Source organism: Sander lucioperca, chromosome 5, assembly GCF_008315115.2.
Source record: "Sander lucioperca isolate FBNREF2018 chromosome 5, SLUC_FBN_1.2, whole genome shotgun sequence".
In the NCBI taxonomy this organism is placed as follows: Eukaryota; Metazoa; Chordata; class Actinopteri; order Perciformes; family Percidae; genus Sander; species Sander lucioperca.
The window spans coordinates 36570956-36715134 of NC_050177.1; the positions used below are offsets into that span (position 1 = coordinate 36570956).

Below are 144179 nucleotides of genomic sequence, written 5' to 3' on the forward strand. Positions count from 1 at the left end.
AGAGCAATTTACTCCATAATTAGAGCTTGCAAAATGTGTCACCTTTAAAAAAGAAAATATACACCTAACTATTTGTTATGCGACGCCAAGTTTATAATAGAATAATCACCAAATGGCGTTGTTGCATTCAGACTTTTTCTGATGATTAAAAGTGTGTATGATTAGCAATATAATATTTTGCCGCTCTAAATGGTTTTATTTTGATAGTTTTTACTTTCTTAGATTCTGACTAACTTGACACTGGTGCGTCTGGTGCACATAATTACTGCGTCACATCCGGTGAGAGGTGTCTTTTTTTGTTTTCCCGTATCCGCCATTTCAGTTTTTGAAGTTAGTTGTCATCGGTCGCTGGGTTGTAGCTGAAATTCTGTCGCTTAAACGCATTACATGATTATTAGAGCTTAATTCCGCTCATAAACTGAATAAGAGTCCTTTTTATTTCGTGGTTGTGGTTCTATATCGGCGAATTGATGTCCAGACGGCCAGCTGCGGATGTCGCCTGTTTACTAAACGTGCTCTAGGCGCTAAAGTTTTTGTATGAGTTGAAGGCTTTGCTTGTGGATAACGGGAGGGAGAGAAGGGAAGGCCCGGTGAAGCCTCGGCTTTGGAGTGGTTATCATGGCCGGAAATTTTGACGCTGAGGACCGTGGCAGCTGGTACTGGGGTCGGTTAAGCAGGCAGGAGGCTGTGTCTCTGTTGCAGGGGCAGAGGCACGGCGTGTTTCTGGTCCGGGACTCCATCACCAGCCCCGGCGACTACGTGCTCTCGGTATCAGAGAACTCCAAAGTCTCGCATTACATAATTAACAGCATCAGCAACAACCGACAATCCGGTCCAGGTAAGATAACAGAGTGGTTTGGAGGGCCTCGGTATTATGGAGATGCTGATGTGACCATTCTTGCATGACTTGCACCAAAAGAGATGCGCAATAGTGCCTTTCCACTCTCTTGTATGGAGAATAGGCAGGCCAGACACATTAAAACATGTGTCAATTTAATGTTGGCTTGTTACGTTGCAATGGTTTCAGACCTTGCACGAGTACTCAGACAGACAACTCACTAGATAGTACACAATACATTGGTTCAGTAAATCACGTTTTGGTGCACGTTTTTGTCACTAAAATACACCTTTTAAAGTGAGCCTAACTTATCAGCTGACACTGACCCTGAGAGAGTTCTAAATGTTCAAAAGTCTGTCATAGTGCCAGGTTTTAATAGACTTTGACCAGCCGTTGTCGCCTGCCTCTTCTGGGGTTTTCCTGTGTGGGCATTGCATTGCAGACGAATATTTGTTGTATATCCTCATGCTTTTTCAAAACTACACAGACCTTTAATTGGAAGGAACAAAACAAATATGCCTGAGGAAAGAAATGCAAAATAAGGAAACAAAAATCCTTCCTTGTCACTCTGGAAAGCACCACCATCATGCTTAGTTACATAAATAGATATGCTTCAGATCTTCCAGATTTGAACATACAAGAGCAAGTAGTATGTTGAATGAGAAATTATATGTTTTTTTCTTCCTGGACTATATGCCTGACCATTGCATATACTAATTATTCTGAACTTTTGCACACACTCCCTCAGCATTGTTGCACATCCTGCACTAAACCATACAGCCTTCTTTCCTTATAGTTAGACAGTTATATTGTACATATTTGTTAAGTTTATTGCGTCTTTTATCATTAAACATTTCCTTTTAATATGTTAATGTATGCACCATCCACCTAGGCAAATTTCTTGTGTTACTTGCTTAGCATTAAATCATATTCTGATTCTGACTCCTCTTCCATCCTTCCTCATTTTCACCAGTTTTGGCCCATCCGAGGTTTCGAATCGGTGACCAGGAGTTCGATGCTCTCCCTGCTTTGCTAGAGTTCTACAAAATCCACTACTTGGACACCACCACCTTAATAGAACCCATTAACAAGTCCAAACACACTTCCTTCATCAGCCTCGGCCCCGGCGGTCCCCCGCCTCGCCTGGAAGACGAGTATGTCCGAGCACTTTTCGATTTTCCCGGCAATGACGAGGAGGATCTCCCATTTAGGAAGGGCGATATTCTCCGAGTTCTGGAGAAGCCAGAGGAGCAGTGGTGGAACGCCCAGAACTCTGAAGGCCGGGCGGGGATGATCCCAGTGCCGTACGTGGAGAAGTACCGACCAGCGTCTCCGAGTTCGGTGGCAGGGCCCGGCGTTCCTGGGGGGCCGCTGGGAGGAATGGGAATGCTAGGGAACTCTGACGGCTCTGCAGCACAGTCCGGCCCTCCGCTGCTGGGAGACCCCAGCCAGTACGCCCAGCCCACCCCTCTCCCAAATCTCCAGAATGGACCTGTCTATGCCAGGGCCATACAGAAGAGGGTGCCTAATGCCTATGACAAGACTGCCCTGGCCTTAGAGGTAAATATGGACGTGTGTGTGTGGTGTTTTTTCCTGACTCTATGCATCCTCTTAACATGTGCTAGAGGAAAGGAGACAGTTAGTGAAGAAGGATGTATGGCCAGCCCTTTAAGCCTATCAAGACTGAGCTCACATTCTTTCGCTTTCTTTTTCCATTACTACAAAACATAGTATTTGTTGAGCAGGGTGAATAGAAATCATCAAGGTCAGAAAGTGCACAGCCAGATCTCTGTAGTTTCTAGATAAGCTGTTGATTTAATATCTCTTTTGCAGCGATCAGTCCAGTGATATTAAAGAAACATCTGCATAAAGTCTGCCCAAAATGTTTATTAGCTCATTGGCTTCATCTCTTTGGAATATAAAGAAAGATGATTTTAACATAATAGGGTGCCCCAATATGAAAACTGCCATTAAGCTTTGCTCCCTGCTCACGGTGGCTGGGCTGTTAAACTGTCCGGAAGCGAGAGCGGGGCTCCCACGGAGCAGGTCGTTGGGGGGGAAGGAAATAGTTTGTGTTTGGGAACAGTACCGTTTCCTCTGGTCTCTGTGAAGCCAGGAGTCAAGCTGAGCCAGGAGTCCGACTCGGAGGCAGACTAGTCGGAGTATGCTCTTGTCTCTCCTGCCCTGCAACGCTAGTAAGATACGAAATACAGATCCATCTTTGGACTCCTCAAATCTGTGCCACTAGTCTGCTGTTGGTTGATTTCTTTCTCCAGCTTTTGTCAGCCAGAAAAACTTTTGTTTATTTTAACTTTGCTCAGTTACATATGACCGATGGATCCTTTGTATGAGTTGGTTTCTGGCACTCCCACCTGTGAAGGACTTGTCTGGCTTAGACCTATGTAAGGCTGCATGTTTTCTCCACTCCAGTTGGCTAGTAGTGACTCAGCAAGGACAGTTAATAATTAGCTCATGTTTCCTTGTCTCGTTGTCTTCAGAAAACCTTCTCTGATTGTGAAGATCACTCCTTACCTGTGGTAAATGAGACTAACTTAACTTACATGTATTAGTTTAATGATACTGTGTATACTGGCCCCGTCTGTCGTCTTAATAACACTGTCAAGTCCATAATGCTGAATCCCTGTTTCAGGTGGTTATATGTATGTGTAATGCTGTTACTTGTTTTTGAAGCCTAAGGTGAAGTCTTTGAACCACAGTTTGTTTCCAACCGACAGTCCCAAAGATATTCAATTTACAATCATAATAGAGAGAGAGAAAGGTAGTAAATCCCTACATTTAAGAAGCTGGAACAAGGTTATGTTTGAGTTGTTGCTCTTTGTCAGATAGCAAATGAAATATGTTTGGGTTCTGGACTGTTAGACGGACATCAAAATGAAAACGACTGCACACTCTCTTCTCCAGTACACCATGCTTTATTCAAACGTTTCAGGCTAGCTTGTCTTCTTCAGAATGGTGTCGGATGTTGTTTCTGTTTCCAGTTTCCTTATATACAGCCCATTGATCAGTCCTGTGACTTATGAATAACCGTACCTAGGAAGTATACTAAACTACATAGTCATCATCTTTTTTATAATATCTTATTTTAAGTCCTAGAGGATTTAGAAATTCACAAGAAAAATGTAAATGCAAAACAGAATGTTACAACCAGCTTTTAAGAAAATTCTTAAGCGGGTGCCTGGGTAGCGACCTGGTAGAGCACGCGCCCATATACAGAGGCTCAGTCCTCGACCTAATCTTTGCACCTGAATGGCTAAAAAATGTTATTAAAACCAGTACAACGTTCCGAATGCTACTCTTTCATTTTTCCTTTTTTAAAACCCCAAATAGTAAAACCTAAAATAGTTATGGATAACCAGAACTTATTTAAAAAAAAAAAAAAAAAATTAATATTTTGTTTATAAACATGTTCTTCTTCAACAAATGACTAATCGAAAAGACTGCAGATTAGTCGACAATGAAAATAATTGTTGCGTACTAAACAATTTGGACTATACTAAAAGAAACCATCAAAGGAAATGCAGAACCATTTAGCTGTCGAACATACCTAAATTGCGTATCTAATTTTAAGTGTGCACTGTTGAGCTGCATTAGGTGGAAAAAAAAATACTAAAACTGCACCAGCAACAGAAAAAAACCTTGACTGAGTCAGTGCGGCCAGTTACACATTGATTTAACACAAGGAAGATTGTCTTAACTGGTAACGGGTCATCAAACTGATACTATGTGCCCTGGAGGAGTGTCGGAGTGTAAGCTTTAAGCGTGCCCACGCCACTCAAACCCCTGACTATTTAGTCGTCACCCACATTGACTTGAACTTTGGAACTGTCGGTTAGTCCTTGTTTGCTCAGTTTCAGTGACACTGGAACAACCACTGCTCTCCCTGTCCAATTTTAATCATACATGCTTGCACCTGGCAGTAGGGCTGCAACTACTGTTTGGTGTTTTGGGGGTTTATTTTTCATTCAATTTTTGTTAATCTGCTAGTCATTTAGTCTATAGAGTGTCAAAAAATAGTGAAAATGCCTAGCACAAATTCCCAGAATCCAAGATCCAACAGTCCTTAACCAAAAAAGTCAATTTACAGTGATACAAAAGCAGCAAATCCTCATATCTGTGGAACTGGAACCGGTGGATATTTGGCATTTTTGCTTAATAAATGACTGAAACAATAAATAAATGATCAAAAATGTTAATATTCTGTTGATCCAACAATTTTTCCAGCTTTCTCTGGCAACAATGGATTCGAGAAGATACAAAGTTATCTGTATTTTTAATGCTCACAAGAAATCTTGTGACCTTTCATCTGTCACATAATGACTCCTTGCTGCTGAACTCTCTCACCCCTTTTCGTCTCTCCTCTCCCTCCCCAGCTGGGCGATATGGTGAAGGTGACCAAAATAAATGTGAACGGCCAGTGGGAGGGTGAATGTAAAGGCAAACGTGGCCACTTTCCCTTCACACATGTCAAACTGCTGGACCAGCACAACGCCGAGGATGAACTCAGCTGAGAGCGGACAGCCAGGCCGCAACCTGGACACTAGTATTAGTCCCTTCCTCACCCCTCCCTACCTCCCTTCCAACCCATTCCACATGATCACCTGCTCCCCTCACGTCTGCTCCAGCTTTTAACCAAGTACAGTTTCAGAGAATCACTGAGAACAAAACAAACACGCCCTTGCCAGACCCTTGTAATGCACACACCCTCCATTTCTACCCCTCTGAATAATCATGCCCACCCTTCTCCACCACCTGCTCTGACTGACTAACTTAAAAAAAAGGGTCATATACTCTACAGTCAAACTTTAAACTGTATCTCCTGTTCCATGGATGTGGCAACACCCTTCGAGAGAGAGATCCCCTCGTCATGTCCCTGCCGTGGACACGTTATCATCACTCGCTCCTCAGGAGACTCCTCGCCGCAGAGTTCAACCACTTCCTCTTCCTGCATTGGAGCCAGTAGATAACTGCTCAGTGCTGTGTCATTTTTCATCCTCGTCTTCATCCGTCGCCATGGTTACATCGCTGTAGGATCACGGGTGCTGCATTCATGTCAGATGGGAATACAGTAACAACTTGAGGGGGTAACAACACAGTTTTCATGTGTTGTGTCTTGTTTAAAGCTGCGTTATTGAATTTCTTTTATGAACTTTTGTTGAAAGCATAGTTTGACATTTTTAGAAACATGCCTATTCATTGTCTTACCAAGAGTTACATGAGGAGATTGATACTACTCTGTCTGTACGGTAGATATGAAGCTACCGCCAGCAGCTCATTAGCGTAGCTTTGCATAAAGACTGGAAGCAGGGGGAAACTGCTAGCCTAGCTGTGGGTGAACGTAACAAAATGCGCTTACGAGACCCTCCTAAAGTTAAAACTAGTTAAAACATTCTATTTTGTTTGTTTAATTCCCTGAAAAAAAAATGAAGTTTAAAAAGACAGTTCAGTTTTATAGAGATTATGTGCTGGACTATTTCTTGGCTGGGACCAGTTGCCAGGCAACCAGCGCCCAGCCAAGCAATAGTCCAGCACATAATCTGTATCTTTACGTTTGCTGTAACTCTCTGCTGGTAGTAGGGCTGTAACGATATGTGATATGAAACCGAAATCGCAACACTCGGATCCACAAACCTGTGTCGCGGTGTGAGAAGGCAGAATCGCGACACACCCCTTCCAACTCCCAGAGTTCTCCTTCCCGTCCAGATCCAATGCTACCACATCTTTAAGTTACTATTAGTATTAGTCGTTTTGGTGGTGGTGGGGCACCGGTAACGCTAACGGAGGTGTAACATTACAAATGGCCGCTGTTCTGTCAAGTGCCTGGGTCTGTTTCCCGACGGTTCAGTAAACTGCCGTTAGCGTCCTTAGCATCGGAGTTAAGTGCTGACCGGGTTTGGATTGCTGTAACGATAGTGGCTGGCTGCTAGCTGGCTGGGGGCTGTCTGTGGATGTGTCCGCGGGGCTGTTGTCCGCTCTCATCCCGACTGAAGCCTTGCAGCGCCGGGAGAGTGAGGCAGGCAGACAGGAGTGTGCTAGCTGGCTAAATTACCATTAGACTAATCGTCTATCTGTACAGTTAACATTACTGATGAATTCGTGGGTTAGCCCAGAGTTGTTAACCGTGGTCAAAACAATCATACTAAAAATAACTGAGCATGTTGAGCGATGTCGTAATCTTATGTTAACTTTATAGACCAAGCATTAGCATTAGCTACTTGTCAACCAGCGCCTTTATACTAGGCTAACCTTAAAGCAACACCAAAGCACTTTTCCTCTTCGGTCCCCCTACAGGTTGGAAGCAGAATTGTCCATTACTGTTACCATTATTCTTATGTCTCATTCGAACAGACCCGCTACCCAATCTGGCAAACTTGCATAGTGCGGTTATAGCTGGTAAAGAGCCACAAAGCGAATGCAGAAGTGCCGGTCACCCTGTTACGAGTTGATGAACCACTGAAACGATTTTGGAAACATTATCTTGAGGTACAAAAGAATCTTCGATGGATTGATATTGAAATCAATCAATATCAATAAATAAGGTCTCTGTTGTATTACTGTGTTGCAAAGTGGCATGTAATCAATGACAAAACGATGCCATGTGGCAGAAAAAAAAGTTGTATTACGTTTACTGAGTATAATTCTCTGGATCGTGCAACAAGGCAGGCCTGCTTGGTTCTTTCGGGAAATGATTGTGAAGATTTACAAAGAATAGGTTTACGTCATTTACTCTCTGACTGGGACGTTTGGGGCCAATTGGCGGGAATTTGCTGTGGACAAAATACATACGGCGATACACTGGTAAGAGCAAATTACGTTTAACCATGTAATTGTATTCCCCTGTATTGTGTAACCAGTTAACTTCATTTAATATTGTATGTGGTGTAACAAGTTCCTTCCGGAGACCATTTTGCAGATCCCCCTTTTGTGCGACCAAAGATTTGTTTGTACAAGTTTACAACACCAAACATTTGCATCTCCAAAACTTAACTGAACAATATTCTCTGGCAGAGTGTTTTCTAGTTAAACGTTTGCATCTACCATTTTTCTTGGACATGAATGCAGCATCATTCTAGGGTAACTCAAGCAGCGAATGACGAGATCAGCAAGGCTCAAATCCCGCAGCAGCATTTTATCACTGGGGAGATTTAACAGGAATATTGTGTCTCAGAATGAAATGAAAGAGCTAAATCAGCTGGAGGTGTACAGTTCTAAAGGAACGGACCGAGGACCAGTCCAGCACCCATACCAAATATCAAATGGAGAAAACAAAACCGAGTTGAGACCAGCAGCAACTTTATGTAGTTCTAGCCGTAGAGCAGGCCCCAGCAGAGAACCTGAGAACCTTCAAGACAATTGTTGAGGTGGAGATAAAGGCAACACTACATTCATTCTCTCCACACCTTCCACCTTGGCTCACCTCAGCCCCATCCACCCATGACCAAGTACCACCAAGTAGTCTTTTGTAAGAAGAAAAAAAGGAACATATTGTTATGAAATGATGTACTATGTGATTATCATTACATGCTAAAATATTGTTTATTGTTTGTACTTTGTAGTTTTCTTCATAGCTGATTTTGTCTGGGAGGAATGTTTCGATGTACACGTTTCACTGCTGCGTGTTGGGAGGGAGCATTGGGTAGCTGGTGCAAAATGGATAAACTGACATCTGTTGGCCCCCAGCTCTCACAAGGCCACGTGTGTTCCCATACATCAGACAAGTACATGAATGAAGTTGTACAGAGTGAATGTAGACTGTCCACTATGTTAGTTAGTACTGTCTTCTCATATTTGTGCTCTGCATTCAGCTCACTAAATATACCTTAGAAAACAGACTGCTCTGTGTTCAAATCTCCTCAAATGTGTCCAAGAAAAGAGAAAGTTGTATTATTTGGGACCTTCCCTTTCTGTTTTTAACCTTTTCAATAATCTTACTGCCACCTTGCACCGTTTTGTTCTTTTAATCTTCTGGCTTATCAGCCTGCATTTCCTTTGTGCTTCCTCACTTAATCCTCTGCCACTCTTTTATTTAAAGACTTTTTATGTCACTGTTTTCCCCCCTGAAGAGGTTGTTTTCTGTTGAGATTGAATCAATCTATTTGTTGACACCTGACAATCATCACCTTCGTATATCATAATGCAGACTGGTTTGGACTGAAGGAGGCTGGCTAGATTAGACCTTTGCCAGAGTTGAGCCACTTTGAATTTGAGCTGTGAGAACTCGCTGTCTCTTCGAAGCGAAGGGTTCCTCTCAGAAGTCATAATACAATATTTCTGTCCAGCACACCATGTCACCTTTAGGTGGCACTATAACAGCATTCAGAGAGATGGTGTCTTTCTGAAAGGATATTCTGCCAGTGTTTATGAGATTAAAGGAGATGACATTTGATTTTTAACAGAATGCACTTACCGCTTTTACATGAAGTTTGCATTATATGCCCTCCTTTTTTTAAGGTTTTTAATTATCCTGGATTGCTCCCACTCATTAGTTTCCATGATCTTATAGCTTTGCCTGACAAGCTCTGTCCTGTTCTCACTTTTTATTTTCAAGTTGGCCATCTTCCAAACCAATTTAATAATATTTACTATTTAAAAAATATTTGGTTGACTTCTCTGAGAAATCTGGCCATGGAAAGAAACATTTGTGTACTGCCAGCTTTTGACACAGTCCAGTTTTATCTGTAGTTATGATCAAATCAAGCATCTTTGTCACTCGCACTACACATGGCAGGTGCTTAGCTAAGAGAATCATTATCTGATGAATTGCGTTGCCAATGAAGCCACCAAGAAGTATTTTTTTTTAGTAGCCCTGCATGAAGTCATTCATTTCCTTTCATCCAGAAGTAAGGGATGGCAAAATGCCAGTGAAAATTGTGTTAATATCAAAATGTGCCATTTTATTATAACACTATATTCTTTCAAGTCAATTGAAATTACCTTTTTATTTTCTGTAGCATGTAATGTGTTAATATACTAGTAAATAAAGTCAAACCCATGACAAGTGATTTGTATTTGACTATTTTGTATGTTTGTGAAAACAATGAGCAGGGAAGCTTAACATAGCATATCAAAACCACTTCAAATTACTGGGAATATGTTCAACAAATGTTTTAATGCTACAATTTATGACCAAAAACCCTTTTTCATTCATGCTGCACATGGCAGTTGCCTAGCTACAGAAATTACTGCCATTCATATTACCATGGAGTATTTTTAGTAGCACTTTATGAAGCTGTGTAACTGTAGTGTCAATGTACAGGAGGAATGTAGCCAAACAAGTTACTGTATATGCATCAGCCTACTAAAGCTAAAGTGCAGCCAGCAAGAAAACTGCCATTAAATATGGTCTAATGATGAAAAGATATCTCATAATATTCTTCTAACCGCATTGTTTCACATATTGACAATCACAAACAAAATTACTTCAACATACAATCAAAGGATATAACTACAGGAATTACATTACAATTACACTGCTCAATTATACAGAAACTGCTGAGATATGTTAATTTAATGGCAAAAGACAACTTGGCAGTGAAAACATGTTTTAACGTGTCTATTTTTTCAATCTCCTTGCCTTTTACTTAACTGTTCTGCTATTGACAATGTTTTTGTTGTCATAAGAGAAATGTAAATTAAATAATTATCGATTAAAAGGCACTCAAAAGGTGATTGTTGATATATATTTTGAGAAGAATTATAGAAACATCAGTCAGCACCCCAATAATAGAGGTAAATATTTAATTTGTGCTGCTTAATATTTGCTGTTGAGTTTTCCAAATATTATTTCCAATACTCTAAGTTCCATGGGCATGGCAACATCTAAGATGTTGGTTATTCATTTTTTTCTGAAAAAAGACTCAAATTAATTTGTCTTCACAACAGTTTAAATGAGCCCTAATGCAACTAATATTTTCCATTATGGACTGCCTATATAAGCAACCAATATTTTCCTTTGTCATGCTAGTATAAAAAGTTCTGTATAACATTGTTTTTTTTCTTTTTTTATGTGTTTATTTTCTCCTTTGTCTTTCTTGTCTTGTGAAGAAGACTCTAGGCAATGTCACATGAATGTATGATCTTAGTCTGTTAACAATGGTGTTTGTGTATAGTTATATATACTACTATATATTATGAATCAGTGTCCTTATATGTGAAAAATCAGAATCAGCTTTAATGGCCAAGTAAGTGTGAACATACTGGAAGGAACATAAGGAATCTGACTCTGGCTTTTTGTTGCTCTCAGTCTCAACATACATACACAGAAATAGACATACGGCTAAAAACAAACATCAAAGCTGAACAAGCTAAACATCAACATTTGACTACTATGTATAGATATACGTTTGTATATAAAAAAATGTATATAATACACACAGACTACATTCGTACACACATTGTAAAGAGTAATACAATGCAATGCAAAGGTGCAAATGGTGCTGGTATAAATAAATAAGTATTAATATAACAGGCTGCTTACATATCTGAGGTAGGTGGATATGACAGTATATGGTGTTGACAGATATTTAAAGGACAATTATTGATAGATACATACACATGTATATTACATTGGAGTAATTATTTCCTGTAATATAATGCCTGGAGAAAGACACTTTTCAAGTCCCTGGAGGGTTTTTACTAGGTGTTTCTCTTTTACATTACCTTGCAAATTATATGTATATTGTATCTTTTTATTTTGTATATGTATAAATGTAAAATGTGTAAATAAAGAAACAAACAAAATGATAGAAACACACAATGACTGTACATGTATATAATTTACAAAAAAATGCATTTAGTGTTTGTTACTCTAAATGAGCTTGCAGAGATTCTGACCTTACAAAAATAAAAAATTACTGGAGGGGAGGTATCAGAGCTGGTGATTCATGTGCAGTACTCGGATGAGGCTGGTCGCCATCTTTACTCCATCCCAGCACATCGCTGCCGGTGGGGCGGAACACCACTCATCGACCCAGTTGATTTCTAGGAACCGCCGATAGACCTTCACTAAAGATTTGTCACTTTGATTAGTTCGTCACTCTACCTGCATCTCAACACACAATGGGAGAGCGAGAGGACCTAGTTTATCAGGCAAAACTCGCCGAGCAAGCAGAGAGATATGACGGTAAGACACACTTTCAGGGCTGCAAGGAGGGAGACATGTTCGCCGCAGGGATTTTGTTCTGCGAGCTCTCTCACGTTAACGAAGCAGTGCTCAACTAGCCGCGGCTAACTAGAAAGCTAACGTGACTACGGCCGTCGTCTTTCAGCTAACTAGTCATTGACATGGCAGATGGCTCCGTGTTGGAAGAAACTGATGCGACATTAAAACAAGAGCAAATGTCAAAGTCTCTGTGATTAAGGGAAAAGTGTACGGATGTGACTGACAGTGGCTAGCGTTAGCGAAGGGGCCACAACAAAATGGCGGATTACTGGAGCTGTGTAGATGCTAGATCGCATCCGATACAAGTGTGGACGTCGACACGGGCTGCGCATGCGTCAACATTTTAACACCATCCAACAGACGTTACTGAACTCTTGGTTGCCGATGTTGTTAATATTTTCTCGCAAATTTCTAATTACATTCCTTTTGGAATATGTTCGATTGTGTAGTTTTTGGACGGGAAGCCCAAGTGTTGACGCCTGCGCAGTGTGCCCGTGTTGAATCGTACGTGTATCGGGTGCGATCTAGCATCTACCAAGAGTTGCCTCCCCTGCACCATGCTATCGCTGTAGCTTAGCTACTGGCCGGTTAGTTACACCCACTGTCATCTGTCTATGTACGCACAATAACGTACCAAGTTTTTGCGTGATTCTGTCACCGATGTTAGCCAACTTTCACATTAGCGAGGCGTTAGCTGAATTGCTATTATTATATGTATTATATATATGTTAATTATTGTCAGATGCACAATAATTACAGAAGCAGTCGTTGTCACTGAAAATCCTAGTTTCAGCCTCCCCCCAACAACTGTTAACGTTAATTAAATTACTAAATGAAAAAAAAATGTATATAACTAAATGAGAATCAACGACGTAACATAATGCAAGTTATTATGGGTACATATGAACATAATAAAATGTGAAATATGGTAATATAAATTTGTGTAAGACAGTAATTGCAAATTAATAAGCTGACTTTAAACATGAATGTTGTACATGTAACGTTATGCACAATGAAAATAATATATGTATACGTGTATATGTAACACGGTACGTAAAAATATATAAAGATAAAGGTTAGCTACTTGAAGCTTGCTGTGTGTTAGCAATGAGTGGGAGGGCAGCTGTTCACTTGGTAGGGTGTTCCCCTGCAAGCAGGCTATACGGATCGATTGGCGAAAATGACTCCCTCTTCCTCTCTCTGGTACACTCTGTCAGATTGTCATACCATTACAGGCCTTGTTGAGGCTGTTTTTAGACGGAGCCTTTGCCACTGGTCATACGTTGCCCAGTAACGTTAAGTGAATGTGCCATGACTCATTCACGGGATTTGGACAGAGTGTATTTACAGAGTGATGTATGGTTTACTGGCTGAATGGTAACCTTGCTGGAATGTAGTCGATTCATATTGTTATTCTCCAGTAGGTTATCTGATGTTTAACATGCCATGGAAAGATGAATTTCTAAAGAGCTTCATAGATTGGCGTGGGAGAAGTCATGTATTAGCTAATTAATGTCAGATTCAGAGAGAAATCTAGCCTGCGCGTTTGAACCATTCAACCCACAAAGTTAGTTATTTTAAAAAATCAATACCCTGCAAGCCGCCAATGATGCCATACAATTCAACCATACTTTTAACCTGAGAAGTATATTAGCTACAGATCAATGAAATGAGAAATTGGTTTATGTGTGTGCAGTCCCTTAGCCAGAAGAAACTTATTGGATGGGAATCTGACCCCCTCTTTTTTATGTCTTTCTTAATCATTAAAACCGGTAATGGGGCATAATGGCAATGTCGTCGATATTTACATTTTATTAATCTATTTCAGTATATATATTGTTGTACGGAATTAAGGCGGAATTGATAAAGTTAATTTAATTTTAGAGTGGCTGTTTGTGCAAGAAACAATATTTTTTCAATGTGGTTTTCTTAATTTATGTATGCAATGCATTTGTGATTTAGCTAATAAAGCCCACAGCATGACATTTTGACTTAATTGTACTTTTGTGCAAAATACTCAATACCCTTGCATCACTGTAAATCACATCTTGACAGCACCATACCGTATGACGCCTGGTCAGCGAAACAATATGACAGTATAAAAAAACCGCATAATTCACTCCATATTCAGAACATTAATATAGCAGTGAAAAACTATTTGCTATGTAAAGATAAGGGTGGATTAATGCCGCCCTGAGCATAGAATGAAGCCACACGGCCTCTGTGTGTGTTGTAATCCGAGCATGCGAGTGCCTTTTTAATAAACATAGGGTACTTTAGTCATCAGTATAACTAGGCTACACTGACAGCACAGAGTCGTCACTAATGACAAACATATTTTTTAAGTGCTGCTGATCGTTGAAAGCTGCATTTGAATTATATTTTGTTAATGCTAGAGAGGCTGTCTGAATCCGGTCCAAACATTCCTACCACACATTGAGCGAGAGCCCTGCAGCCAGGAGCAGGGAAATGGTCTGCACTGTAGGCTAATCGCTAAAGGTGCTTGTTTTTGCCAATGACAGGCTCACTGCCTTAGTCTAAAGGCAGTTACACACCGACCAGACGGCCGACCCTCGGCAGAAAAGGCAGTTGGACTGATCAGTCTCCCCGAGTTGGTCAAAAAAAGTGCCTCGGAACACACCAAAGCGACGAGACGTAATACGTCTCCATAACAGCAGGCAGCGCTAATCTGTATTGTCGCCCACAAAATGAAAACCGGCAGCCGATTGGACGAACGCGTCACGTGGGTCTGGTTTCTCCGGAAATTCAAAAACAGACTGTCATGGCGGGTTGTTCAGAATACGATCTCATATTGTACTAAAATAGTTCACCGAAACGTGTTTCTGAAAACATTTTAAGCGAGAAATAGGCCATGCAGTTGCTGAATCTGTCTTCATTTCAGATCGTCAAAGGTCAGTTTAAAAGATTTTTGTCAGATTCCGGGTGAGTCCCGACTGCCCTGTCTCCAACTGAGCATGTCAGGTCGGCCAAAATGAAGGCCGACGGCCCCTCGGACGGACGACGGCATGGAACACACCAAACAGACTCGAGTCACCGACCTCGCCAGACTGTCCACAGGCCGATTATCGGCCCGGTGCGTAGCTGCCTTAAGTGTCTAACAGGATTATTGAAATGACCCTACAGAGGAAATTAAACGTTTTTCTTTACCCTTCGCTTGGTCTGTTTGTTATTGTGTCTAACCAAGTGTTGCTCACAAAGAAGTCTCGTTCTCAAATCTTGCGAGAGGTGACTTAAATCCACATTGTAGTAATCAGCTGAGTCTTTAGCCATGACATTGAAAATATTTTAAATAACACTAAGCTACCAAAAATAAGCACTGTTAGTGGACGTACATTGACGGTTGACAATCGCCCAGAGCGATTATATTGCAGCGTGTTTTCATGGCTGCCTTCTGCAGGGCTCTCGCTTAATTCTAGACCAATTTCAAAAATTGTTGTCCCCATTAGTCACTTAGGCACAAAAACCAATAGGGTCTAGGTTAAAAAATACAGATGCTTGCCTTTTAACATTTTACTCTAAACACCCTCTGTCATGTCAACCTGTCTTGCATATTCTGTAAGCTTTAAATTATCTGAAGGCACACGACTTCATCCATAATGCAAGTTTTTTCCCAAAAGTCATGGATTTGTGAAGCATATTTATTTGCTTTCAGATCTGTAATGCATATAGTCAAATTACAATATTTTAAAGTACGTGGAAATGGCATACTATTGCTGGTTACCTGAATATATTTTAATCTCTGTTTGCCACTTGAAAGCATTATGTCACAGCACAATTAGGGAATTGACGCTTTAGTTTGAAAAGCTCAGACATTAAATCTCTCAAGTTTTTAGTCAGACAACATGATTGATGATGATCGACAGCTCGTTTTTAGTGTGTACTCTCAAGATGTTAGGTTGATGAGAAAGATTATTTGAATGAAATATCTGAGGACTGTTACATGTGTCTCCTCAACAGAGATGGTGGTGTCTATGAAGAACGTGGCAGGCATGGATGTGGAGCTCACAGTGGAGGAGAGGAACCTACTATCAGTGGCCTACAAGAATGTGATTGGAGCTCGGAGAGCCTCCTGGAGGATAATTAGCAGTATCGAACAGAGGGAAGAGAACAAGGGCGGAGAAGAGAAACTGAAGATGATCCGGGAATACAGGCAAACGGTAAAGTACTCAGCAAAGGCCCATAAACAAGCTTAGCATATGTATTTAGACAGTGTCTGTCAGGAACACTTACATGAATTCATGTAAGTCCATTTATGTCCCATTGTCCCATATATGATATACAGTATGCCATTTCAAAGTATCTCAGATTTGCTGTGCGAATGTGAGATCCCTAAGTAATATAAATAATACACACTATAAGCAGCTACCGGAACAGACTGTGTCTGAGTCATAGTTGGCAAAATCCTACACTCTCTTGCTTTTATGAAGGTAATAAGAGCTGGCTGTTAATCTGGGAGAGGCCAGAGTGTGTCAGAGAGATGGGAGAGGCAGTTGGGCTGCAGTCAGTGACCTAATCGGATTCAGAGATGGGTAATCCTGCTGTTGTACCATCATTTCTTTTGTTGTTCTCTATCTCCCTTGGGGAACACATTTGTTACAGGTTATTAGCATTGGGCAGATATCGTCTCGAAAAGGACACAGGCAGCTACAGCAGGTGTCTGCGTACATGGACGTAGTCACGCGTTTGTTGGCACATAGAGCCCACGCAGTTACACGTTTGACCCTCACAAACATAGGCAGATGACTAAATTTAATTTACATAGACTTTGTACCCACACAGAAGCGGAAAGTATCATTTGGACTTAGAGGAGAACTTGTGGAAAATGTTTCAAATGTTTTGCTGATTGAATAATCATCCTTATTTTGTTTGTTTGGTGGCAGGTTGAGAAGGAGCTGAAGTCAATCTGTGGTGACATTCTGGATGCACTGGAACGGCACCTACTCCCCTCTGCTATCATGGGAGAGTCTAAGGTCTTCTACAACAAAATGTAAGAGCTTTGTGGTCTGAATGTAAATTAGTAGATGTATAAATGAACCCTCTCCAGTCCTTAAACAGAATGATGAGTATGTTTTTGTGTATGAGCATTATTTGACATAGTTGTATGGTTAAAGGAATATTGACAGGTAAATTGCAGACAGCAAAGGTCAGGGTCGGGATCTGAGGAAACCATAGAAATATCAAGAAGGTTCACAAATGGGACACTTTTCAGGAATATGTATAGTGAGAGCTTGTATAATAAGTTGCACTGCTAGCTCCATCAAGACCGTAAACACACTAAGCATAACAATTAACTTGTCATTTTATCATATACTTAAGACAAAGGAAACACTATAGTTACTGAATTTGGTGCCCAATTTTGTTTTTCTCCAATTCCAGGAAGGGTGACTACCACAGGTACCTGGCAGAATTTGCCACTGGCAACAACAGAAAGGAGGCAGCAGAGAACAGCCTGGTGGCCTACAAAACTGCTACCGATCTAGCCATGTTGGAGCTGCCACCCACACACCCCATCCGCCTCGGTCTTGCCCTCAACTTCTCCGTCTTCTACTATGAGATCCTAAACTCTCCTGACCGCGCTTGCAGGTTACTGTTTCTGCAATACACTTTCTCCGTTTCTTTTTAGTTTCATCAACAATGGTAAAGCAGAGTATAATCTTTTATTTACATAGCACCTCCCAAGATTTGATCAGAAGAGGTTTTTTTTTTTTTTAAGGATTCAAGGTGTTGGAGCCCTGACTATAAAGAACCTAGGTTCAATCTTTTTATTATCTACCTTCATTAATCTTCCCCAGTTTTCATGCATAACTAGAGGTTCTTGCCTTTTCCCCATCAGGGCTGTTGTTCTGACAAGCTCAAGTTTTAAACCCTGTGTTCATTTTCAAAAGTATTCACCCCTTGACCTCTTCATGTTTTTTTTCTATTACAATATACATTTTTTAATTAAGATGTAAGTAGGCTTCTTTTGGCTTGGATCAATCTAAATTAAGCATGTAAAGCCCCTGACACACTAACCAGACGGCCGACCGTTGGCAGAAAAGGCAGTCGGACTGATCAGTCGGCTCCCCGAGGTCCAAAAAGTGTCTCAGAACGCACCGAAGCGACGCCGACTTGAGCGTGTAATACGTCTCCGTAACAGCAGGCGGCGCTAATCTGTATTGTCGCCCAAAAAAATGAAAACCGACAGCTGATTGGACGAACGCGTCACGTGGGTGTGGTTTCTCCAGAAATTCAAAGCCAGACTGTCATGGCAACTTGTTCAGAATACGATCTCATATTGTACTAAAATAGTTCACTGAAACGTGTTTCTGAAAACATTTTAAGCGAGAAATAGGCCGTGCAGTTGCTGAATCTGTCTTTATTTCAGATCGACAAAGGTCAGCTTAAAAGATTTTCGTCAGATTTTGAGAGACTCTAGTCACGCTCATCCCGCTCATCATTTCTGGGTTAGCACTCCACCAATCAGATTGGTCATGGAGTCCGACTGCCCGCCCTCCGACGCAACATGTCAGGTCGGCCAAAATGAAGGCCGACAGCTCCTCTGACGGACGACGGCACGGAACACACCGAACAGACTCGAGTCACGGACCTCGCCAGACTGTCCGACGGCCGATTATCGGGTTTGTGTGTCAGGGCCTTAACACAAAATGGTTAATAGTATTCACCCACCTCAAGTAAGTATTTAGGTGTGGCTAGCCTCTGACCCAACGTTAACACGTTAACATTGTTAGTTTGAAGCCATTCCTGTGTGGCTTTGGCTTTGTGTTGACATATGCATAAAGTAATATTAATAGAAGCCCATTGCAAGAAAACACAAATTTAGTTAATTGAGTTACTTAATACACACAATCTCTAACACAGATGGATAATGTGGAATATATCTTTCCACCTTATCCTAATGTGATGGGCTTGAAGAGTTTGAATACATGTTTTGATACAGTTAAAGTACGAAGTGATTTCAACAGAAGTGTGTTTGCTCAGGTTGGCAAAGGCTGCATTCGATGACGCCATCGCAGAACTGGACACTCTGAATGAAGACAGCTACAAGGACTCTACGCTTATCATGCAGTTGTTACGTGACAACCTCACACTATGGACTTCAGATATGCAGGGAGAGGGTAAGAGTCTCGTATCGTGGTGCCCCCATTCATAATACTAATCTAGAACAATGTACTGCGTCTGCAACCTACCTGTTTGTCACTGCAGAACCTCTTTCAACGGCTAGATGCTGATACACTGATGAACTAACTCACTCGTCTCCCGTTACCTGCCTAAAACCTTGTTACACTGGATTTAAAACGTCTTAATACTGTGAGCAGCTTGATTGATGTTCTGATGCTAACGTATAGTATTGCATTTCCATTTTTACAAGGAAAAGTAAGCCGTACATCCAAATTATGATTTTAGCTTTGTCATTGTGAGTTATATCACGGTAGTAATAACTGCAGCGATCTAAATAGGAAATCAAAATTGTCGTGTTTATCAAAAGAGTTTGTCACTTTGATTTCTGTTACCACTGGGCTCAAAAGGCTTCATTTCTAACCTGGCTCTTTACGCAGCTTGGTGTACTGGACTCCAGTACAATTGGTTAACAGTCTAAAGTAATTAGTTGTAATTGGGTGTGATTTTGTTTTTACTTGTTGGGCTACGTTGTTCCAGTTTCCTTTGTCTTTACCTTTACTCTGCTCATATGCCCAAGATGAATTAGTTTTTGGCTACTCATGCTGAAGTTGTTAGAAAGTATTTGCACTTATAGTTTTGGGACACTCTAAAAAGGCTACGATGGCCACAGAGGGTCTGCTCCTGTCTCATCGTGATCCAAGTGAAGCCATGGTGATGTATCTGATCTTTGAGATGTACGTTTTGACAGAACTGGGGGGGAATCAAGTAACAAGGAAATCTGGTTGTTGAAGGTCAGAGACGGTGAAAAGTTAAGCCATGACCTAAAAAGCCACACTGACATCAGCTTGAACTTTCAGGACCTGAATCACGCTGCTCACAGTTTGCATGCCCAGCTACAGACTTGGTTTGTTACAGAATTTCTGTCTTACTGTTGTACATGTGGCTGAGCTGAATCGGCCCTCTAGAGCTAAAGGTCATAACCATCCTACCTAACAAAGATTATCTGCTTTCCCCAGCCAATATTGTGATTTTAATTGCGATTAATTTACATAGACTAAACTACACTGGAATAAATAACTACTAAACTACAGATAGACAAATACAGTTGCATATAAGGGGCAGTCAGAGAAACATCAAAAGTTCAAAGTAAACTTGCCTAGTTAATATGGAAAAATGACCTGTTCAGCTCACATTTATTAAGACATTACATTTGTGGTATATGTGACATTCTAAAAGTGGTGTTATATTTATTGAAAACACATAGTTGAACAGTTAAACAGTAATTACAAACGGTTGGTTAATCAAATCTGACAGTGTTTATATCGGACTGACAGCCCCCTAATGCTACTGTTGACACCTCTGCACTTTAGCTGCTTGAGCTAACGTTTGCTTTACACGCTGACGGGACAAGCTGCTTCACAGCCCTGAAAACTGGAAGTCCTGATTTTGAGCTTTTGTGGTTATGAGATCAAAATGATATATAGCTTTTAAAAATTGACTTGGGAGATTCCGACAGCTCTGTCTACCAGCCGTCTCATTTAAAATGTATGTTATGTAGAAAAAGACACACCACTCTGTTGCTCTTTTATAAACAGTCAATATGTCTCTTCTGTTATTTCACCAACTCACTGAATAAACACTAGGCACTAGGTTTGTTGATGTTGACGGAAGTTGGGGGGTTTCAGGTGTTGGGTGATATCTCTGCGCACAAGTAGCAGTGCTTCGCCTCAATATAGTCCCAAGTCTAAATCTGCCTAGGAAATCGTCTAGTCTTAATCTGCATTGCTATTTGTACTCGTGAATATGCAGGCCACAAGAAGTAATACGTTTTCTTTTGGCTTACTTTTACTCACGACATGCTATCCGGCAACATAGGATTCCATTCACTACGCTAAGTTAAACCAGCGGCGGCGCTGCCGGACTAAGACCATGCATGCACTCAGACAAAAATGCGTTTGCCCACCTATCTACATCTAGGGGAGACAGTGAATAACCATATTTCAGAAAAACGGTGGCGTGTTCCTTTTAAGCTGCTAAATTGTCACCACCACAAGCTGCAACTGGTTGAGACTGGAAATGTTCAAATCGCAAGAGCAGTGATCTTATTTTACATAATTAACAATCACGATTTCGGTATGAGGAACGATAAACCATTCAGCCCCGTTTGATTCATTTTTTCTATTCCTGCATTCCTTCGGGCTGTTTGGATTTGCTGCGTTGCAGAGCATCCACCGCCACCTTTTATTTCTCAGTGACTCGTCATGTCTCTTGTCTTTTTCTCATTTCCTCTGCTGTAGAGTCCTAAAGGAAACAAACCTGACTGTTCATTTCCCATGTTAACTGTACTTTGTAAGTGTTGCTCACCCAAGCCTTGCTTGTGTGTGTGGCTGCCTTTCTTCCCCTTCTCAACACTAACTCACCCCTGGTTTAATAATTCAATTCACTCACCTGTTGCTTTGTCACTCACTCATTCGGTTGGATTTTGTATTAACTATGGGTAACCGGCTGTAATCTTTGATCTTCCCACCAGAGCCAGTTCAAACAGGGTTTCTTGAGTTTAGATAGTTCAGCTGATCTTGACTTATGTTTACAGAGTGTGAGTTATCTCTTAGTTGCCTCTTAAAGTTTTATGTACATCATGTAGCAGAGATTTCAATCATGTTATTTGCATGCTGGACTGCTTGTACACTCAGTCGAGCTCCACTGACTTCATGAGTTTTAAACACTGTTCACTCGGGGTTTTGTTTTCTTTTCACTTTTTGAGCTCTTGAGTTTTCACCCCTTTCCGTTTTCCAATTACTGTACTTGAAGGAGTGGCTGTGATACACAATTTGATACCACATTTCACTCAACCCCAAACACTGGTGAAAGTTACATCTGGGTTCAGCATGCATTTTGACTGATGCTTCCAGCTGATAAGGAATTTATTTTAAAGATTTCCACTTGCAAAAGTCAAGATTTTTTAGAAATGAGTATGTCAGTTTAAACAGATTTTTACCTGGACTGTAGTGTACAGTCGTGGCCAAAAGTTTTGAGAATGACACAAATATTAGTTTTCACAAAGTTTGCTGCTAAACTACTTTTAGATCTTTTTTTCAGTTGTTTCTGTGATGTACTGAAATATAATTACAAGCACTTTATACGTTTCAAAGGCTTTTATTGACAATTACATGACATTTATGCAAAGAGTCAGTATTTGCAGTGTTGGCCCTTCTTTTTCAGGACCTCTGCAATTCGACTTGGCATGCTCTCAATCAACTTCTGGGCCAAATCCTGACTGATAGCAACCCATTCTTTCATAATCACTTCTTGGAGTTTGTCAGAATTAGTGGGTTTTTGTTTGTCCACCCGCCTCTTGAGGATTGACCACAAGTTCTCAATGGGATTAAGATCTGGGGAGTTTCCAGGCCATGGACCCAAAATTTCAACGTTTTGGTCCTCGAGCCACTTAGTTATCACTTTTGCCTTATGGCACGGTGCTCCATCGTGCTGGAAAATGCATTGTTCTTCACCAAACTGTTGTTGGATTGTTGGAAGAAGTTGCTGTTGGAGGGTGTTTTGGTACCATTCTTTATTCATGGCTGTGTTTTTGGGCAAAATTGTAAGTGAGCCCACTCCCTTGGATGAGAAGCAACCCCACACATGAATGGTCTCAGGATGCTTTACTGTTGGCATGACACAGGACTGATGGTAGCGCTCACCTTTTCTTCTCCGGACAAGCCTTTTTCCAGATGCCCCAAACAATCGGAAACAGGCTTCATCGGAGAATATGACTTTGCCCCAGTCCTCAGCAGTCCATTCACCATACTTTCTGCAGAAGATCAATCTGTCCCTGATGTTTTTTTTTGAAGAGAAGTGGCTTCTTTGCTGCCCTTCTTGACACCAGGCCATCTTCCAAAAGTCTTCGCCTCACTGTGCGTGCAGATGTGCTCACACCTGCCTGCTGCCATTCCTGAGCAAGCTCTGCACTGGTGGCACTCCGATCCCGCAGCTGAATCCTCTTTAGGAGACGATCCTGGCGCTTGCTGGACTTTCTTGGACGCCCTGAAGCCTTCTTAACAAGAATTGAACCTCTTTCCTTGAAGTTCTTGATAATCCTATAAATTGTTGATTTAGGTGCAATCTTAGTAGCCACAATATCCTTGCCTGTGAAGCCATTTTTATGCAACGCAATGATGGCTGCACGCGTTTCTTTGCAGGTCACCATGGTTAACAATGGAAGAACAATGATTTCAAGCATCACCCTCCTTTTAACATGTCAAGTCTGCCATTCTAACCCAATCAGCCTGACATAATGATCTCCAGCCTTGTGCTCGTCAACATTCTCACCTGAGTTAACAAGACGATTGCTGAAATGATCTCAGCAGGTCCTTTAATGATGCAGTGGAATTTTCATGGCAAAGAAGGACTATGCAATTCATCTGATCACTGTTCATAACATTCTGGAATATATGCAAATTGCTATTATAAAAACTTAAGCAGCAACTTTTCCAATTTCCAATATTTATGTAATTCTCAAAACTTTTGGCCACGACTGTATATGTTCCCACGTATCTAAGTATTTTTCCCACCGTTAACCAGCAGTGGTGGAAAGTAACAAAGTACATTTTCATAATTCTTGTACTGAAGGACAGTATTTGAGGTATTTGTACTTTTATTTATGCTACTTAATACTTCTACATTTCAAAAGCAAATTTGCAAAATTGCACTCTGTATTTCAATTAATTTATTCAACAGCTATAGTCACTAGTTATTAAAATAAGTTTTTCAGAAATGACTGAAATTGGGGGTTGCAAAATAAACTGCCTAACTGTATATAAAGCTGCAACAGTACGAGGCTGCGTCCACAATAATGCATCAGTAATAATAATAATAACATAACATAATCTCTATGTATATATGCAACACCGTCAAACATGCATAATGAGTACCTTCACTCACCTGTTTTTGATATTAATTCCAGTATTAAGTTTTCTTTCATAAAGAATGGAAAACAACGGCCCAAGCTTTGTTCCTGGCCATTTTCCAAACGGAATTTCCTGAAGGTTTTAAATGTAACGGCGTTTGAGTTTATTGGCTTTTCTACGAAATGTTAGGCCTCGTCACCATTAGGCCTGGGAACCTTGTTTGTGAGTAAGCAGTCAGATGAAAACCAAACGCTGACCGTGTATTTTCTCTTGACCAGGTGAAGAACAAAACAAAGAGGCACTGCAAGACGTTGAGGATGAGCCCCAGTGAGACTATGCCACCAACAGCCAACAACCTGAGACCCTCCCTTCACCTCCTCACACTCCTCCCCCCTCCACCTGCAGCCTCCTCCATCCTCATCCCCCCCCCCTCCTCCCCTCCAACTCTTCTTTCCTTTCTGTGAGTCACCTTCCTCTCCCTTCCTTTTTCCTTTCTTCCACCTCTGCAGCTCCATGACCCAGCAGGGCCACGGAGTTAACAACTTTATTTTTCTCTTTTTTATTTTTATATTAGTCCTTACATCATTCAAGTAAATAGCACTTAATTGAGACAGGAAATACAATGTTAGAAAGACAAATATAAAGAGAGTCCCTGGGCTTTTTTTTTTTTTTTTTTTTCCGTTCTCTCTGGTACAAGCGGTTCTGAAAAAGTTCTTTGTTTTTATTATTGTATTTTTGTTTGTTTTTTTGCTTTTTCCTCAATATTTTTATCAGTTGCTGGATGTATTGAGAATTTTTTTTTCTTAATGTAATTACAGAAATTAACTTTTATTACTGATAATGTCGACTATTAGTTATGGGAGCTATTTTATCTCTGTTTTTAGTGAAATGTCATGCGAATCGTTTTACCTTTTTATGGGCAATTTAGAAAACTACAAGTGCCCTTTTTGTTGACTTAGGTTTTCAGAGGAAGTTGGCAAAATTTGCGATATCCACGTGGGGCAAAAAAGTGCTTAACTTTTACACCATAGTGATTCTGTTGTCATGTTTTTGTAGTTGTCCTTGGACTGTACTTTGTGCTAAAATACTGTAACTGTGCACACATGCTGAATCGCTGAAGGTTGACTTGTCGCTACCTGGTGGTTATAATTTAAAAAAAAAAAAAAAAAAAAAAAACTTGGGAGATTTCACACTTGTGTAAAAGACAAGTCTCAATTTGGCCCTGCTTTTCGACAGAGAGCCCTGAAATGGAAAGGATTGTCGGTGCTTGCATGAGTTAACACATACTCTTTTCTGCTGCTTCTCCCCTACTTTTTACTAAAGTTCCTCTGGGTTCAGAGGTTTTCTTTCTTTGCTGTTTCCTTTGTTTCTCTTCTTGTTTTGCTTCATTATGTGTAACTTGGAGCTGATTTGTACTACTGGATATCTGACTGGAGCCACAGACAGGGAATCTGTATTGTTCTTACTGAAACACAGCATGGAATTAACATTAAACAATCTAAATTAAACATTACTAACTGACTTGTTGCGTTTATTTGTCTTAGAAGACAGCTTTGCTCAGAGTTAAGTGAATAAATAAAATTCATGAAAAAACAAACAAGGTAATGAATTAAATAAAAAACAGTCCTGGTGTTAGGACCCAGCTCGTGAGGGGGGAAAGTGAAGTAGCATAAAACCAGGTGTCTGCAAAGGAGAAAGGGCTGTGGGTGCTGCTTCAAACAAAGAAACAAATATAACAGAAGACTCAAATCCGAGCTAAATCACTGAACTACAGAAACAAACGGAAACAAACCTCACTAATTAGATCAACGTTAAATCCAACACAAGTAGAACAGCACCCCTAAAACTAATGTAACTATCGACAAGTGTGACAGTTATCAGTTTTAAAAACTAAAGCCTGGTCCAGTCTCCCATGTAGGTCTCGCAACAAAGTACCTCAATCTTAGCTCTAAACTAGTATTTGACATTTAACTAAACAGAGCGCAACTAGAGGCACATTGGCAAACTGGTCAAGTGAAATCCCAGCCCTGGAGTGACAATTTGACTATATAGCAGGTGAGCTTGATTGCTCCTGGTTTGGAGGGTGATGCTGAGTGCCGATCCAATCAGTGTCCTCAGAGCTCCAAGCAGGAAGTGGAAGGCATCGGAGGCAGTCACGCTTTGCCAGACCTTCCTCCACAGCGCTGCGGAGGAGGGTCTGGCGAGTCCACGCAGCATTCTGGGATGGGAGAAAAACGTGCTCTGGTTTATTGGCATTTCTTTAAACCAATCACAATCAGCTTGGGCGTCATCCCGTAAGTGGAACGTGGTGGATATAGACTTCATCGGAGGAAACGTCGTTATAATTATAATACATTTTATTTGTAGTGCACTTTTTATTGTTGAAATGTATCCCAAAGTGCTGCAGAGTAAAACAAGATTAACCCTGAAACCGTAGCAAAACGGTGCACTCCGTTTTGAGATTGAACGTGCCCCTGGTGCGTGTTGTAGCTTTTTCTGCAGGCCATTCAAATGTGCACTACAACCTTTTGTTTTTTAAGGAGTGTACATTAGCACCGGTGTTTCTTCATCCAGTGTTAATACTGGCTTTCCAAAACTAGAGGAACCGCAGCACACGGTTGCCTCACAGAGCAGATGTTGCCGCTGGAACCTGAGTTGGAAACTGTGAGCATAATCATGAATTTATATGTTCTATATATAGTGTTTGAGAGACAAATGCAATCTTAATGCCTGCTGTGGTTCTGCTGTGACTGTGTAGCTGCTGCTTCTGCGTGAGCAGCTGATGGAAGCGTCAGCCGTCTGGTGACGTGCGCGGTGTAATCGTCAACACTGACACAAATGTTTCTGTGTGGCTGAGACAGATGCTGTCACTGTATCGTGTGTTGCCAACATGATTTGTCATAGGTTAGTGACTAATACATGCCATTATGTTGACTGTGTTCATAAAACCCACCTTCCCCTCTTACACACTTTCATACTGTATATGTCTTTTCTGGGAGGGCCCTGTGGGGCCTCCCTGGTTTCAGTTGTTTGTAACCTCTGTAGCAGTTGATCATTCATCACCCATTATCCATAATAACAGCCTGAGCTCAGTGCCTAGCCTATATTTAGACTCGCAGGTGAAAGTGGAGGAGCCTGTCAGACAGAAAGAAAGCGGGCAGCGTGCAGCCAGTCAAAATGACTTCCTTCCTGCGGTGTGAACTGCTGCGGCTGCCTGCAACTCCTGCTGAGTCCGATCAACAGATCAGAATCTGTCTGGGGGACCCCCTGTCCTTTTATGTACCCTCACTGTCACATTAGACTTTTTCCTTGACCAAAAAATTGCTCCATGACAAGGTAACTTGAAACAAATAACTGTATTTAAGTTACATTTTCTGTGAATATTCCTGCTCCCCAGAGGATGAAACGTACTGGTTTGGGTGCCTCAGTGACCTTTTATCTACTAAATCTATTAGGTCAAAGTTTCACAAGAAATTTCAAAATCTGTTACAAATCAAAGCTCCACTGTTAAAATCTGACCTCCATTTGTAGGAACATATAAGGTCTCCAGAGAATTGTAATACCCTGACTTTTCCTCCAGCGCCATCAGCAGGTCAAAAATTTCACTTACCTGGTGAAATATCTCAACATTTACGAGACAAATTGGCTCAAAATTTTGGTGCAGACATTCATCGTGCTTGTGAACGTTGATGATTGCCCGACTTTTTTTCTAGCACAATCGTGAGGTTTTATAATTTCTATTTGTCAAGAGCTGCTTTATCTGTCCTAATAGTTTGGATTTCTTTACAATGATTCACTGAGTGGCTCTAAAAACTTAGTTGGTCTAAACATCACTGGTAGGATTTTTTATTGGAAACCCATTCATTGTAATTACTTTTCCTCAACAGAAGGTGTGATAATACTGATTTACAGTCGAGCAGAAAGTGGCTGCAACGTGTCATCTAAAGTCCACCTCTTTCCTTGTCATATCTTTAAAAACCTTCCATCCTCGTCTGACAAACACCACAGGAGCTCAGTAATGATTCTAAAGTGAGTGACAGCAGGAGTGCTGATGGAAGAAACCAAGGCAGACAAGATAATAGGGGTACAAATGCAGTGAAGAGAGCACACAGTCTGTTTCTAACATCTTTCCAAAAGGCAGACATTCTAGATTTCTTCTTTGATTTAGGGGTCTGTATATATATATATATATATATATATATTTTTTTTTTAATTATTTATGATTAACGCTAACATCCATCTTGCCCCTACTAACTCAGTATACTGTAAATATTAGTGCCATTATACCTGCATACAAGAGAGACTAAGATCTGAGACAGTTTTAGTTTAGTTTATTGTATATTGTATATATTTATTTTCTCATACAGCAATCAGAGGAGACTTTACCCTCTGGCAAGATGTTTGTGCAGCAGCTTCTGTAGTGCCCTCTGCAGGTCACATCTGACACGCACAACAAGAGGACGTTCCCACACATCACTTTCCAATGCTGTTGCTTAATGAGGTGTTGTTAAGATGACAAGTCGGGAGGGTCAGACGAGATCATATATCAGCCCATAGCATTTAAAACTGGGGCCAGTGATGAGATGATTGGGAGCACTAATTAAGTATTTGTGCAATGTTCCCATCAAGTGCTGTGCACACTATACATGGCAGCTTTATTAGTTTGCATTACAGAACAAGAAACCAACCGGTTACACTTTACTTGAAGGTATCTACATAAGAGTGACATGACACTGTCATGAACGTGTTATAAACATTATAAACAAGTCATAAATGTTTATGACATAACGCTTCTTTTAGTAAGTGTCATTCGTTTTTTGTCATGACAAGTCAGGGTTAGGGTTAGAGTTAGAGTTAGAGTTAATGTGTCATGACAGTGTCATGTGTTCATGACAGTGTCATGTCACTCTTATGTAGATACCTTCAAGTAAAGTGTTACCACCCAACCAGTACTAGAATACTACCAGGCCCGGGATATTTTTGGTGTCAGCTAGTTGGTGGTAATTTGATGAAACACAACTTTTTTTTCCCACTTCTACAGGATTGGGCCACACAATAACATGACAATTCAGGGCCCAGTTGATGTTGTCTTTGAGGCTGCTTTAATATTGAACACATTTGCAAGTAATCAAATTTCCAAAAGCCACAGACTTAACAGTCGGTAATCTAGCCTTGAGTAAAGGCTTTTAATGATCTCAGAAATAGTGTTATTAAAGTAATAACACTGTCGTCAAATACATTTATTAATGATTTATTGATGTCTCAGTTTTTGGTCTGCCGTTATAGTAAAGGTTGCCGCCAGACATCAAGGTCTGTAGCAAGATTATCTCCTTGTCACACGTTCATTTGATAAAAATGTCGATCTCACTTTCAACATATTTGTTCCATTTCTCTGCTCATCAGCTGCATCATCACCCCCCCGGCCAGAAGCTCTTCTTTAACAAAACAAGAAGATACTTTGTGCTTTTCCTCTGGCGATACTAATGATCTGGAGTATTTTATAGATTGTCAGATGGTTCTTTAGAACCTCATCTACATCTACTGTGCAATAAAAAGCACTTTTGGGAGCATTTTATACCAGGGTTTGTCAAAATCCATAGTTTCTGCTCAGTCAGGTAATAGTGCAGAACTTCTCAGTCAGTGATGTAAAACGAATAAAAGCTGTCACACAAACAGACCCTCATGAGCATTTGGGGGATTGTTGACAGTCAGGTTACCATGGCATCTTATGGTTTCTCTTCCACTGAGCAGCTTGTTGTAACATGACACCTCAAGAGGGCAGCAAGTTCCAGCTAATCTGACGATACACCACTCACCCTAAAATAATTCCTATATTTCCACAGGAGATGGTAGAGGATGTGCAACACAACAAAGAGCATTAGCTTAACTTTCCATTCATTATATCTTAAGACCCTGTTCTCCAGTCAGAGGGAGGGTTATGGATGTAGAGTCAGCTGTCTCCTCTTCTACATCTGCAGCCTAATCGACGTCCTCTAGCTTCCTCTGCCTTCCTGTGGAAACTAGAAACTGCTGCGGTGCAGAGAGCGACCCGTCGAACAAACGTCAATGAAATATTATGAACTTCCTCCTCTGCTGCAGAGACAGCAGTTATAAATAGCCATGGTTATTTTCAGGCAACACTTGTGAGATTTACTCAGCCCCTGGTCTGATCAGGTCTGGGCTGAGCCTCCATGTGGGATCTGGTTGCAGGACTGTACCACAAATACAGAGCAGGATGAACCTGTGAACTACAGCTAGCTTGCTCTGTCCTGCCCCACACACCCTTCAAGTCGCCCTGCATTGCCCTCTGTCCATGGAACAGACATTTAGGTGTGTGTTTCAGTGTATCCGTGCATGATGAGCACACAATTATGCTCCCACAATCCATCTCTCTCTCTCTCTCTCTCTCTCTCTCTCTCTCTCTAACAGACAGGATTGATTCCAGGAAAGGTGTGTGGGTTAAACCAATATAGAGTACTGGCTCCTTATTAGAAATCTGATACTGTATCTGTGAATCACTGTTGTTCGTCATAGAGGTAATGGATGCAATGCAGCATTTTGTGACAGTGGTTCTGGTTCCCAACCTTTTTAGTCTGATGTACCCCAGGCCCACACAGGATTAGGATTAGGATACAAATACCCTTGGTCCAGGATCATAAGGTGATATGCACGTTGTATGTCATACACCTGGTTAAAATGATTAAACCTGCTTTAAATCTGCATGATTTTAAATTAAAAGTTAATTATTTAAACCAACTAAAAACTTATTGTAACCAACTGAAAAATGACATGCCACTGTGACTAAATACAGTACTATTTTTTAATGATTAATCATAAAAAACATTAATAAATAGCTATGTAATTATTCCTGAGAGGTTTGGAGTTTAAACATTTCCAGCAACACAGACTTGGTACAGGGAGAGTATGACTAAAATTCTAGTTACACCCACCCTTGCTTCACAGCATGATTATAATTACAGTGTGAGTAAGATCGTTCTGTATGGGCCTTGAAAACCCACAGTGTGTGTGTGTGTGTGTGTGTGTGTGTGTGTGTGTGTGTGTGTGTGTGTGTGTGTGTGTGTGTGTGTGTGAGTGAGTGAGTGTGAGACACTGTCAGGTTGTTCCAGAGTCTCTGGCAGAAGCTGCCTCTGTCATCTCATCGTGACTCATCTTCAGTCTGTTAAAGCAAAGGAAACACAGTGACACGCTCATGCAGTATACACACACAAAGTAAATGGAAGACTATAACCCATCAGATATTTCTCAAAGACAATAGAAAGGAAAGGAAGTTTAACCTCCACAGTAACAGATGGGATGACCTGGGAAGGAAAGCAGGTAAACAAGTGCTTTTACAACCATTCTGTGACATGAATTAACAGTAAGTGTGGAGGAACTTTCTCTTTCTGAAGCATGACGTGGTCAGCACTTAAATTCCTCATCATTAAGACTGACTCTTTATTTACTCTTTTGACTCTTGATTCACTCTTTACTCTCTTTAAGACTCTTTATTGCCCCTTTATTATTTCACTACCTGTGTTTGTGATCACTGTGTTGTTTCATTTTGCTTTCATTCTACATTATGCAACAATAGTTTATCTTCCAAACTGTGTTCTTATTTTAGACTAAAACTGGGCACAGCCATGTCTGCTGCGTGTGTGTGTGTGTGTGTGTGTGTGTGTGTGTGTGTGTGTGTGTGTGTGTCAAGGCCACAGGTTTCCTGTTGATGCCAGGCTGTCAGGAATGCCTCCAGCTGGGGTCAGAGGTTGAAGGATGTGTGTCACTGCCACTTCCCCCCTCTTACCAGCAGTCTGCGATGCCCCTCGACACAAAACACACTCACGCTGAAAGACAAAAAGAAAAGCAAGGTTAAAGAAAATCTGCTCCAGGTCCTCAACAAGACAACCAATTCATGTTAGTGTCCTGATGTGTGGAAAAATACTCACACTGTTTGCAGCATGAAATCAGATTGTAGTTGCAATTAAACACTACTTTGTATGCTCCTCACTGCTCCTACCAGTATTATAAAAAATAAAAACCTGATACCTGAAGGCACCACACACACACACAAATGCACGCATTTTTACTTTTTATAGCCGTGGTTTTCAACGTTTTGAAGATGATTCAAAGATTTCAAAGATGTGTTTACTTGACCTCTCATCACATGTTGCATATGTTCACAAGAGAAAAAAAACAATTTTTCCTTGATTAGAGTATTTGAATAATTTTTAGGGTCCAGAAAAGGTACAAGTGATCAGTAATTCATAGGAAATAAAGTGCATATGAGTAGCAAGTTTAAAAATAAACAATTTCATTTTGCATTATTTGCAAATCAATTTATTTCTGCTTTCCTATCCTGTCAATCATTTGGCAATTTTATCTTTAGCTCCCTTATTGCTTGGTCAGGACACATTTCACCCCAGAAATTATGATGAAATTCTCACAAAAAATATATATGTACAAGTAACTAAATGTGTTCCTCAATGCTGACAGTGAGCAAACAGGAATGCAGGGAGGGTTCTGCAGTCATCAGACGGGTCAGGAAGGTTATCCAAATGATGTATGTTTATCTACCAGAGTGAAGCTGTTTATATTTCTCTGTCACAAAGACAGAACATTACAGTGTCAAATTTTACCCCCGTTTAAATCTGTGTGTGTGTGTGTGTGTGTGTGTGTGTGTGTGTGTGTGTGTCAAGGCCCTGGTTGGTCTAGTCCTTGGGGACAGGAAGTGTACTGCTACGAGAGCACAAGTCCCTTATTTGTTTTTGTGTGTGCATACGCGTGCCTGTTGCTTGTGTATCCTAAGGGAAGCGCAAGTGGGTTCCGTCATGCGCACACACTAACACACACACACACACACACACACACACACACACACACACACACACACTAACACACACACTCAGTCTACTGGGCGGGTACTGGGAACGTCTGAGACAGGATGCTAGGTCTAGGAGGAAACCCTGTGCAGACCAGCCCTGTGTGTGTGTGTGTTTGTGTGTGAGGGTGTGTGTGTGTGTTTGTGCCATGATACAAATTTGAACACATTGCCATCAATTCTCATATAGGAGCTAAGGGGAAACAACAAGACAAAATAGAACAGTGATTTCATAACCAGGGTTAGGCCTACTTGTACAGGATGTACTTTTGCAGTTGCCGGGTAGTACCTGATTGGGGCGAATAGCTCAAATAATATAAAAATATACAATATATATACAATTTGATTTACAACTAGATATCCACATATTAAGTCAGTTGTAAGACCTGAGCAGTACATGTTACAACTGAGATGACACAGATAGATCTAATGGATACACATTTCAAATAGCTATAGGTAAAAGTAATGGATACATGGTTGAAATATAACATTAAATAGTTGAAAAAGTAATTAAACAAACAGCTGAAATAGATTAGATAGATAGATAGCCAGATTATAGGGAATAGATAAATGGTGAAAAACCTAAAAGTAGTCTAATGATTAAATGATGGGAAAGCTTAGCTAAAATGAATGGTTACTGTAAATAATTGAAATAGCTAAAAGTAAAGAATAAATAGTTGAACAAGTTAGCTAAAGGCAATTCATCAATCAATCAATTAAAAGGTTAGCCAAAAGCAATGCCACTCCAAAAAGTGCAAATGTAAACTTGAACCAACCTAAACATTGACAGTTTAATTGATTGTAAAACATATTGTAGCAATATCCACTTTTATTGAATGGTGTAAAATAAATTCCAGTTTAAAATCATTTAAAATGAACACATTTGGAACATGATGGGTGGTGTCGATGAAAGAGTTTGAGTTCATCTGACAAAGCTGTAGAAGTACATCAGAGCTACATCAGACTTCTGTTAGTGTTTTGGGATAACAATTCACCAGCTAAGACTTTACACTCAGCAAGATATAAAAATTGCATACAAGACACAAATGTGTTTACAACTCCCTATGAGGGCACACTTTTGTCTTCCCATGCACACACACACACACACACACACACACACACACACACACACACACACACACACACACCAGTGAGACAAAAGACACATATCCTCTGCATGTGACATCCATCTCAGGCCAGGCTGAGCTCCATATCCTCCCCATGATCCCTCAACTAGAGGCAACATCCTCTGGCTACAGCGAGGGGAAGCTGGCCTCACTGGACTCTCTGCTCTGCAACAGGTAACACCCTAACTCCAAACTCTGAGCCAGAGCTCGAAATCTGCAATCACTGCCATCCGCTTTTTCATCTGCGTATCAGGAAGTACAATTTATCAGTCAGGTAAGATCGCCAACCTGACCGGTTAGGTAATTCTCTTAATTTACATGTCGGAGAGAGATATGATCTACTTTGCATATATTTCTGGTGAGAGTAAAGTTACTAGAAAAGTTACGTTTTTGCTTTTCAGGCATCTCTTGGGATTGTCTTTTAGGCACATTCTCTTTCGGTCTGACCTAAGGATTTGCCAAAGGACCTGAGGGGAGAGGTGTGATATTTTTTCCTGTGAGAGGAACAAACAGCACCAAACAAGTCAGAATCACTTTAAGAAAAGGGACGAGGGGAAAAGGAGAAAGGGGAACGATGATGGAATTGAGGATCCAGCTGATCCCTACAGGGGAAATCATCCTTCCTCCAGGGAAGAACGGAGAAAACTACTGTCACTGCTGCAAGGTCAGTTCACACACTGTGGCCAGGTCAGAGACCAGATCTGGAGTCAGATTTTTTTCCACTCATCCTTTCATTCGGATGGGTTTTATGCAGCTCAGTGGGTAGCAATTATATTTAATATATATATATATATATTATAATATTACATTTAAGAACTGTTAATTACGTCAGAGTATACTGTATGTCATGTAAACTGCATTGATAAATCAGAACAGCTGTGTTTAGTAAATACATTTAAATCCCCTTTGGCTCCAAGCGGTGCACTTAGAATTATAATAAGCATCACCCATAGTTGGTTATACATGTAAAAATGGGCTGCCTCTGTGGACTCCTACTAAAACAGAATGCGATATAAATATGTTTTTATTTACATGAATAGGATGGAATTTACCCCATCCATGCAACATAACTAGATTGGTTACAGATATTAGTACATACTAAGAATCCTGCATGTTAAATACAGCAAATAAGAATCCTTTTTTAACGTGTTTAAAGTGCACAGTCCATAAAATACCAATGCCACATTAAATATATCCTCATGGTGATGCACGATGCATTTCAGGGTCCAGTTTACATGGATAAATTGTGAAAAGGCTAAAAGTAGCCTAATGGTTAAATGATAGGAAAGCTTAGATAAAAGGAATGGAAAAATTGTTGGAACAGTTAGCCAAAAAGTAATGGAAAAACTTCAGTTAAAAGTAATGAATAGGTTAAATGATTGATGGTAGCTAAAAAGTAGTGGATAAATAGTTGATATAAAAAAGTAAAGGATAAATGGTTGAACAAGTTAGCTAAAGGAAATACGATGCATTTCAAGGTTTAAATAGATTTTCCTCAGTATCACTGATAACTGAACAAACAGACAACTTCATGTCACAGCAAGACAACTTCAACTGCAAAGTTCAGGTTTAGTGTCAGTCCCAAATTATTAATTATAGAGATTACATTTTGGGTGAATATTTGTGTTTGAGAAATCCATTATGAAAAAGCACTGATTTCTGAACCAATTGTAGCCTCAACAGTCCAGAATCTAATGGAAATGTAGGAATTCACTAACATAAGAAAACAAAACATGCTAAGAGAATGTTAATGCACCAAAACAGGAAATTAGTAAATCTTGTTAAATATAATTTCTACTCCACCAATTTTACATGATGGTCAGTTTACTCAGCAGGAGTTTTACCGTGAACACGGTTGTATAATGTCTTCTGTGGCTCTGGAATCTGAGAAATAACCCTGACTGTGTCATCGTTATCTGGGCTTGGGCTTGGAGACAAGTTATATATAACATAATAATATACAGTATGTATATTATATTTATTTTGTCTGTATTTTCTTGTTGAGTTCTGCGATTTAATGTATGTATCTATTGTTGAGTTTGTGTTTTATCTTTTATGTATTTGTTGTTGAGTTTTATATATTTTAAAGGCCCATCTAGGGACGGGCATTGCAAATTAGTTTAGGCTATAAATGCTGTGGTGTGTGCCATAGGTTTACATACCTGTCCCTATACAAATAAACATTAACAGAAGAGAAAGAAGAGATAGCCTGTGTTACATACTGGGGACATTGGGTTTGAAAGATGTGCACTGACTTATCCTGTAGCTTCTGCAGTTTTGCCTTAGTGAGGTTTCCATGCAGGAATGAGACATGGAGGAGACATCCATTGCTCTTAAACATTTTGGCATATGTTACATACCTCATACTTCTTGTCTTATGTAGGAGGGTATAATAAAGACAGCTGATGTCTGATATCTATATATACTGTATCTAAGGAATGAAGGGAGTAGGCTTTTTAAAATCAGTCCTGACACAGGATTAGGATGTATAGTAAGAGGAATGTGCTGTATGCTGGTCAGTGATGATTGAGGAGGTGTGGAATGTACTGTAGCCTGGACGGGAGGAAACAACAAAGACATTCCAGTACACAGATTCATTTTTTCCCCTTCCCACATTCCTCCAAGGTCAAATCACCCTGCATGTGTGTGTGTGTGTGTGTGAGAGAGAGAGAGAGAGAGAGAGAGAGAGAGAAAGGTCATCAATTGTTTACTAAGCTACGAGCATGACCCTGTAACCTTCGGTATGTTTTGTCGTTTGGCATCAATCACTAGTAACCTTCTTTATTTGATTAGATTCCTCCAACGAGGAGGAGTGGAGGGAGGGTGACAGGGCTGGTGTGGAGGTGGAGGGGTCAGTGTGACGACTGGCCTTTCCATCCAGTACAGTCTGTCTGTCTAAAATTGCCTTGTCAACAGAATACAACCTGTGTGTGTGTGTGTGTGTGTGTGTGTGTGTGTGTGTGTTTGAGTTTCAGTGTTGAAAGAAGTATTCAGATCCTTTACTTAAGTAAAAGTAATAATACCACACTGTAAAAAAAATACTCTATTACAAGTAAAAGTCATGCATTGAAATTGTTACTTGAGTAAAAGTATTTAAGTATCATCAGGAAAATGTACTTAAAGTATTAAAAGTAGAAGTACTCAATGCCGAAAAATCCTCACATTTTAGAAACTGGAAACGACAAAGCAGTTCTGTCAATCAACTACGCGTTTAATCAGCTAATCATTTCAGCTGGACTTGTAGGCCGATATATTGTTGGGTTGGGTTTAATTTATAATAAAACATCACATTTTATAAACTACATGTGTTTTGTGTGCAAAAGTCTTAATGTGTAAAGTAACTAGTAACTAAAGCTGTCAGATAAATGTAGTGTAGTAAAAAGGACAATATTTCTATCTGAAATGTAGTGGAGTAGAAGTGGCATGAAAAGAAAAGACTCAAGTAAAGTACAAGTACCTCACATTTGTACTTAAATAAATGTAAATGTACTTAGTTACATTCCACCACTGGTGTGTGTGTGTGTGTGTGTGTGTGTGTGTGTGTGCCAGTGTTTGTGGGTTGTTTGATGCTGAAGGGATCACTCCCCCCTCTGGCAGTGCAGCCATATTGCAGTCCAGCTCTGGCATGACAGCCAGCTGACCAGCTGGTGGAGGTCACCTTCTCATGGCGCAGCAGGTGTTGCATAACTCTGCAGTGATATCTGAAATGATAGAGAGGCTGTTGTGGAGAATTTTCTTTCTTTCTTGGCATGCCATATGCAGTACATTGATCTCCCAGAACTTTGTTAGGTGGGGGACCCCCAAACAGATACACACTACCAGAAATTGTAAATAATGCTGGACACTAAGGCCATGAACTCAGTATCTTTAGTTTCAGGTGTAAAAAAAACCCGTTTGCAATAAAAGACTAACACATGGTGGGTATTTTATAGGCTAATATTGGTATTTTCAGACTCATTTTAAAATGTGACTTTTTTTAGTCCAACAAACTAAAATAATAATAATAAAAAATCAATAGACATTCATGTTGTGAAATAAAAATTTACAGAAAACTTGACTGAACTGTTAACTGAATGAACAAACTATGAATAATCCCAACAACAAAACATAGAAATCAGCAGGTAGAGTTACATTTTTGACCTCACTATTTACAAAATTGTAGCTATGGCCCTGTATACTGCAGCTGGGGGTTGAGCATTGCTATACAAACATTGTATCACATATAGCCTCTCTCAAGTTCTGTCATTGGGAATTCTAGGGAGTGAAATAAAAAACTATTTGGTTGGGACTGACTTTACATATCATTCAAGGACCTCTATTACTGCTGTAGAGATTTTTTTTTTTTAAATTAAATAGAAAGGTTATGTGTGTAATGATAAACGCCTTTCAGCTCAAAATTGAAATCTAAAGCCTTAGCCTCTTATTACTGGCTTTGTCCTGAAGGAGGTATGAAGGAGGAGACTGGACTCTGCTGCTGTAGGGAGGAGCTTCGCTCAGTCTGCAGTGTGAAGGTGCAGTGACGCCCTTGGTATCGGTAGAGGGTACAAGAACTCTTTGCAACTGATATAACTAGTTTGAGAGTAGTTGAGAATTGTTGAAACGTTTGATGCAACCCTGGTCTTTTCTATTGTCACTGTGGTGTAATCAGATGAATTGGCACTGAGCCTAGGCCTAACCTGCAATGAAGAGAAAGATGAATTCCTAGCGGCAGCGTCAAAGTCCGCTTAAATATCTGGTCTTTTTAATGATTGTTACATCTGTGCACAAGCAGCTACTTCGTCCAGTGGCAACAGTTGTAAAAGTTCAAAGTGTTTTTAAAAGTGCCGATGGATAACGATTTTTTCCCGTCTGGATTTTACGAATTCGTTCAGGGCTTTAACGTGTGCTCAGCCAGGCGCGGGTCAGTTTGCAAATAATAAAAGTAGGCTAGCCTATACATTTTTTAATGTAGCTGTGCTGTATGGGACATGGTTATTGTTTCCTTCCACTCATGAAAGCTGTCTGTATATTATTCTACATTAGCCCAGCACGAGGGGCTTTAGTCAAGGAACCTGGCACGCTTCGAGTTATCTTAGCACGGGAAATTATTTTTACAGGGCTACTCAAAGTATGTGAAGGATGTGGAGATCTGAGCACTGCTGCGTTTTTGTTCATTGGACAAGAAGATTACAAGGCTGCCTGGTTATTTCCCTTGAAGTGTTTGTAGAGAAAACAATGACGACATGGTGCATGGCTTGACTAAAATACATCACTCATGCACGCGCTGTGGGATGGTTTTTTTGTGAACTTCCTGGTATTACAGGGCTGTGCTGCCCTTCGGTGAAAGAAAAGGAAGGGGGACATTGCAAATTGCCACACCACTCCCATATGGGGTTTTAGGGAAACTGAGTCCAAAAAAACCGCATAGCCTATTCTTTTTTTTTTTTTTTCTTTTTTTTTTACATGAGCAGTGCATCATTATCTGCTACTAATAACATTACTGTGTCTGTTAACTTACTACAATGCCGCTAAAGATGAGGTGAAGTCCTGTGCTGAGGCTGCAGTCTGGGGGAAACCACAATTGAAACTGAGCCCGCAGTGGGAGCGCTGGTCTGGACTGGGAGTGGTGGGAGGTTTCAGGAGAAACCAGGCAGGGCTCGCACGCAGTAGCCTACTGCACGTTAGCCAACCTACTGGCAGACACCAGTCACTGACTGACTGCATGACTGGGCTGACACATTCACAGCGGAGGGACTGAACCAAATACCCACACTAACGTAGTCTGTCTGGACGTGGACGATAAAAGCTCAGTCAAAGAAGAGAGACTACCACACTCTTTTTGACCTCGTCTGTTTTAAGGTAGGCTATATGTTTTATGTTAATTTAGTTCAAACACCTCACTGCCTGCTTACCGCGTAAACAGGGTTACATTTTAGTTTAGCTAACTGTTACTTGTAACGACAAGGTTGTTGTATTAGTTACAGTTGTGACATTTGGAAAGTTTCCGCTGAGTAATTTGTGACATTGCAGCATGCTTGAGTGAGTGGGCTGATAGCCTTGATGCGTAACATTACCGTATGGCGAAAACGCTATTCCAAATGACATTCAAAAATATGTCAATTTAACGCTGTAGGCTACAGCATGTTGGCAACTTTACTCAGTAAAACCTACGTTTAGACATGTGACAAATCAGTGAGAGACACTTTTCAGCATATGTTCAACTTCTCGATTTTGCATAATTTTGACAATTTTGCGTTTAGCCTACACTCGACCTGTCTACCGCTATCCATATTCCCCATTAACGCTACCAAAATGAGGTGCGATAGAGGTTATTGTGATCAAGTTGAAAACTTTATTTAACTACGGTGTTAATGTAGCCTATTGTGTGTATGCCGGTGTTGTAGCCGGTTTTAAATAAGTATTGCTATCTGTGCTTTCTGAATGTGTGTTCCGTTTGGGCTGTCGTTGGAAAAAGAAACCAAATGTTCGCTATATGTTTGAATGAAGCTTGGTTTAACGTTCTCTTCTTTACGTGACCGTTATCAGGACTTGTAATCATTGAGGCAGTGTTGTGAACTTTAAGCCACGTACTGAGTTGGCATGTTGCCTACAACTTCAAATCCTTCAGGTTGTCTTTTTATAGACGCCAGACAGACACCTAGATTAAGATAGTTAGCTATAGCCTATAACTAACATCAAAGCCTGTCACACCTGTTGGTGTACCGGCTGCTGTAAAGTTATTAGATGTATCCCTCCCTGTCAAGAGGGATACATGTTTTTTTTTGCAACATAAGCCATAATCCATGTTGTTGTGGTAAATGAATGGTTGGTAACCATCTCCATTTTTAAGGATCTCAACCACCAACAAACATGTCGGCTGTTTTCCCTAAATAGTATACCAAATTCCCATTCAACATTGGTCAGTTTGATAAAACTTTCTATGTCATGTATTTTGTTCCTAAATATTTTTTTTAGCTGTCTTGGCTCAGCGTGAGAAAGTGTCTCTGCAGGGAAGGCTTTGTCAACATGCCTGCCCACCTGTTAATGTGTGTGTGGTTTGATGCAAACACAAGGGAAGCACCTGGCATACAGTGCAACCTGTTCATGCCCAGACATAATGTAGACAAGAAATCCTATCTAATGATTGAAAAACGTGTGTGATGCTGTAACTGAGAAAAATGATCTGCAAATATAATATGAATATATGCAGATGTGGGCTTGGTAATTGAAATGATTCTCTCACTGCTGTTTACATTGCTTTTCAGCTGTTCTCTTTGGAGAAACACTTTCTTTCTCTTTGCCTTTTATAATCTGCTGATCTCCACCTTGTTAATGATTGAGGGAGATTAACCACCCAGCAGGGAAGAAAAGACCAAATAGCCTTGTACTGCACTGCACATTAGGAGGATGCACATGGAGATTGAAACCAGAAGTGTTAAAGAATGAGCCAGATTGGACGACATAGGCCTATTCCTCAGGGGTCAAACTACTCAGAGCAGCTGACCTGTTGCTTCACGGTCACCTGGAGGGCAGGGCCTCCACTCACTCTGCTGTAACTTTGATGTAAGCTCCTTTTGAAATGACAGCTTTTTATTAGAGATGATTGGCTTTGTAGCCAGAGTACTAGCAAATACAGCATTGTCCTACACAGGGTGTTCATTTCTACCTGTAATGTATAGGTCTGATTTAAGAACGGTGGCTATTCGAGGACAATGCACAGTGCAGAATATTCAGCATGCATAATCTGCACCATTATCTGACTTGGAACAAAACACACATCAATGTGCTGTTGTCAATGCAGTTTTCCAAAGCAGTTCCCCCTGTCCCTGGGGAGATACATTTAGGTGTAGTTTCTATTGGACTGATGTGGCATAGATGCTTTAAAGTTGATGTTTCCCTTTTTGTTCTTTGCTTCAAGCTTTTTATTTTTTATTTTGCTGGGCTGGGCCTTTGGTAGTATTTCTGTTTTGTGGCTGGGACAGAGTTGTGGTCAGAGTGGTGTTGGGTTGTTTGGAGTTAGAAAGAGCTTTTGCCCCAAATGTCAACCCGCTTCTGCATGGTTAGGCATTTCCCCCTTTGGCCCTGTATACTTATGTAAGCAAAGACACATGGCTTGTCAAATGGGTTCATATGAATGTAAGAAGGACCAAGCACAAAGTCTAATGGGCATATTTTGCCCCCACTTTCATTTTATTCAAGGTGCTCCTCCTAAATTAAGGTGTCAAAGATTGAGGAGACCGTTTTCATTGGCCCTGGCTTGCAGTCTGACTTTGCCCCCCCTTGTTATGGCACTTAGTACATTCCTTTATAGCAGATTCCTTATCTTACCAATTCCCTATTTCAAGGAGTATGCATCCGTTGGAAGTAGCGAACTAGTAAAATACATTATTGTGAAATTGAATGTGCTTCGAGAACCACTGCTTTCTGTTCTGGCGGATACAGCAACGGCTGTTGACAGGGTGAAGGTTTTCCACGTCATGTAGTCTCTCCGCTACATGTGGGGTGGATCCTGGGAGGAACCCATAGGATACACCTGACAGGCTGTTAGCCAGACCTTCACCTATACACGCCTATACAACAGGAAAGACTCTCACGCATGCATATGCACTCGCACAGACTCATGTACTTGAACTGTGTTATAGGAAATGCTCAGCGAGGGGTTTATTTCCACTTTTATGACCTTTTAATCTTGTCATATCAAACTTGTCAACATGAATAGCTGCTAAAGATAAAGCTGTCATGCTGAAGGATTTTTACACTGCAAACAAATGAAAGAAATGGGCAAAACACTCATGCCATCACAGCAGAGGCCGGGATTCAGTTCCAAGAAGCAAACTGTCTGATTTTGCGACCAGCATGAAATAGTTCAACATGTTAGTAAATGCGCGTATTATCTTAGCATGGTTTTTGAACAACTGCGGTTAAGGTGCGGGTAGGCTGATTTAGTTATCGTCAATCAGAGCCAGTCTAGCTGTTTCCCCCTGATGGCAATCTTTATGTTAAGCAAAGCTAAACTTACCAGCTGCTGGCTGTAGCTTCATTTTTAGCATTCAGACACAAAAGTGTTTTAAATCCTTTCTTCTTATTCTTAGCTAGAAAATATGTGTTTTTTCAGTCAGGAAATTCTAAATTGAATAGAGAGGCTTGAAGGGTAATTTAAAATAATGTATTTGACATAGTGCACAATAGCAACGTCAAGGAAACATAAAAAGAATCTTTGGCGATTATCCCCCACTGTGGAGTCATTATTAAATGTGAATATTGAACTATTCCTTTAAGGTGCTATGTATATTACCTTTTAATGAAAGATGTGAGAGAGCAGGCGGGAACAGGAGAAACGACTGAAGTGATATAGGCCAACTAACTGCTAACTAGTCATGGGTTATACATCTGTTCCTTGTCATACATTAGGTGAGACATGCCTAGTTTAAAACCTGGCATCTGTGACTACTGTATGAACCCAACCATGAAGATATGGTCAGAGCTTTGGACATGTTGCTCTGATAACATTAAGCACAGTTATCACACTAGACTGAGCCTGGAATAGAAATGATAAGGTTCTAGTGCAACAGCAGTTTCCAGTTCAAAGTTGATTCATCGCCTTTTTACCCATTTCTTAAGACATGAAGAGGTGGGTCAACATGGGGTTATTGGACAAAATCAGATTTTATTATTTATACTATTTATAAATATTCAAATTTGACAGTTGTCATTAACTAGATTGTTTTACAGGGCTGTACAGGTACTGATAAAATGACAAATCAAATGTTGAAGAAAGCTAACATGAGGTTCAAATAATGATCAGGAACAAGAGTGACTGAATTTGTGTTTCCCCTCCAACTTTTTCGAGACCATGCCCTCGGTTGTAAGAAAGTACAGCTGCAGTTCCACGTTTCTGAGCCTTTTTGAAAAAGGACATTTATATTTGGCACAATAACAGTTTCTCAGCCATTTGTTGTATGTATTACATCTTCCCCTGTGGTCATGGCAAATCACTGTCAGAACATTTAAATTATTTAAATGATGTGACTTTTAAAATATTTACTGCCGAATAAATAACAATTGTACTTGGGTTAATCAGGATTAATGTATGCCATTCTCTCTTTTCTGTTGCATCACCACTTTGCAATTCAGGTGTGGTTTTTACATGGATCTTGCCTGTCTGCCTTTGTAATTGTCTCAGATGGCAGAGAAATTCAGAATGTGTTGGAAATTAAGAAGAGGGTCTAGTGGAATGAAAGTAATGAGTGTATGTGTCTGGCAGTGATTCAGACTGTTACCTGTATGTTGATGACTCGAAGTCTTGGAGGGTGTGTGTACAGTATGTGTGTGTCTGGTTAGTTTTAGCCCGCTGCTGTGGGCAGTTTTTTTCCCCACATCCCAAAGCTAGCCCAGCGGTAGAGCGAGCCCCGCCCTGCTGGGAATAAACGTTATGAGTGACTGAGTCCTGCTTCTCCTCAGTATTACAGACTTGACTGCTGTGGGACTGGAAACCACCCTGGAAATGACTCAAAATCTAGCTTCACTGCCATTTTTGTATATGCATCTGCAGGAGTTGGGAAGTCCTAAAATGACTTGAAAATGAATGTGTATGACAAAGGCTACGAAAACAGTTAACACAGTACTGCATTTCTATCCTTCATTTTATTATCATTGTTTTAGATAGCTTTCTTTCAAGTATCTTTGACTTGAGGAAACTTTTTAGAATGTAGGCATTGATCTGTTTCTCTAATAATCCAGAGTCTTTAAAATCAGTGGAATACAAACATTGTGCAAGGGATTTAACCATCAAGAGAATATTATTCACAAATTCATTTATGTGTTTTTTTTAGTGACAACTGCATGTATTTTTCGTAATGTATTAGAACACTTGGAAGGGCTGTTTTTTTGTCCATTTCACTGTCCCTTCTCCTGCCTCTTTTGCCTTTTTGGTGTCAACTGAGGACAGAACTGTTTATCTTATCACAGTGCTGACTTGCTCACTTCATAATCCTGTTCCATTCTATACTCTCACACCCTTACCCTCACCTGCACACCTTCACTCAGATTAACCAGATCACACAAGATAACTTGTAATCCAATTCCATCTGCTCTTGCACATCTTCAGGCCAGAAAGAGAGGAGTTTTGTGTGTGTGTGTTGGAACGTGTGTGTGTGTGTGTGTGTGTGTGTGTGTGTGTGTGTGTGTGTGTTGGAACGTGTGTGCCTACATTTCTGAGACTATTTTGGGGATGTTCTGTTAAAAAAGGTTCATTTAAATCCTGTTGTAACATTCTGGATACCTTACCAGACTGATTTTCCACAGACCTATTGGATGTTACTTAAGCCTTTGACCCCATGTTAGTTATAACAATAATCCATGTACAATAATAGACTATGGTGTTTATTTGAATACCTATTAATGTGAGTGATTTTATTCCAGCTCTGCCTCCCACACATGGAGAACGTAGGTGGTCTAAGGAATAAAAAAAACACTCCTTACCCCCACAGTGCGCAAGATAAACTGTGTGTATCATTCCAAAATAGACTTATGATGCGTAAATGTACCTGGGCAACATATTAGGACCACCTTCAGTCATACATGTTTATGACTTGTCTGCATTCACCTGTTAAGCATCTTGTGTGTTTTGTACAGGCAGTGTGTGATCATCCATTCTCCCTCTCCATCCATCCTTGTAATTGTGACAAACTGACCTGAGCCCTCTGGATGCTGTACTACATCATGACTGTAATTACTATGTCAGCTCCTCTCCTGTGTACCTGGGATTTTCCAACTGCTTCCTAACTATACTGTCAGTGTTGAGACACACCTACCCACTCTGTTTGCTGTGATATGACACCAAAGGCAAATCTCAGTGTTTGTTGAAACAAGTGTGCATATGCTGTGTCCCTGTTATGGCGTTTTTCCATTACATGGTACCTGCTCGGCTCGGCCGCGGTGCCCCGTCCTCCTTTTTCCATTGCAGATTTGTGGACCGTTCATGCCACCTGGGAATATCAGGGACCGCCCCCGTGATTACGTTGTTTTTCCGACTGCCAGCGTTCATGTGCTTCACTGTCTATGGTCAGGATGCGTGTTCTTCTTTTGTTATATTGGCGTTTGGCATAACAACTTGTTGCATGACTGCCACCAACTGTTGGCCGTAGCCTAGAGCATCAGGTGTGTGAAAACATGGAGGCCACAATAACAAAAGATTTGCTGCTGTTTTCTTATGCGAGCATACAAACAGCACATCGACAGGTGTTTGTGTTGCATGAATTTTCTATATTTAGGAATAGTTTCTCACCCTTCAACACATTTGAACGATCGTCGGCCATGTTTCTGTACGTCAGTTGTCAACAACGCGTCACCAACTGGGAAACTCTGTTAGCAAAATCTAGCCCCAGTTTCCCACCTCTGATTCCCACATGAAGTGACGTGAATGATGATGTTTTCACTGGGAAAAATGTTTTTCCGATGCCCATGAACGCACGGTCAGTACCGCCTCATGCGTGAGGCGAGCGCGGCTGGTCGTCATAGCGCCGCCCCAGGAAACTACCGTGACCTAACGCGACACACACGTAGAACGTGGAAGGTGTGTTGTTGTTGCCACAGCCAGAAGACACATTTTGTTTCAAAAGGAGCTGGAGGCAGCAAAAAAAAAAAAACACAGCTGGCTAAACTATTTAAAAACGGCGGGATTGTTCACTACACCCCTGTCTGTCGCTAGCAATGATGACGCAGTGATTAGTGACGATTCTCTCCGACCAATCAGTAGTCTGCAGGTTTTCACGTCACCTTTTGGTATCGCCTCAGCTCGCTTGGAACCTCGACGGAGGTGATACTAAAAAAAGTACCTGTTAGCAGGTACCAGGGACTTTTTTTCGTAATGGAAAACCAAAAAAGGCGAGTAGAGTCGAGGCCAGTCGAGCAGGTACCATGTAATGGAAAAACGCCATTAGTGTTGGATTGATGTGAGACTCTGGAGCACATTGTAACATTTTAAGGCCACTCCTACTCAACAGACGGAAATAATCGCCAAATAAAATTCCTCTCCTTAACCCCCCCTACCCAAGCTTTTTAAACTAAGATAAACTCTAGTTTTACTATTTTTAGCTAAGCCCATATCTCTCGTTCATGTGTTCAAATTGAAAAAGTAAGGCGGAGAGAATGAGGCATGTTTGTATCAGGAGAAACATGAAACGACATGGGAAAGGAAAAGTTGGACTATGATAATCAGCATAAAATGAGCTTGATGATAACTTTGCCCTGTGTGTGACTAATAGCTGCATTATCGGAAATGTTCTGCTGAAGCAGTTTTTAACTTAAATCTTTAGGATGTTTAATTAACCATTGTTAATGTGAACTTATCAGGCCAGTCTTTCTTTGATTGATAGTGTAGATTAGGAGTTTATAGTTGCCTTTACTGTATGCCCATTTTCTGCATATTTAGATAAATATTCACACAAATTGGTATGAATGAATTTGCACATCTTTGTGGACTAGTTGGCAAGCTAACTGCTAACACGCACACACAGCAAGTGGGCAACATGCTAGCACTCGTCCGTCACAGCAGCTTGTGCTAGCATGTTGCCAGCTGTTTAAAGCTTGTTAGCTCAGCTTGCTAATGATACATAGTTCACATAGTTTGTGTTTAAAAAACAGTCCTCTTTTGTGCAGCAGTTTTTATTCTGGAGGGTTATATAAAACATGATGATGCAACAGAGCTAATACGCTTCTGCCATTTTGGACACTCTAGCGCTCTTCCTTTAAAGATCAGCACTGCAGTGTAAACATAGCTTACTATTGGTCAACGGTGCAAATGTTTTATGTATTTATGTATTGAATTACCAGAAAATATGCTATATAGTGATTAGTGCTACAAATTGTTATCGAGATATGAAATATTGTGATGTCACAAAATTCAGACATTTAAAATGCTGGTGTGACTGGGCCTTTACTCTATGAGCAACATGACTATGTCTTACCAAATCCTGCTGCAGGACAATAGGAGTTCTCTGAATGGGCAGTGTAACTTAGTGGAAAGAAACTGTGTGCGTACAGCGTGTTTTCCATAGCCTTGACTACGACGACAATACAGCAAACATCCTTGGTTGAGACTATGAAAGCTTCCTCTCTCACTCAGTACCTTTTTGTTAACCTTTAACCAAATCTTTCCGTAGAGCTTTAATAATGTTAGTTTAGTACGAGCAGGTGTGTCCTTGGACATCGAAAGAGAGAGAGAGATTGAGAAAAGGGAGGAGTGAAATGAAGGAAGAGCAAGAGGTGGCGGAGTAGAAAAAGTGGTGTATAAATAAGTTGATCTGTTGTTGTGAGGTTGAAAGAAGAAAAAGTAAATGCGGCATGATAGCATAGCCACATTCCAGCAGAAAGAAAGGACTAAAAAAAAAGCAGCCTATAGATGTAGAGCCTAAAGAAATGCGAAAACAGATGATTAATGAGATTAAGATAGCTGGTATAAGCTAGGCTTTGACCGACACGGACCTTTCTCATGGCTACAGATACCTGAGCAATATCGTATTCCAGCATGGATTGAAAGTAAAGCATGGTAACACCCTGGACTGGGAGCAATCCAAAGTTGACACAGATATTGAAGAGTGTAAAGGACAGACAGTGCTTGCTGCCATGTGAAATCCTTATCAGACCACACTCCCTGTCACTTGCAGTCCACTTTCTATGCTTCATTAGAGTTCATTCACACTAGATCAATCGGTACGGCGATTTGCCGCAGGGTTGTGCAGCGGTGTGGGAGTGTGCAGCGGTGTGGGAGTGTCACCCATTGACATATGGTGTCACCAAGCGGTGTGTGATGTCCTGTTGTGTTCTGTAACCTCCCAATGTACAACAAGTAGACTTTACAATTATTGTTTTCCGTCAGATTGTTTATAGATCTTGACATTTCCGACCGCACTTGACGGCAGCTTCATTTCACAGAGAAAGAAAAGAGAAGGAGGGACTGTGCCTTGTGCTGGAGCTTGTTGCATGGAAACAGTCAGAAACTCCTGGGCAGTTAAGTGCTTGTGTTTTGCCTTTTACCCTCATAGCTGCAGCCTAAAAATGCACTACCCCTTTTTAAATGAATGGAAAGACTTGAGTGGGAGCAGCCTCATCCTCCTGTGAAAACCTGGTTGCTGTACTCTCCTAAGGAGGTACATGTTCACCAGTTTTGCAATCTTTTTTATTGTTGCAGTAGCTCAGAAACTATTGGAGGGATTCCCACAAAATTGGGTACACAGATTCATGGTGCATAGAGGGTGAATCCTAATGACGATGGTTGGTGATCACCTGACTTTACCACACATGCCACCTGGAGGTTCACATTTTTGGTTTTAAATGAAATGTCTCAACAACTATTGGATGGACTGCCATTACATTTCCCTCAGGATGAATTGCGATCACTTTGATGATCCCCTGACCTTTCTGACTTTGTCCAAATCTTTTGGTTTATTTTTGGCAGTAGCTCAGTCCATAGGGAGTTGGGTTGGGAACAGTTCACCTCCTGGGCACTGCGAAGGTGCTCTAGAGCAAGGCACCGAACCCCCCCCAACTGCTCGTGGCGCTTGTCCAGCAGTTGCAGCCCCCTCACTCAGACATCTCTCCATTTGTGCATGTATAGTATCTGAGCATTTCAGGCCTGTGTGAAGTGTGTTACAACAGAGTGAAAACATTTTAATTTCCCCACTGGGGATCAATAAAAAGTACAAAATGAAATACCTGCAAAACTAATAATATTTCCATCAGCCTTAGCAGTACTTTGTGTTAATTGCTAATTAGCAAATGTTAGTATGCTAACACGCTCAACTGTTACTGTGAATGTGGTAAACATTACCATAGCATGTTAGCATAATCATTGTGCGCATGTTAGCATGCTGATGTTAGCATTTAGCTTAAAGCACAACTGTGCCTAAGTGAAGAATTGCTTTCTTAGAGAAGCTGCGTTTGTTGGTGGAACTCAAACTGGGAACGTTGGGATTACGTGGTCAGCATGTTAAACCTCTAGGCCACCAGGATTACACAGTTGTTTGTTTCTTAATTAATGTATTTTTATCCTCAACACAGCTGTGAACCACATACCTCCTTAACAAACACAAATAATCAAAGCACACTATCTAACATGCCACAGCCGCCCTTCCCAGTCTAACTATGACAAGTGGTTAGAGTGTGTGTGTGTGTGTGTGTGTGTGTGGGAGTGGGGGGTGTGTGGGTGTGTATTTTGCAGTTTTAAAAAGAGTTGGAACAACTGTTCCTTTAGATCTGTTCCCAGTGGGGTGAAATATTTGTGAGTGTGGCACTGAACTTTACAGAGGACATTCTTTAAGTCCACCTGAATTCAAAAAGCAATTTTTTTGTCTCCTACAACACACATATCTGCCCTGTAAATAACTTGTCCTGTGTTCTCCTTTAAGAAATGTAAATTTGATATTCCTTGGTTTCTTGATGAAGCGCCCCTAGTTGTGTCATTGTTAATCAGATTTGTGCATGTTGTCAGTCATATTGTCACTGCTTTTTGCCTTCAAGTTCATGAGTGAATATCAGTGTTGGGTATCAGTGGCAACAATTCAAGGTGCTATGTTTTAGCATTTTAACAACAAACATTAACCTTATAAATATTCAGTATTAGTATAATTACTGTAAACACTCAAAACAAAACATAATTGAGAAGGACGGCAACCTCTACTGGCCTCTACACTACATTTCCCATAAATCTATGTCCTACTGAATACATGGCAAATGTAGTCTTTAATTGATAGATAACCTAACACTAACAATGCTACTGTGTGTTAGGCTGCTATAATCTCAAGCATACTTATTGTTGACATTTAGTGGCATCCACACATGGTCCCCCCCCACACACTACATCTCTGTCTCTATGCTTGTCTCTCAGTCTCAGGGGACACTAGTCATGCCTGGCAGTGTGTAACATTTCGTCATTTTCATGGGGATGGCTGGAAGGGTGGTGTGTCTCTGTGTTGTAAGTGTTGCGTAGCTGTCTGGTCACTGCTGGCTGACTGTAACCAAATGACCTGCGACATCCTGAACAAAAGTGTGTGTACGCGTTGCATTGTCGACTAGAAGCTGTGTGTGTTGTGTGTGTGTTTAGCTATAAATGAGAAGCAACGTGAGTTAAAGTAGAGCATGGATTATGATTATGGTTGCAAATGAGTGTAGTGAATGGAAGATCCTCTTAGCATAGCGTGTGTGTGTGTGTGTGTGTGTGTGTGTGTGTGTGTGTGTGTGTTTGCTTGCCCTCGGAGCAGTTGTGTGTATATTTTCTATCTCAGCAGCCCAACCCTTGGTAATAAATCTCTAAGGAGATTCCAGAGATGTTGCAATGACCTGGGTGACCAAATTGCAGAGCTATCATCTAGCATTGGGAGAGGGTCTGTGTTAAGTTACTTTCTCCAGAGATTCCTCTCCGAGTTCAAGCAGTTCACACATAAATCCCCATCTATTTCTCAGGGTTTTAGGTGGATACTGACATGTCAACCTACTTTAATGAGAAACCGATGGCCTCTGAGGAACTATTTTCCAAACTGTCATACTTACTTTCAAATCTTGTCTTTCTCACTTTTTTATCTTTCCAAATAGTCTTCCCGCCTCTCCAGCTAGGCACTTAAATGATTTGTGTGTGTGTGTGTGTGTGTGTGTGTGCCAGCTGAGGGGATTGATGTAAGAAGATGATGGCTGCTGAATGTGAACTATTTGAAAAAAAAAAGAGAGGGGAAGATGGGCATGAGGGAGGGGAGAGAAACATACTATGGGTGGGCCATATAGCAAAAAGATCATACCACAATTCTTTTTTTCAGGCAGGATCATGATCTACAATCTTATCACAATTCTTTTTCTTCAGGTTTTAAGACTATTTAGCAAGTTACTGAATATAACAAACAAACAAATTTCCTTATTAAAAAAATATAGTGCTACAAGGTAACAGAACACCAGATTCCATTCTCAAATGTAAAATGTAAATGTTTCTTTAAATACTTATCAGTTACATTTCCAAAAATGTATCATTACTTTTCGAAGTCCACATGATTAGATCCACTGTACAGCATCATTTACTAGGGGTGGGGGAAAAAATCGATACAGCATAGTATCACAATATTTTCCGTGGCAATACTGTATCGATACACAGATGCCAAGTATCGATCTTTTATTATATATGTGTTGGTCAGTTTGTCTGCTTGACAATCCCATTTTGCAGCAATAAAATTGCTGCATAAAGTAGAGAGAGAGTGATTATTGTGTTGGGGGAGATTTGTATAGCAGCGGCGCTAATCATTTAGCAGCAGCGCTGCATTGTATGCAGGGGAAACACTGCTATAAGAGAATGTGCCCTGTAGCACGACATAGCAATATCTCTGTAATGTATAGTATTTATTAGAGCGTCTGTTGGTTCTAATTGTCGTGTTTTGTTTTGTCCCGCAGCTCAGCTGTTATTAATGTCCCATCAGCAAAGAGGAAATACTTGGAGTAAACAGGAAATTCACTGTTTGGACATTTCATCAACTTTGTTGAGGCTGTTATAATGCCATACAATAACTGAGGACTGACTACATGTTGATACTAGGCCCACGTTTCTTACAGACAGTAAAATCTGATGAAATACTTCCTTATTTACGTTGTACAATCCAAACATTATTAGCTGCAACTTTGTTTGGTGGTTTAGCTATCTGGCGTACGAGGTAATGACAAAAGGGACGGAAGAGAAGAGGAACAGGAAAAGGTGGGGGGAGGAGGGAAATGCTAAATTGCTTTCTTTTAGGGTAGTATCCCATATTTTAGTTTGAAGTTGCAGATTAGATATTATGTGTTTGTCAGTATTACACACCTTCTAAAATAGCCTTTAGGCCCTCATGAGATAATAAGATTGCATTAAGAGACATTATTTCAGCCATTTTTGGGAGTCGGCAGTTTCATATGTCAGGATGAAGACAGGACAATATCCAGTTTTTATTTTTTTGGGCGTTAAAACAAGTATAATTTAAAGGCACTGATTATTAGCCCAAATATTGGCCATTAAAAGTTCAGGGTTGAAATCAGCATTATTATAACAAGCCCAGAGCCTATTGTGCTGGTCTGTATAATGGGGTTGGGCCACAGAGTGCAGGCAGGCTAGCATTGTTTTAACCTACAGCTAAAGCTCTTCTCCATATAAGGCCTGCTGGGTATAAATAAGACCAAGAGGCCCTCTATCCATAGGGGCGAAGAAGACAGAGGAGAGATGTGGGAGAGAGAGAGAGAGAGAGATGTGGTAGAGAGAGAGAGAGAGATGTGGGAGAGAGAGAGAGAGATGTGGGAGAGAGAGAGAGAGATGTGGGAGAGAGAGAGAGAGATGTGGGAGGGAGAGAGAGAGATGTGGTAGAGAGAGAGAGAGATGTGGTAGAGAGAGAGAGAGAGAGAGAGAGAGAGAGAGAGAGAGAGAGAGAGAGAGAGAATTATGCACTGATGTAGAAAAGAGTGGGAATAGGGGTTGGAGAGGTAGAATGTTCCCAATGTTTTGAGTTCCTTCTCAGCAAGTCACCACCTGCTCTGTTGACTGGGAGGGCCTGTCGACTGTGGGAGAGTGGAGTATGTGTCTTTGTTTTTCTTTTACCTTGATATCAGTCATGAACATTAAGAAATAAAGACTTCCTGGCAGTCCTCGCTGTTGGTAAGTGGTTAGTTTATGGTTTAGACTTTGGTTTAAAGTTGAGATTACAAAACAGATAAGTTTGTCAATGGATGTCAGTTCAAGTAATAGGAAGCTAATGAATAGAAGAACTACACTGTAAAAGCACACATGCTATGCAGCGTGAGTATGTGGTAGTCGTTCTATTCAGTAAGCAATGACGGTGAGTCAGGATGCACAATACCAGGAGAAACAACTGAAGCAGCCAAATGGAATTCAGCCGTCATTTATTTGATTAGTTACGCTCCTGCTTATCCTACTGTGGGATGTCAAAATGTCTTCTGTGAAAAAGGTCCCTTAGACAGTGTAGATGACCATTTAGAACTGCTTCTGTACTTCTGTATATGTAGGCAAACTGACCGTGAAGTAGGGCTGAAACGATTCCTCGAGTAACTCGAATAATTCGATTACTAAAAATCCTCGATGCAAAATGATTTGCCTCGAAGCGTCGTTTAATCAATGTTGTATCGCTCACGGTGTTTCCGCACGGATGATTATTACTGCCGCCCTACCGTGAAGTGTCAAACTTGTTGACCTCGTACAGTGCCTGTGTCACGTTGACAACACCAGCTGTGAAAACCCCAAGTTTAAAATAGGGTGTTAATTTAAAAGCAGTGTTTTGTGTTTGGAGCCTCGTATCTGAGGTTATAATCAGCCTGAAGATTCTGTTGAAGAGCTGGTACCAGCTTCCTCACAGAAAGATTCAACCGCTTACTCAACTCAGCCTAGGATTATGCCTTTATAGAAGACGCTAGACACTTAAGGAAATGCCTGCATGACCAAAGTGCTGCCCCGGTGGAAAAGTGGGTGTGTATGTGTGTGAAGGACAGGGAGTGACTCCATACTTGGTGTGTATGTGTGTGTGAATTTAAAAAAAAAAAAACTATAGCCCAGTTTCCCATAATAACTTAATTTCTCACATCTGTTCACAGTGGAAACATCTCACTCTGCTATGGTCACACACTGGTGATTCAGTTAACCCAGAACTGAGAGAGAGAGAGAGAGAGAGAGAGAGAGAGAGAGAGAGAGAGAGAGAGAGAGAGAGAGAGAGAGAGAGAGAGAGAGAGAGAGAGAGAGAGAGAGAGAGAGAGAGAGAGAGAGAGAGAGAGAGAGAGAGAGAGAGAGAGAGAGAGAGAGAGAGGCCCCTGGGAACCCCCTTGTGTCAGTATTTAGTGCTGGGCCACCATAAGTTGACAGGCCGCAGGTTACGTCAAAAAACCCACACACACGCACACACTCCCATTCATGCACCCTCATTTAATATCTTAATTCGTCGTTACTGTGACACACCATCTGTCATCAACTTCCTGCCTCTCATCCTCTTTTTCTGACACTTCTCTTTCACCGTATTTCACTCTCTCTCTTCTGCCCTCTCGTCTCTGTTCCCCGACTCTTGTTTGCCGCCCACACGGCTTGCATTCTTTTGCTCTGACATCACAGCCGCCCTGCTCTGCCATTTGTTTTTTCTCTTTATTTTTTTGGTCTAATTCTCTTTGGTCCCTCGCCCCTTTTGTCAGTCCTGGATCCCTCCCTCCCTCCCTACCCTCTTGACATTTAATTAGTTTAAATATTGGAAATGAACCATCAAGGTTGGGTGATAAGAAGACAAGACCTAAAGCAAGAGATTGTTGATATCTTGTACCAATGTGTGAGGGTGAAACAGTGAAAAATGGGAAAGGAGAGTAAGGGTAACAGCGTGGAAGGGAGGAAAGGGAGAGGTGAAGGCAGGAGATGATGGTGGAATGGTCAGAATCTTGTTTGCATGAGTGTGTTTAGGTTGGTGGGGGTTATGTGCAGATTTACAGTGACTTTGAGCAGGCTTTTAACGGTTCAAAGGGGCACTTTAAGACACTTTGTATTTTCTTTATTCTTTGATTTGTAGCCAGGGGTTAAGGTTTAATCCATATCTGGCTTTTCTCTCACAGCTCACATTGACAGTTTTATTCCATGGCAAAGACAGGCCAAAGGTTCATGCAATAGTGCTGTTAAAGCTATTGTAAAGACTTGTATTACTAATGATTACAAGGCTAGCTTTGTTAGGCTAATGTAAAGTATCAATATACAAAAACAGCCAGAGAAAGACATTTATGAAGGAGATGACTGTGTGTAACCTGTGACCTGATGCTTTGTAATGCTTAGGGGGATGCACAAAATTGACAAACCTGATTGCAAGTCATTCCACTTTCCGTTTCAATGCTCCTTTCATTGAGTATTGCATATGGTTAAGTTTGATCTACCAGAGACAGGCGTGCTTGGTAGATTATTGGACAATATTTCAACACATAACAGCTAAGTTGCCAAAAGAAGCCAACATACACCCTTTAACATAACTTATAACTGAGCTTAGAGGAGTAGACATATTGCTTTTGGTTGAAAGCCAGCTATAGTGTAATTCTGCCCACTGGGACTGAGGTTTTAGATGACATGTAAAATGATTGTTGATCATGTTGTAATAGAGACGGGTGGAGTCATCATATGGACTGTACTTTACTGTCATTATCCTTTATAGAGGACATCAGTGTTTCCCTTGCTTTGCGGAAGACTAAGGTGCGCGTATTTGACTGGAGGTTTAGGCATCCATTCTCAAGAAAATGTTACGTTTTCACTATAAAAAATGCAATTGCCCTAGCATTTTGTGTCTCTCCGTGGGATTTTGTCTCTTTGTGGTCATTTGGCGTCCATATGTAGTCGTTTTTTTGTCCCTTTGTGTTAGTTTTGCGTCTCTTTTATACATCGTTTTGGACTGTTATTATTCCCATATGTGTGTCTAAAATGTTGGAAAAGCTAGAGCAGATAATAAATAACACTCAAAAAGCTTAAAGACAAAACTTGCTAAAGAAGACCAACTACAATCATTAGATCTTTTAGTTGCATTCATTTGGCTTAGGTGCTGCCCAAAACGGCTCAGGTGCTGCAACCTAACCTCACAATGGCAGGGAAAACCCTGGACATCACTGTAGAGGGGAGTTTTGTTTGATATATTTCAACCACCCTTCTACATATTCTAGCATTCAGTATATGCTACTTATTGTTCCATCTCACTTAGGGCTGGGTGATATGGAGAAACTCAAATATCACGATATTTTTGACCAAATACCTCGATATCGATACCGCAACGATATTGTAGTGTTGACTATTGGTGCTTTCACAAAATATTTACAGAATGAGATTTTTGATAAATAATCATCAGTAATGTGGATATAATGACTAAGTGGGTAAATGCAAATAATAGAACAGTTACAACAGTCTGGTAAGTTCAGAAAATGACATAACTTCACTGTAATGCAGCCTTTAAAACCAGGAAAAGACAACACTTATGTCATATTACGATATCCAAAATCTAAGACGATATCTAGTCTCATATCACGATATTGATATAATATTGATATATTGCCCAGCTCTAATCCCAGGCTAATCCTCTTGGCACCATTGATGATTTTGGTTTATAGTGTTAAATAGCAACAAGTACTGGTCCCATGTTGCATTAGCAATGTCATAGCCTAGTATATATTAGCATCCCAGTTTACGCCTAGGATTCATCAGTCTTATGAAACCTTTACAGGCTGAGAATGAACCCATGCAACCTTGTGATGAAGGGTGTGCTCAACATGATGCAACAGTACAGCATTGATAGAGATCTCAATAGCTTATAAGTCATGTCAGAGCTTTGGCTAACTCTAGGCTTTCACTGATATAGGATTTTGAAGGTTGATACAGATTTGAGCTTGAAGCTGCTTACAGCAATCTGTATTTTAGGATATTCAGTGTCTTTAACGTTTATTGTTTTTATACAAATTCCCACTACCCATAAAAATCCAATTTTGTTATTAGGAGTATAACAAGGCACTAGTGCTTTTCGCTGAAACCCAGTTATTTCTAAATTGTTTCTTAGTGTTTCTTATGTGTGTCCTTGAAGCTTATAAAACGTGTTGAGTGCATTTCCTTGCTCATAAAACCTTTTGAAAAGTGGTTGTTACTTAGTAGTAGTTTTTTTATTTTAAATTGTGCATTGCTTTCATCCATGTGTACTTGCTTGCAGTCTTTTTACAGCCTTTCTTGCTACATTACTGCTACCAACTGTAGATCAGTGAAATAGCATGAAACTGATGGCAGGAAGTCCGTCACATCTCTAGCGCAGCATGTGTGTCCTTATACAAACAAAACACGGACACATTCTGCTAAATAAGGTCAGTATCTGTGCCACTAACGATCGGGCGTATCCGGTCAGTGCATCCCCAATGTCTACTGAAAGACCAATATCTGCCTGGTGTAAGAGCAAACAATGCCATGGCCTAATACTAGTAAAAGTGAAAGGTCATGCCTCTGTAGTATTTAAAGATGTTGTTCCTCCTGGCTCTTGGTTTGTTAAATGGAGAAAGAACATACTTAACATGTACAACATATCTAGCATTAGTAGGTTGCACATATTAAAATGGGGAAGTCTTCTGTATTCAGTCTGTGAGCAATGTGTTCTCATAGCACAACTTTATTAAGCAATATTTGGTGCACATGAGTCATTAGTATGGGCTCAGAGTTTGACCTCATTGAATTGAACAAATGAACGAATGATCCAAAGACAACATGGCATGGAGTTAGAGAGAGGAAATATCACACATTCTTTAGCTGTACTAAAGCTGCAAGCAAGAGAAGACAGTATTGCAGATGATCCTTCTACAGGCCAAGTCACACCAATGCAGTACTCTTATTAGCTTCTTATAAATATGGCAGATTAGTGTGGCATGATGACACATTCCCAAGCCTTATTTCTGGACTGTATGGGCAATGGAGGGAAAGTGGAAAATTGCTATATATATCCAAGATAACTCTGAACAAACTTAGAGAGAGAGAGAGAGAGAGAGAGAGAGAGAGAGAGAGAGAGAGAGAGAGAGAGAGAGGGGTCAAGTTCCCATTTCTGATTTCCCACGGAGTCAAGGTCACATGCATTTCCCTGAAAGTGGTCAGGGGGATTCAAGCCTGTTTTCCCTTCCCTCAATCTAAATAACATGATGTTTAATTTGGTGTTACCAAAGGGGTGTGGGTGGCTGGTTACGAACATCAACATAGGCTGTGCTTTGAATAGGAGTTTTTGGCTTCTTTTAATGACACACACAGAGTATTTGGGAAACCCTGCGAACAATGACCCTGACAGTCCTCCTATGTAAATAAAATAACACATTTTGTTGCACCTGCTTTGGCACTGCTTGCCAAAAGGTTGCAAATGGCATCAGAGCCTGTAGTTGTAAAACTCTTCTGCTGGCAATCTATGTAATGCCCACTTACCCCTAAAGGGTTAACTTTGGATGTAAGTGATACAGAAGTGGGATAAGAAAAGTGGGTAAGAAAGGGTTAAAGTCTGACAGCTGAGTGAGATCCTGGTGGTCAGATATAGCCCCTCCTTCCTCCAACGCTGCACAAGTATGCTGCCTCAGCATGAGCCTGCAGAAACGCACACACTCAGGAAGACACCTTTACAGTCTGCACACTTGCCACAAAAACTGAAGTTTTAGCCAGAGACATTAGCACGGATGAACAAACGGATGAATCTAGTTGATATGTTGGGTGTTTTAACAACTGCAACCCTCTATCTTCTCATGTATCTTAGCCTGTTTCCTGCCGTCTGTCGAGAGAGAGAGAGAGAGAGAGAGAGAGAGAGATATTACTCAGATTCCTGCAGCAGGGGCTCTGATTATACTGGCAATGAAGATAAAGAGAAAGGGGGGGAATCCAAAGGAGAAGTACAAAGTTTAATCTCTGACATGGACACTGCTAAGTCCTGTACAAAGTGTGTGATTTCCATAGGTCACTCGCTGTGAGCATGCAGGGAGATGGGGGTTATTTTCAGGCATTTTAATGTCTGCCTCAGCAGAAACCTAATGGCTCCTTATTGAGTTTCATTTAAAATGGGGGGTGACCAGTAGAGGGCATTGTGAACAAGATAGAGAGAGTATGTGTGTGTGTGTTTATCTTCAGTCGTCCTTGTTATCCCAGGGTGTGTTCTCCCACATTGTCCCTATAGTACTCTTTGATAAGAGATGGAAGTTACACATGCTCTCTGTCTGTGAATGAGTCCAGTGACCCGTTTTGCTGCTGTTGCCGTTAGGGCTGCACAATTTGACGGAAATATATGATATGCGATAACAATGTTGAATAGCGTGATAACGATATTACATGCGATACGTGACAGCCTTTTGCGATATGTTTATTGTGCAAGTTGATATTGCGATGACAATAAAAAAAAAAAAAACAATGTATTGTGCAGCCCTAATTTCCCTCCACTTTTATCTGATTCTTCATAGCTAGGTGGTTTGTGCTGCTGTGAAGAATGTAAGAGTAAATTAAAATTGGGTTCTTTTACTCAATTTACTGTTTTGTAAAGAACCTTTGTGCTATCCGAAAACCCCTCGAAGGATGTTTTCTTTTTCTTGGTCAGAGTGGAGGAGCTGAATAGAAGCATTTATAGAATGACCTTGCCCAAGACTTTACCTGAGCTCTGTGAGCCTCGGAGCTGATGAGGACAGGGGACGGCTGTTCAAATTTCTGAAACAAGACAGATTAAACCCATTCTCTGCCTCTACGTTTACCTGCACTCATATATTCCCTCATTTACTTGTTCTTTTCTTCCTCATTTCCAACTTTTCTAAACTCTACTCTCTACTTTTCCATCAGCTCCTTTTTATTATTATTATTATACTCCTATCATGATAGAAACCCTTCTGCACATACACAGTTCTCTTTTTTTTCAGGTGTGTGTTGGCAAAAGATTAAGATATCTAAAATGGACTAAAGACGTGGAATATACAGTACCAGCAAGCGCCACATCTTTGGATTTATGGGCCTATTCTCTTAGATCAGCAGGAAGGAGCGAGTCATCCTAATGAGGCCTATAAAAGCTTGCTTTCCTGCTGCTTTGCTCTTTGATGCCTCTTCCACCACAGACTAGAATGCCCCACTGTCCAGCATCAGGAACTCTTGAGATCTCTTTCATGTGTACATTTTTTATCCGAAAATGTGTGAAGATTGACAGATATGAGAGAGAGTGGTATCTATCTTATCATCTAACTCTTAGTAAGAAAGCTAGTAAGTGTTTTTTTCCCCAAAATGGATAACTGTCCCTTTTTAGTTGGGGACGCCCAAGTTCAAATGGCATTCTCACGTCAACAAAAACTAAATTAAACAGACATCAGGCTTCAAGCTATCCCTCATTAATGTCTATGTATAAGTCTGGCAACTGTAGTGGAAACTTGTCTTCCTCTTTGTTCTCAGCAACACACCCGCATTGCCTGTAAGATGTCAGTTGTTATTAGTGTTAACAAGCAAATGCATTAGACTGCTGAGGTCTTTGATCTGCAGCGAGTTGGTGTGTATGTGTGTGTGCGCAGCACTGGTCTGGAGTAATTACACTCCCTGTAATGATATTGGACTAATGATAAGTCCTTGTGCTTGCATGTGTGCATCATGGTATACACGTTATATGTGTGTGTGTGTGTGTGTGTGTGTGTGTGTGTTTTGTGTGAGCTAGATGCAATAAGCATTAAGAGCTGTATTTATGACAGTGGTACTCTTGGCTGCCTGTCTGGTTTCTGCTTTAGCTTGTAAATCGCAGAGTGGGGAGGGAAGAAAAAGGAAACTCTTTTTGCTCAAATAGATTATTTATTGGCTCATGCTGCATTTACTTTTAGTTTCCCTTTTTCACACAAGCACGCTTGGATCCACACACACACTTTAGCCCTTTGGCATCAGGACACATTTTTTCCTTTCTCATCTTTTTCTCTCTCCAGGGGTGGTTACGGCCAGATGTGTGTGCATATGATAGGAGATGTGTTCGCTCTCTTATACCCTTCCTTCTCTTAAGAGCAGAGAGAGAAAAGGAGAGGCACTATGGTACGTTTCTTAGCATATATGCCTGTTGGATTGAGGAGAGGGGGACAAGGAAAAAAAGCAAAGAGAGAGGGAAGGAGGGGGTTATATGTCACCCAACACAGGGACCTATTTCCTCTGGAGGGAGGGAGAAGAAAACTGGGTGAACAAGTGGCGAGCAAGAGAGTCATAGTGAGGTGTGTGCCTGTGTGAGCAGCAGTAAGAGGAGAAGCTATGGCAGCTGGCTCTCAGGACGAAGGGGAGAGCCTCTAAAAACAAACTCTCGGCTAAATAGCGGTCGCGACGCGGCACTGGAGGCCACATTCTTATAGCCGGACTATCGCCGCAGTGGGAACGAAAAGCCCCTTCCAAATCACTCGAGAGCAGGGAAGGAGCCATGAAGTACAGACCTTTGGTAAGACATCCAGCCACACGTTCATCTTGCAGAAAAAAATCAGTCAGAACGTGGACAAATCAAAGCACCTTCTGATGGTTTAGTGTTCGGCGAGAATTGGTTGTCTACACATGCAGGTTTGCATTCAAGAGTGTGAAAGGTAAGGAGTTATGTGAGAGATGGGTTCACTTTTGGTCAGGCTATTGAGGTGGGAGATGGAGTTTATTGGAATGGAAGAGGGAGAATGTGTAATGAGTACCTACGGTGGCATTTACATATGTGTAGAAACCTTGACAGTGTGCTCTTGAACTGACATACAGTAGGTGAGAGAGAGGCAGGTGAAAGTTAGAGCCATAATAGCAACATTGCTTACCTTAACTGTTACCTCCTTGATCTCAGCATCCTTCTTCACCTTGACTCTGTATTTGTCATGTTAATGTCAAAGCTATTTGAATTTGAATGTGTTTGATGTCCGAGAAGGCGTGTGTGTGTGTGTGTGTGTGTGTGTGTGTGTGTGTGTGTGTGTGTGTGTGTGTTAGAAATTGAGATAGATTATCTGTATCGGCGTTTTATTTGCCCAATAACCGATAAAGTCCATTCATTAAAAAGTACGCTACTTTGGCTCCACTACAGCGTTGTGTCTGTCCCTCTGCTTCGGTTTCACTTACCACTAAGTCTGAATAATGTCCCCCCCACAACACTATCTGACTATGTTTTACTGTGTATTATGTTGAAAGTTTCTAAATTATTCAATAATTGCTTTCTAAACAAAGTTTGGTGTTGGAGTTTATAACATTCCAAAATCTTAATTTTGACTTAAAGATTTTCATTTTCACTGTAAATGCATATCGGTTCCAAATATCAGTTATCGGTTTTAGGGGATTGTGTGTGTGTGTGTGTGTGTGTGCCGTCCCAGGGCGAGGCAATCACATGGTGGTGTTGTGTGGCCAGGCAGCATTCTTTGGCATTTACTGAGAGTAACATTGAGCATGTTAATGAGAAAAGTGTGTGTCGATGTATCAATGCTGAGTCGGTGATGTATTAGTATGTGAGACTTAAAACCTTTTTTGTGCTGCGTGTATTTTCTCTTACTGATAGAATATGCTGGATTGAACTCCTACAGTTAAACATGTATAGGAGTTTTTACCCTCACATTTTGGCACATGCATATGCATCCATAAGGATTTGATCTTTTTTTTTTTTTTTTTTACGAGCCTTCTCTGCTGCTACAACAGTGTGTGTGTGGGAGTTGGAGCACCGATTTGTCAGGATCGCACAATGCACTGAGAGATTCCTGACACAGTTGTCATTACTGCCAGCAGGGCATCTGCCTCCAATAGGTAGTTTATGTTGGGCTTGCCTCACTCTCCTCAGACTATCAGTCACTTTCTTGACTGTGTCACATCTAAATTGTGATGAAGTAAAAAAAAAAAAACTTCTGAATGGCTTGGTGAACTAGCCCATTGTACCTGGAATACAAATCTAAGGACTTGAGAACCTCAAAGCTATTTCTCCATGGAGTATCGTTGGTGTCGGGTAAGTTGTAATGTCTCGTAAAAATAATAAATGTATGATTTGAAGGGTAAAAGTAAAGGTAGTTACTCAACTTAAAGTAGTTACTCAACTTAAAGTAACAGAGTAAAGGATTCATGTCTGTTTAGTTAAGGTAGATGGTAACTGGAGTTTTAGTGTTAACCAGCCTGCTGTCAAAGCTACTCAGGCTTAGTGAAACCAAGGTGATACTTAGCTGCCTGTCCACTGTTATTCTAGTTGCGGGTTTTTTGTGTGCCTGTACTAATATGAGAAGTTTTTTTTATCTGTTTCTGTATCTATTTTGTATTAGTTTTAGGTGTGTGGATATTTTATTATGGAGATTGCAGTAAGTTGTGCTTTTAAAATCAGCTACCTTTTACTTTGGATGAAGTTGGTTTCAACACCATATAGCAACATGTCTGTTCTACATAAGAATATATTTGTCACTTTTATGTTATAGGTTGTAATCAGTGACCAAAATGTGATACTCCACAGTAAAGGGAAGTTGTCCGTTCACTTGCTCCCTGCCCCCTCCAGAGAGATCAAAGTTCAGGATAAGCTATAGCATGAAACACCTGGAGCTGGTAAAAATGCAGCAGAGTAGAGTAGACTTACTCAGGAACACGTAATCATGGTGGGTCTTTAGTGAAGTAGTGACCAGATATGACATGTAGAGTACTCCCAGCTGCTGGTTGTGTTGTTTTGGCCCACATGTCCTGTGGTAGGCTGGTTCATTTCTGCCGCCTACGGGGAGGCTCAGCTAGCTCGTCCCACCTGTCTGACTGCTCTGCAGAGCAGCTCCACAGACTCTTGAGATTGAAATAAACATACTCACGGCTTAGCCTTGAGGGGTGTTTCCATGGTAATCATAATCAAAACATTAATAAGCTTGGATCCTGTACAGGTGTGGAAAAATGTAAAATGCTTTAGTGTGATATATTGTCTGTGTTCAGTTCCACCTGCATTCACCTGTAACACCTGGTAATATAGCTTGCGTCCACGTAGTCGGACGTATTTTTTATTATGTTCTTAAAATGTCAATGAAAGTCAGACTGACTAATAAAATAGGGCACCATAAGCCCTTGCATGACTTCTGATGTCACACTTGGCATCATTATGACCTTACTACAATTTCACAAGGACCACATTCATGTCTCAAAAAATGGATCTAGACGTTCAGTATTTCTTCACTTCATGCACCTTTGTTTCTACCAGCTAGTGCAGAACAGATGAGAGAAGAGGAGAAATCAGTGCCAGACAACTGATTCATAGTGGAAAAATGCAGAAAAAGGGCAAAACATTCTGCGACTAGCTAACCATCTCTTCATCAGAACCACACGCTTCACTCATTTGGTTGCAATCATAGTTTCACAAATCATGTGAAACAGTAGTCGAAAGACGTTGGATGCGAGTTTATTTTCAGGACTGACTGCTGCACCTGACCTTTTTGGATATTTAACCTGAAGCCTTCTCATTTGCAAAAATGTAACCTATTTCCAGTTGGTTTAAGCGCACCAGGGCCTGATTTGTTTGTTAGCTCTTTAAATCCCTTTTCAGTCTGAGAAAGACATACTGCATGCAGGCCTGCTATATGTGGCCGTGTGTCATACAAAGTAAAATAATTGAACATACCCTGATATCAGTCCATTGTTAGAAATGAGACTTAGTATTGACTTTGTACTGACTTTGGATTGGATTGGATGAATTGGATTAGTGCAATTCTTAAAGGGGCACTCCATCTTACTCGTTAGCACTACTATGCCTGTGCTTGAGGCTTAACAATTTTTTAACAGAAAGCTTGCATTTCCAAATCGAGGTGTGGAGTTTGAAAGAAGTGGGCGTTTAAGAATCAGAGAAGGTCTAATGAAAGACACTATAGAGTTGCGTTATGGTAAATTGAGCCTGACCCATATTAAGGACTAACAGTCAAAATATTGCGGCCTCTGCTGCTTTAATTTTGACCATGTCTTCTTAAATCTGTCTCTTGTGAGTACCCCCACTTTATGGATGCCCAATACTAAATGACTGAACTACCCTTTTAATTGTTTTAAATCCAAACAAGTAATTATTGTAGGACTGCAACTAAGGATTAATCTGTTGTTCATTTTTCCAATTGTTTAGTTTGAAAAATGACAAAAAATAGTGAAAAATGTATTCTTCAGAGTCCAAGAAGAGGTCTTGAAATTATCATTATTTTCTGTCCAACTCCCATAAAAATGGCTTACTATATCTTCATGTTTGAGAAGTTGTAACTCTTGACATGTTATGCTTGAAAAAAATATTTAATTAATTCATCATTTATCATAATTGCGGATTCATTTTATATTGCTTTACAGACACATAGAAAGATAAGACTTGCCAGTACTATTATAGTATACTAAAACATGATGTTTACACAAGTTGAGTTGAGTGACACACCTCTAAGATCCACAGCCATATTTTAATTATTTTGCTAGTGATGAACACATACAAGTTTATGGCTCCTAAATGTAGAAAAAAAACCAATGCTCTTTGTTGAAAGGTATGTATAAAGTTCAATAAAACTATTTAAGACTCAAGCTATTTAAGTGCTCAGTGTTGGTATCAGCAATGACAAAGCAGCACTGGTACAACACAACCCAACACAAAAAGCCAGTAAAGTGGAAACACTGTCAACTTGTCTTACTGCAAGCCTGGTTATGTAGGTTTAGATGGCTGTTATGTCTTAAAATTCTCATTATTATCCATCCATGCGCACTGTATGGCGCAGTGAAAGCAGCAGGTTAGGTGAGGTTTACATAAACAGTGTGACATCTGAGCTCTGTGAGCGCACCCGGGGCAACGTGAATGTCAGGCTGCTATTGTTCGCAGGCTGGCCGGATGATCAAATCCCTCTGCTTTCTCCTCCTTTTCGCAGCTTCTCTGAGATGCGGTCGCTTGTTCAACCTGTCCTGTGAAAGAGGAAGGGGGGAATAAAGGGAGGAGAGAGCATAGTAGAAAAAAATATAGTGAGATTCAAGATGTAAGTGATTAAAATAGGTGGCAAAAAATACTAGGTGGCATGAGGGACAGTTAAATAGTATTTTGGACACAATGACAGCGTGGTGATGTTTAGCTGGTGTAATGTTGATTTGATAGTGACGAGGTGAAATGTCAAGAGTCAGAGGATCATCAAAGTGATTGCAATTCATCCTGATGGGAACATGAATGTCTGTAACAGATTTCCTGAAAATCCATCCAATAGTTTCTGAGACATTTCACTCAAAAAGTGTCAACCTTATGGTGGTTCTAGAGGAAAAGTCTGGGGATTACCAAAGTCAGTAGGATTCATCGTCTCGGACCCATGAAATTCCATTCAACAGATTTTTCAGTCGGGACCAAAGTGGGGACCTGACCGATATTGCCATCCCAAGTAACATTGGAAAATGATACCCAGCCCTAATTACTCTCTGCGGTAAACATTTTTTTGACATACAGAACTCCTGGTGTTGTATAAATTCCTCTAGGGTTTTGTTGTTATTGTGGTTTGTATTGTGAGAAGATGTGGAGCTGAAGAATGGATGAGAGAGGTAGATACATAAGGAAGATCGGGCATCGGTGTGGTAGAGAGGATTGTTTTAGACTAATCTACTCTACTGGGCAGATACTTGTTTTTGGAAAAACTTAATCAGCCAATTGCTCTTCTTAACGTCTGATATGAATAATGTGCTTCTGTTCGTTGGTTTACATATTTATTGGTACCTGCCCTCAAAAACTCATACGAGTCAGACACTAATAGAGGTAGAGGTCTTAGCAGAGAGTCGTACCTCTTCAGGTCTCCTCCTGCTAATTTGGCTCCAAGCTACCTTGTTTGCTGCACAAGATTTGGAAAACATGACGACATGTACTGTAGGAACTGGGTAGGCACGTACTTGGCGTGTTCCTGAGACCGGGTGGAGGGCCGGTGTGCGACACTACACACAGGAAAGCCAAACAGTGAAAGCGACATTGGGAAACAATGAAGTAATGGAGAGAGAGGGCGAGAGACTGTAACAAGGAGTTAAAGTGACTGAGAAATAGAATGTATAGAGGAGGAAGAAAAGGGGAGAGGTGAGGAAACAAGGCTCTGCTTTCTTTCTTCCCTGGCGCCATAATATTTGGAGGGATTTGTAATAAACCATGACATCTTAATGTAAATGTCAGTTTTGCTACACCTAACAGTGATTTTAACCTGTTCCAAGATGATGAATCTTTACTTTTGGTCTAAACACCCGCTGTCTTGCAATTCTTTCCCAGGAAAAAATCCTCTGCTCCACAGGAAGTCATATGTTTCATATGTTTCCAGCTGCAGCAACAGCAGCAGTGTGTTTGGATGAAGAAAAAGAAGTGGGTAGTTAGCATTAGCAGCAATAGCTAAAATAGCTGGACAGAGAAGTACAGAAATCCCCAGAAAAACCACGAAGAGGTCAAAAATACCAGACATACTGTACTTTGTGATTGACAGGTGAGAACTGCAGCGACTGGTAACAAGGAATGTTAGAGTCACACTCACTCACCTCTCAGGGTTTACACACACACACACACACACACACACACACACACACACACACACACACACACACACACAGCTGCAGTTTCATTGCTTTCTGTAGAGATGTGTGAAACAATAGGTCACCAGAGCTCATGGCGTCCAGGGGTGAGAGAAACAAGGATGTATGGGATGTGGGACACGGGAAGTCACACATGCCTGCATTAAAAGTTGAACATAAAATACTACTTCTATTGATACCACACTGATTCAATGCATTCCAAAGTTTTTTGCTCCCCCGTTTCCAGTCCCGGTTGATTTGGCAACACCCGTGTTTACTCTGGTAACAGTGCGTGTGGTTTAATACTACAGCAAACAGCAGTTGTTCATTGACAATTAAAGCCACCCAGTGTTTTGTCAGTTGAATGATTTTCATGTGATGCAGCAGCAGTAAGAAATGCTGTGTTTAGCATTAGCCGTATCAATTGTATTAATAATAATACAGTATAGGGTCAGAAATGGGGTTTGAGTTCATGAAAATCCTAATGATTTGAACTTTTACCCTTAATGCAACCATTAGGCTTTGAGTCTATTGTTATCCACACCTACCATTCCTCTTAGTGTCAGCCTCCTTTCCTCATCACTCTTCTTGATGCGTTGTTTGCCTTGAAGCAGCATTTAGTTCTCTTCAAGGTGAACTAAATGCATCTGTAAAAGCTCCACAGGTGCTAAAGAAGCCTACAGTGAATGTAGCTGATGTGTATTAAAAAGGTTTATCCATTGCATATTCTACAAGTATTTCTAGTCACTTTAATGTTGGAATTGTACAAATATATATCTTTAGGCCTTGTAAAACCTAAAGAGATGAAATCAAATTGTCCACATTTTGGATTTGTGCCATTGTTGTGTCCTTGTGAGGACCATTGCACACTAACACACATGCTCACAGTTGTTACAGCCTGGATTAAAGAGTAAAAGTGGGGCACAGATGAATTGAAAGTTTGAGTCATCATCAGATCATAAAGATGAGAGGTGAGTCATCTCTAACAGCCTCCCACTTAGCCGGGCCACTGGCCTCTTTGAGAGGCAGTAAAGATAAAGTGCAGGGGTGGTTCAGTTAATCAAAGAGCATACACATAACCTGCTAATGTTATTAGGTTCATTGTTACCTGCTGGGGTGGCAGTTCTGCCTCCTTTAGGTGGACTTACAGACACAGATCAAGGTCCACACCAGTGTCCCATGGCTTCTCCCCATGTGTGAAGCACCATGATTCCCCTTTGGAACCCAGGATCAAACCTCATCATGCACACAAAATGAAATCTTATCAAGATGATGTGCATGTGTTCTGAATCTGCAGTGAAAAGACAGGCTATGCAGTGATTGAATGGGGTCGGTGTTGTGTTATTGAGGGCGCTGCTGTGTGGAATTTCAGGGAGTATTGTTAACTTTCCAGTCGAGTGGGCAGGACTGGAGTCATAACCTGGCATCCACCATCTTCTCTTCCCCAAGTTTTTTCTTTTCTTTCTCTAACACCTCTCTTCTCTGTATTTTTCTCTCCCGTCTCACCTCGCGCTAATTAATATGTTCTCTCGTCCCTCAAGCTTTCTCTTCTCCTCCTTTAACCATCTCTTCTTTGTAGTCTCCTGAGAGATAGAGACTACTGTACTGCTTAGCACGACAACAACACCTGCTGTACTTTGTGTGTGTGGTGTGTGTGGTGTGTGTGGTGTGTGTGTGTGTGTGTGTGTGTGTGTGTGTGTGTGTGTGTGTGTGTTTTGTCTGTCTGTGCGCAGGTTGTCCCTGCCTCTACCCTCAGCACAAAGTTGAGTTGGTTTTAGATCTGTCCAACTCAGAGCATGTTAAACATGGATGTGGGTGACATTCGCAATCTTATGCGTAAAACTCAAGTCTCTATTTTAGAAAAAGGCTTCCTGGGCATGCGATTTGATCAGCCAAATGATGTAAGTGTTGTTTTTCTAAATTTGTGCTGTATATTTTTAGATATGTGCAATCTGGTTGGGGAACTTTGGTTGAAGTGATACATTTTCCACCCACATCTGGGTTTGACTCTATCTTAATTTTTAGAGGTGGTAAGATCACTTAGGGGCTAAACATAAAATCTCCTCTTTATGTTTTTGTATGTGTTTTGAATGAATGCGAGGTCTGTGAATGGCTTTTAGACTTTAAACAGATATTGGTCTGAATGTGCTCTATTGTAGGTTTGAAACCTGTGGGGACTTTCTCTAAGTCCTAAAAGATGTGATGAGAGCTTATGGGACAGGAAGGACTAATGATGTGCTTACAAATAGTTATACTAACAAATTTTGATTGAACTAATTTTTGGATTAAAGATGATGACAGCCAATAATTTGGCCTACTAAGAGCCTGGGTCTGGCGAGGTTTCTTCCTAAAAGGAGTTTTTCCTCGCCACTGTCGCACTAAATGCTTGCTCTTGGGGGAATTACTAGAATTTTTGGGACTTTGTAAATTATAGAGTGTGGTCTAGACCTACTCTATCTGTAAAGTGTCTCGAGATAACTCCTGTTATGATTTGATACTATAAATAAAATTGAATTGAATTGAATTTAGAACTGAAATGCTTAGGCCCCTAATTGATTAGTTGTTTGACAGAAAAGTAATCGGCAAATATTTTGATAATTGATTAATCATTTCAGTCATTTTTCAAGCAAAAAAACATGAACTCTCTTGTTACAGTTTCTCCAATGTGCGGATTTGCTGTTCTTCTTTGAGTTTATGACAATACCGTGCAGCCTCCGTCTGTGTCTTCACAGAATGCCTTCAGGCACAATATTTAGTGTGGGCCACCTGCGTTTTGGCAGCACTCAGGCCTAACACACAATCACTCTTACATGCGGAAAATAGAAGAAAAGAGACTTGAAAATGAATGATGTTCGGGTCATGTTTACACAAGTAAGGTTTGAGTAAAACGCAAGACATTATGCAGCCAGTGTAGACAGCTGGGCTGATTAAAATAGAAGCGTATCTGTCCCATCAGACACAGACTCTTTTTTCAATTATTCCGTAATCACAGTTCAGTGAGAAACTGTTCATACCTACCTATAGTCATCTGTCTCCTAGTTGGTGCAACACTGATTAATGATTTCAACTGCTGGTTTCTTCTAGTCCTCTCATTCCTTCTTTCCTAATAAGGATGGATTATGTGAGCATGATGTGTAGCTTTTGTTTTTTTTTCGGTCCCTCCCTCTCCCTTCTTCATTTCTCTTATTTGTAGGACAAGCAGAGTTTGGTTGATGAAGTGTTACACCACACAGGTTATGTTGTTACGTTCAGTCACTAACCCAACCTACTCCCTGCTTGTCCTCCTCTAGGTGGTGGCGAGTGACGGGGTGCGGGCTATGATGGAGTCGGCCCTGACAGCCAGAGACCGGGTGGGCGTGCAGGACTTTGTCCTGCTGGAGAACTTCACCAGCGAGGCCGCCTTCATAGAGAACCTGCGCAAACGCTTCAAAGAGAACCTCATCTATGTGAGTGGGTATAGTGAGAAGGGTGGGGCTTTAATGCTGCATGTGTTTGTATTACTGTAGAGCCTGACAAATTCTAATTTCCAGGTTGATATTGGAATGAGATACTAAATACATAAAATATACACATTAATACAGATTTCATTAAATTTGGATATTATAGAATTGTGACCAAGATGTATAATGAGCAGAATGTTGTACATTTGTAAAATGAACCTGTCACTGCTCTTTGTGTATTAACTATATGTATGTAGTGGGGACAGTATTTCTAAAGTTCCCCCAACATATCTTATCTTTTGCATTTTTCTACTGTAATTATTTTTACTTAGTGGCCGACATATGTGCTCGTGTTTCTGCTTTTTATGGTAAAGTGTCATATTTAACTTGTTTAACAATATAGCAGAAACGGAGACAAAAGTGGTCAGTATCATTTAATCCACAGACGTGTCTGGATTACATTGACACTGACTGTGACAATTTGCCACCTACAGTTTGTTTTCTTCGCTTAGTCCCAGTCCCAGTGAAAAATCTAACTTATTTAATTTGCATACATGGTTCAGTTTGCTGCACATCGCAGAGTAAAGGACCAGAGTAAAAAAAGAGATTTGGAGACTTTATTCAAAATAGATGACAGAATGCCCTATAAGCCTCTCCTCAGACCATTCTAACATTGACCTTTGGGATGGTTTCCTGTAGTCGATTAGGATTATACTGTATTTTCACTACAATAAGCAGTGTTATGTTTAACTTGGAAGAAGGCCAAGACCTGTGGATGATGCAGACAGCTGTTTGGTCTTACCTCAATTTGAATCTTCTTACTGCAGAATTACTCAACAAAGTACAGGGGTAAATCTTGAATTAAATACACTGACACAGCTAATGTTGACCTGTCAAAAGGTGATAGACGCAGGAGTGTCAAACTCAGCTTCCCTAAGGGCCACACTAGAAAATGAGAACCACATCAAGGGAGAGACATAGAGTTTATTGCTTTTATGTCATGGGAAAAGTCAAATATCTTTGACTGTATTATTGCATGTCTCACATAGGCTTCTCACTTACAGTTTGGTCGACAAAAATGTCAAAGAAAATGCCAAAAACGTTTGGAAAAAGCATCAAAAATGTCGAAAAAAAATGTTGTGAAAAGTGACAAAAAGTAGGTGGGCCAAAATATATTGTGAACCTAAATGTATATGGGCCGGATTTGGCCCACGGGCCTTGAGTTTGACACGTGTGTGATAGAGTCTTTGTCATATGAATGTAGTGTGACTGTATGTTCCCTCTCCATCAGACATACATTGGTTCAGTGCTAGTGTCAGTTAACCCATACAAAGACCTGGAGATCTACACCAAGAACCACATGGAGCGATACCGTGGAGTCAACTTCTACGAGGTCTCACCACACATGTGAGTACACGACCTCTGCACACCTTACAGTATTCAACTCACAAAGGAACACACACACAAAGTTAGGAAAGACACACAGAAATCAAATGGAGAGAAGCTGGTTTCAGCAAATACTTCTTCAGACAATCATTAAAAACAGTCCGTCATGAATGGAATGATTTATTGCACTTCTTTGCCATTACAGGTGAAACACATTTTTTTCCCCCCGATCAGCCCAAACATTGACTGCATCATTCATAGTGGACGGCATTTTTACGGTTTTTGCTCCAACACTAATAGAAGGAGCCTGTTGATGCTTTTTTAAGCTTTTCTTTTTACCCGAGGATGTGTTCCACCTGCTTTCTAAATGTTGTCACAGTGTGTATGTTTAGAGTGCACATGAATCTTTGCCCTAAGTGCCACTCTCACATAAGTCAACCAGCTACGTAATGCTCTCATGGTCTCAGACTGTTGGCAAGACGTCATGGCATGAGGCAGAGTGTTTGTTTGAAAGGTTGCCACAGGAATGGTCAGGGAATTCCCTGTTTAATCCTCCCGGACCCCATAGGTCAGCTACAAAACAATCAACTGCATTATGGAGACTTGAAGTGGCATCGTCGAAAGCATTTCGGAATCTCTCACTAGCCCTAGTCTCTCTTTACTTCGACACTTAGCGCATAGGGCCAAATGTTTTCTCTCTATCTGAGTGGAAAGAAATATGTGCTTTGGCAAATAGAGGTGGAGGGTTTGAGAGAGAAAACGGGAGGGAGAGGTGGAAAGAAAAGTAAGCAAATGATGGTACCAGGCAAGAGATTTCCTCCCTTGAGAGGGAATTCCTCTGACCTTAACCTGCCCCCCCCCCCCCCCCCTCCCCCCCCAGCCCTCCCTAATATCACACACACATACAGTACACACATAAAGTACATGATGCAGCTATGACTAAACTGGTGATTTTATCTTCCAGCTATTAGTCTGGTGTCAGAGATGTGTCCAAACAGGCTGAAACAACATAGCAGTGCTGATAACAGCAACAGAGCTGACAAATGATACTGTAACTAAAACATGTTTGCTCCACACTGGACTTTATGGTTCATACTGGTGTCTTTCCATGTTCACACACTATGAGATGCTGTCATTTGTTTACATTCAGATTCAAGTTTTCCAAGAGATTTTGTTGTTTTGTTGGCACACTGTAGATTGTGTAACTGTACATTTCTATTTTACCCATTCATTCAGTTCAGTTTAGAAATGTTAAGCATAAACTCAATATTTAATGGTTTATTTTCTTTTCTTTAATTATGTGCTAACTATTTGACTGTTATTGGCTTTTCTGTACCCACTGTAAACTATTTTGTACACCAAATGTTTGGAGCCTGAGGCCTGTTTGTTGTTCAGTTTTCTCCTACTCTTCTCAACATCCTGCTATACATCTGCCTGATCATGTCTCTCCTTCCACTCCTCCAGCTATGCAGTGGCAGACAACTCGTACCGCTCCATGAGGACAGAGAGAAAAGACCAGTGCATCCTGATCTCTGGGGAGAGTGGCGCTGGGAAGACGGAGGCGTCAAAGAAGATCCTGCAGTATTACGCCTTCACCTGTCCAGCCAGCGAGCAGGTGCAGACCATCAAAGACCGCCTGCTGCAGTCCAACCCTGTGCTGGAGGTGAGATGCCACGGCACTATATTAATCTATGGTACCACACCGAGAGCGAAGCTGTTCAGCATATTGGATTTGTGGTTTGAAATCTGTCTAATGTTGTTATTCTCTATCGAGTGCTATCTTTTTTTAGAGCAGTATAACCAGCAGCCACTCAATAGCCTGTTTAATAAAGAGGCATTGATGTGCTTTGATTTCACTTGCAGTGAACAGTCAGTCTAAGTGTACAGTGGCCCACAGGGGTAAAAGAAAAGGACAATCCAGTTAATAACCAGTGTTTTTAGTGAGTTTTATATATGTGTGTGTGTGTGTGTGTGTGTGTGTGTGTGTGTGTGTATACATGTATGTATATGTAACCCATATATATATATTATATAAGATACATGTGATAAATATAAATGAGATACAAATATGTGGTTAATGTAGTAATAATAATAATAATAATAATAATAATAATAATAATAATAATAATAATAATAATAATTTACTGAGTTATGGAAAAGGGGTAGGATTAAATAAGTGTATACTTCTTCCTACTCCTTTTCAGACATGTCTAAGTTGGCCAATGTTACTTGTGTATTGAATGTTTTGCTTATTTGACTTATTAGCATATTTCTTTGATACTTGTTTTTTTTTTTGGGGGGGGGTGTTTTTTTTTTTTTTTTCTTTCTTTCTGCCAAATATTAAGATGCTTTCCAGATGTGTATAAGTGTGTGAGTGTACACTATGCCCTGTATTCTGTGCTTTTGTCCCAGACAAACACCGCAGGGAATCTAATGCCTGTGGCTTTCTCTTTATTTCACTGCTACCTCCTCATCTGCCATCCCGTCTTCATCACACTTTTTCTCTCTGTTCCCTGTTATCTCTCTACCTCTTAATCTTTCAATCAACACTCCTCCCCTTTCTCTCTTTTCTTCATCCCACTCTATCCTCTCCCTCTCTCCAGGCCTTTGGCAATGCCAAGACCTTGCGTAACGACAACTCAAGCCGCTTTGGCAAGTACATGGACATTCAGTTTGATTTTAAGGTGAGTAGGACAGTCTGATTTACACTGGCTACACTAACACTACATATCATGTCATCTTCATAGGAAAGCAGAATGTTGCAAGAACCACATAACATATTGTTACCTCAAAATATTGAAATCCAAACTTAATTTGGTTAATTCTGGTTTTCATGGTAACAATAACAATGTAAATCTACTTTGTTTCTGTCCCTGTATTTTTGCATAGAATCTCTGCATATGATTTTTTTTATTTTGTGTAATTATTCACATCATTCCTCCCTCATGAATCCCTTTTTTGTGGGTACACAAAATATGTTATGGACTACAAAACCCCTGTCGACCTGCATGTTCTATCAACCTACATAACGCCTCAGTACCCCAGCCTTACCCTCTCCTCCTCTTACCCTTCCTCCCCCCTCCCTTCCTGGCCTTTATCCCGTCGGCAGGGTGCCCCAGTTGGAGGCCACATCATTAACTACCTGCTGGAGAAGTCCCGTGTGGTCCACCAGAACCACGGGGAGAGGAACTTCCACATTTTCTATCAGCTGATCGAGGGAGGGGAGGAGGACCTGCTGAGAGCCCTGGGCCTGGAGAGGAACCCTCAGCAGTACCAGTACCTGGTCAAAGTAAGTATATAGTACTTGTATAGAGTTGCGAAGTTGCAGGAGCTATTTTGGAAGCTCATGGTTGCAGAAGTAAAAGTCCTATTTATTTTTCCCATGGACAATGTTACATGACTCACAGTTGAAGCACTTCTGCGGCTTGAATGGACATGAAACTCTCCGTGTTAAATCATTTGTGCAAATGACTAAGAACTCCTTTACAAAAGATCTACTTCATTGATAAAAACTTGAAGGTACAAGCCTGCATCCATAAAAACGTCAAGGTATATGTTAACTACGACGATTTAAAGGTATAATATGTATTTCTTACCGCATTAAAATGTCGACTAGACCTATGTTATATATTTTGTTGAGTTGTGCACATTTTCACAATAATTCCAACAATGTTCAACTGAGAGAAATCCGTAATTTTAATCAAGGTATCAGTCCATTACATTTGGTCGCCTGTCAGTGGCGTCATATCTCCTTTGCGCATGCGTCGCGTTGTGGTTGTCTGTCAGAAGCTGTCTATTGGTTGTTGATGAAGGATTTTAGTCATCAGATCTTAAGTTATCAGAGAAACAAGCTGAGCAAACGTTAGCGGCAGATTGGCTCGCTGCCCCTCCGAGACATCCTCTGTTCACCGAACAGTGTCGGAAAAACACTGATTTTTAACGTGAAACTTCTCGATTCAGTACTGGTTTTAACCACGGGGTCCATTTGTTTTGGAGAGGAGGAAAACTCTGCGGATATTCAGCTCCCGGTAAAAACCTCTTGGACAATAAACACTAAAAATAACCGGGAGAAGCTGACTGCAATGACCACAGTGGTTGGGACAACAACAACTCCCATGATCCCATGCTACTTCACTATGTCACCAAACTCCATCTTTTGCTATTGTTTTGATTGAGAGACTCCTAGAGGCAGAAAATGACATATTGTGCATTTAATGTAGTTTATTTTAGATGTACGGTATATATGTAAGTATAAGTATATATGTTTGTTTTTTTCTTTAATTGTTCATACATCTGCAACAAAACCAATTCATAGTCAAGTCTCAATGGAGTTATTGTCCAGCCACACCTTTGGCCCTGTAGAGAAACCTGTAGATGAATATAAATCATCTGTTAATACTGCAGCGAAGTTGCAGCAAATCTTTTTCTCACTCTTGCACTCTCTCTCTCTCTCTCTCTCTCTCTCTCTCTCTCTCTCTCTCTCTCTCTCTCTCTCTCTCTCTCTCTCTCTTTATCCTGTCATAAGCCATTGGTCTGTCCCGTGTGTGTGTGTCCCAGTGGGAGTTCTGGTTAATAAGCTCTTAGTCAGGGACTCTCAGTACAGCTAGAGGAGCTTTCCTCAGGGGGGAAATCTGGCACAAGCTGAACCCTCCCCTCGATGAACACACACACACACACACACACACACACACACCAACAGGTACCGAGCAAAAACACCTAATGTGTGTTGTGTAAATAGGTGTTTACATCACATATAAGTAGGTGTTTACATCAAATATAAATAGGTGTTTACTTTACATGTAACATCTATTTACACCATCACCTACTTCGTGGATTTTGCTGGACATGTTCATAACTTTACTAGGAATTAATATGTATTGTGTTCAGAGTGATTTATGTGTGTGTGTGTGTGTGTGTGTGTGTGTGTGTGTGTGTGTGTGTGTGTGTGTGTGCGTGTGTGTGTGTGTTTTCCAAAGGGTAACTGTCCCAAAGTGAGCTCCATCAACGATCGCAGTGATTGGAAGATGGTGAGGAAAGCCTTGACTGTGATTGGCTTCAACGAGGACGAAGTGGAGGTAAGGACCAAGTTCAATCTGTGTCAATTTTTGTTTTGTCACAAAGCAGTGTTAAGCAGTGTGTGAAGTGTAAACTTTAGAAACTTTTAGCAACTGTCTCTTTTACCCCGAAGTAAACTGCAGGTTGAAGCTATGACCTTTTCCCCTGAAATTTCAAAAGGCAGTATGAAGCTTATACACAGAATAATTTGGCATTCTCACTTCTTTTACAACTACTAAATTCTTGAAACAACAAAAGTTGAGGTTTACCCCAGACAAACTTTAACAAACATTACAACCCCCACTATGTGTGTTGCTGGCTATACATCACAGGTTTTTACTATGAAAAGTAAAGTTCTCCATGAGCCTGAGGGGGCTGAGACTGTTTCTGTTTTAGACTTACACTGTGGATGTTTGTATTTTAAAGCATTAGCTTTGTGGGTGGCTGTGATTTATATTGTGCTCTGCGTGGGAGTCTTCCTACATGCTCATGAGTCTGGGCTTGCTTTCAAAGCTTTTAAGATCTCACACTGCTTATAGAGTGGAGAGCAGGTGTACAGCTCTAGTATGATATTTGATGAGCACATTGCTACATTCCTATCCTGTTCAATTCTTAACCTTATTTTAATCAAAGCCACTCTTATCTGCCAAGTCGGTCATAAAGATAGCCTTGGCAGTAACTTCAGATCTGTATAATCTTATCCTGCTGCAGCCTGTCATCTCTTTACTTTTCTTCTCTCTGTCCTTCTCTCTCCACACATATTTGTAACAATTTATCCATCATTTTAATTCCCATATTATTCTTTCTGCTCCTTAATTTCCCTACCCCTCCTCGTCTGTGTTTTCTCTGTGTAGGAGTTGTTGAACATAATTGCCAGTGTGCTCCACCTGGGGAATGTGCAGTACGGCGGCGAAGAAGGCAATGTCTGCATCACTTCTGACACGCAGATAAAGTACCTGGCCAGGGTAAGATGCTGCATCGAGCAGGCTCATAAACACTCTTAATAGGCCAGCGGGGAGATTTTTAAAGGCCTGGGCCCGCATTTATCAAGCATCTATGACCTAAATACAGTATATATATATATATATATATATATATATATATACACACTGAATATATGCAAAACTATGATGCAAAAAATATATACATAGCTTAAATCTCATATTTCCCAATTTTCCATTTGCAAAAGAGGCTGTAAGTTAACATTGGTAAGCCTTATGAAATATGACTGTTTATATGAAATAAATGTATGTACAAATGGAAATAGTAGGTATTTTGATGCAGCTGCATAAATTATTCCAAGTCATCCTTTATTTTATTAAGCAGGTGACATTCAGGGGAAAGCAATTTATGGTTAAATAAAAGTTTTAAGTGGGCTCTCATTAGGGATCCTAACTCATGGACAATATCTGAGGCACTTTTACAGTGAAGTTTGATTTACAACTGCAGAAATTGATAGATGTTGGTCACAAAAATCATTATTTATGCCCGAACACCCTCAACACGCTCAATTTTCCAATTATACTTCATGAGACATAATCAAGAGATACCATACACAGGATGTCACTGCTGCTGAGCCGCATGACGTCTGTCTGTTTAATTGACAATTTATTTGACGTTGGCGGTGCGGTGTGCTAATGTTGTTGTGCTTTTCCAGTTGTTAGGAGTGAATGGGGCAGTGCTGACAGAGGCACTCACACACAAGAAGATAATTGCCAAGGGAGAGGAGGTAGGTTTGGATACACATTCTCATTGTAGCGCGAGTGTGTGATAGGCATTTCCTGTCTGTGTAATGTCTGGTCTGGTCCAGTGTAATTATATTGTAACTTGTCTAACTGTCGCTGCTGAACTCCGTGTAACTCTGTTATTGTCTGTCTTTGCCTGTCTCTACTTGGTCTCTCTTCTTACTGTCTGTGTGTGTGTGTTTGTGTTTGTGTGTCTTCATCAGCTGATGAGTCCGCTGAACCTAGAGCAAGCGTCATCGGCTCGGGATGCTTTATCCAAGGCGGTGTATGGACGCACCTTCACCTGGCTGGTTAACAAGATCAACGCTTCACTGACATACACGGTACACACACACACACACACACACACACACACACTCCAGTGACCATTGATGTCATTTTTTGATACATTTTTACTTCATCATGCTGTTAATTTCTCAAACTAAACCCAAACACTATCCAACACTGTAGTGCACAGCATGTTGTCTTCCCTTCATTTTATTACAGCGCAGCTCCACCTTGTGGACATTTCCACAAGGTGAACATACCTCAATATTATACAGTATAATATCAACAATATCTTAATCTTGTTTAGGGTTTAGTTATTACCGTACATACCAGGGTTAGACAAATATACTGGCTATACAATAGTATTCGCAATATACGTTCTTTTCTGAATACAGCTTTTGAAAATCGGTCAATGTGCAAAACTTGTAGTGAAATTTTTATCTTACTTCACTGCACATTTTATTCAATTTTAAATGCTGATTTTTAAGTTTTATTTGAAGGCTTTGTGTTTTAAGTAGAGTTTTCTCTTCCAAATACATATGAAGATGTCATTTGTTCTGATTCTCTTACAGGATGACTCCCACAAGAATTACTCGGTCATTGGCCTGCTGGACATCTATGGCTTTGAGGTCTTCCAGCACAACAGGTACAGTATTTATGATTTTTGTTAATGTTAAATTTAAACCTTAGCTATTTAAAAGTGAAACACATTTTAGACTTAAAGGTCCCATTCTATGCTCATTTTTAGGTTCATACTTGTATTTTGGGTTCCTACTAGAACATGCTTTAATATTTAAAAAAGCACATTATTTTTCACATTCTGTCTGTCTGAATGTATGTATATGTATATATCCCTTTAAGCCCCCCTCCCGAAAAAGCCCTGCCTGCTCTGATTGGTCAGCATTTCTCGGTATTCTGCATCTGTGCTCCCGGAGTCTCTGCACCATCAGTGCAGGCAGACAATGACTGTAATGGCACTGTAGCAGCACTTTCTACCTACATATAGTATAGTTGTGACATCACAACCGTACAGAAGTCCTGACGGCTCGTTTCTGAATAAGAGCTGTGTGCATTTCTCTGTGGATTGAGCGTTCTGATACTCTCACACTATTTATATAGCACCTCGACCTGCTTTATAATCAAACAAGAGATGGAAATCTCACTTTTTACAATAGGGGACCTTTAATTATGTTTTTTTTTTAAATTTTATTTTACATACATATCCTTTGAAACCTGAAAGTAATAGAACAAAAAGCACACAAACAAACTAACCCACACCCACAAAGCTCCAGAAATTCCCAGCAAGTGGACCTTGTGCAAGGAATTGTGTCAAACCACTATATCTAAGGTCAGAAAATGAACGGACCTTAACCTACACAGTGTTTTTTTAACCCATATTTGTATATAGTATGAATTATAATAAGACCACTGTATGTGGGTAGTATTAGTCACCCACTACCAAAATAATATGAATTGGTAAGAATTGTGTGTATCGTTGTGTTTTGCAGCTTTGAGCAGTTCTGCATCAACTACTGTAACGAGAAGCTGCAGCAGCTCTTCATTGAGCTCACCCTAAAGTCAGAGCAGGAGGAGTACGAGGCTGAAGGCATCACGGTCAGACATCATTTTCTTCTCTCCCTCAGTGTCCTCCCCCCTCTCACCCCCCGCCCACCTACATTGTTTATTCCAGATGTTCATGCACCATAGCTGCATTTACACTTGGAATCTGTATATGGATTTATGTGGAAAGGTCTTCTATTTTCCTGTGGCTCCACCTTCACCAGCTCTCTTGATTTTATTTTGACCTCCAGTCCTATTAGTCTCTGTGCACTTCTTTGGTGCTGTTTAGAAATGTAGTTTTCACTATCCATTATGAGCCATTTTCTCCTCCCACAGCCAGGGTTTAGGCTTCACAAAGAGCTCCTAATGTGATTGTGGTTGCAGTTGTGTTTTTCAATGTGAAATTGGTAATTTAATTTATCACTCTACTGTTTCACTGACGCTTTTATTTAAAATGATTTACAGTAAGTGCACATGTTTTTAGAAGATGCTGTCCCATTAGAAATTAACTCTGTTCTTTGTTTTTTTAGAGTTATGGTGTATTTTATTTATTTACAGTTAAAGTCTTAAATGAAACCTCTTAAGGAAATGACATGTCAAAAGAGGTCTGCATTGAAAGATTATAGCTAATTCAAGATCCCTGTCTTGAATGTTCTCCTCACTCGCTTCCTTTTGTCTTTGCCCCATTTCTATCACTGCGTTTATATCGTTTTGTTTTGCTTCATTGGAACAAGAGCCTCTTGTGTTTAGTCTAATATAAATGCACTGGTGGTCAGAGAGCAGGTTGTGGGAGAAACTTGGACTCACCTCTCAAAGAGCCCATTATCATCTGACATCAGGACCGTGGGCCGCACTTTTTGTCATCTCTGTGGAAATGTTGTGGCTGTTCAGTGCAAACATAACTTAACACTGCTGCACTCAGCATGTGGAGCTCTGTGTTTGTGTGTGTGTCCACATATAAGTGGGTGAGCAGCATGTCTGTGTGCCAGGATTCCTGGGATTCCGCAGATGATTGACTTTATGGTCATTCACTGTCTTAGAACGGTTGTAATTGTGTCAGGTTTAGACTAATATATTGGCCAAGATTTACTGTATGTCCCAAAAGGGTTTTTTTGGACCTCAAAGTTTGGATGGTGAGAAAAGCAGCCGGCCATGGCTCTTCAAAAAACAATTTAATTCTGTTCATTATGCCATGCAAGGCCAACTAATGCCCATGATAGGGTTTATTTATCACATATTGCTTGTGTCTTTGCAGTGGGAGCCAGTGCAGTACTTCAATAACAAAATCATCTGTGACCTGGTGGAGGAGAAGTTCAAAGGCATCATCTCCATTCTGGTGAGGAGACTCTGTGACGGCTACAAAGGTTTCACAGCGTTTGAAATTAAGATTGTATTTCAAAATGCCAAAAATATAAACTACTTAAAAGAACACAATAAGATGTCACATACAAGTAATGGTTCAACATCTTCCAACACTTAAACCCGTAAAATAACATCTTGTCGTTTTTACACGCTGGTTTTTGATTAAACATCTAGGAACGGGCATTGGAAATTAGCAATAGCTATATATGCTGTGATGCTGTACATTGGAGATTTGTTGCACAAATGTCTATGTCTAAGCATCTGTCTCTATTCAAATAAATATGAAAAAATAAAAATAGAAATAAAAACTAAACAAAAAAGATACGACGTATTGATTACTGAGCTTTAGAGGTTCAGATCTGTGAATAAGCGTATTTCCCAAAATGATGAACACTGAGAAGCAAAAACTGGTATCATCTGCTTTATAAATTTAAATAAATTGACTGCAATACAGATTTTTTGCTTTTGTAAGAAAATGGCTGATTGCTGCTCTTTTTGTCCTCCTATCACAGGATGAGGAGTGTCTGAGACCCGGAGATGCCAGTGATCTCACCTTCCTAGAGAAGCTGGAGGACACTGTGGGAGGACACGCACACTTTGTCACGTTAGTTTGATTCCTATTCTTATCTTTTTTAACGACTGCAATGCTACAAATATACCCAGAGAAGTATTGTCTAGCTGTTGACTGGCTTGTGGTACCAGACTGTAAACCATTGAATATCTGTCCAGTCCGTTTACTTTGATATTGTGTGTGTGTGTGTGTGTTTCCCTGCAGTCACAAGCTGGCTGATGCAAAGACCCGGAAGGTAATGGGCCGTGACGAATTCAGACTGCTGCATTACGCTGGAGAAGTCAACTACAATGTCAACGGTGTGTGTGTCTGTGTGTCTGTGTGCTGCTGTAAACATTGTCCATATTGAAATTATCCCTCTTCAATTTGTAACTATAAACAAGCAGATGAAGCATAGCAGCAACATCCAGTGTGACCTCAAGTCCTCGGATGTTTGGTGTTGTGGTGAATTTGGCATGGAGGTCAGGCATGCAAAACTACTTTCCATTACTAAACACCAATACCACTGGTTAAATAAAGCACATCTTCAATCCAAAACAACCTGTATACCTTTGTCGCAATGTGAAGGGAGTTAGATAAAAACTAATGATTGCTAATAAAGACCTGGTGAGAGTTACCTGCATTCTAATACTTCACATGATGAATTGAGCATTATGTACTGTAAATTTTCAGCGTAGTCATGTTATACTCACCAGTCTGCTGCTCTGAGTTTCAGACTACATTATTGTGTGGGGTTACAGGTTACATTAAGACAAAAATGCCCACTGGGTAGTATCTCCCCACTGAGTGGAAGCCAGTCCTGGATGTGTCTACATCAGAGTTTAGAGTAACAATAGCAGTTCTGTCCTGTTCAATTGGATTTGGGCAAGTTGACACTCAAGTTTGCACACACACATTGGTTAGTCCTAGGCTTGGGCAGTATCTATTTTTTCATACCTTCTTACCTTCTTGGCATTTCACTGGGGTATACGGTATATAACTGTAATTGTGTAAAAATCTGAGCAAAACTCTATGGAGCAGCCTGTCACTAATGAGAATAGCTGGTCCACCTTAAAGGTCAGTCCACCTTAAGTTTGCGATCCTGGGCCGAAGTTGTCGCTAACTTCAGGGCTAACCCCCGTCACTTTAATCTGCAGGTTGCAAGCAAGACACGGGAACTTGGCTCAGATCTTGAGGAGTTTTAGCATTTATTCACCGACAAAAACTTCAACGTTACACTCGCACACACACACACACACACACACACACTGCACTGCTACGTTATAGCCAGTGACAAGTGACACCATGGGGCCCTCAGTGGAAATGATTAGTCAGTACATGTATCAGAAATCTAATTAAATTTTCTTCACTCAGGATTTTTGGACAAGAACAACGACCTGCTCTTCAGGAACTTAAAAGAGGTGAGTCTGAGTTTAACATATAAAGGAAGATAATGAATTGGCAGGATTATTTTAAGACAAAGCAGTAACTGTATTTCACTTCGACAGTGTGATACATTTGTTGAAAGTTGTACAGTGCTTAACATTTTTTTGTGTTTTTCTTTGTGTATGTTTGCAGGTTATGTGTATGTCAGAGAACAAGATCCTGAACCAGTGTTTTGACAGAGAGGAGCTGAGTGACAAAAAACGTCCCGAAACGGTGAGATACCTTGGTGTGTGTGTGTGTGTGTGTGTGTGTGTGTGTGTGTGTGTGTGTGTGTGTGTGTGTGTGTGTCCTGAGGTTTTCTCTGCTTTCTGTTTTCCACACTCTTATTAATCATAATCTCATGCATCCCAACATACTTTCCCACAGCAAAACAAACAGTGGTGTGTTTCCCCTCTCTGGTGTTGAGTGGGCGGTCTGATAGGGATTCTCTGCGGCCTCCCACACTGAGGAATGCCCTGACTCTTGTATGCCCTTCACAGACACTTGAACAGGGTACTGTCACAGGCTGGCGAGTTAGATTCCCAGTTCTCCACACTGCACCCAGTGTTCAGTCTCCACTGGACTGCCAGTCACATCAGCCTCCCCTCTGCTTGCGTAGCTCTTCTTAGGTCATCATCTCTGCCTGCGCGGCTTCGATCTGCGTGCATACACTCTTCACCTCTCCAGTTTCTACCTCCGGTTACGGACCAGCTTCCTTTCCCATCCTCTTCCCTTCATCTCTTCATCCCTTCCTAACCAGCTTTTCTCTGTTCTCTGTCTGTTTGTGTCTGCCCCTCCAGGCAGCCACCCAGTTCAAAGCCAGTCTGGCGAAACTCATGGAGATCCTCATGTCGAAGGAGCCGTCGTACATCCGCTGCATCAAGCCCAATGACTCCAAGCAAGCAGGTATGAAGTCAAGTCTTGTTTTTTTTGTTGTTGCTTCGTATAGTACAAGATAGGAATAAGTATCCTTTCAAATATTGAGATATCGGGCTGAATCAGACTTATCGTAGTGAACTCCAATCACAAGTAGTAAGTGATGAGTATAAAACACCTCAATTCAGACACCAAAACCATGTCATCTTTAGACCAATCAATCAACCAGTGTGTGCATTACATCTCAAATTATTTCAATATGTTTCCTCATGATTGCAAACTTTTTGGACATTATTATCAAAGTACTCTAAATCCATTTGTAGCATTTGTCATCGGGTCATTTATCAGAACACACGTTTATTTTCCCTTTTCCATAAATGTATGGGCTGAAATTAATATTGGTCAGTAAAAGTAACTTAAGGAGAGAAGAGGAGGGATGAGCTGATGCAAGGAACTTTCTGCCATTTTGTGCCAACCCATGGTTCGACTAACACTCGACTAACAGCACTAATTTTGTGCTAACATGATTAGACTTTTCCAAATATTTTAGGTCTGTAATTTGTACAATTATGCATATAAAATACAATTTGTCAAGTATAACACTAAAATGGAAGTGAATAATATCTGTAATCATTTGTATTCGTAATCATATAAGCAACTGAATACCTAATTTTTCACTTTAGTTAACATTGCGGGATAGGGCATTTGTGCTGCATTTTTGTGGTGTAATAATAATCGAAAAAATGTGTTCCCGACTGGGAAAATTAACACAGCATAAACGTTGTGAGATAGTTGTGAGTCTTATAGTTGTAAAATGTAATCACTGCTTAAAGTTCAAATTTAAATATCACTAACTTTATGGCAGTGAAATGTTTTACTTCAAAAACCTGAATTTACAGTATGTGTTGGAATTCCCCTTTGTGATATTTTGGTTATTTCAAGTTCAGATGTCTGACATTAAAAAAACTGAGATGCTTCAATTCAATTGCTTCAAAGGGGCGGCTGTGGTTGGTGGTTCGATCCCTGACCCTGCAGTCCCATGTAGTGAAGTGTCCTTGGGCAAGACACTGAACCCCAAATTGCTCCCGATGCTGCGCCATCGGCGTGTGAGTGAATGTATGTGAATGTTTATCTGATGAGCAGGTGGCATCGTGTCCAGCAGCTTTGGCCACAGTGTATGAATGTGTGTGAATGTACTGTACTGTACTATGTTAAAGCGCTTTGAGTCGTTAAGACTAGAAAAGCGCTATATAAATACGGTCCATTTACATTTACAATTCAATAAGTGAAATTGTGATCACATATTTCAGGGCAAGTCATAAAGTGCATTGGTGAAATTTAACTTGAACGTCCATGATACTTCCCCATCTTGTATTTTACGCACATTAGCCACATGTGGAAAAAAGCTAACCTGATAGCACAGAGGTCTGATTGTTTCTATTCAGGCTTGATTGATTATCCTCTGAAGCCCGGATGTTCAAGGTTTTCATCTTGAATTTTGGTGTCTGAATTTGACCAATCCAATTTCCATGACCAGTTGAATCTAAGCGACTTTAATGTCACTTGTTGAATTGGATATTGGACATTAAAACCTTAAAAATAACACTTAGAATCAGTGTTTGCATTACGTGAAATGACGTACTCATTTGATTCAAATGATTATGGCTATTATATTCTATATTATTTGCTTCTATGTGCTAATAGTTTTCAATGGTTTGATGCCAATTTTATGTAACAGTTCTTGTAAACGCACAGTTGAAGCAGCTTAGCAGCTTCACAAGCTAATATTTTCCAGAAACATCACGTTAATCCTGTGCTCACAGTAATTCCAACCAAAACAGTTTGTTTTCAGCTGCATAAGCGTCTGCAGTGTAACTCTCCGTGTGGTCGTCAGTATATTGGGCCAGCCTTTGTTTCTCTCCACAGTCGGCCTTTTGTTAGTTCCACACTGTTTCTCTGTCCTCTGTCACTCCTACTTCTGTTGTTTAGCATAGACTGGTTTTCTCTGGTTCATTTTGTCCAACAGACTTTACATTTTTCTCTCTCCCTCTCCCACTTTCTCCCCTCTCCTCCTGTCCCAGGTCGATTTGACGAAGTCTTGATCCGTCACCAGGTCAAGTATCTGGGGCTGATGGAGAATCTGAGGGTGAGGAGAGCCGGCTTTGCTTACAGACGGCGCTATGAGGTCTTCCTTCAGAGGTGATGATCCTCTCTCTTGCTCTCTCTTTCTCTTTCTTTTACCAGTAAGGTACGATCACATGGAAGCACTGTATCAAGAATATAATCAAGTATACACTACCGGTCAAAAGTTTGGGGTCACTTAGAAATTTCCATTATACACAGAATACCAGCTGAGATCAGTTGCATTGTTTTTTTTAACCAGGGCAGCAGTTTTCAGATTACATTATGTGTTTACAATAATTTACAGCAAAATGGTTCTCCAATGTTTTCTCAGTTAGCCTTTTAAAATGATATCAGATTAGTAAACAGAATGCACCTTTGGAACATTGGATGAATGGTTGCTGATAATGGGCAATGTAGATATTGCATTAAAGATCAGCCACTTCTTCCTGCAACAGTCAAGAAATAATCTGAAAACTGCTGCCCTGATTAAAAAATCAATGCAACTGATCTCAGCTGGTATTCTGTCTGGAATGGAGTGGAATGGAAATTCCCCAAAACTTTTGACCGGTAGTGTATGTGCTCTTTGTATATTCTAGTACACAACCAATATGACTTCTCAGTTCAGTCAAATTGTCCAGAGTAGACATACATAACCAAGCTGTCTTTATATAACAGGAAGGTTTCAGGTTCAGTCCCAGGATGTGTCCCATCCAGTCAAAAGGACATTCATTGCTTTGAATTGGATTGTCAGCTTTATTCCTAAACTGTAAATCGAAAAGAAATTGGCTTTCGTAAACAGGCTGATCATCTAGCTATACTGTAGAAGTGTTGGGGAGTTAATCCCAGGGTGTGCTTTCTAACCTTTTAAGAATTAGTCCTGAACCAGTATTAAAGTATTTACTTGTGTTTGTGTCTGTTTGCCTTGGGTCTGTTTAGGTATAAGTCCCTGTGTCCAGATACATGGCCTAACTGGCAGGGGAAACTGGCTGATGGCGTGGCCACACTGGTCAAACACCTGGGATACAAGCCAGAGGAGTACAAACTGGGCAGGTCAGCAACATACAAATGTATAAAGATACCAAAATGTGTACCTTCATATGAGTCACATAGATGTTTCAGATCATGTATTGCAAGCCAAAGTAGTAGTGTTAGTAGTAGTAGTAGTATTTTTTTACTTTTCAAACATGCATTTTCCCCCCCTGTTTGTCATCTTCTCATGTGCTTCTTCTTGACCCTGAACTGCTTTAAATGTATTTGATTTAATATATGTTTTACTTTCAACCTCTTAGATCCAAAATCTTCATCCGTTTTCCAAAGACGTTGTTTGCCACCGAGGAAGCACTTGAGACCAGGAAACATAGTCTTGGTGAGAGCCTCTGACACAAGTTGATGATTTGTGCCCAATGTTTTCATCATCGCCACAAATTTAAACCATTTCTCTCCTTTCTCTTTTTGTCCCGCCACAGCCACCAAGCTGCAGGCAGGATGGAGAGGCTACAGCCAGAAGTCCAAATACCAAAAACTCAGAACCTCAGGTGAGGAAACCTCTACTTACTTGCATCTTCACTGGGATCATTTAGGATTTTCTCCTGCTAATGTCATTTTTAGAGTTTGTTTAACGCCTACAACCATTTCTCTGTAAGGTCAAATGTATTTGTTCGTAATTATGTATATAACGTACCTTGCAGCTATTGCCATCCAGGCGTGGTGGAGAGGGATCCTGGCCAGGAGGAGAGCCCAGCGCAGACGACAGGCTGCTGATACTATCCGCAGGTACAGACCATACAGGAATAGACCAGCAGAAGGCGCAACACACTCACTGGATGATAAATATACCTTGCTCAAAAAGCAAATGTGGTGGCCGGGTTAGCTCAGTTGGTAGAGCAGGCACACATATATGGAGGTTTACTCTTCGACGCAGTGGGCGTGGGTTTGACTCCGGCCTGCAGCCCATGGCTGCATGTCATTCCTCTTCTCTCTCCCCTTTCATGTCTTCGTCTGTCCTGTGGAATTAAAGTCCTAAAATGCCCCAAAAAATAATAATAATAAAAAAAAAGATGCAAATGTGATTTTAAAATGAGCATAACATGTATATAATTTGTAAACCTTTTTTTTTTTTTTTCTTTCCTTGTCCCACCCTCAGGTTCATCAAAGGCTTCATCTACCGCCACAGAGAGCGCTGTCCAGAGAACGAGTATTTCCTGGATTATGTGCGCTACTCCTTCCTCATGAAGCTGCACAGGAACCTGCCCAAGAACGTCCTGGACAAGAGCTGGCCGACACCTCCAGCTGCTCTCGCTGAGGTGAGACAATAAAACACACACTCATACACACACACACACACACACACACACACACACACACACACACACACACACACACACACACACACACACACGTAGGTCAGCTTGACTTGAGTGAGCTGTAAAAGGTTTATGTAAAAAAAAAAAAAAAAAAAAAAAAAAAAGGCCAATGTAGGATTCGACCATGTATTGTTGAAGACCTTTTGGGATGGTTATGGATCAAACCTGATATTTTGTTTTTATATTCACTATCATATTTTACATTTCTATGGCAAATGAAAACAGTTTCTTCCAGTGTTCAAATTTTGGAGACTAGGGGAAATCTTTTGACTACTGTGGGACACCATAATTCAGTGTTGCAATAAACATTGAATGAATGAATGAATGAATGAATGAATGAATGAAGAAATTAATTTCAGACATATCAAAAATAAACCAAACAAGTATCAAAGAAATATGCTAATAAGTCAAATAAGCAAAACATTCAATACACAAGTAACATTGGCCAACTTAGACATGTCTGAAAAGGAGTAGGAAGAAATATACACTTATTTAATCCTACCCTTTTTCCATAACTCAGTAAATTATTATTATTATTATTTCATTAGCCACATATTTGTATCTCATTTATATTTATCACATGTATATTATATAATATATATATATGGGTTACATATACATACATGTATACATACATACACACACACACACACACATATATATATATAAATATGTATGTGTGTATATATATATGTGTGTGTGTGTGTATGTATATATATATATATATATATATATATATATATATATATACACACTCATAGGCCTGTCACGATAACAAATTTTGCTGGACGATAAATTGTCCCAGAAATTATTGCGATAAACGATAATATTGTTGTTCTGAGAGCATTTTCATCTGATATAATGATAATGGCATAATAATGCAGGTACATTTTTTCAAAGATCAATAAACTTTTATTTCTAAAGAATATTTAACACTGGAACTGGAAGACATTTTAAATATCCACAATATGTTTTTGATCTCCTTTAGTATGTCGTCTTTCACGCTGTTGTACAGTTGTGGAATTGCCGTTTGTGACACGTATGTTCTCCCAGGTAATTCATACTGGCTGTCAAATGTTTGCAGCATTCCTCGAGTGTTTGTGATAGACTACAGACTCTGTACTACATTTAACAATTATTTATTAAACACAAAATATTAAATTGAAATAATATATAATTAATAAATTATATATATCTATGTGGCTATCTGCCACATGGCGAGTAAACAAACACACACACACACACACACACACACACACACACACACACAAAAACTGGCGCACATACCAGACCCCAGCCACCACATCACTTCTGTTTACGAATAGCTATCGTTTACCTCAGGCTAATTAATTAGCTAGTAAGTGGCGATTTTTGGCAGCCAGCCTTCCAAAAGAAAGCACAATGAAATTAAATAACCGATCATTAACCGTTGACCGACAAGCAGCTAATGGAGTCTCAGTTCACCGTCTGGGAGCCTCTGACACATTTTCCGCACTCCGTGTCTGCGGAGAGATGTAGGCTTGTACCGGTTAATGTTCTGTGCATTGTCGGGCACATGCAGCCACTTTCCTGAAACCGCTTGCGAGACTGCCAAGTCCACAGCGGCGTGTATGTCCGAGCCTGTTTCCACCGCCTCCACCTGCAGGTTGTCAACTGTGTGCTTTGGAATGAAAGGGAGAAAACAGGATGCCGAGTAATAGCGGATATCGCTCATATACTTTTTTTTGTTGCTTTTTTGCGAAGTGCTGCGGGAAACCCTGCTCCAACAACTAGTGTTTTCTCTGTCTCTCTCTCTCCGCCAGGAAACGACAAAGACCATGCGACTGACAAGAGGGTTCACTTTTTGTTACGCTAAGGAACCGAGAGTGGTCATCCAGTGTCAGAGAGAGAGAGAGAGAGAGAGAGAGAGAGAGAGAGAGAGAGAGAGAGAGAGAGAGAGAGAGAGAGAGAGAGAGAGAGAGAGAGAGAGAGAGAGGCCTACACACACGTCAAATAACACATATTGCAATTATTAAGCCCTCCTTCTTTTCTATATTTTTTGAAAATCATTGCTTTGTACCTTTTTAAAGTTCTGTGCACAAACCATTCCACAACATTCCATCAATACTGTGAAACAAATTATTATAGACTGATGTCAAATCTGATCAAAATGTCCCATTAGTATCAATTCACATTAAGGGACTCTTATTGAGAGCCAGTAGAGTAAAAGTATCGGATCAGCATCATATCCATCATTTTAGATGTGGACTGTATTTTTACATGTGTTTTTTCAAATATTATAGATGTATATACAAATACTGTCATTTTGAAATGTGAATGTTCTCCAAGAACGAGTGTTACACACTAACATGTTACATGGGGTATACTTGCTACAGTGACATAGCCAGTATGTATTATGACTCCACATATAGAGGCACTACTGAAAACGGTTTTGTTTTTTTTTAATCGTGAAAGCGTTCTGTCTGTGTCTTTAGGCTTCAGAGCATTTGCGTAAGCTGTGCATGCAGAACATGGTGTGGAGCTACTGCAAGAAGATCAGTCCTGAGTGGAAACACCAGGTGAATATTGTCCCATCACCAGCCAACACACGCTCTCTGTAACCTCACTGTCAGGGCTCTTGTTAGCTGCTTCTTTCCTTTGCTTGACTGTTATCAAATCTCTTCGATTAGATGGAGCAGAAGATGATCGCCAGTGAGCTCTTTAAGGACAAGAAGGACAACTACCCACAGAGCGTGCCCAAACTGTTTGTCAGCACAAGACTCAGTACAACATTTTTCCTACTACAACAAATGAGTTGTGAAACTTGTACAGGCTTCATATTTCACACTGTGTAAAAGATTTCAGCGGCATGTCTCCTCTTGTTCAGATGGTGAGGACATTAACCCAAAGGTGGTGCAGGCTCTGGGCAGTGAGAAAATGAAGGTGAGTCGAGCAAATTCACAAAGCAAAGGGCGCTTTAAAAGCTGGCTGCAGGAGTGCAGTGTTTTCCCTAGGTTTGTGGAAGACTTAGGTGCACGTGTTTGGCAGGGGGTTTAGGGGTCGGCCCTCAAAAAAATATAATAATAAAGATAATAATAAATTAAAAACACGTAAAAAGCTTTAAGACAAAACTTGTCTTAACTGCAATCATTAGATCTGAGGGAAGTAATTTAGTTACATCCATTTGGCTTAGGTGGTGCCCCCTAAGCTTTGTAATGTTAAGGAAAACCCTGGAGTGTAATCATCAAATGTTGTGACCGTCTTCCTTCTGTTCCCAGTATGCAGTGCCCGTCACCAAGTACGACAGAAAAGGCTACAAGGCTCGGCCCCGCCAGCTGCTGCTCACCGCCAACAGTGCCGTTATCATTGAGGAGACCAAACTCAAGCAGCGCATCGACTACGGAGCTCTGAAAGGTCAGAGGTCAACCATGTCATTTGCGAAGGGGGTTGTTTCTTTTGGATGTGGACAGTGTTGGTATTCATTAAAACTGTCCATCCGCTGCAGGTATCTCAGTCAGCTCGCTCAGCGACGGCTTGTTCGTTCTGCATGTGTCCAGTGACGACAACAAACAGAAGGTGAAACCAAAAACATATAAATAATATAAATGAGCCAGAGCTCACGTATGACTGTTTAACTGTGGGTTTTCACTGTGTTTCTGATGGTTTCTTCACAGGGAGATGTTGTTCTGCAGAGCGACCATGTGATTGAGACCTTGACCAAGATTGCGATCTGTTCTGACAAAATAAACAGCATCAACATCAACCAGGGCAGGTGAGAAGCAGAGCACTGTTACAGTAACACTGTACACTTTAAGCAAAGCCTTAAGCGTGATTTATGGTTCTGTGTTAAATCGACACCGTGGCTACAAACGTAGGTACGTGGCGATAACGACTCTACGACGGACCCTACGCTGTAGCCTGACGCGCACCTCTCGAAAAATGTAACTACACGTCGCGGCGACGCACGTCGCTCGGCCGTGGCTTGGTAGCGTTGCATTTCCCCCTAATCATGTCCTGGTTCTCCTTCTCCATAAACAACATGAAATCAAGGAGAGGGTTAACTTTTCCTGCTACAGATTTCCCACCGTGGTCAGAAAGAACAGGGGAGACACTTTGTTTACTATATTACTTTGTAACTAATCGATTAGTTGATTTAATCGACAGATCTGTAAATCTGAGTTTCTCCGCAAAGAGTCATGCAAAAGCACCACTTTAATTCTTGTGTTTACCAGAGATGTGCTCGTACGTTTCTTGGAAATAAGTCATTCAGCATGAAAAAAGCATAAAACATGACTAATCGACTAAAGAAATCTAAGTTGACTAAGACCAAAACGACCGATTAGTCGACTAATCGACTAAGAGGGAACAGCCCTACTCACTATGACTCTAGAATCGGTACTCTCTCCGAAGCTAATCACCGTCACTCTCTCACTCGCTCTACCACACACTCCCCACGAGATCGACGCGCACACCAACCGCAAGTATACACTTGAGGCCACTTACTTGCGTGGAGCAGCCGCAGAACCATAAATCACGCTTTATCCTGTTTTTTTCTGTGTGTGTCTGTACTTACATAATGCTGACAGCAGTATAACACAGTAAAACATCCACAGGTGATAGAAACCTGTCTAACTTGCCTCTGTTTCTCCTCCAGTATAACGTTTACAGTGGGTCAGGGGAAAGAGGGGATCATAGACTTCACGCCCGGATCAGAACTACTGGTGGCCAAGGCTAAGAACGGACACTTGTCTGTGGTGAGTCTTCTCAATCTTCCTCACTCTCAGTCAGATGGTTTTTCTAAATTGAAAGCTGAAATGTAAATACCTTTGATTTTCTTTGATGTTATTCAATCCTAACTGACAGAACATCAGCGTTAAATTAAATTTGAAAATGTTTATGCTGGTCACCATCAGTAAAGTATGGAGGAAAACATTGTTAGTTATTGTTTAATAAAAATGTAACAATCACAACTCTAATCTGCTTCCTCAGGACTGTGTGTTGTTACTATATATTGATTGGGGCACAGAAATATGTGACATGCCCTTTTCCCAACTCAGTCCCACCCACTTTACACCACAGAGAGCTCAGACGAGACAAAAAAATAAAGAAATCTCTCGTAAAATAACCAAAAGCTGTTCGATCTTTGGCAGAAAATATTGTACAAATATCAAACTGCACTGCTCACAATAAGAAGCTGTTTGAGAAATTAGGTTTTCAGGGCTGTTGCACTGCCTCTGATGACTAAATGCAATGAATCTACATGTAGCTTCAATGTCTTTAAATTTGACTGTTTTATTGACAGAAATAATTCTGAAGTTGAGTTAGGTGTCTATAGCAGCTTTAGCAAGTTTTAACAGTTTTGAAGGGCTGTAAAATTCTCCCACACCACACTGGGAATATTCCTCGAGCCAAAAAACATCTTAAGACCACCGATCAGACGGTGTGGCTTTTTGTAATTGTTTTGCTCGCTGCTTTTGCGTTGCTGAGCGCCTCATGTTTTTTTTTTAAAGTGCTCATATTATGCTTTTTGGCTTTTTCCATTTCCTTTATTGTGTTATATATCTTTTTTGTGCACGTTATAGGTTTACAAAATGAAAAAGCCCAAAGTCCACCCCAAAGGGACTTACCATCTCCAACAGAAAACAGTGTTCACAAACTGCTCCAAACAGCTCTATTGTAGTCCAGCCATTACTTTTGCAAACGTGCGTCACTTTGTAACACGTTATAATGCTCGCCTAGCTGCTAGCGTGGCACGCCCTCATACTCTGCAACTGACTGGCTAGTAGTCCTTACCTAGCTACTGCGCATGTGCGACTCCCAACAAAGATGGAACAGAAGTGAGATGCCTCACTCTGTAGCTAAAATAGAGAACTCAACACACAGGGTGAAAAGAGGAGCTGCAGCAATGTGCAGTACAACAAAAATATGGTGTTTTTTACTTTACGCACTTTAATGCCTTGAGTTGAAAAAATCTTGAACTAGCTCTGTCAGGGGTGGTACTTGCAAGTTAGAGCTGTCTGGCTAATGATTTTGTTCTAATGTAAGACACATCAGTGTTGTGTTATTTGGAATATAAGTGGATGTAGTGTGGTTACTTTCTGCCCTGAGAGTAGACGTTAAATCTGATGTGATGTGATGTTTTTCTCCTCTGGCTGTCTTCCAGACGGCTCCCAGACTGAACTCCAGATGATGGCCACTCTGACCACACACATACACCAGGACCTACGTACTCCTGACCTCTCCCATCCTCCAATCACACGACCGCAGACCCCGCTCTGCCTAAGCCAATCAGATGCCAGCTGTCACTACACGGGTGGCATGTGCTTCCAATTAAAAAAAAAAAAAAAAAAATCCAGCTAAACTAATTGATATATTTATGTTCATATATTATATTTTTGGGATTAATATGGTTGCTGTTTTAATATTCTGATTTTATATATGAGGCCAAGGAATAACAAATATTTTTGGTGCATTTTTCTTGCACCATGTGTGTTTATTGTGCTTTATTTGGGAACATGACCAAGAAAACAATGAGGGAAGAGTCAGAATAAGAGACAACAACGAGAAGAAGGGGATTGTTGTTGATGAAAATCAGGGTTAGTTGTTGCATGTTGCCTCTTTTTTTTCCTGTTTACTTTTTCGGCTCAACTTATTAGGCTTGATTGTCTTGCTGACACAACTTTCTCTAACTGCGGTGTATGGCTTGTTATTGAAGCATGAAGGTGTGTAGAACAAGGCTGACGTATGTAGGATAGCTGTTGTGAGGTTCAGGGATGAGGAAGAACTACTTTTTAATCAAATAGTGATGCTTTGGCACGGAGAGGCTGGTAGTGTCAGACTGTGGTTCACTAAATCAGAATTAATAGTTGGATGTACTACTGAATATATTTCACAAATCTATACATGCAGTGTTTGAATAAGAAGGTAGCTCGTCACAAGGGATTCACTACATAAGATAAACAGCACACAGTGTAAAAGTATGTGAGAAAAGGCAAGAGAAAGGTGAAAAGAAAGATGAAAGAACAGTTACTATTTGCCTTGATGCCAGGTTGCTTGTGCCTTTTCCTTTGACTAATTTATTCATAGTTGAGCTGTATATTGATGGATAACAACGCCAGAATGAGTTAAGTGTAGATAGAAACCTGTCGTCCTCTGACTGAATGTTGTTCAGCAGCAGCTGCCTGTGCAACTTCAAAAGCACATAACCTGCTTTGACTTGATGAAAGGCACCAGCATGTCTCTCTGTAGTTGGCTACATTTCCTCCATTCTTCCACCTCTACTCTCTGCTTTGCCTCTCCAGCCTCCTCCCTAACCTCCCTGCTGTCTGTCTTAGAGAACTGGGGTTCTGTTGGGCTTTGACTGAACTGGTCTAATGGCCACGTGTTTATTTTGTGTTGATATTCAATATATATCTCTCCATTTTTACATTTCTGTCTTTGAAACTGCATTTAGACCAAAATGTGTCACAATTTGAAGCCAAATCTGGGTTAAGCTGAAATACATGCGAAGGCCAAAAACAGTGGTGTAAGATGGAAGCCACTAATAGCTGTGTATAAGATGTTTGACATGTTTAAACGTGACTCTTTTTTTTTTTTAAAGAAAATAGTTTGATATTTTGGGAAATACTCACTATACTATATACTATACTATACTCTGGCTGAGAAGATTGATACCACTCTCGTGTCTATGTCAGTTAGCTTAATATGATGCTACTGCTTGCTATAGCAGAGACCGGAGGCAGGAGGAAACAACAATAGCTAACCGCTAACTTTGCTCTGTCTAATAATCACAAAATCTTTCTACCAGCTCCTTCAAAGCTCTTTAATTAACATGTTATATCTTGTTATTTAGTAAACTTTAGAGGCAGACTTATAAGTATATATGGACAGAGACAGGCTATCTGTTTCCCCCTGCTTCTAGTCTTTTTGCTAAAGCTAACCGGCTGCTAGCTTAGCGGTAGCTTCCCATTTAAAGCTGCAGTGGGTAGAAAGCAAAGAAATTCCAGGATTGAAGTAGAGTGACACCTCTTCCTGCAGCTCTCCTTCTCCCCTCTCTGTCACCCAGGTAAATGCATGCACAGACCAGCCAATAGGAACGCTCTGTTTCTTTCTTTCTGAAATGACCTGTGATTGGTCAAAAGCCTGAAAACAGAGCCAAGATGAGGTGCAGACGTCTAGTTTTCTCTTAGACCACTTGAATTACAATATACTGATAGGTTATTATGGATTTTTTTGCCCAACAACGCCAAAAAAACAAATTGCCTACCACTGCTTTACTGATGTCTGTATGCTAACTATGAAGCTACAGCCATGGGGAATGCTAGCTTAGTGGGAGACAGCTAGCTTGGCTCTGTTCAAATGTAAACGGTCCACCTACAAAGGCTAGCTGTTTTCCCCTGTGTCCAGTCTTTATTCTAAGCTATGGTAACCATCCCCTGGCTGGAGCTTCAAGTTTAACATATATATGAAAGTTGTATTGATCTTATCATCTAACTCTGCAAAAAAGCGCAAGAGTGAATTTCCCAAAATGTCAAACTATCCCTGTAGTGCCAGAAAATGTAAGGTTCTTTTCAGAATTTTGCTCTTTTCCTGGTAGAAAACTTCTGAAATTGCATCTAAATTGTAGTGCAACACTAAAAATCTTCATTTAATCCTGACAAGAGTAGAATATTTATGCAACCTTAGAAAAAAATATCAGTCCAGTTCAGATTAAGAGCTTCCTATAGAACAGTTCTACAATAAATATCTCTGTCAAACTCTGACCAAAAACTGGTCCTGAAAACGTCATTGAAAACTTTTGAGAAGAGATCCAAAATTTTTCCACATTTTTTGTTGTTGTTCTTTTTGTTCTCACTCAATGAACTTTTTCTCTGCATGGCTCTGGGTAGCGAGGCGGGTGCAATATGCCCAGGCAGGACTGTGCTACTAGCCAAAGACCCTCTTGATTTCTAGTGATTCTGTGTTGTATGATTTATATGATATGTCGGTTCTGAATGTTGTTTTTATCAGGAGGGAGATCTATATGTACAGTTTGTGTTCTGTGTTATAAATGAGAGATTCAAGCCAAGTGAGGTTCGATGATGTGAAACATTTGGGGAGAAAAAAAGCTTTTAGTATTTTTTGTTGACGCAAACTTGTTCATGTGCCTTGTTCGATAGCAATACAACAGATTTGTGTGGAATTATGAGAAATACCTCCTTGCCAGAGTCGTTGGCCATTTCTAAAATTTTCCCAGCAGCACCTAAAGGTTTCCTCTCTCTGTGTGTGTATAAGCTTTATTCAATCCAAATCCTAAGTTTGTATATTGATTTAAAGATGCACTCCTCTTATCAGTCCTGACTTACCGTATGCACAAAACCAATGTACAATTATACCAACACACTAAGATAAGATACTAAAGATTTGAAAAATAAATTTGAAAAGTAAAAACAAACTAATGAATGGCTGGTTTTTCTTTCTCAAATACAAACTATTATAGGAAACCATCAAAGAGAACATTGATGCCGGTTATATTTCTTAAAGTGCCCATATTATGAAAAAATCACTTTTTCTGGGATTTGGGGTGTTATGTTGTGTCTCTGGTGCTTCCACACACATACAAACTTTGAAAAAAATCCATCCATGCTGTTTAGAGTGAGATACGGTTTCTGAATGTGTCCTGCCTTCAGTCTCTGGGTGAGCTGTTCAAAATCGGCACGGCTTGTGATGTCACAAGCCGAAACGAGCAGGCTAACCGCAACCATTAGCTCGTAGCGTTAGCATGCTAACGCTATGGCTAACGCTAGCATGCTAACGCTAGCATGCTACCTCGTTCTCAATAGCAAAGCACTGCTACAACACACACAAGTTCACCATAATCTACAAAAGAACTACTTCCATGTGCGCCCTCATTTAGAAGTCTCCCAGCTAATCCTGCCTTGTAACTGACCAAAGTTGTAGAAACAGCCTTTCTTTTACTGTCTATGGAGCTAGCTAGCTGACATGATCTACATCTGAGCTACTGGGCATGTGCAGTGCAATCAAAGATAGTACAGAAGAAGAAGAAGAAAAGAGGTCTCACTCTGTAGCTAAAACAGAGACCAGGTGAAAAGAGGATCTGCAGCAGTGAGAGAGAGCGGTGCAGTACAACACAAATATGGTGTTTTTTGAAAATTAAACCATGTAAACCTATTCTGGTACAACCTTGTAGGGACCCTTGCTACTCGAAAACGTCCACTACGTGGCTGGGTGGATAATTTAACTATTTAAGACGCGTGCACTATGTGAGCCAATGCCAAACATCGCCAGTAAGCATTTATTTTACAACTTAGGCCATTTCGCATACATAGAGTCCATTCATATGTGTAAACATCATACAAAAACACATTAATTCCACTTTTCTTCTTCTCGTAACATACTGCACGGTCAAAAAACTGTTTGCTCCCTTCTCTTCCCCACCTGTGCCCAATTGGCCATTGATTAAATCACCTCTGTCCCAGCCAAATGGACAGCGCCCTGGCTACCCCCAGTGGCGGGAGGATTAACAGCAACAAATAATAAACAAACCCAAATGGCTCTCACACACCGGCCCCTAATTGTTTCTGGCAGAAGACAAAACAATTCATAACTTTAACACAAGGAGCCCCTATATGTGAAACAACTCTACCGATTGAAACATTCAACTTAAAAGAACTCCCCATAGTCCATAAACGAATATTCCTTGGCCTTCCCTTGACCACAGGTAGAACTTCCATTAGTCTGTTGCTTCACAAAGAAGACAAATCTTTGTCACCGGTCTTTCGATTACACTGGTCTTGGTTTTAAGACGGACAGAGCGTACAAGTCCTTTCCTATCAGGAAATGTCTGCAGTATACGTCCAAGTACCCAGGATCCACGGGGTGCTGCTGAATCGACGACAACAACTACATCTCCAAGTACGAAACTTCTTTTCACTTTATTCCATTTTTGTCGTTCTTGCATCAATGGTAAATATTCTTGCGTCCATCGCTTCCAGAAGAGATCAGCTATGTACTGAGCTTGTCTCCATCTCCTTTTAATGTACAGATCTCTTTTTTCAAAGAGTCCAGGTGGAAGAATAGGCTTTCCTTTCATCAACAAAATGTGATTTGGTGTTAATGGCTCAAGATCATTGGGATCTTCAGACAATCTTGTAATAGGACGATCATTAAGTATGGCTTCCACTTCACATAACACAGTGTGAAATCCCTCATCGTCCAAACACTGCTGACGAAGAACGGTGTTCAGAATCTTTTTGACCATACGTATGATCCGTTCCCATACACCACCATGATGGGATCCAGCAGGGGGGTTGAAACTCCATTTTATTCCTTCCTGTGCCAAAGTCCTTTGAATTTTGTCCTGGTCCATTGAAGCTAGAGCTTCCCTGAGCTCTCTTTCAGCTCCTACGAAATTAGTTCCGTTATCTGATCGCATCTTAGAAACTTGTCCTCTACGGCAGATGAATCTTCTCAATGCATTAATACAAGAATCTGTATTAAGTGAGTAAGCGACTTCCAAATGGACTGCTCTACTTGTCATGCAAGTGAAAAGTACTCCGTAGCGCTTTAGGATATTACGACCTCTCTTGACGTCAATTGGCCCAAAATAATCCACACCAACATTTGTAAACGGTGGAAGATCAGGCACAATTCTTTCCGTGGGTAGATCCGCCATTTTTTGCTCACCCACTTTACCTCTGCAACGTCTACAGAAGTAACATCCAGCAATTACTTTCCTCACCGCTGAGTTGGCGTTTGTAATCCAATATTTTTTTCTTAGAGTAGAGAGTACATGATTTCTACCACCATGGCCCAGTTGCTCATGAATATGGCGGAGTAAAAGAGTGGAGATATGTTGTTCTTTGGCTAAAATGAGTGGGTGCTTTGCAGCTTCAGGCATGCACGCTTTGCTTAGCCGTCCTCCAACTCTTAAAAACCCTTCTTCATAAACTGGGTCAAGTTTATAGATGGGGCTCTCTTTCTTTACTTTGGACCTTCCAGATGCTAATGCATCAATTTCGTTGTGAAACCTTTCCCATTGACTGAAACGAACAATCGAGGTCTCGGCTTCAACAAGATCCTCTGCAGACAACTTTTGCTCACCTAAGGTGGCTTTAAATTTCTGCATGCCCACATTGACAGTCAGTTGACTCGTATCATCACTTGACGACAGTAACTGCTTCCTTTCCTTACTTAAAGCAGTCAATATCATTCTTAACTTTAGAATCCAACCTACGGCCAGTTTCAACCTTTTCCAACTGGAAAAGTAAGTGATCAGTTTATGCGTGGCATTCGAGACGTCTTCAATGACCACTGCATTCACTGTGAAGTTCCTTTTAACTTCTGGGTCATCATCAATGTCTGTATCCAAAGTATGTGCTGGCCACTCATTTTCTGCTTTCCACAGAAACCTTGGACTTTCAATCCATCTCCCTTGAATCAGATGTTCAAGTTTGAGTCCCCTAGAGGCGTCATCTGCTGGGTTTTGTGCTGAAGGAACATATCTCCACTGTGCAATATCTGAGGCGTCTCTGATGGTTGCTATTCTGTTTGCAACAAACGTTTTGAACCTTTTATCCTCATTCTTTATGTATTTTAATACTGCTGTACTGTCCGTCCAGAATTGTGATTTCCCCAAAGGAAGCTGTAGCTCTGATCTTAGCATCTTATCCACTTTAACAGCAAGAACTGCACCTGTCAGTTCTAAGCGAGGAATAGTCATTTGTTTTAGTGGAGACACCCTCGCTTTGCCAAGTATGAAAGTAGTATGGACCTCGTTCTTGTTGTTTTGCAACCTGAGGTAAGTAACTGTGCCATGTGCAATCTCACTGGCATCAGAGAAGTGATGCAACTGAGCAGAAGTTATCTGTCCGAAGTCTTCTGGCTTGTAACATCTACTGATCTTGAATCTTTCAACATTTTCAAGATCTTTCCACCACTTGTTCCACCTTTGTCGAAAGGATTGGGGTATTGGATCATCCCAACCGTACTTCAGTCGACATAGGTCTTGCAAAATCATCTTAGCTGGGATTGTGAATGGGGCTAAGAAACCCAAAGGATCATACACAGAACTAATCATAGATAACATTCCACGCCTTGTATGAGGTTGATCTCTGATGTTAAATTTGAACTTGAAGGTGTCAGTTTCGCTGCACCAAAGTAGTCCAAGAGCTCGTTCAACTGGTAACTTGTCTCTGTCCAGATCCAACTCCTTGAAGTGCTTGGATTTCTGTCCTTCTGGAATTTGCAACAACACTTCACGATTGTTACTACTCCATTTCGTGAGATTGAAGCCTCCCAACTTGCAGATAGCAGTAAGGTTTCTGACCATGAGCGTAGCGTCTTCTTTAGAAGGTAAACTCTTCAGAAGGTCATCCACATAGAAATTTCTTGTGACTGTGTCAATTACTTCTGCTGAAAAACGGGTTTGATTGTCGTTAGCGGTTTTTCGCAGAGCATAACATGCACAGCTAGGAGAAGATACAGCTCCAAATAAGTGAACAGTCATACGATACTGCACAAGTTCCTTTTCCAAGTTTCCTTCTGGCCACCACAAAAACCTCAAAAAGTCCATATGTTCATTATCAACCTTGACCTGATGGAACATTGACTGTACGTCCGCCATGATTGACACGGGTTCCTGCCTGAACCTTGTCAAGACTCCTAACAAAGAGCTTGTCAGATTTGGTCCTTGCAGAAGCTCCTTATTTAGCGAAACACCTTTATATTCTGCCCCACAATCAAACACGATGCGCAGATTCCCTTTTTGTGGATGGTACACACCATGGTGAGGGAGATACCAGATTTTTCCCTCAGAGCGCTCCAACTGGCTCTCTGGTACCCGCTCAGCATATCCTTTGTTGATGACGTCAGTAAGGAAATCTGTATATTCCTCGTGAAATGTTTCATCCTTCAGAAGTCTCCTTTTCAAAGCACTGACGCGCTGCTTAGCGACAGAAAAGTTGTTTGGCATGTTTACATGTGGTGTCCTGAAAGGCAGTTTCATCGTGTAGTGGCCATCTTTAAGTTGCACTGAACTTTCCACTATTTCCATAAATTTCTTTTCCTCTCTTGACATTTCCTCTTTGTCATTAAAGAAGTCCTCATTAAAGTCATGATTGTACTGCCTTATCAGCAGCTCTTCCAACCTGTCAACACCAATCCGATTAACAGTGACAGCAGGGTAGCCATTCTCACACTGCTCTGCACTGTTTCCACGTAGAGGTCCATTAATAACCCATCCCAATAGGGTTCTTACCGCATATGGTCCCTCTCCTTCACTGTTGATCACCTCCCATGGTTCCATTAACCTTGAGGAGTTTGTGCCAATCAGTAAATCGACACCAGCATTGATCCGGGGAATATGTATATCCTTTAGGTAAGACCACTTAGACAACTCTTCTTCGGTGATGATATTATTTGTCGTCACTGGCATTTCCTCTTGTGTGAACATATTAGGAAGCTCGAAAAACTGCTTGCCGGTAAGTTCAGAGATTTCCAAACCTTTGATAATGTTGCTTGGGACAGTGGTGTTATGGCCCATTGTGCGTAGATGAATTTTTGTCCTTTTTCCTTTGATGTTTAATCGTTCCATAAGGCTTTCAGAACAGAAAGTATCTGTACTTCCTGGATCCAGAAATGCATACGTTTGAACAACCTTTGTTCCCTTTGTACACTTAACATTAACAGGTAAAATCGAAAGGATGCCGTTACTGCCTCCGGCCCCTGTATGACCACAGGTAGAGACAGTGTTTCTACCTGCCGACAGTTCCTTAGACTGGCTTTCATCTTTGCTCTTTTGGATTTTCTCGATGTGAAGAATGCTGGGATGCCTTTGTTTACAAACTTTACAAGATATGCGGTTGTTACATTCCTTGCTCATGTGCCCTATGCACAGGCATCCAAAGCAAACTCCCTTTTCTTTTAGAAAGTCCAACTTTTCCCGATGCGTTCTCTGTTTTAACTGTGGACAATGCTCCAATGCATGACCTAGTGCACAATACAAGCAGGAAACGGAGCTTGATGTTGTAGATGATACACTTTGTGTTTGAGTATGAATACTTTTCTTGGTTACGTTCATAATTGATTCCTTAGGCATAAAGACAGCAGTTGCGAAGCTATTTCTTTTGAGTTGTGCCCTTTGCTGTATCTTTGCCTTGTTGTCTCCTTTATTTACAACTTGAGTATCTTGGATATTGCCAAAAATTGGTTCAGAGATGATTTTAACTTGGTACTCGATGAACTTGACGATATCCTTAAAGCCAGATCTACGTCCTTGCCTTTCAGATATTTCACACACAAGTGTTCTCCATTTCTCTCTGAGCTTATAAGGAAGCTTTTGAATTATTGTTTTCATGTTTGCTGGCATATTGAGTTCGTCCAAATATTGCAAATCCTCCATAGCGTTGCAACACTCTCGCAGAAATAATGCATAAGCTTGTAGCCCCTTAGCATCTTCTGCCTTAATAGAAGGCCATCCAACAATTTTGGAAACGTAAGCATCTGCGATCTTTACTTCTTGTCCAAAATGTTTGTGGAGAAGGTCTTTGGCCACTGCATATCCTCTTTCTGGCAGCATGTGCTGGCAACTGCGCACTAGATCTTTAGGCTGCCCCCTAGTGAATTGCTCCAAGTAATACAGACAGTCTCCTTTGTTGTTTGTCTTGACCTCCACACATTGTTCGAAGGCTCTGATGAATGACCTATATTCTAGGGGACTTCCATCAAACACGGGAACTTCTCTGTGAGGCAGCAGCTGTGAGTTCTGCGTCTGTACGAGGGTGGCTGTTATTTCGTTTTGCCTTTGTAACAGACTGTAGAAGTCTCCGGACAGTTGAGGATCACCTTGAAAATGTGGTACTAGATGACCAGAAGGATTTAACTGTTTTTGCCACTGTTTTGTTTGATCAGACCTTTTCCGCTCAAAGCCTGCCTGTTTAGCTGCATTTTCCTTGTCCATTGTTTTTTCCACTGTTGCATGAGCGCTGGCAAGTAATGCATATTTTTCCTGAGAACTGTCCTTTTGCTGTGGGTTGTATTGTTCAGCGTGAGGATTCAGTGCGTTTCCCTTTTCAAAATAGGAACTCATTCCATCTGAATGCGTACTGCCATGACATGAGGTGTTCAACACTGCAAGTTTTGCTGAAGAAGCTGCTATTTCAGTTTCAATTTCAAGTTGTTCTTTTTTCCTTCTTAATTGCTCCGCTTGCTCCTCCAAAGCATGTTTTTCTTGAAGTGCAGCAGCACGTGCCAAGAGTGCAGCCTTTTCTGCCTCTGCTTGAAGCCTTACGGATGACGTTGAAGATTTGCTGCTGTTTGAGACAGTACTTTTCCGACCCGAGCCTTTACTGGAAGCTTTGGATTGGACGTTTGAAATGCTGTCCTGAGGATCCACATCAACACCAAGATTTTCAGCTTGATGGCAACTTTCATTGTAAACCAACCATTTGTTTACGTCAAAAATAAAATCAGTGGCACTGAGCATTTTTACCTTAAACCACATGTCCTGTTTTTTCACCTCGTCTTTAGGTAGTAAACCCATCAACACTTCATGTTTTTCTTTTGCTTCATCACAAAGAGCATTAAACTTTACAAAAGTACCTTTCAACTCTTTTACAAAGCCCTTTTCATTCATCAAACCAATAATTGTATTTTTCAGATTCCATGCTTTTTTTAGTTTCACCTTTCTTTCTTGTTGCAGGTTATCAATTTTCCCCAGAAACGCTTTTTCTGTCAGTTTAATACTTCGCTTTTTAACAGAAGGGTCCGAACCTTTAACAGTGGAGTCTATAGCGTCCGAACCACACTGCGGTTCTGTCTCACTTACGAGTTCAGAGTCAAGTTTGAGCTCTTCACTCATAGTCAATCATGCATTTTGCACAGTTCCGTGAAGAAGAAAAAACGCGCTCGGAGCGCGTAAACAGTTAGTACCAATGCATTGGATTTTAAACGCAAAGTTATGTGTGCACACATTTATAATAATGGCCATTCACTGTCTGTAGCGCTACACATACCTTAACGTTGGCCGGCTCGCCGCTGTTGACGTTCCGCTGGCACCGTTCCGAGCCAGGTGAAGAACTATGTGTTGGGGATGAATAGAATATGCCAATGTGCAGCGCAATCCAACGTTGTCCTCAGCGAAGCAACAGCAACAACGGCAAAATCCCCCAACGTCCTCTCAGCGAAGCGACAGCAACAATGGCAAAATCCCCCGACGTCCTCCACGTTTTCCTCCTTTGAGCAGTTTTTTGACTTAAGATGTAGGGACCCTTGCTACTCGAAAACGTCCACTACGTGGCTGGGTGGATAATTTAACTATTTAAGACGCGTGCACTATGTGAGCCAATGCCAAACATCGCCAGTAAGCATTTATTTTACAACTTAGGCCATTTCGCATACATAGAGTCCATTCATATGTGTAAACATCATACAAAAACACATTAATTCCACTTTTCTTCTTCTCGTAACATACTGCACGGTCAAAAAACTGTTTGCTCCCTTCTCTTCCCCACCTGTGCCCAATTGGCCATTGATTAAATCACCTCTGTCCCAGCCAAATGGACAGCGCCCTGGCTACCCCCAGTGGCGGGAGGATTAACAGCAACAAATAATAAACAAACCCAAATGGCTCTCACAACCTTAAAATACAATTATGAACCTGAAAATGAGCATAATATGGCTGCTTTAAGATGAGTTATTCCACTGTCAAACATGCATTTCTTTAATTCATCTTTATTGCTTTTATTCTTCATTTATTTCAACATGTATTTCCTTAAAGGAACTATGACATGCTAGCCTAGAAATCTAGACGCACCTAGCGGCAGCAAATTTAATTTGCAGCCAGGGGGGTTTAGGCACTCTCCGTTGGCTTGCGAGCTGGAAAAACCAAACTCTGGTCAGGCCAATCACATTGTGTATAGAGTCAGTAGGCAGGCTTATGGCTGCTGCTGCTGCTGCTGCTGGGAAAAGCAGTCTTCTAGAAGACTTGGAGTTAAGCTTTTCTTTGAGAAAAGAACAAAGAACGGCACTGAAATCATTCTTAAAAATGGAAGATGTGTTCGGAGTTTTGCCGACCGGATACGGCAAAAGTTTAATCTATCAACTAGCTTTGCTACCTTCTTCGTTGCTCTGCCTGGTTGTAGCGCTCTTGCGTGCAGAGGGAATTTGAAAGACAACCGTTTATCCCGCCCCTCGGATTGAGCCCTGTCAGTGGTGAGTTCCCAGACCCAACATCTTGATGTGGGTCTGGCTTGTCAGGCTAATGACATGCTGCTTTTTGGATGCTTTTATATATGCCTTAGTGGTCCCCTAATACTGTATCTGAAGTCTCTTTCCAGAAATTCAGCCTTGGTGCAGAATTACAGCCACTAGAGCCAGTCCCACAATGAGCTTTACTTAGGACGTGCCATTTCTGTGTCTGTAGCTTTAAATGCTATTGAGGAGGAGAGAGGGGGGGCATGGTGGAGGGTGGGGGTGTGGCCTTGACTAACTGTCATACTTTGCTTGTTTGTAAGCCATGATGTCTCTCCCTTTCTCATGGGCGGGCAAAGCAGAGAAAGGGGAGGTAACCTTTCCCCTTATGACGTCATATAGGGAAGATTCCAGATTGGCCCATCTGAGCTTTTATTTTCTCAAAGGCAGAGCAGGATACCCAGGGCTCGGTTTACACCTATCACCATTTCTAGCCACTGGGGGACCATAGGCAGGCTGGGGGAACTCATATTAATGGTAAAAAACCTCATAAAGTGAATTTTTCATGCCATGGGACCTTTAAACAAATCACAACGTCCTGGGCGACGCTAAGCCCCGATAGCGGAGATAGCAAGAGGGGAGGGACATCCGGATGGCTTTATCCCAGCAATGTACATCTGTTGAGCCAGAATAGTGTCATGTCATCCCTGCTAATGCATTTGTATTGCCATTTTCAGAAACAAGTTCTCAAGGCGCAGTTCAGCAACAATAACACATCTAATATTGCAGCATGCAAATGAGGTCAGTCCTTGAGATGAATACTGTAAAGAAAGGGAATAAAAACCAGTCAAAAGGTCATTCGGTCACATACCCTGTAGACGTTACGTAAATCATTGTTCACCAGACATTGAAAGAATGCTAGATTTCATCATCCCTACTTTTGAGTCCCTTGACTTTTGTAAGAGAAATGTTAATAGCACTCCCTTCATAAAGAGGCTCCGTCTTAGTGGCCTGCTGACCCACTGGGTCCCTGGGTGGTCCTGTATTTTAATCCATCAACAGTGGTGGAATGTAATTTAGTACATTTTCTTTAGTAGCGCTACTAAAGTGTTTGTTTGAGGTGTTTGTACTTGAATGTTTTATTCAACTATACTTCTACTCCACTCCATCTATTTGATAGTGTGTAACTTTGAAGATTATAGCCTATAATATGATGCATTGTTATCGATTAAACAAATAGAGGAGGTAAAATTAGTTTGACTTGCTAAAATGCTTTATACGCTAAATAATAATTCATGGATATAACACTAAAGGGGCCCATTCTACATTAGTACTTTTACTTTTGAGATGTTAAGTACATTTTGCTGATACTACCGTACCTTTACTTGAAGTTGCTATAATCATTATTTTTTTTCAAATGATAATGTGAAAGAGCTCCTAGTGATGAACCTACAGAGAATTATCACTTGAATCTGCAGCTCCTTTCAGCTATTACAGAGTTTAAAAGTGAGTTTCAGCTCATTTTTTAGCTGTCCGGCCCACAACTTTACTGTTTTGAGTCACTCTCACCACTCTCATAGCGTCGTGTTCGGCTGTTTTCAGTGAAAAAGCTCTAAACTTCCACTAACTGGTGAATATAGTGGCAGCTAGGGATGTAACGATTACCGGTGTAACGATAAACCATGATAAAAATGTTGACGATAACAATTACTGTTTTCATTGAAAATATCATTATTATCACGGTAGATTACCACGGTATGGAAACCGTGTGTTTAATCCTTCCCAGCTTCATCCGAGTCTCCTGAAGTTGCCGCGCAGGCGCAGCCTACAACATGCGTTTCTTGAAGTTGGAATCATGGCGGAAGGAGGAGATGACAGCGCTCAGGACATTTGATGTTAAAAGTTGCACTTTTAATAAGGTTTCAACTATATTTTTGTAACATAATAAACACTGTTTGAAACTATTTCAGCTTGTGTAGGACTATCAGTGCTTTCTGAACATATTGAACACACTTATTTTTTTTAAGATTGTTTTTTGGGGCTTTTCCGCCTTTAATGTTGACAGGACAGCTATGTGAGAGAGAGGGGGGTTAGACATGTAGGAAATCGTCACAGGTCGGATTCGAACCCTGGACCTCTGCATCGAGGCATAAACCTCTCAATATATGTGCGCCTGCTCTACCCACTGACCCAACCCAACCACACCACATATGGAACACACGTGATAATACCAAAAACCATGATAATTTTGGTCACTATAACGTGAGGTTAAATTTTCATACAGTTACATCCCTAGTGGCAGCTAAAGAGCCAAATATTTTTCTCAGCAGTTGGAACAGACTAAAAAGCGAGCTAAACGAGAGCGAGTGCTGGATTTAAATACATCAGGTCACCAGAATTATGACTCTAAATAAATGATAACGTTGCTCCTTAAATGATGGATGCAGAAGCAACTATTTGCCAACAAGTTCACCATGTCAACAAAAGATGATATGTCAATGTTATGTTCACAACTTGTTAATGCTACCTCAGTTATTGCAGGTTAAAGGGGTTTAATGCAAGCCGTTTACTATATAACAGTGTATCTTCACATTGTAGTATTAGTACTCTTACTTAAGTAACGAATCTTCCACCACTGCCCATCAGTGACAGAGTCAGGTACACAGTATGAAGCCTGGTTTGAAGCAGCCACTAGGTGTCGCCCTCGGTGTGAATTTCTCCCTCAGTGGTTTCTGGTTTTGGCTTTCCCCTGGACCATGTGAACCCTCCTCTCCTATTGGCCTATTTCTAGGAATTGCAGGTTTGGCATGAAGTTGAAAGTAAACATCGACCTCACCTCACATGTTATGGGAGGATTTATAGCCTGCATATATATGCTGTAGGGGCTGCAGCTTATGGAAGCCCTATAGACATTTGGTACACATAAAAGAAGTAGCCTAGTAGGGATTCACTGCGCAATTATCAATTCAAAACCAACAGGTAGGACTTTCTCAGAATGGGACCATTTAAGCACAGAACATATTCCCAAAATCGTTCTGTTGCAGCAAAAAGGTTTTATTATTATTATACAAGCCTAAATAATAATTTTGTTGCAGGGTACAAATAATCAATTCAGGTGTTTTAGGCTATTAGGCTGCATTGAAGCTAACATTTTCCTTCTGCCAAAGTTTTAGTGATCTTATTGGCTTGTAGTTCAGTTGTTATAATGGCTATATGATACAATCTGTATTGTCATATTAACGTCATTGTTTTTGTTTCAAAATAAAAGCTATCTCGTGTCCCATAATTACCAGCTGTTTAGGCTGTATCCACACAAACCTAAGCGAACTGTTTTCCCAACATTTTTTTAGTGTTGCGAAACAACACACATGTAATCTTGCCGCGCTGTGATTGGCTCAGGGTGGTCTCTAGCTCAGCCACTGGCCAATAGGCAGGCGGTGTTGTTTGTGCACGGCTCCTGCGCTGCTATAAAGCAGCAGCAATGAGGGATGAGAGAAGAAATAGTGATTCAAAGAAGATAAAGACACATCCTACATGTGAATTTCCACCGCTGCTCTGTGTGTGTTTGTCATCGAGGGACATTTTTACCTGCAGAGGCAGATTTGACTGAGCGGCTCTATTGTCCCTGAAAGCCACAGACTCCGGTAGGTCCGCACCATGGATGCTCCACACCGGAGCTCTGACACTGCACTGGAGGAGAGGCTGACTCATATTTGCCGTGGTTCATCACCATCTCACCGTGACACAGTCTATCCCAGGCGTCATTCTGCAGCAAAGTGTTCTCCTTCACTTTGAGCATTTTCCTCTCTGTGTTGTCCTTTGTTTAATGGCTGCAGAGAGGAAACTGAAGCGGCAACAGCCTGCTGCACTGTTATCAACTTTATCAGTGTATTTATCGACCGAGTCAGTTTCTCTTACTCTGATAATTGTGTTAATTGTGTACATTTACTGCAAGACGTGCACAGTTTATTAGATCAGATTAAAATGAATTGCTACAGTTGTTTCTTTCAGTTATCATCAGGGCCGATCACTTCTTCCGTTTCCCCTTATTTTGCCCGGGCACGGTGACGACAGTCGAGCGTATTCAGCGCTGCATGGAAGTTATGATTTCATTTCTAAAAAAAAACCGTCTTGATCTCACACAGCAGTTATAAGGCAGCAGAATACCAGCTGAGGCTCTCGTATCTGGAAGCTTTTTTTGTTGCCAGTTGGCTTCTACTTTACTGTCTTTGTTTCAGCAGCACGATGGTATTTCCCCGTATTGTTGTTGATGCTGAACAGCTGAGCGCCTCTCGGTAGACGAGCGTCTAGTCACTAAGAAACAATCCGTATAATTCCGGAAAAGTGCAGATGTTGTCTTCAAAATAAAAGCATAAAAACACATTCAGAAATTGCAGAACAACATTCAGTTGCTTAAGTATTCAGGACTTTAGTTGGGTGCCAGTGCATTCAAATAGCCTAATGGCTAACGTAGCCTACTGCATCAATTACGCTGAAATACATTCGTTTTTCATTTTAATCAAAATTTCATTTTTATTAATAGGCTATAGACGAAGCCTATCATCTTATGGCCTACTATTATTGTAGTTGGAAGTACACGTTTCTGTATGCTTCTGTGTATTTTTTTTTTTCTTGATTATAATGATAAAAACAAAAAGTCGATGTAAGCTTACATTTTGCCTTTTTTCATCACTTACAACACCTTGTAAAGTAGCAACATTTATACGACTTTTATTTTGTGACTAGCAACCGGAACACCGATGTTTTGTTCTGGCTAACTTGACTCTGTGCAGGGAGGGGACTGGGGATGCAGATTGGGGCTGGTAGGGGGGGTGTTGTGCGGATGATTTCAGTCCAGTTCAGACCAGTTCCAGTGCTACTCTTCATTCATTGCCATATACTTTATCTTATTGTTCTCGGTGCATATGATCTGCGATTCAACTGATATCAAAACACACCAAATCTAGTACATCCTAGTCTGCACTGTGTGTCATGCCATCTTTATTTTTCATGGTCATCAGTGCTGGGGGCGATGAGTGACCAAGTTTGTCTTCAGACAAAAACAGTAGCCTATGTCATACAGAATAAGAGGACAGTGTTAAGTAATCATTTTTTTGCAACAGTTATTAGCCTTATAGGCTATAATATATCACACTGGAATACAATGAAAAACGCATGCGAATGCAATTCATTTCTATTAGGTTCATGTTTGACCCCTGTAATCTGAAAGAGCATCACAGTTCTCACATGACAGACTAATTTAGCACATTATTTCCTCACTTGTTCTCAATAAGTTATTTAATTTGTTAATAATTTTTGCAGTAAAGTAAATAATAAGATATTCGTAAATTATTGAAATCAGACTACATTTTTATTTAACCAAATATGTATCAGTTTATCTTAATTACTGATGCAGTTCCTCACTGTGTAAGTAGTAACAGTGTGTCGGAGCAGATATGCATTTAGCGCGAGCTCTGACAGCTAAATAACACAATCTCGCGCCGCACTGGTTCGAACCGGCTGGAGCTCGCGCTGCATTCGCGTGCAGTGGAGTTTTCTGCACTTGTTTCTACCAAATTATCTTTATTACACTCGACCATTGACTGTACAATTATGTTTTATAGTCTATGCAATCGACAGGCATCCACGTTAACAGTGAAACGTTTTCGTTTATGTTTCCATACAAACTAAGGAAAATAAAGCAGATAGTTATCCTGTCGAGATATTTTAACAACCAAATGGCTACAGGTAAGCTATTTTTTTTTATTTGATTTGTTGATATCTAAATTTAGAAAGCTGGAGTTCATGCATTTGGAAATTTGGTTCTAGAATCAAACTCAGAATCTCTACATTTGATTTGTAATGCAAAAGCCCAGCAGAAACTCAATTTTCTGACAATAAAGACCCATCAACAGTCTTCTCTCACAAAGGATGAATGCAACATCATCAACCTCACGTGTAGCTGCTGCACGAGCTATGTCACTAGCAGCCAATAGCAAAAGAGCGGATAAACCGTCAAGCCAATCACATATGTCAGGGGGTGGGATTTTTTTAATATTTATAAGAGGAGATTATGCACCTCAAAGGGCCCAGCTGTTTTCTGGTTCTGGGTGTCTTCCTCTAGATCACCACAATCATAATCATCATCATCATCATCATCATTAAGCAAGAACAAAGACATGTATATGTTCCAGGCACAGAGCGTCATCCAGAACACTTTTTGTTTTTGTTATTGTGAAACCGAGCACCTACTCAGAATCAGCTTTATTAGCCAAGTATATGTGCACAGGTACAAGGAATTTGTCTCTGGTTTAAAGTTGCTCTCAACATACTGTGTCCAGGAAGAAAAATAGAAATAGACATACAGCTTAAAACAAGGACAACAATGCTGAACAAAGACTATTATGTAGCCTACATGTAATTAGGTACATGTATGAATATAAAAAATAAACAATGAACAACATACAGTGTCTATTAACAATTCAAGTGTTTCTGTCAATTGTGGTGCAGAGTGCTGGAAACAACAGACCATTTGTTTAAAATGTGATAATTATCGGTAATAGCCCAAGTTCCCAGTGAGGAACAACATAAGTAATGCAGCATCAGCCTCACACATTATCTGGCATCACTTTTTTTTTTGTCTTTTTGAAAATCTAACCCCAGAAGAAGCCCAGAATCATCTTCTCATCACTAGCCCTCCTGTCTTATTCTTCCAGGCTCCAGCAGCCTCCCTCACTTCCAGTCAGGCCAGTGAAGTGCTACCTCCAACCCAGCTGAGATGGCTCCCTCCCTGGCCACAGCGTTCTCTCGCCGCTGGTGGATGGCGGTGACAGCGGTCATTGAAAACCTGCTTTTCTCTGCTGTGCTGCTGGGCTGGGGATCCCTGCTCATCATGCTCAAGTCGGAGGGCTTCTACTCCTACCTGTGCAAAGGACCTGGTGAGTCAGCTTTATATGGTTGTCGTGTTTAACAGAAGGAGCGGGAGGTTACGGGTGGATTTCAGGAGTTTTAGATGAGGGAGGCTGCAGAACTCTAGAATTGTTTTATCCCATTAGTTATGGGAAGTACATTTACAAGTACTGTGCTTAACATCAATTTTTGAGGTACTTGTACTGTTGTATGCAACTTTATGAATCTACTCCACTACATTTATTTGCTATAGTTACTGATATCAAAATTTGCCACTTTCTCTACTACTACTGCTGCTGCTACAAACATGGACACATATGTCATGCAAAGAAGCTACATTTGGCTCATCTCAAGAGCTAACAGTCCGGTTTGCTTCCCGCAATTTACAAAAGCATCCCCATTCTGGGCTTTTTGGATTTAAATCAGAGTTTGAATGGGATGTTAATGGGACAACCTTGCATGACGACGCCCTGAGTATCTTTGCTGTGTAACCAAAAGCTTTCAACGCTGTTTGCATCAGAGTGAAACCCCACTCTGGGGTACTTTTCGCTGAGTGGGTGTGGTTGAGTTATGGAGATTTAAGGACATGCAAACACACATACAATAGGCTTTTTCCGGAAGTGCTTAGGTTTCACCTTAAAAACGGCTTCTCCATATTGTCCAGTTCTCATTTATATTTTACGTGTTATTTCCTCAAAGTGGCCTTGGAAAGAAGCAGCTACCTGCATATTAGCAAACACACAATATTCTTATCGATCCAACGGTTGGGATTTCCTCATGGAAAACAAGTTGATATGCCAGCAGCAGGCCGGCTCCAAACAACCCTCAAAAGCAGCTATGAAGTGCTCTGGCACAACAAACCGTCAGACAGACGGTTATTTTATTCTGCCCTTAGTTCTCCATGATCAAAGGTGATGCAGGGAGCGGCTGCACTCAGCCAGTCATTATTAGGTTGTTTTTTTACGATACAAAATTGCTTATGCTTGAAAGATCAAATCAGATTAGGACTTTGTTTCCTTTTAGCCGGTAAGTGGTAGCCACTCATCAGTCAGATTAAACATAACAACATACGTAACAACAGTTCATAATCATATTCATCATCAGTGGCGTTTTGAGTCTCCATTGCCAGGCAGCTGAACGATGTGTGAATGAGACCATTCATCCCTTCATTCCCCACAGTGATTATCACACAGGCAGTTTTCTAACTTTGTCTCTTCAATCCTCTGATTGTGTCTCTGTCTGTGTGTTTCTCTCTTTGTATCTTACAAAGGAGCAGTGTTGAAAGCCTTGCAGGGTTAATTTGTGCCTATGAAGCCTTTTAATGGTTTCATCGCACTCACATCACATTCACTCACATTGTCTGAGAGCACATTGTCACTGTAGTTTTCCACACTAGGTCTGTATTAACTGTGTTAACTGCTCTTAGATAACTCTCATTTCTATAAGCGGATACAGCATGTGTCATCTACCGTGAATAAAAGCTGATTATGCATTGGCATTTTATTATAGCCTGTTTATCTGATTGGATTAGGTTTAGGTGTCTCGTGCCATTGACTCAGCTCCTTTCACAGTGACCTGACCCATGTCCCATCACTACAGGTCTCCACTTTCTCGCCCCGTCTCTCTGACCTGCTAAGTGGTGATAAATCAGCAGTTTTTGGTGTTTACTTGTGGGACCGAGATGTTTGAAATCAGGTCAAGAAGGTGCAACATACGCTGTTTTTGTTTATGTCTTTACTCACATCATCACACATCATCAGTCATTGTGTTTCTCTGTCCTCAGTGCAAAGTATGTGCAAACATGTAGCATTGCTCTACTTCTAGTGTGCAATGGAGCTTTCTGCATTCATCATTAGGCTGAAATGCCATTGTGAAATGTTTTTTTTTTGCTTTGTGGTGAACTTGGCCAAAAGTTGAGCCATGCTAATATTGTTGTGAAGCCTTTTCAGCCTGAATTTAATCTGATTTAAAATCAGATTAAATGAAAGTTCACTTTAAAAAAAAAAAAGATATTTTGATACAATACCCACATGCCCATGTGAACAATTAAACAGTTTTTGGTCGCTGTAATCAAACCTCTCTATACTGGCCGACAAGAGATACCATCCTAAAGCGATTCTAACGTACTGTAGGTGTTGGGGGACAAATCCACAGTTTGGTTCTTTGTAAAAATGAATTGTAAAATAGGGATCTTACAGTTTTCACTGTAAAATGCCCTCTTTGTGTTTCCCAGGACACAGTTTTTTTGCTGTGCTGTGGTGGAGGGATAGTAACACAAAAGGGAATTTTTAACATTTCATACATTCTAAATTTGTTGTTGCCTCATATTATCTTCAGCTAAATTGAAACATGTTTTGCACAAAACAAGGACTATAGATGTTGTCTCTGATCTCATACATTTGATTCGCATGAGGAAGAGATTTCCTCTCGGCCTCTGTTGACAAGAGGAACAAATACAGCAACTGTTTCAATGTACATGCGGCATGTGGGTGTTGTTTCTGGGACAGACTTGAAAAACATGTGAACCTATCCTTTAATCATTAAATGGTAATTTGAAAGTGCCGCTTTTTCAAGAGTTTTGGCAGCTTACACTATTCTATCTAGATTACCCTGGCATTGTTACCATATTTACTTTTCGCTGTTCGCTGAAGACTAAATAATGTGTCAGTTAAAACAATATGGGACATGATGCAGGTCAGGCACAATGCATGCTGGTATTTTGTGATGGTTAGTGAGCCTAATTTGTTTCCTACTTTTAATGCATTGTTGGATGTGGGTCCTCTACATGGTGTCTTACAGCACCACCACAGAGAAGATAATTTGTGAATGATTAATCTGTTGTCTGTAATTCAGCATGACAGTAAACAGATTGTTGACAAATTAAAAGAAAAACTGAAAGGGTCCTAACAGGATGTTTTTCCACTACAAGCCTCTAGGAGAGCTTCAAATCTCCTTGGCATTACACTTTAACATTGTTGGCCTAATGATGGACAGTTTGATGGCATCACATGAGGCACTTTATCAGACTTCACACAGCTCTCTCTTGAGACACAAAAGGTTTATCCAACTTTTTTTTTCACAAATGCAGTAGCACTCCTCAACACAGACATTAATGTGTAAAATTGGTGGAATTCCTCTTTAACAGCTGTTAACAGAGTCGGAGGCCAAGATTTGTTCTGCAATTTGTAAAGGCAGGAAACATGGTCCCAGAATGTGTTTCATCAAGTGGCATGTCACCTACCGCAGCAGCACGTCTGATGACTTAGACAGGAGAGCCACAGCAGTGAAGGACCAGGCAAACACAAAGATACCTTATATATCAAGTCAAAATATGAATTATTAATCTTGTGTGCAAATGTTATCCTGCATACACCCTGTTTGAATTAGCTGTATGTTTAAACAGCATGTATATCTCTGAAAAATCAAACCTCCCCTTAAAGTTCACAGTTTCTATTCCTACACTGGCTTTGTTTTAAAGAACACATTCTGTCAGTACAACTCTGCTCTCCCACAGGTTGTGGTTGCTCTGCTGACGTGAAGTGTGTGTGTGGGTGGGTGTGTGTGTGTGTACATGTGTGTTTGTCACACAGCAGAAATGAAACATGTGAATTCCTGCGTCTAAGTCTCATCTCTCGCCTCCCTTTATCTCGCTTTGTGTCTCATTACGGGGTCTGTCAGCACGGTTCTTTCACTCCGATTGTTGGTTGTTTCTGCGAGATAAAATGTGTGTGTGTTTGGCCCTCTTTGCTCTGTCCCTATAAACATTTGTTTCTGTTTAAACAGAATGTACTTCATTCCCCAAAAGAAACAGTGAAGGATTTGAATAGTTTATTTGCCTTCTCATCTTCTTAAATGATCTGTGTGTATCCACTTGTGTGTTTCATGTTGCCATGGGGCTGTTAAATATTTATTACTGGATCTTATAACCAACCAACCGTCACTTGACCCCATCACCTTTACATAATAAGGACTGTGTCTTTATACTGTATGAGCAGTTGACTGCCTCTGACTGCTAATTGTTTGATGACATGGATACTATTAAATGGATGAGGTTTGTGTACTGTAGGATCTGTCAGCATTATTCCTCCTCCTTACATCCTCTGTTATTACTTTAATATCAGTGCATTGTCTTAATATGCTATGACAATCAGGTTGAGTTGTGTATCTTGGTGCTATCTACAGATGAATAAAGAGACAACTTTAAAGCCAAGGAAACTAACTGACTCAGAGAAGTCAGTTTGACAATAGCTGTATGTATAAGGGAAGCTTAAAGGATAGAAGGGAGTGGCATAAAAAAGCAAACAGGAATTTGGCGAAACACACAAATGAAAAAGCTCTAAGGGCGTTGACATGAACGAGAACAAGATATCAGGTACAAAGTGTTACTCCTCAGAAATAGCCTTTCACAGAATATCAAGTCAGCCTTCATCCCCTTGAGTGTATTTGCCAGTGTGTGTGTTTGTTTGTTTGTGTGTGTGCGTACGTGCGTGTCAGGGCTCTTCCCGTATTGACTCGGTTTTGCTGTGGCCATTTGATTAGTCAGCAGCCGAGGGTGCTGGGGGACAGATGCTGCTATCTTCTGTTAGTTAAACAGTCAGCACTTAATGTTCCAATACACCTAAAATACCAGCTTGAGAGGGTAGAGCAAACAATTTCCATATTGACAGATAATCACAGAGTGCTTTTGAAGCCCATATTTTTCAGGTTTTAAGCTGCTCTAGATCATCTGTCGTTGTTTCACCACTGAAATCTGTCTGACTTTGTTGATTCAGTTTAGTTTGGTTGACATTAATAGAGTGTAACATCTCCACAACTATTGCATGGATTCCATTGAATGTGGGACAGATATCCAGTCAGTTAAAACAATATGGGACATGATGCAGGTCAGGCACAATGCATGCTGGTATTTTGATGGTTAGTGACAGAGTGCACATACTGCCATACAGATGAATTGTAATAACTTCAATGATTTTCCCTTCTAACTTTTCCTTAACTTTTCATCTAGCACCATTATCAGGCGTACCTGTAAAATCTAAAGTCAGTCCCATCAGCCTCAGCTGAACTTTGTCTTTAGTGCTAATTAGCAGATATTAACATGTTAACACACAACACTAAGATGGTGAATGTGGTACACATTATACCTGCTAAGCATCAGCATGTTAGCATTTCATGATGCAGCTGTCAGCATTTAGCTCATAGCTTATAGGTAGGCGATTTGTTAATTTTTAACAGGGGAGATGGGGTTTCATTTTGTTCACCCGCGACTAGCAAACCCCCCCATGAACGACTCTTTTGGATCTGCATTTTCAGCTATATAGTTTAGAGAATATTATAGATCCAAGATGAAACTGACAGAAGGGCGGGCTCAGAGAAAAAGTGGCAATTACAAATCTGTCTGCTACTTCAGCACCACAGACAGCTCCATGGATTAATCAATACACAGTTATGTTACTGATATTTCAGAGTCATGGCCGGGGCCATAGATTCTAACTTGCACAAACCTCAGTCAAATAAAGAATCAATGAGTCAGCCTAACATGTTTAGGAGCTGCTGGCATTACTGTGGTCTTGTTTGACCTTGCATTTGATCATTTATTTTGTGGGAAAATGTCCCATTAGGTTGGAGAATAAAATCAAAACTTTTAGGGACACTAAAATTCTCGACTGAAAACTAAGTCAATTACCACAACTACTAGTGCAACTACTAATACTACTGATCATTATGAATTCAATATTAACTTGAATGTTTTTCCCATAGACCGCTTTGTGTACATGAATACAATGCATCCCAGTAGAGGTGAATGACTTTTAATGAAAGCCTACAGATCAAAATAGCTCTGCGTCCTCATGTTCTATCCAACTAGTCCTTTTTGTAGCTGCTAGTTTTGAAATGCTCTAGAGCTCAAGTATCCCCATAGCTCTCAGTGAATGTATGTACCAGCATTAAAACAACACTACAGTCATCAGATGTTCATTAGGCCACTTTACCTTTCACCTACATATATCCTCACAAGGCACGGGCCAAGTTTGTGCACCAGGATGCATTTAATATGAGATTATAGCTTCCTGTTGTTCCTCCAAATTCTCCCCCTTAGCCCAGAGACCAGCTTCAAGACTTGCTCTATCCCTTGCTCCTTTTACCTAAAGCATGCTCAACAGGGCAGAATTTAACATCACACACCCCTTTAAGAACATAGTGGGAAAGCAGATTTTCAGCTCTGTTGTTTTTTAGATGCAGACCTTGGCCTACATCTCCCTCCCTCCTCTAGATATTAAATATGTGGTTACTGCTGATTGAGTCTCTAATGTTCTCCTGGCAGTTTGACCAAAAACAAGTCAAGGTGAATGAGGACTGGTTTTCCTCTTTCGGCCCTCCTCTCTGTCCCCTGTCTGTTTGTGTATTGGTACCAGCACAGTTTCACCAGAGGCAACAGTCTAACAGAGCAGACTGACAAAAATAGACTCCATGTGAGCTCAGTGGACTGTGTTTACCAGTGATTCAGCACGAGGCCGACTGGGTCGGTGTCTGTCTGTGTGAAACTGTTACAGAGAGTTCCCCTCCACCATGCAGGGGTTCAGTTGTGACTATTTGTGGCGTCTGTTTACCCTGCATTGTGTTGTTTTCCCTCCAGTTATTTTGTTTATTTATTAAGTAATTACGAATAGCCCATTTCAGAGTTTTCTATTATATATATATATATCATATGTATCTAGTATATATTATATTACTGGATTATTATTAATAATGCACAAATGTGTAAGCAGCATTCTAAAATTGCAGTCTGTGGAGCTTATGTGTGTAACAGAATACGTATAACTATAGCTGTCAAGTAAATGTAATGTAATAAAAATCACAACATTCCCATGTATGTAGTGGAGTAGAAGGATTAAGTTACATAAAATACAATCTCATCATTAAAGTAGAAGCACTTTAGAACTATACACTTGTACTGTATGTAAGTAAATGTACATAGTTACCTTCCACCTCTGGGTATATAGCATTAGAGACTGGACATGTTGTGTGCATATAATGTTTTATGGTTCATTTTCATTTAGAAGTGTTTCCTCATCTGACAGTTCTAATCTGAAGTCTTTACATCTCTACTCTCTCATTCATCCAGATAACAGCTCCAGCATCAACCACTCCAACATCAACACCACTGCGCCATCTGATTCTGAGGAGTACCTGGAGATGAATGGCTGGCCCATCTGCAAGGACCAGGATGAGATGCTGAACCTGGCCTTCACTGTGGGCTCCTTCCTGCTGTCTGCCATCACCCTGCCCATGGGCATCGTCATGGACAAATATGGTCCACGGAAGCTACGACTTCTGGGCAGGTAAGGCCACCTGATATGATATAATATCTAGGGATGCACCGAATCCAGATTTTTGGGGATCGGCCGAATACCGAATCCACTGGTTAAGATTCTGCCGAATCCGAAACCGAATACCGAATCCTACTCCCATCCTCAGTACATTAACACAGTAAACACATTAATGAAGTAAACAACGTCCACAGCCTCTAAAATAGTTAAATGTAACAACTTAATGTTGAATTCACACGCTCTTTTCACATTGTAGGAAAGCACGTCGCTATCGCCAGATGAGTGACAATTTTGTTTGGCAAATTTTCGCTAACCAGTGTATGATGAAGGCATGTTGGGTGGGTGAAATTAGAAAGCTAACGTTGGCTAACGAGCAGCAGCCGGCCGTTCAGTCGCTCCGCTCCCACTGTAGGGACACTCATTTGCCGAGAGAACAGCTGAAAGCCCGAGAGAGGCACTGTCTGGTTAACACAAGCTTTTAGCTGTGAATGTCCTTTCTTTGCCGTACCTGGGGTTGCTGTGTTTTGGCTGCTGTCTGTGGATTCCTTCATGTGCGGCTCGTATTCTTTCGGATGTTTCATGCGCAGGTGTTTTGGCAGCGGCGATGTTGTGTAGTATTTGGGGTCCTTGCCGCCGCGGGACAGGTCGGCATTGCGGGTTGGGCGTGTGGCTTGGCTTGGGTCGCCTCGCCTTCTTTTGGCAGGGGGTACTGCCGGGCGGCGCTTTTTCTGCTTGCTAGTTCCATTTTCACTTTCTCACAGCCTACTGCATTGAGCGGTCCACACATTACGTCGACCAACGTAGAGCAATCGTAGGGTTCGGTTCGGTGGAAGAAAATTCCCTGTCAAAAAGCCCAATATTCGGCCGTATCCGAACCCGAATCCTGGATTCGGTGCATCTCTAATAATATCTGACAGTAATGGTCTGTTTGGTTTATTTATTGCCTTATTCATACCCAGTGCTTTGTGTTCCCAGTGCCTGCTTTGCATTCTCTTGCCTACTCATCGCCTACGGTGCCAGTGATCCCAACAGTACGTATCTTTACTCATGTCATCTCACATATATCACTTTAACGGCATCATATGTCTGTACTGCCTGTCTGTACTGCTACTCTCAATCATATTGCTTTTGTAGCCAACCCACATTGTACAGCATATTTACACACAGATACATACAGTGTATTGATGCATTGGTGACACTTTAATCAATCAGACAGGAGGTGTGGGTGCTACTACTATACTGTACTACCATCTGCCTACGTCACTAATCTGCTCTTTCTCCTGCAGATCTGTCCATCCTGATCTTCTTTGCTTTGGCGATGAATGGGTTTGGAGGCATGTGCATGACCTTCACTTCACTGACAGTAAGTATAAAAGCTTTACTAAGACTACAGTACTTATATGATATAATTAAAGCAATATTGTCTTTCACTGGTCAAACTTATAACCCGAGAATTTTGTAATAGGCAGGGATATATAGGCAGGGATATATGGGGGGTATAGGGATATACAGCAACATAAAAAAAAACTAATTTAATGGAGTGCTGTGATCAGTAGATTTGCCCAAGGAGGCAAAGTAAATCTTTGTGCCGTTGACCAACGTAAAACCATCTTGACAGTGCTGAGGGAATGGAGAGTCAGGGAGTCAAAAATGGAGGACACTATCATATTAGTTTTATACAACCCTGCTCTGCCGGAGTACAAACTGCTCTACAAAACATATAAATACTCATATAATATATTACAAAATATGTAATTTTCTAATAAAAATATCAATATGAACAAAACCAGAATAGCATAATTTGATATGAGGGGAAATGAAATGAGGAGGAGCAGAGGGGAAGGAAAAAAATAGTGATGAGGAAGAAGAGGAAAGAGAAGACAGAGAGGCAAGAGAGTGGATTAGAGCACCGTGAAGAGACACTGATGAAGAGTGGACGGAACAAGAGGGTTAGTTGATGGAGACAGAGAGATGGGCAGAAAGACAGTTGCATCAGAGAGAGGGAAAAGATGGACAAAAGAGGAGCAGACAGATGGCTGAGAAGTTGACAAGGGACTACTGGGAGAAAGGGATGAGCAGTGATGTGTAGACAAGAGAAGAGGGAGTGATGGAGTGGGTAGGAAAAGCCAGTGGTCAGGATGATCTCATCAGTCAGAGAAAGTGCTGCATCACAGGAGAGGCCATGTGAGAGCGAGTCTGCATTAGTGATTTATTATTCACTATTATTCACCTGCTCTGCTGCTATGGCTGGGAGCCAAAAAAAGACATCTCCTCATTACTATTTCATTCACACAAGGACACATGTGTGTATGTGTGTGTATGTGTGTTGATTACAGTGCAAGTCTACAGATGTGTCATTGTTCTAACAGCACAGTAGAGTGTGTATTGAAAATAACAAAACACATGGAGAGCAGAGGACAGGCTGTCACAGAGGAGACAAACAGGAAGTAGCAACAGGGTGTGTGTGTGTGTGTGTGTGTGTGTGTGTGTGTGTGTCTCCCCACCTATGCTGCACTGTTTCCTATTCAGGCTGCCTACTGGGACCCTGACTGACACACACACACACACACACACACACACATGTTGCTCAGCTGGTTTCATCACACTGTGCCCCCCCCACCCAACCTCCCGTGTTTAGTCTCAGTCTTGTTTTTTTCTTCTCCAGTTTCAGCTCCTCAGCAAAGCTAGACCTGCTCACAACTGTCAAAACGGTCTTTTGTGCATGCAAGAGATCTGTATGTTATTGTGTCAGCACTGTGTGTGTGTGTGTGTGTGTGTGTGTGTGTTGCTTTAGCTGTTGAGCGCCTCTAACGTACAGTAGTATAGAGCACCCTGCAGGCCTCGACAAATGTTTTGTTTATACTACTGCCTCGGTATGTGTGTGTGTATGTGTGTGAGTGAGAGAGAGAGAGAGAGAGAGAGAGAGAGATAGAGTAAGTAGTAAGCGATGTTGTGTGGATGCATTGCTTCTGCTCTTCCCTCGCCCTGCCCTTTCCTGAATCTCTGGGTCAGGGGTGGTTAAAGAGGAAAACAACTATTTTAAGAAGTAACCTTTATTTCTCAGGGGGGTAAAAAGCTTTGACGCAACATCTTGGGCATCATGTGTCATTAAAACTCCTCAGGTTAGGGTGACCCAGCCAGCCAAAACACCCAGTGTGTGTGTGTGTGTGTGTGTGTGTGTGTGTGCGTGCGTGCATGCGTGCATTTTTGTCATTTAGTCACTAGAACCACCACCATGCTTTCTTTCTTTGTCTCTGCTCCTTTCTTGCTACCGCTAATGAACTCAAAGTGTACCATTTGGCTCCTTCCCCTCTTTCGGCAATGGAAAACAGGGAGTGAAGCTGAGGAGGAGGAGAGGGTGGGGTGATTTATTCCGTCTCTGCTCTTCATTCCATTCCTTTCCATTCTGTGCCTGTAAACAGCTTCATGTTACAGAGAATCTCTCCTCTTTCTTGCTAAATGTTCCCAACACACTGCCTCTTCGTACATGTACATATTTCCACACCCATAGGCAGACATGAAGCTCCTCCTCTTGTTCCTCGTCTCATTTGTGGCACGTGTTGGAGCCCCCGTTGCTTCCTGGGTTTGGTTTCCCAGTCTGAAGCTCTGCTTGCTGCCATAATGTACATTCTATCTGTAATATTTCTTCTGTTCTCAATCCCCTTTTTTTTGGTCACCTCTTAAAAGCTCACTAAACATCTGACTGATTCCCTGCTTGAAAACAACAAATTGTCCATAGATGTGGTTTTTAGTTGAGAAATCTAAATTTTTCTTCCCAAATGACTGAAATGTCTAGGTGGGGCTGAAGGAGAAACAGTGAGTGATTTCTTGTTAGGTGGAAAATTTATAAAGCGCACACACAGTGTTTCATTCCACACACTCAGTGTTTCATTCCACATCACTCTGTGGACTGTTTTTACCATGCTGGAGATGGCAGGGTGAGATAGAGGAAGAACAGTATATATGCTCTGTTTACTGTTTATTTGACCACATGAAGGGAAGGGAGATGTGAGAGGAAATAAGATGAATGAATGCCAAAGGTCAAATTTGTAATTTGAGATCCGAGCTTGCCAGACAAAGCGGCAGTTGCTGATGTCAGGCCCATGTGGCTTTGAGTAGTGGTGAGAAGTGATTACTGGATCTAGATTTTGAGGATTTTTGTGCAGCTAGAATGACTGTAAATCCCTACCAGACACAGAGTGGTCTTAACATTCATTCAGAGACCTCTCAACCCTCCCAAAATCTTGTTTCTAGTGAAAATGCTCATGTGCTTTTATTCATTGTTTGGCATTGAAGTCAGTCCAAAATATATCAGCTTTGAAATGATTGGACTCCTAATAGGAGGGAGCAAAAGATGACGTCAGGTTGATGAAGGTATGCAGTCTGGTTTTCGTCAGCTGGTGTTTGCTAATCTTAGGGCCCACTTGGCTGCTCTTTATGATGGATATAGTTCTATCCTGTGCGTCAGGACAGGACCGGTCAGAGCTAGTTCTTAGTTGTCCGGCAGAAGGCAGCTGAAGTTTCCACTTGCTGCAGCAAACCCTCTTCCTTCTTTCATTTCTCTGTTTTTTCCGCTTAAACGGCTCTGTCCAGTTTCCTCTTTCTCCCCCTCATCATGGTTTCTCACTCCCTAGGCCTCTTTGTCACCTCACACTCTGCCTTCTCCATTTCCATTTTCAACACTCAGCAGCACACACTCCTTTCAAGAGTGACTTACAAAATACATGCAAAAGTGCAGGATGGCCAAAAAGTTTGCAGTCGCAAACTTTTTGAATGAGCAGTCGCAGGGGGATTTTCTTTTTACCAAGCAAGTATCTAAACTGGTTCAAGGGAAGTCAGGTTCAAGTTCATGATGAGAGGGTTAGGGTCCTTATATGATTCCAGACTAATCTTACACTCCGTGGAAACATACATATTATTACAATTGAATCAAGTGCCTAATGAAGATATATGGGTTAAAATGAGACAGACCAAGACTGTAGAAAAGATATCAATCTTGCCTGAAGCTCTGTGCAGCATTCATTTGACAAGGTGAAATCACAGCTGAACAGGTTTCAACTTGATGGTTTTAACCTCCTTCACTGCATTGCTGTTCTCTGTACAGCCTGTTCAAAATCGGTTCCAGGACATTGTGGCAGTTTCCCAAGAGCTGTTGGAGTGTAAATGTCTCTAGATTAGCCAAAAAGGAAACTTATGTTTAATTCATCTACAAAACCCATTTTTCTTGTTTTGTTCACTTAACAGTTCAGTTCAAGTTTAAGTCATAACAAACTGTGCTTGTATTAAATACTGCGTTACCTGAGTACTGTTCAAACAAAAACCTGACATGCATAGATCCACTTATTGATGAACGCCCACATCCCCCTAAAATAAAGCATTGTCTAAGCGAACCCTGGCTGCCACCGAACCCTGATCTCTTATCTCCAGGTGACTACTCTGATGCTGAAAATAGACCTTTAGTGGCTGTCCAAACACTGAGCCCATCTGTGTGTGTACCCTGCCACTCTCTGCATGGATAAACTGTGACCGCAGAGCTAACAAAAGAGCTATTCAGAGAAGAAGCAATAACAAAATAGATGGTGGGTGTTATTATTTTAAAGAGGTACATGTATCTGCTCTCAGTCGTTCCCCTGGAGATAAAAGTACTGACTCTTGTCATGTAAACGAGATTAGGGGACGTTAAGTAGATAGGAGATCAGTAAAGCCTGGGTTTAATAAGGTAGAAAAGGGTGAGTTGATGAGGTGACATTTCCAGAACAAACACTGGGATGCCTCTGATTAAAGCTTTAGTGCGTAACTTTTTTTTGTATTAATGAACGTCCGTTACATTCAAGCCATTGCTAAATGAGTTGATACAAAGCTAATTGACTATCAGCTCCACACAACTCTCTCTGTATTTCTCAGTGTGCACGTAATACTGTACCTTGGCGGCTAAGAAACACACAGGCAATACATTCTTTTGATGATAAGAAAATAACAGTGTGGCTCTAGGAAGGGCAATGTTGGTCAGTCACTTGGATTGATTGCCATGACATTTGTTATACACACTCATGTTAGGATGAATTTGTATCACTATGGTGATCGATTAACTTTTCATCTAGCGCCATCATCAGGTCAAAATTTCAACTTGTCTCATAATTTGGTTTATGAACAAATACCTGAAAAACTAATGACATTCCCATCAACCTCAGCTGTACTTTGTGTTAGTGCTAAATATATATTAGCATGCTAACATGCTAAGCAAAGATAGTTTTAACATCATCATATAGTAACATCAGCACGTTAGCATTGTCATTGTGAGCATGATAGCAAGCAAGGCTGTGCAGTACAACCTCAAAGAGCATGGCTGTAAATACTTCTTCTTGTTTAATCAACTGACAACAATGCATTTGTAGAATGAGCATGATTCCTACCCAGAACATGACGGAAAATGTATTTTTATTATATAAAGCTGGCACAAAAGATCACCTATAGGGTAAATATGTGTGTCTGTCTGTTATCTTGTGATTGTTACAGTTATTTCGCAGTCAGTTGCTTGTTGTGTGTATGTTAGCGCCTGAAGTCACAGCAGATTGTTTGTCTTTGAGTGTTTAACAGTCACAAACCCACCTGTCTGCTTGACTGATGTGTTATTGACTCCAGCTACAAAAACACTGTTATCTGCTCCTCGTCAAACCCTGACAGCTGCTCCTCCCATCAACACACTCACTCTAATGTTATCCTCACGCTGCTGAACCCAATAATCCCCACTTCTTCTTTCATGATTAGTAGATTTAAACTAAACTGGTTTGTGACATGTTTTTAGGAAACAGTGATTTTACCCAACTGTGACTCAGACCCAGTAACCCAGAGAAACTCCTGCTCTGACGTAATCACTTTATGAGGCCAACACTCAGCATCACAAGACCTAGACGTGGTTTTTACTCTGGTTTGGGCTTGCTGCTGAACACACAGATGGTTTGAGGTTTTCGCTCAGGAACTGCACCGTTTGCTCGCATGATTTTGTTTTCTCCCACTGACCTCTGCGCTTGCAGAAATGATCCCCAGTGGCAACAGTGTTGCTTCCAAATTAACCTTTCCCCAGAGAAACACCAAGGAGGTGAATGACAGAGAAGATAGGGACTGACTCATCCACATTATTATTCCTTTGTATCTGATATCTAGGATCTTAATGGGGAAATTGTTTATTTGAACTAGTGATTTAGGGACTGTATGAAGATTATTTGGGTGGTGAGTTGGGCTGAACCTTATGTTTCACTTTATAAAAAAGCAAAGCCAAGGTTATTAATGATTTTGTTGAACCCTCCTTTTGACTTTGTAAAAACTGCAAGTTGAATTCAAGTGTCACTTGAGTCTGCGTCGGTTGGTGCTGAAGACTTCATGTTTGAAAATGAAAGAAATCTGTAGGTGTGGAGGGGGAAAGAAGTGAGCTTACTGTAGTCTGTAAAGAGTGACCTCTGTAGCCTGCTCTTCATCTCTGCTTAAGGCTAGCAGTTGCATTAGCTGCGGGGCGGCCTCTAGCTCCCACAGTAAGAGCGTGCGCCCCATGTAGGCTGAGTCCTTTGCAGCGGCCCGGGTTCGAATCCAACCTGCGGCCCTTTGCTGCGTGTCATCCCCTCTCTTTCTCTCCCCCTTTCCTGTCTATCCACTGTCACTATTGAATAAAGGGAAAACCCCCCAAAAAATTATCTTTAAAAAAGGTTACATTAGCTGCTACTAGCATAACACACCTGAATTGCACTCAAGTTGCATTGTGGGTAATAGTTGGTAGCTGCCAGATTTTGACAAGGAAGAAGAATGTGTGAAATCATAAAGACCATATCTTTTCAATAGTTTTCTTTTTGATGTAAATATTAATGTAACTATTAACTACTTTACAGAGGAAGGCTGATAATAATAATTTTAATACAGTCCCTTAATCGATAGCATACCAAATTATTTTCAAAATGTTCGCTATTAATAGAACTCTTGCAAAAGACTGGACATTAAAAATGACCCATCGTCACAGGCTAGAGGATGAGGAAGTGATAGAGCGACAGTGGGGAAATCTGAACCTGTTGACTCTGCATAGCTATCAAGGCCTTGATGCGTCATGACCACATCAAGAGTGCTGAGCTAGACACAAGCTGAGCTGGTCATTTGTGTGTCCTCTCCTCTACACTGACTGGGCAACAGCTCACCTATCGTACCCCTGGTGTAGTCAGTCAGTCAGACTCCTCCTGTAAAGTGTCATAACTGGATTCTTCCAGTTGAGCGCTGCGACAGGGAAACATGAGTGGGGGGATTCAGGGCACTTGTTTTTTTGGATGTCATGGCATGGACGTAGCCATTTTTGTAGCTCACCTTTGGTCCAATTAATCCAGGGCAGTGAGGACTGTGTGAGGTGAGAGGGTTCAAGCAGCTGCCTAACAAGCTGCGCCCCTGTGGTTAGCACAGCGGCCGTACAGACGGCTGGACGGACAGATGAGGACAATGGTAGAGGGCGGGGAATGCTATTTACGATCAAACGATAAAAATGTGTCACCCAAATTTTGTACTCCCTGCCCCCACTCTTTCACCAGTGACCCAGTTCATTCACTGTTGTTGACTTGGAGTTTGATTTCCTCTTCTCCATGTTAAACTATATATTCTCCAGATGGCATAATTTAAACATGACTGACACATGATTAAACATGACTGATAGAGACAGTAAATGTCATATCTAGCCACATGTTGCTCTCATGCTCTCTGTTGTCAATGTTTTGCTTTGTTTCTTACTTCTTGAAGAAGGCTGTTTACTAAAGTTGAGGGTCCCGCGTCATGCAAGACTCTCCGGTATTTCTGTCTCTGCTCCACTTCAAAATCTAGGACAAAAACAGCCTGCTGCAGACAGTACAGGGTGTACTATACTTTGTGGTGACAAGCCTATCAATAGTCAATACTGTGTTGAGCACTGGGCTGACGTGTTTGCCTGGATGTGTGCAATATGCAAAAAATGTTAACACTTAGTGAGCTTGTGGGTTTTGGTTTATTATAGGTAAAGGAAAAATGTCAACGAAGATAAGCTAACAGCATAACAAGTTGCATAAATAGAGAAACAATTCTCAAAGTCTGCAAACAGACTCAGTAATGTCTGTTACAGGAATATCTAACTAACTTACATTAGCCAACATAATCTAACTGGTCATACCAGACCAAATAAGGCTGTAACAGCAAAACCCCTGAGTGTACCCAATTTATTGCTTATGAATTCAACTTTTAATTTGTAGGATAATTAAAGTGCAATGTCCTCACATACTCTCACTTTAATTCACTAGGATATGTCGTGTTTTTTAAATAAACCAACCTCCAAGTTCCATTACTTAAGCACTGAAGTGATACACAGAAAGCTTTTTCCTCTACTTCCAGAATGAAATTCGAGACCATTCTGTGCTTCTGCAGGTTATGTTAGCGATTGATTGTTCTCCATTAAGCCCCAGGCTAGTAGTGTTTTACAGGGATGTAAATGATATTCAGATATAGCGGTCAGATATAACGAGTATCAAGATCGAGATTTTCCTCTGTGTTTTGAATGAATCTTCACACATCACTTGTTAAGTGTTTATATGAACTTGCTGTGTATTATTTTTTTTTATTTTAGTACCCTAATCTGTTCTTTCTGCTCTCTCCATAGCTCCCCAACATGTTTGGAGACCTGAGGTCAACCTTCATTTCTCTGATGATTGGATCCTACGCCTCCTCTGCTGTCACTTTTCCCGGCATCAAGGTTTGTGACATTTGATTTTTGCTGTCAATGACATCACTCGATTCTTGATTTACCCAAAAATTTTCATAAATTTGTCCTCATCCATCATGTAAGGATTCCTCCTGAAAGGCGATGCTCTAACATGAGAGAATGACACTGCTACCACAGAATGAGATGTTGATTCTTCATTATGATGTGTCTGTTTGGGTGCCGTCTGCCTGCCTGTAGGTGATCTATGATCTGGGTGCAACCTTCATCATCATCCTGCTGGTGTGGGCCGCCTGCGCTTGCCTCGTCTTCTTCAACTGCTTTGTCAACTGGCCTCTGGAGCCCTTCCCCGGCCCAGAGGACATGGACTACACGTAAGACGAATAGAAGCTCTTACACATGCACACACACACACACACACACACACACACACACACACACACACACACACACACACACCAAGGCATATAAACATTTCTATAGCCTCCAGCCATCATTATTAACCCTTGTGTTGTCTTCCTGACGACCATGAACTTGTTGTCTTTTCGGGTCTAAATTTGAAAATGTTTTTTGAAAACTTTTTTGTTGCTTCTTTCCCCGACATTTTTGTCGCTTTATTCGATGCTTTTGAATCTTTTTTTAAAACATCTTTGTCACTTTTTTCAACTTTTTTAATTCATGGTCAATAAACCTAATTTATATGACATTATACCTAATTTTTGAGTTTGAAAAAAGCTGAAATTATTAATTATTTTGACTAATAGTTAAGATCAAAGGATGTTGAGTGGATCACAGACTGGTTTATGTCAAAGTTTAGTCAGGATACTGTTTTGAATCCATCTTAACATTTTTTTGAAATGCTATAAAATTGAATAACATACCTACAATTCAAAATTCAATGAAAGTAGTCACTGATTTTACCTGCAAGATGGAATGTACACCCACGCATCCATGTTATTTTTGGGCAGTTTGGTTGAAAGAAACCCATATTTCTGATATAAAAAAACTATGAAAACGGGTCAGATTTCACACTAGGACAATACAAGGGTTAAATGGCCACTGTAATGCTACCAGCTGTCATCAAGTCATACCTGCTGTAAAGGGATTCCGACCCAGACAGACTGCATTCTCCACAGAGATCACTATATTACACACATGCACAATATGTAGAGACATACATGCTCACACACTCACCCACAGTAAATCCCAGTGTAATGCAGCAGAGGCCAAGTAAGCCCTAAAGACAGGAAAGACCCTAAAACCAGGTGATCTGCTGGCTTTGCTCTCAATCACCTGGATCCTTTGTTTCCTCCTGTCTTTTCCCTTTTCCTCCCTTTCTCTCTCTTTCTCTACTGATGTTTTTGTCCTTGTTTCTTGCTTTCCTCCTCCTCTTTTCACTTGACAGTTTGACAGTTACTCTGCATTTTGTGCAAACAATCACCGTTCACCTTCTGTTCTCTTTCCACCAATCCTTCAGGGTGAAGATCAAGTTCAGCTGGCTGGGCTTTGACCACAAGATCACAGGGAAGCAGTTTTATCGGCAGGTGACCACAGTGGGGCGCCGTCTCAGTGTCGGCAACTCCATGAAGCAGCAGCACCAGCCGGCCAAAGACCTGGCCTCGCAGGAGGCCAACAAGCTGTGCCTGTCCACTGTTGACCTGGACGTGAAGTGCAAAGCCAAGGAAGAGAGTAAGTCTGAGCTTAGACGTTCTGTAATGTTAGGAATCTATAGTAATATATAAATGTAATGAATTATTATTATTACTATTATTATTATTATAAGGTGGAAAAGTGGAAACCAAATGGGGAAACAAGTCAACATAACTGCTCCTTGTGCTCAAATGATCCAGTCTTAAGCAAAGGCAGTCCCACTATTTGTTGTGTCCACTTTGCCAACTTATGAATATTCATCTGAACATCTCAGCAGCCAGTTTGCATTGTGAATGAATCGGGCAGGAGAGCTGTGCCAGATGTCTGAAAGCTCCATAATGGACAAAGGCTTTCCAGGCTTTTCCAGACAGCAGTCCTGAGGAGGGATAGTGATACCAGCACTTTATAATGTTCTCCATTGAGAACTAAGTTATTATAGCTATTATTTTTTTTAAGATTACCAGTGTCACAATTAGAACTTAGCAATATGGTTAACAGATTGTAATATTATTTTTTCAATAACTGACTCATATACATTAAAATAATACAATTGATGTCTTTATATATATAGAAAAAAAACCTTCCAGAAACTAATTTTGTTAGTATTTAATTACGCGTTGCTAAGAATGACTCATTTCAACAGCAGAGTTGTGATGACATGATAGAATACAATATACTTCATATTAGCAGCATCGCCTCTCAGCTCTGAAAAACATAAAACCTCAGGGTCTGACCTACATCTGTACAAAACAATAAGGCACAAACACCCCTTACATTGAATGCCCCTTTACCTCTGCCCTACATCCACGCTAAGCTAACCTCTGTTACCCCTACACCTCCAGTCCTCCTTTGGCCCCTTCTGGCTCTTCTACACAAGAGTCAAGGAATCCCAGTGTGGGGGTCTGGTCGCTCCCCTCTGGGTCTCTTTGATAGCAAATGGACCGTTAAATTGGTTCGGACTCCATGCTTAGAAAAGCCGCTCAGCAGTGTGTGGCGCGTTGGCAGAGATCCCTAGAGAAGCATTGTTTTGGTTTGAAGGCCAAGCATCCTCCGCATATGGTTGGTTTCATAACAGCTGGACATGTTCTGACTGTCAGGAGCTTTAAGGAGGCCCATATTACACACTCACACACAAACATGTTTGCCCTCTCATTCCTGTCTAATTTAATGGCCACTGAGAGGGTTGCAGAATATTTACTTATTAGGCATGGTTTCTTTTCCTCCGGTCTCCTGAGAGCTGAAAGGCTTGATTTGAATTTAAACACATCAACATCTGAATATATTTTGTTTCTATCATCAGTAACAAACACAAATCATGTAGCTGTACTGAAACACTCAGCAGGGCCACAGTGTACTAGTTTAGTATGTAAACCACATTTTGAGCCAGCACAGAAGTCTTTTTTTCTAACTAATTGCTTAGATTTCAAAATAAAAGACATACTGTATAGTTTTTGTATCTGGAATCTTAGCCAACCTTAAGTCCTTTTTTTTAGTCTTGGACCTAATGGTTTTTGGACTGTTTTCATGGCATTATGGCTACTAGTGTCTTGATCAATGCTGAAGTATCAAACTACGCCACACTAAACTATTGACTTTTCCTGCCGCCACCATGAAGTTAATATTTGTAATTTCTGCTGCAGCTCAGTCCTTCATGAAGAGTATCCTCAGTCCCATCTTCATGCTGAGCCTCATCACCATGTGTGTGACCCAGCTGCGCCTCATCTTCTACATGGGAGCCATGAACACCATCCTGGAGTCCCTGACAGAGGGAGACCTCAGCACAGGTGTGTGTTGTTTCTAGCACATAGAAGATTAAACTGTATGTGAACACACACATGGTGTTATGTGAATATCTTTAACATCTGACCACAGTGTTGCAGTGGATGCTCTTAGATCTCTGACACCTAACAATCTCTCAAGCTGCTTTCCGCTCAGCTAAACCGCCTTGTTGCTTGTTGTTAACTTTCCGTCTTTACTTTTCCGTTTGTCTCTCTTGCTCTTTCTCTTTTCCCGTCATGCTGGCTTCTTGCTGCTGTTGCAGTGGAGAAGATGCAAGTGGGTAAGAAACCTCAGGCTTCACTTACAAAGATCTAAGACCTACCCTCTTCAACTGTTCTCCTCAGCCATCTGTCCACTTTGTGTTTGCTTGTTTCTATGTGCATCACCCTCTAAACGTCTTCATCCATTTCATTTTCAAGTTCAAAACTTCAAAATATAGCATAAAAAAATAACAACTCTGTCTGTATCTCTGTCATCTGTCTCTCAGTGAGTGTTTACACGTCCATCTTTGGCGTGCTCCAGCTTTTGTGTCTGGTCACCTCTCCTGTGATTGGCCAAGTCATGGACTGGAAGCTCAAGGACTGCGAGGAGGATAATGACAAGAGTGCCAAGAGGTGAGGATGCATACATAAACACACACAGAAGAAAAGAAAAGAAGAAGAAAAAGCATAAGCTTAAAAAGGTAATATCTTTCTACTCTAATCTAATCTTTTTTACTCTATTCTGTTCTATTAGGGAGCCTGGTCAGCCTCGTCGCAATGACAAAAAGATACAGAAGATCGTCAACGCCACCAGAGCCTTTATCTTCACTAACCTACTCCTGGTTTGCTTTGGAGTCACCTGCATCGTCCCTAACCTGCCACTTCAGGTACACAAACACACAGGATAAGAGAACTATCTTATTTCTTTGAAGCTCTTCAGCGATGCACATTTCACAGCATGTGCTGCTAGTCTAACGCTGCAGAGACAGACCAAGACTAAGAGATGTACACAATGTTCAAACAGGAGAGAGTCACATGGCAATGCAGCTCCTGATATCACTAAGTACTTTAGTGACACCTACTGGACAACTGAGTCTTTACGTGTTACTCACTCATCCTGAATCTCATTTATCAAAGATGAAAGCCATTTCTCAGTGAGGACAGGCCAGCTGTAAACTGATACTTAATGAAAAATTTATCTTTTTTTTTTCTTCATTTCCCTCCTCCTTAGATACTGTCCTTTATCCTGCACACTATTGTCAGAGGCTTCATCCACTCTGCAGTTGGAGGCCTCTATGCTGCTGTGTAAGTGTCAACATGTTCAAAACGTAACGGCATAACAGCACACACAATGATACTGTATGATACCAATATAGAATTGTAGATTTACTACATACATAACATAACAGTATAGTATAGCATATAAGTATGCATAGACACAAACATTACACCCATATAATTTTGTTCATCTCATTCCAAAACCATGGCCATTCAGTTGCTGCTATAACTATAACTTTTAATGTAGGATTACCTGTGTGTGTGTGTGTGTGTGTGTGTGTGTGTGTGTGTGTGTGTGTGTGTGTGTGTGTGTGTGTGTGTAGTTTTAATTTGATTGGCTTCAGTTTGAATAGAACCCCCAGAGTTGATATTTAAAACTCAAATTCAGGTTAGTAATGAGCCTGTTTAAATGTCCCCTCTGATACATATTGTTTGTCCCTTGCAGGTACCCATCCTCTCAGTTTGGCAGCCTGACAGGCATGCAGTCTCTGATCAGCGCTCTGTTCGCCCTGCTCCAACAGCCTCTCTTCATGGCCATGGTGGGACCCCTGGAGGGAGACCCTCTATGGGTGAGTGATACAAATATATTGACATTAACATAAATGAGTAAAGAACCGAGTCCTGTGGTTAATATTTAGACCTTTAAACATTTGAACTGTGATTTTCTAGTGAAAGGCCCATATCATTATGTTGGTCTGACTCTAATGTTGTCTTCAGGTAAACGTGGGACTGTTGGTGGTTAGCATGCTGGGATTTTGCCTCCCTCTCTACCTGCTGTGCCACAGCCGCCACCTGCAGCGCCTCAGAGACGAGCGCAATGACGATCCCAAGATCTACGCCAAGATTAACGACGACAGCAAGCCCGAGGCTTTTGTCTAGACCGTGAGGAAGAACAGAGTCAAAGATGATGTTTTAAAAAATGAAGAGGTCGAGCTACACTAAAAAAAGAGAAGGACAGGGAGAAGAAGAGAGGGGAGGGGGAGAGTGGCGGAGGTCACTTGCCTGTGTGACACCTCTCTCAGTTCGTCAGACAGCTCACAAATTAAACACACTTTCACTCACACCATTTCACTGCCAATCTTATTTTGTCAATATGACTACACACCACTGTGACACACAGTCTCACCCTCTCTGATACTGTACACTGTTAGAAACCTGACACACACACACACACACACACACACACACACACACACACACACACACACACACACACACACACACACACACACACACACACACAGTTCAAGCTCCACGGAGAGCTCCGACTCACTCGACTGCATCTCTGAACTGAGGAGAAAATAGACTGATGGCAGACTTTTTATATCTCCCCAAATGACTCCTCTACACATCTTTTCTTCACTCTTGTCATTTTTATTTCTCGCTGTTACATCTGTCAGTGACGGTCGACTGGTTCAGCCTCTTCAGTCCAACTTAAAAAAAAAAAAAAATACAATAGAAGAAGAAGAAGGTGCCAGTCAATGGAAAGCCACAGCGAGGACATTTCTAAGGTGTCAAATGTAAGCATTGTGTTTTTAAAGCCACCTAACAGTAACTGACTGTGGCGTTGTGAACATGTACAGCAGTAACCATGACTACCTTTGCTTTTTGATTGGTTCAGGTTTGTCTGAGGTGCCGTTCACCCAGTAAACTGTCACCTCTCTCAGACAGCACAAGCCAGTGTTTAATGGGGCTGCTTGGTGTCTGTCTTAGTTTTACAGACTTAAATGTCTTTTGGGAGACAAACACCAAACACCAAACACACACACACACACACACACACACACACACACACACACACACACACACACACACACACAAGTGGCACCCTTGGTCCTGGCATCTCTGCTTCCTCTTGTGCTCCAGGGCATTACAGAATAACAATCCACAGACAGCAGTATTGGTAGCAGTTCAGATTGAAACACAGTATCATGACTTAGTTAGTTACGAAAACGCTGCAGCATCTCTGTGTGTGTGTGTTACATAATGCAGTGTGAGAAAAAATGGTTTCTGGGGTCAGATACTACACTGCATGATGCCAGAGACAGGGCTGGTCCTATATTACTGTTTCACTCAGTTACTAATGCAGGAAGACTGGCTCAATCTGCCATGTTTGTTTGTTTTTTTTGTTCATGAATTCCTTTTTTGTGTGTTTGAAATATGTAACCGTTTTTTTTTTTCCTCAAATGTATTTACTTGCAATATGATCATCGATGCGTTGTTACTGTAAATCTTTGCTCCCTATACGTAATCTGACAACGTGGAGGAGAAGTGTGTTTTTTTAAAGGCTGGAGTGACGTAGAGATGGAGTGACGTAGAGATGGAGTGACGTAGAGATGGAGCTCTGCGTTATTCCACTTCGCTACACACATGAATTTGGAGTCTCGATTCATTGTAGCAATAAGTGCTTCTGTGAGGTGCTGGGCAACATGTACACACACAATTACACACATACAGGCAAACATGTACATTTTATTAACTGTATTTCTAAATCAAAATGGTGCTAGTTGAAACACAAATTATTTTTTTTGCATTTTGCTTTAAGGGGCAATTGAGGTCATTGTTACCACAAAGGCAACAAATTGACATCAACTTACTGACAAGTGCTGTTTCTTTATTCAGCGGCACAGAGGATTCCAAAGAATCAATCAAGTTACTGTTTCAAATAACTACTTTGCTCTTGGCTTCTTATCAGTTTTCTGGTAATTCTGCACCGTAACACAAAGTGCAACCACAGCAGCAGCTCTGGGAAACTTGAACTCACCTCTTACAGACATAAAGGTAGATTTGCTTGAAGGTATCAGGCTGTTAAAGACACACTCCTCCAGCCCCTGAGAAAAGTGGTATGTACAGATTTGATATGATACAGGGAGATAATAATTTCTGTTTGATTCAGCCTGCTGTCTTCAGATGCCATACAGAGAGGCTCCTCAGATATTTCCTGCCTGGCAGTAACTCACAGAGGCACTTCCAAAGACAGCCATGACCCTCATAGTGCCTCCTTATATGTGTTCAGAAAATGGGAGGAGTGGATCCAGGCAGGATGTGGCGCACCCAATCCCTCTTTCCCTCCATCTATCCATCCATCTATTGCTTTCATCCATCCATCTGTCTGCAAACACGCCTTGAAATGTTTACTGATGACAGGTTACAGAGCTGAGAGACAAGCCTCTGCTGCAATCAGATGCTCGCAATGAATGATTATAAGTGAGAAACGAATGGCACATGATGCACTTTAGACCCCTAGAAACGGACCTCAGTCATGTATTTCTGAATGGCTTGCCAACACTGTATCGTACACGCAATGCATGGCTGCTTACTAGTGGAAGAATGTATACTTAGAGCTTCAGATGTAGATTTTTTAATACAGAACATGGGAACGGAAATATGCTGTTATTTTTTTAATATTCACAGACTTAAAAAAACAACCCTGTTCATTATATCGCCTTTATGTACACAGACAGTGTGGCAGAGCCTTGTCTCTCACTTCAGGAACTTTCATAAGCGTGGATCAGATATATTCATCCTTACTAAACTGCATGAGAAAAAGAGCAAAGAGAATTGTATGGAATAAAATTGGCAGTGGTTATTTAAATGTGTTTAGTTAGATGACAAATGTGAAAAAAGCTTTTGTGAAGTGAAAAAAAAATGTTTTGTATAGAAAACTAAATTCCCATTTGTACATTTCTATGCATGTCAAATGAAATGTCCCAAAATGTTTAAATTGTTGTAGCTCCAAAGTACAAAACGTGTGTCTCAAGCCATCCATCCATTTTCCACCACTAGGTTGTGGTGGCAGGCTCAGGCTATCTAAGATAAGCCAGACATCCTTCTCTGAATTTTGTCATTTGTCAGTCTTTATTTGTACGTTGTAGATACAAACCCGCACAGAGACACTGATTGTTTTTGCACTATTATTCCTTTGAAAAGTGGAAAAAAATTCTCATATACTCAACAGTTGTTGTTTCCAAAACACCGGTTTTGTACTTGAAAGATACAACAATGTGACTTTGTGCATAGAAATGTAAAATTGATTTGCACAAATATTTAATTACGAGTGCACAATTTTTGTTTTCACAGAACCTTGTTCACATTTGCCATTCTTATAAAACACGTAAATAATTTAACTCCACAGTGTATCTGGTGGCGTGCTGGTGTGTCCTGTAACTAATACTCCTGTGACTTGACATGCTGTTAAGACTAGAGACGACAGGCAGGAACAGATATACTCTGATGCAGTACTTTACTCCAGCACTATGAATGTGGGTGATGATGGACATTGATTTTTCATTCATTCAGCACTTTTCTTCACTGCCTTACCTTAAACAACTCACCCTGTCCTCAATGCCATCACCTTCCCCTGTCTAACCCCAGCCTCCTAGGATAGGAATTCTGCAGTAGTTTAGTGATCGATGTTTTGAATAATTGTGTATTCTCTGAAGATGAATCCTAGCGTCAGCTTGTGCTTGCGGGTGTTTTTATGGTTGTGTGTGATGATAGGAAATGAGGATTTCAGCTTGAACACAGACACCTTGTTTCCCTCCCCTGGCATGTACCTTTTATATTGTTTCTAGTTACCATGCGCCAGTTTATTTTCTTAGTTTTTTTATTAAGCTTTTTTTCTCTGATGTTTACGAGAATGTGTATTTTCATGGACTTATATTGTATATTTGGTTGTCTTTTGTCTTGTACCAACAGTATAGCCATTATCATTGACATTTTCAAGTCATGTTTCAACTGAAAGAAAAAAAAAGATATCAATCAATATATGAAGCAAAATAAACACAATCGTTTGTATGGAGGTGTCTCTTATTTCAAATGATCACTGTGCACACTTCTGTGATCTTGTGGAGGTAGGACAATACTTCTTCAGAGCAGCAGGGGTCAGACTCTCACTGTAATGCTGATAGTCATGGTATGTGGGAGTAGAAGCAGTGTTTTAATAGCAGAGGAACATCATTCATGCATTTAAACAGTCTGAGATGTCTCATAAACAGGTTAAACCGGAGTTGACGGTCTCTCCCTGTACCGGTTTCACTCACACTCACTATGGAATAACAATCCACAGACAGCAGTATTGGTACGCACACACAGTTGGCTACTCCACCCTTTGAGAAGATAAGGGGAAGAACCAGCTGATGCTTGCTGAGCTGGAATAATTATTTCACTGGTAAATAAAAGTGTGGGAAACCTTGTAATCTCCATCAGTTTCATGCAACACAAAGATCCTTATTGTGTCATGTCGGCCTGTTACAATTTTGGTAAAGTCCACTCTGCAAATAAAAAGGTATGTGATTCTTTCTCTTTCTGCTTTACACCAAACCAGGGACATGTTAATGTTGAGGCTACTGGTGCTTAAAGTCGAGCTACCACCTTTTATTATTACTGTAGTTACACCAAGGGGAATTAATATTATGGATGTTGTCTAGTTGCAGAAGCAGCAATAATAGCTGTAGCTAGTAGTATAGGCTACAACAGCTAACATATGGCCTTAATTAAAAGAAGTATTACAGTAGCTTGTATTGGCATACACATAAAGTCATAATCCTAACATAAAGTTCACATTGGCAAGACTTGATAATGGTATACCCAGCTGCATTTGAACGTAACACCAAGTTACGGGTTACCTGAGCCTAAAGGTGGGTGTCACCTCCTCTTTCCTCTTTCGATGCCGCGCCCCTTCCCATGCACACGGCATCTTCCAGGAAGAAACCCCGGAGTAAAAAGAGTCCAGCGGTGAATTAACTGCTTCTGTCAGCTTTTAAAGAGGATTTTCAGGGCTTTCCACACTCATATGCTGCTGTTTGGACAGAGGCACAGTCAACATGCTGATTAAAGAGTTGTGAGTATGTTTTTTTTTTATCGGACAAAAGAGAGAAACGGTCATTGTCGCGTCGATAAAACGCATCAACTTTTCTTAAATGATTAACCATAACAGAGGAAAGGAGCCCGGGTATAATGCTACCTTTGTTTAAAATGTTGATAGCTCGCTAAGCTACGGTGTTTTGTATACGTGGTTATCTACCTGTGATTGGTTCAGCACTTTAGCTTGGTCGAGTCTTTTAAACTTCAGTGTGGATCTCTCAGAACTCCATTCAACATCCTGGCGTTTTAAAGTGTAGGTTGTTAGTAAAAGTAGGCTACGTATGCTAGATGCATTACTAGCTAGGGTGATGACAGTCATTTGGGCATAGACATGTTGAGCTATGTGTTTAAAACAGCGGTGTAACTTAACTCCTCTAAACGTTTCGGTTTGGTTTACACTCCTCGCTACCGACCGAGGTTAACTAACTTTAACTTGTTGACATTACCGTAATTTTGTGGCTATGGGTGCGGCGAAACAACTTTCAGAGTTTAATTCCCATTGACTTACTTTATTCTCTGAGGTATTCGTGTATGCCGAAGTGGACAATTCCTATCAAATGTTCAGCAAATATATAAATTGACATTACATAAGGCATGTGCGTGAGTTTATATGAAAAGGCCATCTCAAATTGGCAAATGTTTGGACAGGGTTTGGGGTTTTGAGTAAATATGGCTTCTTATGAAGTTTTACATATAGCCAAATATCACAAATCACAAATTTGTCAAAGGGCTTGGTTGAAGGGAGTGTATGAATGAATCACCCTTTTTATTTTACATTCTTGTAACTCCTGAGTTTTATGACATGTCATGTTATGTGCACACCAGTGCTGGCACAACATTCAGTAGCTGGCTGTCATCTGACCATGGTGCAAAGTACATTAACCATGTTAAATTATTATCCTTAGGAGGATACAAATACACTGGCTGTAAAATAAGACAATGGACCCTCTTTAGTTAAACATAATGGCCAGAACTTGCAAACTGTGCAGTGTTTCTGTTAGTGTATGAGTGTAGGCAGACACATATCTTTTTCATCACATCAGCCATCACGTTTGTGCCTGAAAGGCTCCTCTTTCACTCTGATCTGTTCTAATGAAATATTCAGGCCCTGCTAGACTGGCAACAGGTGGCGATTAATTGGCTATTGTATCAAGGCACACTAGAGAAGGATACACAAAGAGCACACACACATGCATGGTTTCCACCAAAAGTCCCAGGTTTATTTGTTCTCTCTATCAGTTGCAGTCTTCATTGCAGTTTTTTACAATTTCCTCTTCCTCTTCTGTAGGTTCCTATAATAACAGGACTCTA

General features: G+C 40.8%; 5 protein-coding genes and 1 long non-coding RNA gene across 10 annotated transcripts in view; all 6 read left to right on the top strand.

The window, feature by feature from the left end:
• Positions 1–282: 282 nt before the first annotated feature.
• crk (v-crk avian sarcoma virus CT10 oncogene homolog) lies at positions 283–5636 on the top strand. The gene is made up of 3 exons (XM_031283664.2): positions 283–838; positions 1812–2398; positions 5230–5636. The coding sequence occupies exons 1-3, from the start codon at positions 619–621 to the stop codon at positions 5365–5367; spliced, it is 945 nt and encodes a 314-aa protein (XP_031139524.1). The 5' UTR covers positions 283–618; the 3' UTR covers positions 5368–5636.
• A 1787-nt stretch (positions 5637–7423) lies between these two features.
• On the top strand, positions 7424–9858 carry LOC116038941. Its single transcript, XR_004102206.2, has 2 exons — positions 7424–8318; positions 8413–9858. It is a non-coding gene; the product is annotated as an uncharacterized LOC116038941 (long non-coding RNA).
• A 1848-nt stretch (positions 9859–11706) lies between these two features.
• ywhae1 (tyrosine 3-monooxygenase/tryptophan 5-monooxygenase activation protein, epsilon polypeptide 1) lies at positions 11707–25577 on the top strand. 2 transcript variants are annotated; one of them, XM_036001304.1, is made up of 7 exons: positions 11707–11978; positions 15996–16195; positions 16919–17025; positions 17415–17621; positions 19017–19153; positions 21455–21506; positions 24343–25577. In XM_036001304.1, exons 1-6 carry the CDS (start codon positions 11915–11917, stop codon positions 21460–21462), a joined length of 723 nt encoding a protein of 240 aa, XP_035857197.1. In that variant the 5' UTR covers positions 11707–11914; the 3' UTR covers positions 21463–21506; positions 24343–25577. The 2 variants fall into 2 exon arrangements, with proteins under 2 accessions (XP_035857197.1, XP_031139497.1); XM_031283637.2 differs by lacking the exon at positions 21455–21506.
• An 8578-nt stretch (positions 25578–34155) lies between these two features.
• On the top strand, positions 34156–99286 carry LOC116038869 (unconventional myosin-Ic). Of its 3 annotated transcripts, XM_031283555.2 has the most exons (33): positions 34156–34340; positions 34468–34730; positions 71339–71494; positions 72780–72895; positions 74339–74537; positions 75478–75558; positions 75984–76163; positions 77851–77949; positions 78784–78894; positions 79587–79658; positions 79878–79997; positions 80514–80587; positions 81450–81555; positions 82757–82837; positions 83376–83467; positions 83639–83733; positions 84788–84834; positions 84992–85072; positions 85639–85744; positions 87796–87913; positions 88775–88888; positions 89128–89204; positions 89305–89373; positions 89527–89611; positions 89982–90141; positions 92676–92759; positions 92871–92964; positions 93068–93123; positions 93459–93594; positions 93686–93756; positions 93855–93952; positions 94835–94934; positions 96344–99286. In XM_031283555.2, exons 2-33 carry the CDS (start codon positions 34641–34643, stop codon positions 96368–96370), a joined length of 3195 nt encoding a protein of 1064 aa, XP_031139415.2. In that variant the 5' UTR covers positions 34156–34340; positions 34468–34640; the 3' UTR covers positions 96371–99286. The 3 variants fall into 3 exon arrangements, with proteins under 3 accessions (XP_031139415.2, XP_035857199.1, XP_035857198.1); XM_036001306.1 differs by lacking the exons at positions 34156–34340; positions 34468–34730 and adding an exon at positions 39386–39904; XM_036001305.1 differs by lacking the exons at positions 34156–34340; positions 34468–34730 and adding an exon at positions 61730–61989.
• Positions 99287–111856: 12570 nt separating this feature from the next.
• Positions 111857–141800, top strand: LOC116038874 (large neutral amino acids transporter small subunit 4-like). Of its 2 annotated transcripts, XM_031283568.2 has the most exons (15): positions 111857–112013; positions 115086–115307; positions 122399–122615; positions 123579–123634; positions 123890–123966; positions 132256–132348; positions 132556–132689; positions 133793–134004; positions 135606–135749; positions 136007–136024; positions 136232–136358; positions 136480–136612; positions 136957–137030; positions 137449–137572; positions 137721–141800. In XM_031283568.2, the coding sequence occupies exons 2-15, from the start codon at positions 115148–115150 to the stop codon at positions 137880–137882; spliced, it is 1731 nt and encodes a 576-aa protein (XP_031139428.1). In that variant the 5' UTR covers positions 111857–112013; positions 115086–115147; the 3' UTR covers positions 137883–141800. The 2 variants fall into 2 exon arrangements, with proteins under 2 accessions (XP_031139428.1, XP_031139429.1); XM_031283569.2 differs by lacking the exon at positions 136007–136024 and having other exon boundaries at positions 137721–138925.
• An 818-nt stretch (positions 141801–142618) lies between these two features.
• The window catches only part of LOC116038875 (phosphatidylinositol transfer protein beta isoform-like), a 14562-nt gene continuing 13001 nt past the window's right edge, over positions 142619–144179 (top strand). The window contains exon 1 of the mRNA XM_031283570.2: positions 142619–142845. Within this exon, the coding sequence (XP_031139430.1) occupies positions 142829–142845 (17 nt within the window). The 5' untranslated portion in view covers positions 142619–142828. The remainder of the gene's footprint in view (positions 142846–144179) is intronic.

Excerpts from the sequence above, each read along its gene's own strand:
- crk (XM_031283664.2), top strand. The coding sequence starts at position 619 with ATGGCCGGAAATTTTGACGCTGAGGACCGTGGCAGCTGGTACTGGGGT. Across the intron at positions 839-1,811 it reads CAACCGACAATCCGGTCCAG|TTTTGGCCCATCCGAGGTTT; the intron begins GTAAGATAACAG and ends CATTTTCACCAG. Across the intron at positions 2,399-5,229 it reads AGACTGCCCTGGCCTTAGAG|CTGGGCGATATGGTGAAGGT; the intron begins GTAAATATGGAC and ends CTCCCTCCCCAG.
- ywhae1 (XM_031283637.2), top strand. The coding sequence starts at position 11,915 with ATGGGAGAGCGAGAGGACCTAGTTTATCAGGCAAAACTCGCCGAGCAA. Across the intron at positions 17,026-17,414 it reads AAGGTCTTCTACAACAAAAT|GAAGGGTGACTACCACAGGT; the intron begins GTAAGAGCTTTG and ends CTCCAATTCCAG. Across the intron at positions 19,154-24,342 it reads TTCAGATATGCAGGGAGAGG|GTGAAGAACAAAACAAAGAG; the intron begins GTAAGAGTCTCG and ends TCTCTTGACCAG.
- LOC116038869 (XM_031283555.2), top strand. The coding sequence starts at position 34,641 with ATGATGGAATTGAGGATCCAGCTGATCCCTACAGGGGAAATCATCCTT. Across the intron at positions 71,495-72,779 it reads TCAAAGAGAACCTCATCTAT|ACATACATTGGTTCAGTGCT; the intron begins GTGAGTGGGTAT and ends CCTCTCCATCAG. Across the intron at positions 87,914-88,774 it reads TATGAGGTCTTCCTTCAGAG|GTATAAGTCCCTGTGTCCAG; the intron begins GTGATGATCCTC and ends GGGTCTGTTTAG.
- LOC116038874 (XM_031283568.2), top strand. The coding sequence starts at position 115,148 with ATGGCTCCCTCCCTGGCCACAGCGTTCTCTCGCCGCTGGTGGATGGCG. Across the intron at positions 122,616-123,578 it reads AAGCTACGACTTCTGGGCAG|TGCCTGCTTTGCATTCTCTT; the intron begins GTAAGGCCACCT and ends TTGTGTTCCCAG. Across the intron at positions 137,573-137,720 it reads TGGAGGGAGACCCTCTATGG|GTAAACGTGGGACTGTTGGT; the intron begins GTGAGTGATACA and ends TGTTGTCTTCAG.